The sequence below is a fragment of the Crinia signifera genome, chromosome 2 (genome assembly GCF_055691185.1).
Source record: "Crinia signifera chromosome 2, ASM5569118v1, whole genome shotgun sequence".
NCBI classification, from domain to species: domain Eukaryota; kingdom Metazoa; phylum Chordata; class Amphibia; order Anura; family Myobatrachidae; genus Crinia; species Crinia signifera.
In genome coordinates this window covers 20,076,903-20,187,173 of record NC_139218.1, presented here as the reverse complement: position 1 = coordinate 20,187,173, position 110,271 = coordinate 20,076,903, and the positions used below count along the sequence as shown (strand labels likewise).

At 44.5% G+C, this 110,271-nt stretch overlaps 2 protein-coding genes across 2 annotated transcripts; both read right to left on the bottom strand.

Moving 5' to 3' along the window:
- Positions 1 to 19,595: 19,595 nt before the first annotated feature.
- On the bottom strand, positions 19,596 to 28,219 carry PSMG1 (proteasome assembly chaperone 1). Its single transcript, XM_083171693.1, has 7 exons — positions 27,968 to 28,219; positions 27,070 to 27,179; positions 26,420 to 26,574; positions 24,155 to 24,217; positions 21,868 to 22,066; positions 21,073 to 21,209; positions 19,596 to 19,834 (listed from the first exon to the last, which is right to left on the bottom strand). Exons 1-7 carry the CDS (start codon positions 28,102 to 28,104, stop codon positions 19,760 to 19,762), a joined length of 876 nt encoding a protein of 291 aa, XP_083027819.1. The 5' UTR covers positions 28,105 to 28,219; the 3' UTR covers positions 19,596 to 19,759.
- Positions 28,220 to 34,513: 6,294 nt separating this feature from the next.
- On the bottom strand, positions 34,514 to 81,009 carry BRWD1 (bromodomain and WD repeat domain containing 1). Its single transcript, XM_083171692.1, has 39 exons — positions 80,846 to 81,009; positions 73,112 to 73,170; positions 69,733 to 69,762; positions 68,863 to 68,922; positions 62,435 to 62,585; positions 61,700 to 61,798; positions 61,444 to 61,604; positions 60,668 to 60,889; positions 60,355 to 60,455; positions 60,191 to 60,252; positions 59,633 to 59,733; positions 58,955 to 58,995; positions 57,387 to 57,488; positions 56,911 to 57,061; positions 56,071 to 56,205; positions 55,255 to 55,383; positions 54,003 to 54,228; positions 53,706 to 53,852; positions 51,911 to 52,067; positions 50,568 to 50,658; positions 49,086 to 49,208; positions 48,781 to 48,878; positions 48,482 to 48,659; positions 48,247 to 48,369; positions 47,598 to 47,705; positions 47,373 to 47,497; positions 46,288 to 46,370; positions 45,757 to 45,868; positions 45,611 to 45,672; positions 45,145 to 45,300; positions 44,526 to 44,646; positions 44,215 to 44,340; positions 43,999 to 44,068; positions 43,253 to 43,366; positions 41,632 to 41,784; positions 39,263 to 39,429; positions 38,471 to 38,712; positions 38,042 to 38,224; positions 34,514 to 36,993 (listed from the first exon to the last, which is right to left on the bottom strand). The coding sequence occupies exons 1-39, from the start codon at positions 80,892 to 80,894 to the stop codon at positions 35,732 to 35,734; spliced, it is 5,880 nt and encodes a 1,959-aa protein (XP_083027818.1). The 5' UTR covers positions 80,895 to 81,009; the 3' UTR covers positions 34,514 to 35,731.
- Positions 81,010 to 110,271: the final 29,262 nt, after the last annotated feature.

Genomic DNA, 110,271 nt, shown 5'->3' with positions numbered 1-110,271 from the left:
TTCACGGGAACACATTTTAAAATGCACCTTCCGTGACTCTGCACCATCTCTGTACTGTACATGCTTCCATACAGTGAATAGCTTTAAGTATTCTGATTGGTTGATAGTTCCAGCCATCCACTAATCAGCATGCCGAAAGCCATTCATTGTCTGGTTGCAGGCTCAGAGGCCGGTAAAGAATGCTTTACTCGGATTGGTCTATGGCTCTAGACAGAAGGAGGAGGAGGGGGATGCTGATGGTGATGTGATGAGGAATCAGAGGAGGAGGATGAGGACTACATCTTGCCTCTATAAAGCCAGTTTGTGCAGGGAGAGGTGACTTGCTTCTTTTTTTGTGGGGGCCCAAACAAACCAATCATTTTAGTCACAGTCGTGTGGCAGACCCTGTCGCTGAAATGATTGGTTTGTTGAAGTGTGCATGTCCTATTTACGCAACATAAGGGTGGGTGGGAGGGCCCAAGGACAATTCCATCTTGCACCTCTTTATTCGCCATTATGTGCTTTTTGGGGCTTAGTTTTTCAAACAGCCATCCTGTCTGCTGCTGCAGTGCCACTCCTAGATAAGCCACGTGTTTGTGCCGCCCACTTGTGTGGCTTAGCATAGTTATCCAGCTACCTCAGTGCAACCTTTTGCCATAAAAACAATATTGTGAGGTGTTCAAAATAGACTGGAAATGAGTGGAAATTAATGCCATTGAGGTTATTAATAGCTTCGGAGCAAAAAAAAAAAAAAAAATTCTGCGATCTTAGCAATTTTTATGCCTTAAAAAAAAATTCAGAACCCAAAACACGAAACACAAAACACGAAAATGGTGGTGTTTTGGAACAGATCCAGATCCAAAACACTGCCCGAGATACAGACCCAAAACGTGTTTCACAGAATACGAAAAGTGCCCGGTGTACATCCCTATTTAGCACCATCCAGAATATAAAAATATAGTATCTGATTTCTTGCCCCTAGCAACATACATCCTATAATAGAACTCCCAATTACAGTATCCATACAGCATTTTCTGCCTGCCTCGATTTGCGGCTTTCCTTGAGGAGGGGGTGGGGCTAAATATGCAAATCACTCCATTAAACCCCTCCCATCCCCCGAAGACCCACGAATTGCGAGATTTAAAGTACTGGGGCCGGCTTGATGACGTCTACCTCAGGCCCCGCCCCCGAGGTGCTGCTGACAGTCACAGCATAGATACATCACTAGTCAGCCCTCACTTACCTTTAGCCCTAATAAAGATGGTCACATTTCAGGACTTGGCTTTAAAATGCTATAAATACTGTAAGTGCTTTATTGCGACTCAATCATTTATAGGATGCACACAGCAGATCCATTGTCCATAAGTTATATTGCTTGTTTAACCCTTTAAGTGCCAACGGAGATCCTCAAAACATCCGTTAAAGCTGCCAGCGCCGCTCACAGGGTTAATACCGCCATTCACTCTTATTCTTGCAGCAGTGATTCCGGAGGGCGGGGAAGTGGAAGGGTTTTTTTTTTCTTCTTTATTTTAATACCAGATGATTAAATGCAGAGTAATAAGTATTTCCCTGAAAAATGATTAACCTATATTGCGGTGGACATTTACCGTACAATAATCATTTCCTTCCGTATGTGCCAGAAGAAGTTATGTGGCACGGGTGGCACCAAGGCATCTGAGTAACATCATTGTGCCCCAGTGACAGATCTCTGGAATTTGGGCGATATTTCTGAATGGAATCTGCTGCAGAGGAACTGGCCAGGATCAAACTGCGTCATTAAGGTTTCCTGTCTGTTAATCTAAATCCTTCTGCTAAAATAGGTCAGTTCTAAATTTAAACCAACTTTTCCCTGGCATAATATACAGGACGTCAAGAATCCCGTAAATCCATGGAGTGAAAATAAAAATAAAATGGGCGCTTATTTTTATCTAAGCAAATAATGCAGTTAGTGTGGATTACATTCGGAAACATCAAATCCTCGTTCCTCTAGTAGCACGCGCTGACTCCGCACGTGCAGCTTTTCCAAAGACAATTTATTTCATGAATGAAGGAGAAAGGACATGTGCGTACCCTCCAACATGACCCATTCCATTGGGTACAAAATGCTCTGTTCCTGGACCTCCCTGCCAGTGGCAGTTACAGAGGTTGGACTCCAGCCCAGTCCAATATTCAAAGAGGGGGATCACATCAACTGCCAGTGAGTCCAGGACAGTGATATTTGAGGTGGCATTAGGTGTGGCTCCCCTTTTTGAATATTGGACAGTGGTGCAGTCCTACCTCTGTAACTGCCACTGGCAGGGAAGTCCAGAAACAGAGCATTCTGTACCTAATGGAATGGGTCATGTTGGAGGGTATGCATATGTTATTTCCATAGCAATGATGGTCCATTTCCCACAAGCCACCACAGGCACATGCCTAGGGGCACCAACTGCTTGAGGTATCAAAGCTTCAGCAGGATGCTCATCTGATGGGTTTTTTTTATTTAGTTTTTTTGTCATCGCAACTTATATTTTCCATTTTATACAGGTCGTGGGGGTGAATTGGGATAAAATCTGGGCGGGGGGGGGGGGGGGGGGCTTGCTTTGCTATCTGAAGGCAATGGGTCTGGTTTCAATAAAGTGGCCCAGTGACGGATTGGGAAGTAAAAATGGCCCTGGAAATGTTGTAGAAGTGGCCCGACATTGGCAGCACCAGAGGTAGAACCAGAGGTTGCCATGGCAGCATCGCTGAATGGGGCAGAGTTACTGTATTGCAGAGATGGAATAATAGGATGAACAAAATGGACATAAAAGGGTTCCGATCTACTTTTGGCCCACTGCCGGGCTTCTTAGGGTAGGGCATTTTAGGACAGTTAGGGTAATTTTACCACTTTCACAATTTATCAAGTAAGATGCCTCCAGCCAAACCCTGTTCTCCCTTTGTGGTGGAGATCTGGGCAAGGAAGGACTCAGGAAACCTAGGCCTCACTCCATACAAAAGGCTAGTCACATCTTTCACACAAATCCCAGCTAATGGGGTAAAGCCACTTGGTGCGTTTATTACATACCCTCCAACTGTACCTATTTAGCCGGTACAGTACCGTTTTTTAATGGTCTGTACAGACTAAATCTAACTGTACCGAATGTACCGTTTTTTGGAGCCAGCTCTTCTGACTCTGGGAGTTGTAGTTTTATATTTGTAGTTTCACAGTTGTGCTGCTCTTCCGGCAGCGTTAGCTGAGAGGGGGAGTGGCTGGAAAAGAAAACTTGATCTCTCGAGGTACTCCCACACCCCCTAACTTTGCACCTAATACTGCCCCTTTATGCCGGCACCAAATACTGTATTGTTGCAACCCTAATCCTACACCCAGTATTCTGTCCTGCACACACTACTGTACCCGTTACTGAATCTTACAGCCATATTCTGCCCCCCTCCCTACTAAGCATTGCACCCCTGGAGAAAAGTTCCTCATGTTGCCGACAGGTGCCCAGTTGTGGGATGGGTGTCAGTGCCGGTGATCCAACCGCCGCTGCTGTTCTCCCTCCTGCCGTCACACGCCCGGTGGTCAACTCTACGGCAACAGTGGTGACAGCCCTGGGAAGGGCTGCCCCCTTGAACCACTGTACTTTAGCGCTGTCACATCTTGTATTTGCATCTATAGCCCTGGGAAGGGGTGCGGTCCATGCTCGTAACTGGCACCCTAAGCGACCAATCCCCACGAACGCGTGCAGACTATCCCGGACAAGGAGCCGGGGGGTGGCTGGGGACTGATGCTGAGCTGAACTGCTGGGGAAGGTAAGCAGCAGCAATAGCACAGCATCAGCATGTGTGGGGCTGGGTTGTTGAATATGTTAAAATCCATTTTCTAGAGTGGTGGGAGTCCTAATGAAAAAAAAAATGCACATTACACATTCGGAAAGGGGGTGTGACCACGCCCACTTTAAATATGACCACGCCTACTTCACACATGGTCACACCCCCTTCCCGAATGTATACCGATTTCTGCCCTACAAATGTTGGAGGGTATGTTATTACTGTATATTGCTTATCACATAGGCAGAAGGTAACCTAATATATATATATATATATATATATATATATATATATCTTATATATTTGGCTACATCTGTCAATCATCTGTGTCTCTAACGCTGGGCGGGGTCACACACCACCCAGCCTTATAGAAATAGACACACGCAAAATCGTAGCCAAATATATAAAAGAGAACCCTGCACGCCACACACCTATGCCCACCTAACCCCCGCAATAACGCACACCTTCAAACACCAGCAATGCACCTTAAAACACCAGCATGGTCCCGGTCCCTGTGCCCCGGCTCCTGCGCTCAGGGCAGTCAGTGTCGCGTCACAATCAAACTCTCGCGGGAACACGCTTTGCACACACTGTGCCTAGAAAGCCGTGCGCCTGCTGACTCCTGCTGCTAACCCTGCGCTCAGCCCCGCAAGACGACTTTACACTGCGCCCGCTGCCTCCTGCTGCCAACCCTGCGCTCAGCCCCGCAAGCAGATTTTAGCCTGCGCCCGCTGCCTCACACTCCCTCCTGCCAGCACCGCCTGCCTGCGCCCGCAGCCTGCCACCCCGCTAGCCTGCAGACACCGCCTGGCACACCTTCCGCACGCACAACTACTGTGGCTGATGCCTGCCACCACCGGCTGCCTGGCACCCCCTCCTGACGCAAAAACACTCTGGCCGATGCATGCCACCACCGGCCGCCTGAGCCAGCTGCCTGCCACCCCCTCCTGCCTCACAACTACTGTGGCCGATGCCTGCCACCATTGCCCACCGTGGACAGCAATAGGCCACTCATCTCTAAACTGCATGTCTGCCAACACCAGGCCAGCACTATACCACCAACGGATAAAAGGTACTTTTCACACTCCATTGTAACACCCCTTCATGCTCACAAATACACACACACACACACACACACACTTTCTTGCCACCACTATACCACCCCATGCACTTTACACCTACCTACACTTACAGCACAGCATTATCATCCATAACACAAGCACCAAACCATTGGCAATGTCATTTCATCACATCTTTCAATATTTCTACTCCCACTTCAATTGACATTACACACATTCAGACAAAAAATACAAACATCATTCCTACAAATATTTTGTTGTCATTTTAATGGGGTGCAGCCCCCTACGACGGTGTGAAGAGCGCCCGTAGGTGCGATGAATCACCTAGTATATATATATATATATATACACACACACACACTGTATAAAGGCTACATTATGATTGTTGAGAGCAATATATAACTGTGACCATGATTCTCAGCTCTTATTGACAATACAGGGTTATTGTAAAGAATGAACTGAGTCATAGCATTTAGTAATAGCACTGAATACTGACTGTCAATGATGAGCAGTAACAAATGGTTAAAGCACTGATAGTAGATTCGACAAAGACAATTCTCTTACTGACATTTACTAACACTCTGCAATGTGACACATTACCATGATAAGCATCACACTCCTTGCCTGTCAGTAGGTTGGACAAAGGATGCACATCCTTATCGAACTAATGTCTGGCACTGTCATCCCGACAATGAGAATCCCAACAAGTTGCTGGTGCTACTTACATGTGGCAGGGGGGAAGCCACTAACCCCCTGCCAGAGGTGACAGCCATCAGCCTGGGTCCCGGCACCTGCACAATGAATCCGGCTAAGACACTGCTGTGCGACTGCTAATACACCCGGCTTCTATGGACTGCAGCCCATAGAAGCCCGATTAGGCTGCACAGTAAGGCAATGAGATTTCCGGAGGGAGGGAACACCTCCCAATGGGACTGCCGTTGTCTCTGTGATTGACAGGGAGGACTTCCAATAATAAGTCAAAGTGAAGCCTGGATCTGGCTTAATTGACGTTGAGCAGGGTGGTGGACTTTAACTGGGGTGGGGCTGCAGCCCATAGGTAAAATTCAACACTGATCCTGACAGTGAGGAACATAAGCTTAATCCTACCCTCTCCCTGATCCTTCCCCTTGCCGAACCCCAACCTACCCCCTCCGCCGCATTCTAACCTTAACCCACCACTCCCGCAGCCGAACTTTAACCTTCTCTTCCGCAGCCTAACCCTAAGCTCTTCTTGATACTTTTGTTTGGAATGTGGGCTGTTGTAATTCTGGGATCGGGATTCAGAGTTGATCCCATGGTTGGTTTCCAGCACCCATCTTCTGTTTGAGCTCCAGGATGCTAACTACATCCCAGCCATGTTGATGAATGTGTCTAAAATAGTAATGAGTATATGGGTAATAATGAATGATATCACTTTTAGCCTGAAGACAAAGACAATTCTCATGGCGTTTTAATATTAATACTTATGAGTATGAAGACACAGATTGTGGGTAGTAGATTGAGGATATGTAATGTATGGTAGAAAGAAAATAATGAGGATTGTATTCCCTCTAACAAAACAAAAAAGAATAGATAAGATGAGGGGACGTGGTCCTGTGACTGTAGGGCAGACCTAGGCCAAATCTCCATTGACCCTCTGCTTTAGACTCAATCTGGACCCGGAATTCCTCTAGATCTTTGGGCTGGACCTGAATTCCTTCAATACCTCTGGACTTGACCAAGACAAGTCCAGAGGTCTTGGGCATTTGGCTGGATTTGGGCTCCCTCTCCTCTGGTCCAGGACATCAGCTGGACCTCTGGCAGCTCTTCCTGATAGATTGGCAGCTCTTTCAGCATTCTGTAACATTGTCAGATCTTTTAGTCGCATATGCTGAATTCTTTATTGGACTGGCAGCCTGTCTCATTGCCAATAATCTCTCTTCTTTGCCTTTTTTGGTCTATATCCACTGTACTCACTCTCACATAAAGTTATTTTCTCTGGAGTAGATTTATTGACTCGGATGAGACGCTGTCTCTTATCGGCTTGTGCATGGTGAGCCAAATCCCGTCGGCACCATACGAGAGGATGTACGCAAACACATCCCATCCAAATTGTCAGAGTCCACTGAAAAGTGGGTGGGCGCTGACATCATGTGACATCAGCCGCCAACCCCGAGCAAGCATCAGCCCGCCTGCGTTCCCAGGGGAGCAACAAGCATTTTCTAGGGGACGCCCATAAAACACTTGGCATTCCCCTGCTCCGAGCTGGTGTCACCCACACCCAACCCCCTACCCGCACACGTGCTAACGCTTCGACAAGTGTGATACTCACCGAAGGCACAGTAGGTCTGCACATGTGCAGACCCCTACCACCGAAGTAGGCCCCGTCCGATCACTAGTGAATCACCCCCAAATTACACTTCCTACAGACAGCTGCAACTTCCCCCACTAATGGGAATAGAATAGATACAAAGGGTTAAATGTACTAACATATGGATTCTATTGAAGATGGGATGTTTCCCATAACAACCACTTAGATTCTACGTCTAGGGCAGTGTCCCATCTTCGATAGAACTCCCATGATAGTGTAAAGACACCCGAGGGGACGCGGTACACTGTGCCAACATAGACACCCCAAAAAACATGAAACACTCATGTCGACCTTGTCCATGTCCACCTTTAGAATGTCAACCTTTTGACCATGTCGACCTTTTCACTGTCAAAATTTTGATCCTGTTGACCTTTTCACTGAAGACCAGGGCCGGTGCAAGGCATCGGAGCGCCCCAGGCGAGTCGGGGTGGGGGCGCCCCGGTGCCGGGGGGGGGGTACCTGTTGAAAAAACTTGTGCCCCGGCGTCCCTGCAGTGCTGCTGGGGCGGTCGGGGTTGTCCGTGCCGTAGGGGTACCTGCGGCGCCTTCATGTGTATAAAGCTGGCTGCGGCCGGCGGGGTCCCTGTAGTGAATAGCAAATAACTAGCGCTTCCGGCGCCGCCGCGCGCATAGCGCTAGTTATTTTCTATTCACTACAGGGACCCCACCGGCCGCAGCCAGCTTTATACACAGGTACCCCTGCGGCACGGACACCCCTGACCGCTCCAGCAGCACTGCAGGGACGCAAGTTTTTTCACAGTTCGCTGGGGGTGATGGGCGAACTGCCGCCCTCCAGGTGCCGGCGCCCTAGGCAAATGCCTAGAGCTGCCTAGTGGTGGCACCGGCCCTGCTGAAGACCTTTTGACCCAGTCAACCTTTTGCCTGTAGACCTAGACATTGTAGATGTATACCATAACCATCATCACCGGCTACCTCCGAGGTAGCACCTGCTGCAGAAGACGACGGACTTATTTAGCGAACGCTCCAGTTGATATTTCCTACAATATTTCTGCTCAGTAAAACACAGTATTTGATTGACATTAATGTCAGATATCAGCTTTGCGAGATAAAAGGCGAGAGTGTGTAACCGTTACAAATTCCTCAGCTGGTAGAATCTTGTGACGTTCACGCTTGGCTTTTAACATTTCATTCATGAATGTATTCTGCCTGTGGAAGGTTTGCTGCTTTCATTCACCTTAAATCTCTAGTCTCTTAGAGCAGATTCACTGCCCAAGAAGGGCGAGGTGGCCACCAACAGGTAGCTATCGGTACTGCAACTCATCATATCCTAACTAATTTAACATCATTGTAATAAATAAACCAATGCCAAACAATGGGAATAGTAACTCATTCAGCTGTAACGCATTATTGTTCATATAAAAGTCATTGGTTCCTTTGCTATGCCAAAAACTAATAAGCCACTAGCAATGTTTTAGCAGTATATTAATGTTTGAATATAGTCTACTTTGTATAATTTCATTAACACTTATTCAGTTCATATTATATGTGAGCACATTATGTGTATAAAGGGAAGCTGGCAGGATGTGTATAGGGAGTACGGCAGTAAAATCGCCCCACACCCCATTTACACTGCTTGCCTAGGAATTGGTCGCGCTCCAGTGTAGAAAGGATTGTTCTGAAATGGTTTGTAGAACCCCTGAGAACAAAAGGTATTGGCAAGGAACATTAGCAAGTATCCCCCTCTGCTCTGTGTGTGGTCTGCTGAAGGATTTATGTATAAGGTGCAGGTGGTGTATGCTAGCAATTAACTGGCCAGACAGAAATGAACTGGGAGGTTGGCAGCCTGTAGTCAGGGCTCAGATATTGGGGAGAATAACTATAATATAAATATGAGGTTGCTATACACTAATTCTATGGCTAGAATTTACTTTCAAGCTGATGATATGATTGAACACAAAATAATAACCATACAGAGAACTGCTCTTATAATACACCAGAATTCAATATATGTGTTGTTTCTGAATACTGGAGACAGCAGCAGTATTACTGATCTGGGTGGATAAAGCTTTTACCTAAACATCTAATGTCATTATATGAGAATGAGGGAATCACAGGTCTGTGGTATCCTCCAAAGAACGACATTTATTTATTACCAATTATTTGTATATAGCGCACACATATTCCGCAGCGCTGTACAGAGAACATTTGAACATTCACATCAGTCCCTGCCCCAGTGGAGCTTACAATCTACATTCCCTACCACATGTACATGCACACACAGATATTCTAGGGTTACTTATCAAAATATTTTTGGATTGTGGGAGGAAACGGAATACCCAGAGGAAACCCACGCAAGCACGTAGAGAATATACAAACTCTGCACAGTTAGAGCCATGGTGGGACTTGAACCTATGACCTCAGCGCTATGAGCATACCTCCCAAAATGACCCTCTTCAGGAGGTATACAATACTCTTCCCTCTTAATGTATGATTGCCATCACCTGTGTTGAACAGGTTACCTGATAAGAAAGGCGCTGCAATACAGGTGATGGCAATCATACATGAAGACGAATGTCCAGGAGCAGAGTATTGTGTCCCTCCTGACGAGGGCCAGGTTGGGAGGTATGCTATGAGGCAGTAATGCTAACCATTACACTGTCCATACTGCCCCGTTTGTGTAACAGCCGCCTATGCGATGGCCAAATGAGGCAAAAAAATCGGGACTAACACCCAGCAGTTTGTACGTCCCTGTTTTGTAATACTTCTGCAGCTGATGCATATCAGCATACAATAATTAAGATCATATTCCAGATGTGACATAGGGCTGGACGCACCAATGCTGAAAATGTGACCAAACTCACCGTAAATGCACCAAGATCTGAAATGTGATATATTGCTGGGCTTAAGGCCCCCGTGCACTATACAATATGGGCCCGATTTCACCCGATTCCGGCAGATCGGGCCGAGAAATGTGTCCATGTCAACTATGTCGACATTCGGGCCAAAATATGTTCTGTTGTGTTTATCCAGTTTGAATATTGACGCTCCAGAATGTGTGATGCATGGACACATAGTAAGTGCTCCCCCGCCCCTCATATCCCAGCAGCTGTACCGTCGGATCAAGCTGCAGCAATTACAACATACAAATTCAACATCTGGAACCAAGTAATCTTTACTGACTCATTAATTATAAATTACTGATTAGTGTTAGCGATCACTTAACTTTTTGGTCATTGCTTGGACAGGCAGCTATTACATAGATGAATACAAGATTTTCTGAAATACTACTATACTATAATGTAATATTATGAACATATAAAAAAACAAATAAGTGTATAATTAAGCAAGTAATGTAGTACCCCTTTCACACCGCAAATGCCAGGTCCCACCCGGGATATGGACACAGGTCCGTCCAGGGAGCGCCGGGTCGCTGATGTTAGATAGGGGCGGGGTGGAGGGGAGGCGCAACATCGGGGGAGTGCTTAGAGCTGATGCTGTTTCCAAAAAGCTGCTGATTTACATCCTTACATAGTATAAAGCAAGTCCCTGAAGCACGTCCGTTTTTCTGTCTGTCTGTCTGTCCGTCTGTCTGTACGCGCTAATATCAAAAAGCCTTCACTCGCTGCTCACATGGTAATTGAGACCCTGCGGGTGTTTGGGGGCGTGCTGCTGGTGTTTTATGGGCGTTTATGGTTGTAAGCATGCTATTTAGGGTTCTGAGCCAATGAAATGTAAATTAAATATATACATTTTAAATTAGTGATCTGACCACCGCTGCTGTTCATATGTTTGATTGCTATAAAGCCTGAAAAATGCTGAGGCCCCTTCTCAGGTATAGCCCACATTAGGGATGCCAATCCCGGGGCATTTTTGCAATCCTGGAATTCGCAATTGAAAAATGCCCGATCCCGGTATTCCTAGGATCACGAGATTGACTTCCCTAATAAAAAATGACCCGCCCGACCCCCAACTTACATGTGTGGTGTGGCCGGGACCCAGAAGGGTGGGCAGGCGATGGAGACGGGAGCCACAATGCTGCAGGAAGCCGGGTGGGAGGGCTACTTGTCCTGGAGCCAGACAGGACACAAAAGACGCGGCGGGAGAGCAGCACGCCCAGGACAAGGCGGGCTGTGTGGCCTGTGCAGCGTGCCCGCGTTATGCTGCGCAGAGCCGCACTGCCGGGGAGGGGAGAAGCCAGGGAGCGTCTGAGCACCCGTTCAGATGCTGCCCGGCCTTAGACTGCGTAGCCCAGGACTTTTTCAGCAGTTGCCATAGAAACAGCCTGATCAGCCCAGAGCTGACATCACACGACTTCCCCTCAAGCACCTGGGCACACCTGCATTTTCCATTCCATTCCCAGAACACAACCAGTTACCACCCCAAATGCCAGCTTCCTGTCAATCCACTTGCAAGCGGCCAGCGATAAAAAAGTCGCAGGATTCTATCGCAGTAGGGACTCGCGCATGCGTACTGTGAGCCGTACCCATGGGCAGTCTATCGATTATCATCCAGCCTGTGAAATTATAGCTGTGCGATCAGGTCTGAATACCCCCTGAATCCGACAGTGACTAAGTATCATTGGAAAAATATTTTTGAAATGTTCTTTTTTTTCTTTTCTTACCGGAATAAACCCCTTTGCAAATATCAGAGCCACTCCCATCACTGAATCATTTATTGTGCAGAGACAATGCTGATACCTCTGGTGAATGATGACAATGGCTGGTTAGCCTTCACTGCAGAACAGAGTGTTTAAGTGTCACATTGTGTTTTCTGTAGGTCTGGCCTTGAATGAGAAACAGAAAAATGCAACCTTAGCTTCCACCTCACACATAGCTGAATACAACCCAAACAATGAACTTCCTGCGGATCTGTGCGGTGGAGGCGCTCGTTCTGTATGATGGGGCTACACAGGAAAATGTCAGAATTACACTAGAGAAAGACAAGTAAGATGGAATGTGGAGGGGGACAGTATGACGCTGGAAGATCTATGATTTATTATTTATAATAGGCTTTAAATATACTAAATTGTATTAATGATCCCTTGATCCCTTGTACTGGGGCCCCTAACCTCCCAAAGCAATGCTTTGGGGCCCCTACCTACCCAAAGCAATGTACTGGGGCCCCTAACCTCCCAAAGCAATGTACTGGGGCACCTTCCCACCCAAAGCAATGATCTGGGGCCCCTACCTACCCAAAGCAATGTACTGGAGCCATTATGTGTAAATGGCACTACTGAATTGAGCCTCAGCGGGCGGGGTTCATGGGGCAGTGTCAAACCGCTCGCTAAGCAGCAAATGACCACTGCTGTACTGTACTGAATTAGGCCTTTAAGTCCTTCCTTCAATCATTGTCTACCTAAATGAACTGGGGAATGCTGGGATGCAGAAGGAGGAGCCTGACTCTCAAAGAAGTCAGCATAGGTGCCTCGCTCCTGCGGGCCCTCCTACATCCCATGGTTAGCTGTGTCACCAGGATGGACGACAGAGAAATTAAATGAAATAATTTGTGCATAAATGTTATCCTAAGGGTCAGTTCCGTGATGGAATCGCTTCTGTCTAACCGCGTATTTTATGGTTGGCAGCCACATGGGCTGATTTTGCTTGTTCCATTAGCCATAATTTATTTGAATTGGTTCTGGACCACCATCCCTGCTAGTGCCCCAAGGCAAGGGCGTAACTACCATTGGTGCAAGGGGTGCAGCTGATATGGGGCCCAGAGCTGAAGGGGCCCATCTTTACTGTTTAAGTAATGTTTTACACACATTTAACGCCATCAGTTGCTAAATAGGGGGGCCTTGAAAACTTTTGCTATGGGGCCTACGAATATCTACGGAACGACTAATCAATGCGGACCGATGCTGTGGGGCTGAGGTATTCACCACACATACTCCTCTGCTGAGCCATAAAACATCCAGCTAAACCGTGGAAAGTGCTACGGAGGCAGTTTCTGTGATTACCCGTTTCCTGTGAGCACATTGTAGGTAAGATATTATACAGCCAGCTCAGTTTGCATTACCAACACAGTAAGTAATGGGTTTAATGTAACTTAAAACAGTAGTCTGGGCTCATTAATGGACCCACACACAGGTCTTACCAGGGATCCTGCTGCATAATCTGTCCAGACAGGCCAGGTCCCCCTGGCTTTAATGTTGGGTGCCAAATCCACATTCTCAGTATGTTCTGTGAATTAAAGCCTATTTCTGCAGATTTTCTATGGATTATTATAGCACCCAAGATTGCCAGACAAACTCACCACAGCTATTAAGCTGTCTACCATGTGCAACGCATTTGGCCAGCAACTTGTGCTCTTAAATAAGTATTTCCGAGGGAACTAGATATAGATATATATATATATATATATATATATATATATATATATATATATATATATATATATATATATATAGTAATGATCTTTGCAGGGAATGCTAGGTAGTTATAGTGTAGAGCTGTACTTGGTAGCATGAAGAGGTCACATGGGAACCAGGGCCTAACGGACCAAACAGGGCTACGGAGACTTAATCATATGCATACAGGAAAAGCACTTAAAAGGTCAAACAGCGCTATTGACTATGTTGTAGCGACAACATAGTCAATAGCGCTGTTTGACCTTGTGCTTTATTTATTGTCCTGGCAAAGCAAACTGTTATCAGGAACTGGACTCGTTTAAAATTAAATGATAAATGTGATTGAATCATCGGGATTCTGGGTATTAAAACAGTTTCTCCAGTTCCACAGCCAGTAAGAATATTACCCTCAATGAGATAGTTTTACAGCTTTAATGTGCAATCGTGTCCCATTGCATTCCCCTGCTCCCCATCACACACCCCCTGCCTCAGCCACCCCACTCTATGCCCCCTGCTCCCTATCACACACCCCCTGCCTCAGCCACCCCACTATATGCCCCTGCTACCCATCACACACACCCTGCCTCAGCCACCCCACTCTATGCCCCCTGCCTCAGCCACCCCACTTTATGCCCCCTGCTACCCATCACACACCCCCTGCCTCAGCCACCCCACTCTATGCCCCCTGCTCCCCATCACACACCCCTGCCTCAGCCACCCCACTATATGCCCCCTGCTCCCCATCAAACACAACATGCCTCAGCCACCCCACTATATGCCCCCTGCTTCCCATCACACACACCCTGCCTCAGCCACCCCACTATATGCCCCTGCCCACCATCACACCACCCCTGCCTCAGCCACCCCACTCTATGCCCCCTGCTCCCCATCACACACACCCCTGCTCCCTATCTTACACCCCCTGCCTCAGCCACCCCAATAAATGCCCCCTGCTCCCTATCACACACCCCCTGCCTCAGCCACCCCACTATATGCCCCTGCTACCCATCACACACACCCTGCCTCAGCCACTCCACTCTATGCCCCCTGCTACCCATCACACACACCCCTGCTCCCTATCACACACCCCCTGCCTCAGCCACCCCACTATATGCCCCTGCTACCCATCACACACACCCTGCCTCAGTCACCCCACTCTATGCCCCCTGCTACCCATCACACACACCCCTGCTCCCTATCACACACCCCCTGCCTCAGCCACCCCACTATATGCCCCTGCTACCCATCACACACACCCTGCCTCAGTCACCCCACTCTATGCCCCCTGCTACCCATCACACACCCTCTGCCTCAGCCACCCCACTATATGCCCCCTGCTCCCCATCACACACACCCCTGCTCCCTATCTTACACCCCCTGCCTCAGCCACCCCAATAAATGCCCCCTGCTCCCTATCACACACCCCCTGCCTCAGCCACCCCACTATATGCCCCTGCTACCCATCACACACACCCTGCCTCAGTCACCCCACTCTATGCCCCCTGCTACCCATCACACACCCCCTGCCTCAGCCACTCCACTCTATGCCCCCTGCTCCCCATCACACACCCCTGCCTCAGCCACTCCACTCTATGCCCCCTGCTCCCCATCACACACCCCCTGCCTCAGCCACCCCACTATATGCCCCCTGCTCCCCATCACACACCCCTGCCTCAGCCACTCCACTCTATGCCCCCTGCTCCCCATCACACACCCTCTGCCTCAGCCACCCCACTATATGCCCCTGCCCACCATCACACCCCCCCTGCCTCAGCCACCCCACTCTGCCCCCACCACACCCCCCCTGCCTCAGCCACCCCACTATATGCCCCTGCTACCCATCAGACACCCCCTGCCTCAGCCACCCATCACACACCCCCTGCCTCAGCCACCCCACTCTATGCCCCCTGCTACCCATCACACACCCCCTGCCTCAGCCACCCCACCCCCCGCCTCAGCCACCCCACTGTATGCCCCCTGCTACCCACCACACCCCCCCTGCCTCAGCCAGCCCACTGTATGCCCCCTGCTACCCATCACACACACCCTGCCTCAGCCACCCCACTTTATGCCCCCTGCTCCCCATCACACCCCCCTGCCTCAGCCACCCCACTTTATGCCCCCTGCTCCCCATCACACACCTCCTGCCCCAGTCAAATCGCACAATGCCACCTGCCCCAGCCACCCCACTATGCCCCATTACCCATTGCACACCCCCTGCCCCAGCCACCCCACTCTGTGACCCCTGCTCCCCATCACACACACCCTGCTCCCCATCACACACCCCCTGCCTCAGCCACCCCATGCCTCCTGCTACCCATCTCACAGCCCAACATTCAACCCCAGTGCCTCCTTGTGCTCCCACAACGCAATGCGCTTCCGACATGCCCCCCAGGCACACACTCCTCTGCACGCCACTGGCCTTCACCCACTGCACCTCAAATCCCCCATGCACGCACCTTCCTACACCCCGGACACATCTCATTCCCCCCACCCTTTGCTCACCCATCTCCTCACATCTACACTGCCAATGGCCAGCATCACTTGCAGAGCGGTATCAAATCCGGGTCCAATCCCCCCCCCCCCCCACACACACACACACAGTCTCCAGGGGCCAAGTCGATTCCCACATGCAGCTGCAAGAGTACTTCTCAATTTCCAACTGGATCCCTCAGTACAGCTGCCAGCCTTTGCCGGGCCCCCAGCCTCTGACCAGTCCCATTGCTAGCTGGAAAGCACCACCGACAGCTGAGCGTGGGATGTTATCATCAGCGCGGGCTGGAGATCCACAGCACTGAACAGGGCAGAGGAAGCAGGATTGAAATGGCCATGGAACCTGCATGACTTTGTGGTGAGGGCGTATGGCATAGGTGGGCTACAGGGATTAGCGTAGGGCATGTGCCGGGAACATGAATGTACTGCTAGCACACGGCTACATAGGCGAGTGCCGCGTTCCTCCCCGCTTTATGATAAACTACCTTCTTTTCCTGTGACCCCATACATTCCATGGAATAGAGATAGAACATTTTGTTAGGGGAGACATCAAACTTTCTAAAGAGGACAAGATTTAAGTGATCATTTGCCAGCGTGTACTAGGTAAATCACAGCTGGAATCTGATTGGGTGCTATGGGTACATCTTCACCTGTCGTCTTTAGGTTCGACAAATCAAATCATCATCGTCCATCATCCTCGGCAAGTTGGACCATAACCGGACATCTGCCACTTGTCTTGGGAATATAAAAACATTGTTTCCCGTGATCTGAGAATTGGCACTTGGCCTCCGGAGATGGTAACGTGTCTCTAACCCTCTGGTCAGCTGCATTTAATATCTCACAGCATGCAAACGTGTAGAACACACCAGGCTCCGGGACATCTGCTCCACATCAAGCCACAGAGAATCTCCTAATTTTGGATCATTGGGACATTCTGCAGGTGGCCCAATTATTAAAATATGGTTTTCATTCATGGCACAAAGTTATTTTTTTTTTCTTCATAAAATGTAGCGGCTTTTAACGTTTTAAGTACAAAGTTTGGGCGTCTGGCAGCCATATGTCAACACCTCCGAGAACAAACCCGTCACAGGAACACTTTACGGAGCTTGTTTTATGTCCGTTTGTTGGGGATTCTATTTCTTTTCTTTGTAATCATTACGGTGCCCTTGGGGCCCTTGAAGGGGTTAAATGGAAGTCTGGCGATTACCAATGTCGGTTTATGTGAAGGGTTGAGCGAGGGCTCTGGAAACGGTGGAGTCAGGTTTCTCGGCGGATTGTGGAATTTTATTGTAAAATAATTAAACTGTCAGTATCTGCCACAATGCGCTACACCCTACAGACTCTAAGGTGGCATATACCCAACGTGCCAGGCAGGTAACCCGGCTCCTGCGCTGAATGGGTGCATCTGGCCCAATTTGTGTTTCTTTGGTTTGGACAGCGACCTTATCCAGGTCAACTTAGAAACAGGTTATACAGTGACAGACTGCAGGAAAAGGACGAAAGTGTATTAGTGTATGGAATTCCATAGAGGATCGCAACCGTCCTCAATTTCCAATGGCCCTTTAAAAAAAAAAAAAAAAAAAGAACCGACCCCGATTTTTACTTCAGACTACTGTACATGTTCCGGTTTGGTCAAGTGCTCGATTCCACTTCCTCCATATGTATACACAAAGTGGTCTCCTGGATTTAATGGTCAGATCTCTTGCCTACTCCCATAAGACTATGCATCATCCTTGTAGACCAATGACACTCCATGTCAAGACTGTTCTTCTTAAAAACATCCAATCAGAAAGCAGAGGCTGGAAACACTGATTTTGCAAACTTCCTCTCAGAAGTGACCACAGCAGCGTTGACATCAGTTAGGGACAGGAACATACATGGTTTGCATTTTAGCACCTTCAAAACTTAAGTTTTAACAGTTATACTATGATGATGTCCACTGGCCGAAACCCAGGATAGAGATGAGGTTCTGCTGAACCCCTCACACAGCAGCCAAGAGTCCCCGCAAATTGTATTTAAATAAAACAACTGCAGTAAGAAAGAAAATGGAGGTGTGCGCGTTTTGGGTGGATTCGGTTTTCAATTTCATTTGGTTTCAATTCATAAATCGATAAAAAAAAAAAATCTAAATTGTGTCATTTGGACCTGGTTACGTGCAATCTGAAACCAGAATTTAATATTTAAATCTTATTTCCGAACAGACAACAGACCTGGCACGGTTTCAACCAGAACCACGAAGTGATTCCGAACTGGTACTCAATTAGTTTGGGAACCCCTAAGTTAAGGCGCATTTGTATTTCAGGAAAACTGAACCACACATTTCTAATTAAAAACCAACCTTGGGGCAGATGTATTAAACCTTTGAGTGCCAACATATCTGTGAAATGTTCAAAATATCTGCAAAATATGCAAACGTCGCTCACATTTGTTATATCAATTCAAATTAAAAAAAAAGCTGTGTAAAAAAAGATTATATTTCCTATATAAGGTAACATTACCGGTCATTATGATGGATAGAAAGGTTTGCTGGGCAGTTTTCACAAATTCACTTGGCAAAGTGGAGATAAAGGAGAAGGTGATAAGGCACCAGCCAATCAACACCTAACTGTTATTTCCAAAACATAGCTGATTGGCTGCTGCATTATCACCAACTCCTTTATCTCTTCACCAAGCTTAATACATCTGTCCCCTTATGTGAAACGGACTATAGAGTCTGTGGTGGAAATGGTATGTTGCTGTGGGCAACCACAAAGATACTCTCTATGTACTAGAAGGTGCTACTGTAAATAAAAAAAAAGTAGATTGTTTCGTTGCCCATAGCAACATCCCATGTGAAATAGAAATACATTTCCCCCTGTGTGTTCTAGCTCCAGTATGAGAGGATTTCCTAATTAGCAGATAGCGGGCACCGACGGGGATAATGGATTTAATAAAATGAATACTGAATAAGTTCCCATTGCCCAAACCAAGCAGCCCTCCAGCTGCTGCGGAACTACACATCCCAGCATGCCCTATCACAATTCTGGCCTAAACACAGAGGATGCACCGTACATATTGTGCTGAACCAATACACAAAAAATGCTGCCAGGGAACAGGGACATCACTGAGGCACTTTCTGGGGCTCTCGGAGGCTCCCCCTAAAAATCAAAATGATTGACATTACTGTTCTATTGTTTCGTCATTTTGACGGGCTGGTAACTACTATAAAATATAAATGATATCGGTCTCTATACAGACATTTCTCATTCTGCAGAATTCCAGATTTTTTTTGTAATCTTTGTGTAAACAAAATAAAATAAAAACTTAAGTGGATCTTTGACCTAAAGAGCCAGAACACCAAATGTCAATCGCGGCACTATAACCTACAGACAAGGCGCAGTTATTCACTTCTCCGTGTTGTTCGAGCTGATCGCTATAATATCCAAGATAAGAGTATGCACCAATACTGCCACCTAGTGTAATAATCAGAGTACTACTAAACCTAGGCAATGACAATAATTATATTGTGGCAAACATCCCTGACCGGTATATTTCCACTGCCGCATTACATTGTAGACTAGTAACATTTATTTAGATAGGAGGAACAGATCCGCACATTAAGAGAAAATAATCGTTTTATTACTAAACATTTATTAAATAGCATTATGAAACAACACAGCTGTGCTTCAGCCATGGTCTTGTGATGGGAAACAAGACGCTCCAGCTGTGGAACTACAAGTCCCATCAGGTCGGCATACATGGCCGCTCTGACAAACAGTCTCTATATATACAGGTTGCTTTGGATTTCGCTGGTTCTCACCAGCTCCTTCAGGCTTTCTTCAATTTTCTCAGATTTCTGTAAGTAAAACAGTATTCGGGTTATCTAGCGCTCGGAGTCTGGATTTAACATTATTATAGCTACCAATGGCGGTTTAGTCATTGACCGCTGCAACCCATACAGCAACCGCACTGGCGTTCTGCGCAACCGGGCAGATATAAAAGTAATCGTACTATTGTCCAGTGGAGAACTACATCCATCTTTTAAATATCTACAGATTGTCTTATATTTTTTACCCCTTTTGACGGACTTACGAAAGTGATATATGCTAGCCAAATTGATTGATTGGCTTACCAATTAACTAGTTTTGACCATCACTTGTATATTTTATTGTATCATATTTTGCTTATGTTTTTTTTAATCATGTATAAATAGTGTTCATTCTAGCACCCACCATATTTGAAAACCCATGCAATTCCTCTTCCCTGCCCGGGGTGTCGCTGTCTGCTGTAGTACTTCTAGCACAGTGTGGTCTGTATATCAGCCCTGATATGCAAACCAAACCTGTGCTAGAAACTCCACAGCAGACAGCGACACCCCAGGCAGGGAACAGGAACTGCATGGGTTTTCAAAGATGGCCGGAGCTAGAATGAACATTATATAAATATGTCATTTAAGGATCACGTTTAGTTTCATACCATTGGTGAGAGCAATTCTCCATAATCCAATGTATTAATATTTCCAACATTGATTAATGAACTTGTCTTCCCAGACGCAGAGATCATTTTAGTTTTTTATTGTAATTCACCTATGGTAGGGACAGCCAATCCCGCTGACCACTTGCAGCAGGGAAGCCTAGGCCACTTCTATATATTTTCACTTAATTTATGTTATATTTTATATATTGTATTTATTATAAAAAGGAACATTAGACTATATACAGTATTATACTCAAAGCGCCAGGAGGATCAGTGTCCAAAGACCCTGTACACAAAAATGGATTCAACTGGCCGGAAATGGCTGCAAAATATCACTGATCACCTACAGTCACTTCCGGGAACCCTGATGGAAGTTGACTGCCCCCATCTAGATACTGCACAAGTCCCTTATGGTAACATGGGGGGGGATCCTGCTCTTAGCTGGCCGGGCCAAGGAGACAGAATCAGTAAATGTGGAGTAGCCTTATACGCTCAATATACCTCTTCCACAATAGGCCGGTGTGAAGGAATTACACTGCAGTATTCGGTTCTGCTTAATTAGCCAATGGGGCTCTGCCTAACTTATCATTGTAATTGGTGGAGATCTCCGATTCTTACCACAGCCAATCGGCTCATGCTCTGGCAGGACAGGATGGGGCGGAATGCCTCCATGGTAACAGAATCCAGCTTAGTGATGTCAGTGTAGCACTGGTAAAACACAGCGGGAACATCCCAGACCTGACAGTACGTCATCACTAGAAGAGACAGAGTTATTTACTGAGGGACCAATTACATGGCTCATATTACACCAAAAATTCACAATTTAATAAAAATATAAAAACACACACAGGTTCCGTCTCATAACGATTATGTCATTACTTCCGGGGCTCCCTCCAGTTCCTCTGAGTGACGTTGAGTTCTGGGTCAGCTCTTCACACTCCTATGTCCGTCCAAGACTTCTCCTGGAAATGGACAAAGCCATGTGCATTGCAGGTGGGGTAGATGTAACATGTGCAGAGAGAGTTAGATGTGGGGGAGTTATTTTGTTTCCGTGCAGGGCAAATACTGGATGCTTTATTTTTACACTGCAATATAGATATCAGTTTGAAGTACAAACCCCACCCAGATCTAATTCTCTCTGCACGTGTTACATCTGCCCCACCTGCAGTGCACATGGTTTGTCCATTAGAGAGAGAATTTGCTTTTGCGAGTGAACCAGAATCAGGGCCTATCTCCAGTGCGCCCATACTCCATCAGCATTTCTGACCCTTACAGTCCCTCCCCCCACTTCTGAGGTCATCAGTGTTACGGTTATTACTGGTCAATCACTTCTGTAGATCATTCTCTCGCTGTTTGATTGTTTCCCCCTATACTTTCTGATGGCGCCATATAAAAAGAGATTACTGATGATACCTGCGGCTGGCAGTCCATCCACAATATTTGGCTGCTCCAGAGGACTGCAGGGGCTCTTGTCGGTGTATCGCTTTGTCTTGATCACTTTGAGGAATGGGACCGGCAGATTATATGTGGATTCTGGAGTCTTATAGTCGGAGACTGGGCAGGAGGAAAGTACAGTCACCTTTACACTGGACTTCTGCAGACAGCCGAGTACCTGTAAGAGCAATTGTGGTGCCGTAAGTAAAAACAGATCTCCTAAAATGTTGTGTTACGGATAGGGTGGCCAATCCCCAGATTGGCGGAATCCCGGTATTTGGCCCCAAAAACGCTGGGATTTCAATCCCGGGATTGGCGTTTGCAATCCCGGTATTTCAGGATTAGACTGCTCAGTCTAATGCTGGGCAGCGTCTGAGCACTCGCTCAGATGCTGCCCGTCTTTTCCCAACGCCCGAATTCCGGGATTGAAAAAAATGCCCCGGGATTGGCATTCCTAGTTAGGGATGGATTATGGGACAATCCTGCTTTACCGCATAATGATAGGCATCTAATTTTGCTGCAATATCAAATCACTTCCTTTGCAGCTAGGAATCATGGGATTTCTCTGTCTCGCTGCACACTCATTAGCCAATGGGCACAGCAAGGGATTATGGGATACAGCCAACCAAATGAATATTAGCACAATGTTCAACACCACAGGCATCCTGCCTCTATGTGGCCTACACCTCACATGCTCCAATCAGATTAGCATCCAACTAAAAGGTCACAAAACGTTAAACCGCAGCAAAACTACCCTGAACTTGAACTTTTGCGCAATTGTTCCCAGAATCGCAGGAATGGGCTTGGAAACTGTACAAATTCCAGAACTGAAAAGAGAAAGGTTTTAGATATCTATTTATTATTCCCCCTCGCTAGACAGATTACATCAATTCAATGCTCGTCTTTTTGTGGTTATTCTGAAATGAAACCAAATGCAATCAGAATCGTTTACACCACTTCCAAACATACATGACCGTGTTTGAAAATGCCGCTGGGGGAGATCAACATTTGTAAAAATGTCATTGACCCAACGCTTTCCATATTGTCTGATGGACATGATGACAGCGTGTTTGGGCAGAGAGTGACGGGCCAAACACCTGGTTCATATTAGACTCCAGCTTTCTACGTCTTTGAACCAGGAGATGGGAGCAGAATGTGATGCAAGAGTCCGGACATCTGCTGTATAATCGCTGGCAGGAGGGCGAGGAGTCCAGCGATGTCTCATGAAAGGATCACCCCAGTGCTTTTACTTACAGGTTTATTCTCCTGCCTGGTCCTCAATGTCAGTTGGATGCAGAGAAGAGCACTAAAGCTCTCAGACCCAGTCTATACTCTCCCCTATACTACCGGTCCTGCCCTCAGGAACTCCACGCTTTGGGGGTTATTCTTGTTCACTCTTTCTGACAAATTCGTTCTTAGATGGACAAAACCATGTGCACTGCAGGTGGGGCAGATAAAACATGTGCAGAGAGAATTAGATTTGGGTGGGGCTTTACTTCAAAGTGAGATCTATATTGCAGTGTAAAAATAAAGCAGCCAGTATTTACCCTGCACAGAAACAAAATAACTCACCCAAATCTAATTCTCTCTGCACATTTTACATCTTCCCCCCTGCAGTGCACATGGTTTTGTCCATCTAAGAAGGATTTTGTCAGAAAGAGTGAACTAGAATAAGGCTCTTTATCCTGCCACATTTGGTTCTCCAAATCCTAACACTGTCACTGACTTGCTACCTCTCCATCCTCTTAAGATTTGAGCAGTTTTCCTACTGGTGCCTCGGATCTGAAATGTATTGGAAAGGTGCTGGGCGTTCCCGTGCGGAGATGGGCTGTATTATGGGCATGTTACGGGAGTGCTGCAGACGGACAGAGAGACCGCACCTTCCATAGGGCTGGGGAAGTTTTGACGGTGTGACCGATTGGTATTACAGCACCTGTTAACAATGACAGCGGGAGTCAAAGGTTCCTGCACATTGAGGCACTCGGATGTACAGCAGGAATGGGATTAATTGCAAAATCCGCATAAAGTTGCAGATGGGCAACCACAGCAACCTCTGAATCAGGCCCTTCACCCCACCCCCTTTGTCCAACAATCTCATTGCCTCTCTGCTACCCCTCGGAATCCTGTCTCTGCCCTCCCTTCACCTCTTGCTCACCGCTCATTGTAACAGTAAGATTGCCCCCGACCATCATGCACCTGCCCAGCCACCCCCCCCCCCCCACCCCCCGACATACAGCATGTAAGGGATACAGGAGCTGGTGCTCACCTTCTCACACCACTGGAACTGCTGATCCTCAGCCACATAACACTTACACTGGCAGAGCAGCACCTGCAACACAAGGGGGGCACAGTCACTGGCAGTACGCATGTGGCTGTATGGGAGGGACACAGCACAGAGGATTACAGAGACAACGGGACAATCGTACAAGGAACAGAAGCAGGACGGCTTCAGGAACCTGCCGGAACGCAATAATATTGCAGAGAATCATCTGTTACAGCAGGCACTCTGAAGGCACACGATGCTGGGTACACACCTAAAGATGTATCTGCACAATCTATCTGGTGAGAACACAAATCTGGCAATGTATAGGAGGAATAGACAGTCAGCCATTTGCTCCCAAACACTGGAATACAGATAAATAGTCATTCAGAAGAGTATGGATCATTAGGTCTCCAAGCATTACGTCGACACCATTACGTCGACATACAGAAAGGTTGACACAAGCATTAGGTCGACATGGGCAAGGTCAACAGTAAAAGGTCGACATGGGGTTTTTCATTGTTTTTTTTTACCCGAATGTCAACACAGTCGACTTGAACACTGAAACGTAGCACCACGTCCCCACGCATGGCTCCCTCCATGCCCTAGTGCTGGGGTAGCCAACCCTAGTCCTCGAGAGCTACCAACAGTGCATGTTTTGCAGGTCTCCTCACAGAATCACAAGTGAGCTAATTAGCTCCATCTGTGTATCTTTTAAAATGTGTCAGTGATTAATGAGTGCAGCTGTGCAGCAGCTAGGTTGTCTGGAAAATGTGAACTGTTGGTAGCTCTCGAGGGCTAGGGTTGGCTACCACTGCCCTAGTGGATGGTAGGGCATGAAATACCATCTGTCTGCACATGCTGGCTCAAAAACAGTGAAAAACCGCATGTCGGCCTTGCCTATGTTGCCCTAATGCTTGTGTGTGACCCAATGCCATGTCAACCTATTGGCCGTATCCCATTCAGAAAAATTGTTAAATCCATTTGATTTAACGAACTTACTCCAAACAATCATTTCTGTCTGTTTTCCAGCATGATTGTTTGTCATTTGCTCCCAGATTTTATACTACTTATCTTGGTAACCGCCCTTCAGCCAATATATGACCATGTCCGCCACATATAAGTGCTGCCAATGGCAGCTGCGTTATTCCACCTCCACACATACACAGCTATTTCAGCCATGACTCTTGTGTCAGAGCTACAGCCGTCGCTATCGGCGACACCCCCGTTACCTCCCAGAAACCCCACTGGAAATCAACCTTCTGCGTCTCAGATCAGTAACCACTTGCACATATGCAAATCAGCACAGAATGATAACATCGGCAGCTTGCATACAACATCGCCGCTGCGTGCATCTGGGACTCAGGCCAAGGTAAGGTTACAAATAAGATCAGATTGATTTTACATTTTAAAGAATAGCTAGACCCAGTCACATCGTCAGTGTCACTATGTGGATCTAGGCAATAGCCAGACCCAGTCACATCGGCAGTGTCACTATGTGGATCTAGGCAATAGCCAGACCCAGTCACATCGGCAGTGTCACTATGTGGATCTAGGCAATAGCCAGACCCAGTCACATCGGTAGTGTCACTATGTGGATCTAGGCAATAGCCAGACCCAGTCACATCGGCGGTGTCACTATGTGGATCTAGGCAATAGCCAGACCCAGTCACAACGGCGGTGTCACTATGTGGATCTAGGCAATAGCCAGACCCAGTCACATCGGTAGTGTCACTATGTGGATCTAGGCAATAGCCAGACCCAGTCACATCGTCAGTGTCACTATGTGGATCTAGGCAATAGCCAGACCCAGTCACAACGGCAGTGTCACTATGTGGATCTAGGCAAGAGCCAGACCCAGTCACAACGGCAGTGTCACTATGTGGATCTAGGCAAGAGCCAGACCCAGTCACAACGGCTGTGTCACTATGTGGATCTAGGCAAGAGCCAGAACCAGTCACAACGGCAGTGTCACTATGTGGATCTAGGCAATAGCCAGACCCAGTCACATCGGCAGTGTCACTATGTGGATCTAGGCAATAGCCAGACCCAGTCACATCGGCGGTGTCACTATGTGGATCTAGGCAATAGCCAGACCCAGTCACAACGGCAGTGTCACTATGTGGATCTAGGCAATAGCTAGACCCAGTCACAACGGCAGTGTCACTATGTGGATCTAAGCAATGCTAATGAGACTTTCTGATCTACTTGCTGGTTTCTAGAGAACGATGTCTATGCATCTAATCACAAAATAATGACCCCTGTACTCACCGTGGGATCGGTGATTGATCGGTAGAAGATGCAGGATGATGGGGATGTTGTGCGGTCATTTCTGTGGGTGCTGTCCCGGCACCTCTCATTCCACAATGTGATATAACCAGACACCTCCCAACTGCCAGAGCTCAAGATATAGGAGGAGACAAACCCTAGATACAGGATACACAATAACACCAGTGACTACTTCCACACAGTGTAGTTATAGGCCGTGGTTCCAAAATGTGGTCTTCAAGGCACCCCAAAAGTGCACGTTTTAAGAATATCCATGCTTAAGGCACAGGTGACTTAATTACTACCTCTGACAATTTGATTATATCTGTGCACAAGCAAGGATATCCCTAAAACCTGGACAGTTGATTTGAGGACCACATATGTGAACCACTATTATAGGTAAATGCAGTTTTTGCTTTGCGTAGCACTGGGTGCATTTGTGGCTCGATAAAGCGTGGCACTACAGCAGCGGTTCTCAACAGATCAGGTTTTCAGGATTTATTTAATCATGTACAAGTGTGTTAATCTATTTAGCTTGATCAGTAATTATTCCGCCTGTTATTAAACAGAAATCCTGAAAACATGACCTGTTAGGGTTACTGGGTAATTGGACTTGAGAAGCACGGTAGTGATGGATTATATTTAGCGCGCACCTGTGGCATTGTCACCAACAGCTAGGATTAGGCTGGTGCAGGGTAATCTGTGGTCTACGGAGCTTTCTATGGCGGCGCGGGTATCAGCATTCCAGGTGAGCATCACCTCCCTGCAATGAGAACAGAGGATTAATCCCAACACATAATCTACTGAATACAGATAATCCCAGTGCGCTGGTGGCAGAAGATGACATTACACAGTATGAGGTTGTCATGTGCACCCAAATAAAATGTATCATGGATACTGAATGTTATATTTTGGGGATACCTGCATTTGGTAATAAGGGAAGTGGAACTGTGCAGATTCAGAGGACGACGTCCAACTTACCGATGTGGAAGTAGATGTATTGTAAAAACAATGTCTAACTATTGACACAGACAACAACAGAAGTTGTACTGTGCATCCAGGATATACTGGGAAAATGTCTAACTATATTAACAGAGGAAACGAGAGAAGTTGTACTGTGCATCCAGGATATACTGGGAATATGTCTTACTATTAACACAGGCAACAAGAGAAGTTGTACTGTGCATCCAGAATATACTGGGAATATGTCTAACTATATTAACAGAGGAAACGAGAGACGTTGTACTGTGCATCCAGAATATACTGGGAATATGTCTAACTATATTAACAGAGGAAACGAGAGACGTTGTACTGTGCATCCAGAATATACTGGGAATATGTCTAACTATATTAACAGAGGAAACGAGAGAAGTTGTACTGTGCATCCAGAATATACTGGGAATATGTCGAACTATTAACAGAGGCAACAAGAGAAGTTGTACTGTGCATCCAGAATATACTGGGAATATGTTGAACTATATAGCAATCCGTGTGCTGCTGGTAACAATGTAACTCCCAGAGAATGGGGCTGCCTAATACACAGAATATTACCTTTTCTTCTCTATCTCCCTTCTGATCTCCCTGTCTTCCTCATCTTCGTCTTCTTCCTCTTCCTCCTCTTCCTCCTCCTCCTCATCATTCACAGCCCTGGAGAAAGCAGACACAACCTCCCCAAAGAACGTGGCCATCTCTGCGGTCCTGCTGTATATTGTAGCCGGCTCCCTGATCAGCCCACTGCCCAGGTCTTACAGCCGCTGCAGCATGACACAGACAGCAGGCCGCACCAGGAAGAGAGACTGAAGGAGCAGGCGGCCGCCAGAGGGAGCCAAATACACTCTGCAGCCGTGCTTGTGTGGTTATCGTCAATAATACTCAGCGGCCGCCAGAGGGAGCCAAATACACTCTGCAGCCGTGCTTGTGTGGTTATCGTCAATAATACTCAGCGGCCGCCAGAGGGAGCCAAATACACTCTGCAGCCGTTCTTGTGTGGTTATCGGCAATAATACTCAGCGGCCGCCAGAGGGAGCCAAATACACTCTGCAGCCGTTCTTGTGTGGTTATCGGCAATAATACTCAGCGGCCGCCAGAGGGAGCCAAACACACTCTGCAGCCGTGCTTGTGTGGTTATCGTTAATAATACTCAGCGGCCGCCAGAGGGAGCCAAACACACTCTGCAGCCGTGCTTGCGTGGTTATCGTTAATAATACTCAGCGGCCGCTAGATGGTGCCAAATACACTCTGCAGCCGTGCTTGCGTGGTTATCGGCAATAATACTCAGCGGCCGCCAGATGGTGCCAAATCCACTCTGCAGCCGTGCTTGCGTGGTTATCGGCAATAATACTCAGCGGCCGCCAGAGGGAGCCAAATACACTCTGCAGCCGTGCTTGTGTGGTTATCGGCAATAATACTCAGCGGCCGCCAGAGGGAGCCAAATACACTCTGCAGCCGTTCTTGTGTGGTTATCGGCAATAATAGTCAGCGGCCGCCAGAGGGAGCCAAACACACTCTGCAGCCGTGCTTGTGTGGTTATCGTCAATAATACTCAGCGGCCGCCAGAGGGAGTCAAATACACTCTGCAGCCGTGCTTGTGTGGTTATCGACAATAATACTCAGAGGCCGCCAGAGGGAGCCAAATACACTCTGCAGACGTGCTTGTGTGGTTATCGGCAATAAACACTCAGCGGCCGCCAGAGGGAGCCAAATACACTCTGCAGCCGTGCTTGTGTGGTTTATCGGCAATGACCAGCAACGGTCACTAGATGGTCCCAAATACACTCTGCAGCCGTCTTTGCGGAGTTATCGGCATTCATTAGCAGCGCCGACTAGGCAAAACACACTCTGCAGACGTGCTTGTGTGGTTTTCGGCAATTATCATCAGTGGCCACTAGAGAGCGCCAAAGAAGCATCACAAGGACATTTGCATATTACATTGGAAAGGATTACATTGGCCAGGATTACATTGGCCACTAGAGGGAGCCAAAGAATAATAATAGAACAGCCGCAACTTTGATCGGGAATGATCAGCGACGGCCACCAGAGGGAGCCAAATAATCGCAGAAGCACGCCTGTAGTTTACATTGGCTAAAAAAAGACACTCAGGCACAGGCGCAGATCATAGCAAAGCAATGAGCAGCAGCTACGAGGGAGCTAAGACGTTTACAACGAAAGCTGCAATGATAAGAAATGGCCACCAGATGGAGCCAAAGAATCACCGCTGCTGATTATAACATACCAATGTTTCGGGTCACTTGCTGCACAGTAAAATATATTGGTACTTATGTATTATCTGGACTCCCATGTTAAATGCGCCCCATTTTTTCATACCCCTACTATCCAACTACGCATGGAGTTGATTTTATATAGTGTGGCGAGCGCAGCGAGCCACCGTGCCCGAAGCGCGGTGAGCGCAGCGAGCCCCGCGAGGGGACGCGGTCTCATAAGAAAAACGGGAGTCCAGATATTACATAAGTACCAATATATTATACAGATATAACCCTGTGGACAGAGCTAGAGGCTAGGGGGCCCATTGATCAAAATCAGCAATTTAATTGTATTCTAAAACTGTAATTATAAGGTGACCAACTCTTTTTTTTTACAATGAAAATGACACAAATAAATTGAAGAAAAAAAATTGTAAATAAAGAAACAAGGAGCAAACCTACATAGACCAGCAGGGTGGGCAGTGGCGGGACTAGCGACTCGTAGACCCAGGTGCAACCCATAGCTCCCAACTTCTAATCAACGGCAGGAGGGACATCAATGCACGCCGCAGACGTGCACCCGAAATTTGGAGGCGTAGCCTACAATCCCAGTTAGTGAAAAATAAAAGCCAACCCCATTTTGTAAATCCCCATTTAAAACATTTTTCCACATAGCCGCACTGACATCTCCCCCTCCTCCCACCCCCCATTCTCTGCTGCCCCCATCTACAATATGTTCACTGTACCCTGAGCTGTGTCTTACCTCCTCCTCCTCCGAGACAGGGGTGTGGTACAGGGGTCCGACAGTTGGGATCCAGACAGTCATTAGCCCAACATCGGGATCCCGACTGGCTGGACCCAGACAGCATGGTGAGCACAACTAAACCCCTTGCCCTGCGGGCACGGTGGCCATCGGGAACCCGGCTGTCTGTGTTTTGACAGTAGGGATTCCGACTGTCGGGACCCCGTCTGGTAACCCCGAGACAGGGCCTGGGCTGGGCGTGCTGTGTAGCTAGCTGGACTCAGAGCCACAGGCTGTTGCTGCTGCGGGTGGGAGTGTGCAGCAGCTCCCATGTAGCCATTATATTATGGCCGCCAGGGCCTGTGCAAGGGTTCTTGGCACCCTAGGCAAAACTTCTGTCTACTGCGACCATGGCGCAGCTTCATTTAAATGTTAAATAAATAAGTGGCGCCCTCCAGCAGCAAGCGCTCTAGGCAGGTGCCTGAAGCTGCCTAGTGGCAGCAACGGCCCTGATGGCCATAATATACAGGCAACATCAATGCTTTTCACCTCTCATAATGGTGTAGTTATCGGGTGTGGTACAGGGGTCCGACAGTCATTCGCCCGACGTCAGGATCCCGACTGGCCGGACCCAGACATCAAGGCGAGCGCAACAAAGCCCTTTGCGGGATCGCTGCGGGCACCGATCGTGGACCCCCACGAGGGAAAATAGCCGACGGGAACCCGGCTGTCGGTGTTTTGACAGTCGTGATCCCGACGTTGGGTAAATGCCAGTCAGGACCCCGTCCAGCACCCGTAGTTTACTATCAGTAAATGCACCTTATTTGGCTTTAGCCACCAAACATGATGTAGGTGGAGTGTCTGCACCCTCCCCTCCCCCAGAAAGGCTGAGAGGCTCCCAAAAAACATACAGTGCTTCTTGTCCCCAGCAGAGTTGAGATATCCCCTGTAGCCTGCCACCAGCAGCTACCAGCTTACTGAGTGAAGTGGGCAGTGCAGAGGGCATAGATGCGCCCCCCCCCCCTCTAAGTGTCATGTGTGTAGGAGTCAGATAAGACTTAAGCAGCCAATACACACTGCTATTAGGGCGTGCTTTCCGTGCTGTACTAGCACGGATCACATTGCATTGCATATGCATCCGTTGTGCATGCAATGCGATGCAATGTGATGAAACCTAAGTACAAAAAGTATGTGCTTGCACATACTTTTTGTACTTAGGTTTCATCACATTGCATCACATTGCATGCACAACGGATGCACATGCAATGCAATGCAATGTGATCCGTGCTAGTACAGCACGCCCACAAAGCAGCGTGTATGGGCTGCTTGACACACCCCCGACAATGAAGGCCGCACTCACTTTCTATATGTGTATATGCCACTTTAATCAATTCTCAGGCACTCAACAGTTCAAGACCTATGAGGTCTCTTCATCAGGACATGCAGGAATTTCTTCACTTTGACAAAGGCCCAGAGTCCAAAAGGCATTGGTGAAAGTATTGCCATCGGCTACACCATGGGGACACAAGTAAGATGGCAGCACTGGGAGGCGGTGACATACCCGGGGTTACCGATGCTTCCTCTAGACAACAATCACAGTACACATTTACCCTACCTATAGGGGCTGGATTGGGAATTTTAATTGTTCGGTTTTGGAAATACATTTTTACACCCAATGAGGTCATTTACCTTCTGGTTTCATTGCAAACAAAAAACAAAACCAGTATGATGATCAGAGGATAAAGATGTCGTTCCTAATTTCCAGGTGAGCCCTGGTATAAAAAAAATAAAGATAGGGAAGTCTGGTTTTATCCAGATTTACTCGGTTCTCAAAGTGGGTTGCTATTGGCTATACAAAACATGTGACAACCCATAGCCCAAAAATAAATAGCTGATTTGAGAACAGAGAAAAAAATGAAGACAAAAATACTCAACGCCGGGTTCCGCAGCCTTTTTACTTGTCTTGTATTTATGTACTGTATGGTAATAGCCCATCTCCAATATCACCAGGCCTCTAGTACAGCTAGGATAAAACATGGAGACATCCCACTACAACTCCCAGCAGTCCGCAGCGCTTCTCTGTGTGACCAGGATTGGCAGCACCTTAGTAGACCCATTCTAGGAAGAAGACTGGGAGCAGTGACAGGTGGGGACCCGGAATGGGGAGGCATCTACAATGTCATTGTGCGGTCAGGGGTTTATAGAGGAGAGGGGGGGGGGGGGGGGGGCTGTTAGGTGATTACTGAAGTGTTACCCTAATGTTGCTGGTTGTGAAGAGACTCCCATAAAAGGAATCATCCCTCTCGCTATCTCAGTGTAAGGATCTCTACCATGGTTTCATCTTATCTCAATGTTTCACCTGCTCCTACAATATAAATCCCTTACACATACACCTCTCCCATATGTATACAGCCATCTTTCCTGTACCGGTTCCATAGTCTGTCACTCTTCATGTACCCTCATCCCAGATAGTTAAGTCGGCACAGGAAAAAAGTCGACACTTTGTCAACACAAAGGTCAACAGGGTCCTTATCTGGACAATGCAGAAGGTCAGCTCGGGTCATGCCATACCATCCACTAGGACATGGAGGGCGAATAGAAAGTGTGCTGTGCGATGCGAGGGGCTGCTGTACAATAAGACAGTGTCCAGAACTAGAAGCTTAAAAATAAAAAAGTACGTCCCCCTTCTGCCATCAACCTAAGGACCATGTCGACCTTTCTTGGAACAACCAAATGATCCATACCCTCCCAGGTAATTATCGCTCCCCACATGTTCTTTCTTAAGTGGGTGCAGCTTAGCACCTGAGAATACCACTTGGTGAAACCTGGCAAATAAAACTGTTGGCGAGGGTTGGTTAGTAGGGATAATACATAGGGCAAATTCCCTGTCAGTTGTTGCATAATGATCCTGGTTATCTTCATATAAGTAAAATGTACAATTCTGCTTTTCAGATTGTCAGCCATCCAGCGTCCCTGCTAAGGAGCAAATGTCCTCTTCCCACCAATCTTTCCCAGTACCCACAAAGTACTTACTGCCTCATAACATATTACTTCAAACCAGTGGATCTCAAGCTCAGTCATCAAGGACCCCCAACAGTGCACATTATCCAGGTCAGCTGGCAGGTGCACTCATTATTCACCGACACATTTTAAAAGATCACAGGTAGAGCTAATGATTTATTCATTATTTTTTAAAATGTGTCAGTCAGTAATGTGTACCCAGCTGGTGACCTGGAAAACGTAACTGTGTGGGATCCTGAGGACCAAGTTTGAGAACCACTGCTCTACACCCTCCTGGTTACACCCCTCACCAGTAGAACCCCCTTCCCTATCTGCACATAGAACAATCCAACATCATTGCATCTGTCTCCTGGTCTGCCATCAGCGGATCTGATCATGTATAACGGAGGTAAGTTCTGCTCAGGTGAGAATCATCTGTGCTTGTTTACAGTTGTTGGGATGACTTACCTGGTTAGCAAAGTACTCTACCAATCCCCTCACTCATTATCTCCTCCGTACCTGTGGTGTCTGGCTAGTTATCCCACATGCAAATGACCAGTTGTATTATTAGGCTTGCTGGCACCATAGTATAGGATTGTAATCTAACCACATGAGTGGTACGGATATAAAATACTGAAAGATCTGAACAATGTCTCCAGATGTCTCCTCCCTTGCATAGCGCTGGTCTATTATGTGGAAATATATTTTATTATGACTGTATTACACCATTGGCAACACCCTGGAAAAATGTGTTGCTATTAATACCCCATTCAGACACATGCAAAAATCCCAGTTTTTTTTCACATGAACACTCATCAACCCGGGACTAGCGTATGTCTGAAAGGATCTTCCCGGGATTTCACTCCCAAATCCTAAGCACCTGCAATCGACCCAGGTCACTAAAATCCCGGGATCGAACCCAGGAGTGAAATCCTGGGTAGTATATCGGAAAAGTGTATCAGTGAATCTTCAACCAAGAACACTACCACATACTCCAGGGTTGTATAATTAAATAAAACCATTCCACAATCCTACCAGCCAGTACCAACAGCGTGCGGCACAACTGGAAACCAACGCAATGCTGCACAATTCTGGCTACGTTACCCGAACCAACCCGTCAAATAAGGATTTATTATAGAATACAAAATAAGCAAGGACTTTTAAATTTCATCTTTAATCTGTAGCAGAAAATACTTTTAGATATGAATTAGCCATCAAAAAAAATAAAGTGATAAACTCCTCGGTAGTTTTATCATCCCACGAGACCACGCACACAGACGTGACGCAAACTGTAAACAGTGCAAAATGTTCATCCGAAATTCGATCTTACATGAAATGAGAAACTACCAAACATATACACACACCTATTAAAACATAAGAAATGTGTTTTCATTTAACATAAGCACCACACTTGCCATGTCCCTTTAGAACGAGGGTAAATGGAATAGGTGTTGGCTACATGTTCTTCGTAAGGATTTTACCTATAAGTCTGAAATGCTACCCCTGCATTAATGGGGCTCTACTGCAGCAATTATTTTTTTCTATACCAAAACAAGGCATCCTGCCGGGTTGAACAGATGTCTCGAACAAAATCATGTGCTTCTGAATTGAAATCAAATCGAGTTGCTGTTGCTAGATTTGCCATGGAAGACTGTATATCTGTATATAAAAAGTTTACGGCTGTAATACTTTAATGGTCAAAAACCGTGAGACTCAACCAAAAGGCTGTCTACAGAGCAACAATGACAGCAACAAAACCTACCAGGTGCCTTCACCAACACAAATGTAACACTTGAATATTCAAAATGTTAATAAAGAAAGCTGAACATTCAAAAAAAAAATAAAAAATAAGCAGACACTTTGCAAAGACCTTCAGCTCGTGAGGGAAGTTAGAATTACTGTCAATGGAAAAATAAATTAATGGCGCTAGTGCGTACTTTGGGAATAAACCTGTGTTCAAGTTTTTGAGGAAGAAAAAAAAAAATATGTAACACTTCTGCAATTCACCAAATAGAGACTGAGTTTGACGAAAAGAAAAAAAAAATTCCAAAAACTTTTAGAAATTTGTAAACGTTAAACAAAATGTGCAAAAGAAGTGTTCAATGGCAGATAGATCTAGCAGTAAAACGAGGGTTTAGGTAGTGATTTCCCCTTGAGAGAACACTCTAAATGACAGGTTGTAAAATACAATCTTTGCTTTCAGATGTCATCAGAATCACTCTAGGCACATTTTGGCGTATGTGCTATAAATACTTTAATAAGAAGTCAAATAAGTACAGTCTGGTTTTAAGCACATTCATAGATGTTCTCATTTTTATAGAAAATAGATGTATATTCCCTGAATTTGTAAACACGGTGTTTGGTGCATGCATCTCAGTTCCGCAGTAGCCGCCTTGCCAGGACCGAAGGATTTAGGTCTCCATCACTCTGAGCTGGCGTTTCATCGTCATCAATATATCTCACAGTCCTTTTACCCCGGTTTCTTGTACAGATCTTAGATCGTCGGGTTAATTTTTCTCGTTTTCCAGTGTCTAGCTTGTCCCAGTCATCATCACAGCTGCTTTCTTCCCGCTTCCTTTTGTGGTCGTGGGATCTAGATTTTAGAGCTGCATGTTTTCCATTTGTTTTGCTGCGAACATTAATGCTACTGTCAGAAAGGGAGGACTCTGAATCGGAGCTCGAGGCTTCCTTCAGGTTTTTTGAAGATCCCTCACCGGAACTTGAGAACTTACAATTACCATCATACTCCGTTCCTGATGAAGAGTCTCTAGAGTCACTTAATACTTTTGTTTTTCTAGCCGGTGGTGACATAACAGAGGACGCAATCTTCTTTCGTCGCAATCTGTCCTGAGTTTCAAATTCCGAATCAGAATCCGTATCTGGGATTCTCTTGCGGGCCGGTGGAGCAGTCCTTTTAGTCCCACAAGACTTGCGTAACAATTCTTCTGTGCCTGTTGGACAAACATTTGTTAGGACAACTCTACATTCCGGTGACCTCTTGTTCCTGAGGTCACTCTGTTTGTTTTTTAATACTGTTTTGTTACTTTTAGAGGAGGATGTTCCACAGTCCGATGATTCCTCAAGATATTTTTGAGCAGTGGTGGCTGGACGAGAGCACGGAGAGCCCGATCCAGACGCCTCATCCGTGCTGTGGCTCTCACCGTTCATGTGATCTATAGACTCATCTGCAGACAGTTTTGGAGAAGACAATTTTCTGCAGTCATCTGAACTATAGGTGCTAGAATCATCGTTTCGTTTCCGTGCTCCACGGGTGGACCTTGGACAAGTCTTTGATGTCCTTTGTGAAGTCTTAGTCATTGGTTTTGTTTCCAGCTCTTGATCGCTATCACTTAAACCATGCTCCGCCTCACTGTCATCCAAGAGCAATTTCTTGGCTCTGGTGGCAGCAGTCCGTTGGGGCAATGTTCTGGTACTTTTGCTGGCACTGCAGTCGCTGTCTGAGGTGGACGCACTGTCAGTCATACATTTAATCTTGTTGGCTGCCAGAGCAGCGCACTTCCGGAGAATTTTCTTCCGTCTTCCCTGATGAGAATATACAGGACCAGAGTCATCAGAATCACTTAATACTTTTCTTTTACTAGATGTAGATCTCCTTTGGTTCTTGTCCTGAGAAGCTGTAAGCAAAGAGAATTTAAAATAAAGCTCAGTACTAAAAATGTAAAATAAACCAAGCAGCCGTTAACTCTTTTTAAAGAGTAATTTTACCACTAAAATTGTAAATTAATTCTGACTTTGAAGCAGGAAAACACTTGGGGTGTGGAAGGCGGCACAAAAATCATGGGGACTTTAGAGCCCTGATCATCCATAAGGGGAGATGCTTCAAACCAATCTACTTCTAACTGATGATTGTGTAAGAAAAGAAAAAAAAAGAAAAAAAAAAAAAAAGAGAAAAGAAAGAAGAGAAAAGAAAGAAAAGAAAGAAAAGAAAGAAAAGAGAAAAGAAAAGAGAAAAGAAAAGAGAGAAGAGAAAAGAGGAGAGAAAAGAAAAGAGAGAAGAGAAAAGAGAGAAGAGAAAAGCCACCTTGTACACCCAGACTCAAATGTCTCCTATGAAAAGAAAGACAAAATAACTTTTCAATACTAAGGGGGTATTCAATTAAGTGCTGTTTTTTCAACTAGTCGACATTTTTAGGTCGACTTTAGATTCAACATATTCAAAGTGCATTACTGACCAATCGACGTGTACTCGTCAAAATTGTTTTAACCGATGCCAAGTTTACCAAAAAAAAGGAATAAAAAAAAAAAAAAAAAAATTCTGAAAAAAAAAAAAAAAAATGCCCGCAATTGAATACTAAATTCCGTTTTTTTTGGCTATCCCAAACAGAACAGACTGAATGGAACACCCCACTTAGTAAGTAAAAAATACATCTGCTCATTCCGAACTCTGCATTAAGCCCTTAACACTTAATTCTGAAAACACCAACAGGAAAGTGTGTGTTTATTGATGTTCAAGATACTAAATCTACAAGATCTAAGTGGAGATTGTAGCCCGGCATTTCTGGTCACTTTGCGGAGAGTGCGTGCCCCATTATCGAAAGATGAAAAAAAATTGCTGAAAATTCCAAAACGAGCAAAGAGAAAACTGTGACCTGGCGGGCTCAGAGACGAAGGGAAGAGACCACTTTAGGTCATTTTAATGGGAGTTCAACTAAAACTACTTACCTTGCTTTGTACTAGAGGATCTTGGTGGTCTACCATTAGATAGGATCTTCTTTAAGCCATTAACCCTGTGTGAAACTGGGCCTGAATCTGTCCTGTCATTGGTTTTAGAACTTGAGCTAGAAGACGAAGAGTCAGAGGAATGTGCAGAAGACGAGCTACTGGAGGTAGAGTTGCTTTCACTTTCTATAAAGTCAGGGGACAGATAAGGACATTGCGTTACAAAAAAAAAACAAAGACCCAGAACTACAGCCCAAGTGCCATCTGTATTGTGTGTGCCCACTGTATGGTTCCATTTAGTCAACAGGTTATAATTTAAAAAATCCTGCTTTCGACATCTTGAATTTATACCAACACCTAGGCCAGAAAGACTAGCCCACCGACCCCACTATGTACCAGTGGAAGATAAACAGGTAAAGGGGCGAAGATCACCTGAGCTGCTTGGGGACAGGTCACGCACTGCAGGTGGTTTGTGGGACTTCGTACTCCATGCGGGCGCAGTGCCAGGTTTCTGCCCTCGTGAGTGTGTTGCAGGTGAGCTGGTTAGGCTGAGCTTGCCAGCAACAGAAGCCACGCCACGTGAGGTAGACTGCGATGAAGACAATTCTAGCCGAGAACTGTTCGTTCGCTCAGAGGGAGATGCTCTGGTTTGTCCGACTTTTCCAGCTTTTGTGCTGCAAAACAAATGGATTTGCAAGTATAAGAGAATAGAATATATTCCAGGGAGCATCCTGGGTTTTCCTTCTATTCAGGCCCTCAGGAACTGTAAGGAGTTTATCCGCCATCTTGCTCTGTCCATACTATAAAGACAATGCAGTAAGAGTCTATGGGAGGTCATCAAACGATATCCACCTCTACTGAATGGTGAGCTCTTCAGCATTAATTACTAGCACCATTAAAACACTGTATAAAGTTTGATGAACCGATCTAGGTTGTGATTTGGACTTAAAATCAAAGTATCTCCGTATACGCCCATAGCCGGTGGAGAAGTTACCCGTAGACTGCACTTGACAGACGTTACCCTCAAAGCGGATATACTATTCCATACATCCCCACATAAATGGCAGTTTAAGCCCCTGGTGTCCCGGTAGCTTCGCATCTGCTCTGGAAGTCAGATGACATAAAAGGCTACCAGTGCACTGAAACTATAACCAACTCCTATCGGCAAATATCTCTCCCCCCCCCCCGATCCCCCAAACCCAGCAAACCAAATACAAGAGTTACCAAAGCGGTTTCTTGTTCTGCGTCTTGCCCTGTGCATCTGCTCTCCTCGCGGTACTGGGACCGTCATCCCTCTTTTTGGATTTCTGGGCAGCTTTATTATAGCCAGAGAGGATATCTTTCATCTTTTCTTCGGTAAATGCAGAAAGTCGTAAGACCATACTGTAGATCTAGGTGCGGAGAAAAAGACAAACCATTATCTTTAGCAACCACGAGTCACCAGAAGACAGACGTGTAGAACCGGATTTCTGTGGAGACTGCACATGAAAGTCCCTGCATATAATAGAAAGTGTAATGCATCACTGGAGTTTATATCGTACAGGTAGCACATTATTAAGTGAGTTTAGGTGAAAGATGAAATTCATAGTAAGACCGAGGCCCAGCCTAGCGATTTTCAGAGGGAGAACCACTTTCCACAGTAGGAGACTGGAAAGTGGTTCACTCAGCGGGATATAAAGACTAAGGGTCGGCGTTGGCCTGCGATAATGCGGGAGCACGCATCACCATTCACCGCCCGGCACATTAGGAGATTTTGAGCTGAAAGTAACTGAAAACACAAAAAGTGAGCAACTTTCAACTCAGAATCACCCAGCGTGTATGGGTCATTAGTCCACACGTTACCCCGCAGGTCATCCAGCTGAGCAGGAGAGTGACAGGAACTATCAGTAACTGTTTTATCTTTAAGAGCAAATGGTCTAGAACCTCATATGCCTCTCACTCAAGCTCCAGTGTTTGCTGAAGGGAAGGGCCTTAAATATTCTACAACCTACATTCTGTTAAACTGGGAGGAAAATCCAGAGTCAGAATCTTACTTAAGTCTAGTTAATGTTTCTGATGTAGACATAGGGGGAAGTTGCTGAAAGCCTGTATCAGGCGGGCCACTAATGGACCACGCCAGACTTGGAGCCCTCATCACGCACTGCTATGGCAACACTAGAAAAGACCTGGTTGAGAGGCTGAGGCAGAAAAAAAAAAAAACACTCCCCAAGGCTGCTAAGGGAGGACCAGGAAATCCACAGCAGACTGGACAACTTTGATTGAAATATACAGATTAAAAAAACTTCTGCCCAAGTCACTTCAGCCAGGACCTTGGACAGAGGGAGAAAATTTTCCCCCATAGAACTAAAGACGAAAGTTTTAATTGGGTGTTTGCATGGGTTGTAAAAATGTATGGACACCTCTTATTGTATAGGTGAGGCCTTACATAACACAGAACCACCACACTTGTATACCGAAAGCACCAGAAATCAAAGTATGGAACGTTAATAGTAGGTAGCAGTTCTGCGCAGTGTAAATACCCAGACCTGCATCAGTTGTAATAGGACATCTCAAGGGTCAATATAAACACCGGCTAAGCTGTTTATAGCAATATGAATGATCAGCGTTTGAGCAAGGTATGATAGTGGGCGCGAGATGGATGTGACATTCCATTTTCAAATACTTGCAGTCATTCAACATTCCTTGATATATGGTGTTATTTCTTTATCGGGGAATACCTCACAGACGGCATTATACTCACCATTGGTAGCGCAGTGGCTAACCATGAGTGTCTATGATTGTGACCAGCACCATCTGACCAGAATGGTCCATGGTAAAAGACCAGCAACAATCACACTCAAATCATATCCACAGGAGGAACCAGATGCATATCCAGTGGGCTACGTACAGCATTCTTTAGCTTCTATGGTATCTGGGAGCAGAAGACCCACCAGAAAACCGGTTAACACAACACCAGAACCTCACTTTAGCTCATGATGCTAATTGGACCCTGGAGGACAGGCAACATGTGGTGTGGTCCAATGAGTCATAGTTCCAGTGGTTTAAGCCTGATTATAGGATTTGGGTGTGGCACAGACAAGGCACACTGCAGGCTGGTGATGGTTCCATAATAGTGTGTTCACATGGCATGGGCTGGTCCCGTCTGAACAGTAACTTTTACATATCAGTGCTTGACCACCTGCTGCAGCCTTTTAGGAACATTATGTATCCCCCTTCAGCGATGGAATATTCCAGCAGGATGGCGCTCTGTGTAATCTCTCCCAAATTGTCCAAGCATTCCAGGGAGTTCCAATCTATAAAGTGGCAACTACATTCATCCGACATAAACCCAAGTGAGCATTTATCATGTGCGGTGGAGAGGTCCATTCTCAGCCAAGATCCTGCACCTACAATTATCAGGGAGCTTATCCAGGTGGCAATGGGTCAACCTCTCTCCAGAGGTCTTCTGTGCACTTATGGAATCTATACCACTGGACCGGTATAAAGGTCCTACACAACACTAGACTCGTTTCTTCAATAAGCACAAGACAATACAGTTTGATAGCATGACCGCTATACGGAGCCCTTTATAAAAAAAAAAAAAAAAGGCTTACCCTTGATTTTTTATTTGGGGTGTATAGCCTGGCATTGGAGAACACCAATCTCATATCCTTACACAGCTCCAGCGGACTTCTGTAATTCCTGTTTGACAATTTTTCCTTTATGGTCCCAAAATCCATAGGTGTTTTTATAATGTTCTTGTAATCCTAAAACAAAGAAATGAAAACAAAATCCCGTAGAACGTGATGCCAGATAAGAACCCATCTAGCCGGAATCTTCTATCCTTCAGGGATAGTCTATACCCTTATCAGCTCTCTGTAAGGATATACATATGCCTATTCCAAGCATGCTTAAATTGCTATACTGCCTTCGCCTCTGACCCCTCTGATGGGAGACTACTCCACTTATCCACTACTCTTTCTGGTTCTAGGTCGACAGGTCATTAGGTTGACATGGTCTAGGTCAACAGTCAAAGGTCAACATGGGGTTTTTGATTGTTTTTGGACCCGAAAGTCGACACTGGTTAACGTGCACCACGACTATGCTCGGCACACTATTTTATTCTCCCACTACACCCTAGTGGATGGAAGGGCATGAAATAACCCCATGTCAACTTATTGACCAAGACATAATGCTTGTGTCAACCTAAAGCCATGTAGACCTAATGACCGTATCCTGTTCCATCGTATGTCCTTGAAATCTAAAACTTTTCTTTTTTGGAAGAAGGTCTCCCACCTGTACCTTGTTAAAACCCTTGATATATGTGAAAGTTTCTATCATGTCCCCCCTTTCTCTTCTCCAAACTATATATGTGAAGATCTTTTAGTCTTTCCTGGTACGTTTTGTACTGTAGGCCATGCACCATTTTAGTTGCCCTTCTTTGTACAGTCTCTTATGTATTTATATCCTTCTCGCGGTATGGCCTCCAGAACTGGGGCACAGTTCACAAAACCAGTGACCTATACAGTGGCATTTTCTTTCTGCTGTAACAAAGCATCCGACTTGCCTTCTTCACTGCTTTGTTGCATTGCTTCCCTGCCTTTACATCACCTGAAATTGTCACTCCTATATCCTTTTCCTCCTCAGAAGTTTCCATTAAATGGCCTTTAGTATCTTTGGATGTACCCCATCTGGCCCCACTGATTTATCCACTTTGTTTACAGATTACGGTTCAGAATTTCTCTGTAAACATACTTTCATCTGCCTTATTTTTATGAATGTCCTTTTATCTTAGCTGTGGTCCCTTCCCCTCTCCTGATCTGCTCTCCTCGCTCCACCAAATTCTCACTCTGGTACTTCTTCCTCATTGTGATCGTCCTTAAACTTATCTACTTAAACAGTTGTGCCCCCTTTATCTACTGATGGGGCAGTTTTCTCCTCAGCTTCTGTCTGTGCACGCCTGGTCACCTTCATAGCCTCCTTCCATCTAGCAAGAGACCCCTATGTCGTTATTTTGAGTCTGCTTATATCTCCACAAATCTTTTTTGCTTTTTTTCCACTAGCTGATACCTCTTGTGAACCACACTGGCATCCCTTTCATGTTTTTTCCCTAAGCCTTTTGATACAAAAAGGTCCGTTGCTTTTAGTATTGCACTCCTTCCACGGTCCTCCAATCTGCCTGTGTAAGTTTTGAAAAAAAAAAAAAAAAACCTCTCGAATAAGCGGAAGACTTACAGGGTACTGGTCCAGGTCAACAGGCTCCCTGAACGGCTCGGAATCTTCACATTCTATAATGAAGTCAACCAACTTCATGCAACTTTTCTTCCAGCTACTTGCACTATGGAGTCGCTGTTGCAATAAAGACACTGCTTTAATGGGCTGATCAATTGGGGAACACAAAGCCTCATCATAAAAGTACTGAACAATCTGCAACGTGAACAATGCATTTCCTAAAACATGCAAATCAATCACTACAGATCCTGATTTCTATTGCCATGACTCAACATGAGACCAATCTGAACAGCACTGTTGAGAACATAGGGTAAAGACAAAGGCACAAGATTAAAAAAATCATGGAGGAGAATGTTTCATATACTTTTCAAAACAGATGTACGTAAAAATGCATTCATTAATACATCCATAAATTAAGGGAAATCTGGCTTCCCCTTCATCTGAGTGTCAGAAATACTTGCAAAGAAACCTCTATCCAAGTTATTGGCATGGGCACTGCATTCCATTATTAACAGAGATGACAAGTTTGGACTGTAAACTAATCTACTGTAGGGATCATCGCAAACACACAAGTGCCAGATTAAATGGGCTGCTGTAGTACTCTCCTGTGTCACAGGTCATACCCAATAACCTGATGTAACTTCCTTGCACATAAAGGTTTCTTTAAGGCTAGTACAAAACAAATCCAGGTTTTGACAAGCTTTGTGTACAGTTTAGGATTCGCCTCATGGAGATTTTGGAGACTATACCTGTCTGTCGCATGGACCCTGCTCTTCAGCGGTGCTACACAACTCTCTAATACTGGTACAGCGACTGTCCCTGCAACAGAAGGTTCAGATTAGAGAGAATTATGCTGCAATTTAAATTACAGGACAGTTACTGCAGATGTTAAAATAGGTTTCCATATCATAGGAGTCACTAAGCAAATACTACTACTACTGTATACATAAGAGAACAATTCTCACATTATGAATTTTATCAGCAAGTCTGTGATCTTCTTTGCAGATGTGGCAATGCTGCTGTCAGGTTCATTGAAGGATCGTGCGTTCTGCTCAATATATCGCACTTCCCAGATCAAGGCGGAGACTCTCCTGCAAAAAAAAAAGCATCACAGAAAGATGAATACAGGAATAACCACCAACAAGGGGTGGGGGCAGAGAACCACTTCCTGTTTAGAGAAGCGTGAACCTCAATCTTTACTGTAATGTGATGTGATTTTTAATTACAGTTATACATTTATTGCAAAAGACTGGAAATAAATGGTGTACAACCTTACCTGTAAAAACGGTTCACAAGCCTCATCCGGACTGTGCCAAGATCCGTAGGGTAGGGAACCACCTTGCAGTAGTCTGGGTAGGCATTTAAATCAACAGGAGCAGAAAAGGGAGCAGCAAAATCTGTGACAAAACAAGCAGCATATATACATTTAAAGGACTAGCATTCAACTTAATCCTCTCAGTGGCAAGTGAATTTGTTAACTTGTTGTGAAAATTGCCAAGCAAACATTTTTATTCATCATAACGACCTGTCATGTTACCTTATATAGGAAATATAATTTTTTTTTTACACTTTTATTTGAATTTTTATTTCAGTTTATATAGCAAATGTTACCCAATATTTTGTATCTCTCACAGATGTTGACTTATATTTTGCACATCTCTCAGAGATACTGGCATTTTTAGATATTTTGCACATCTCACAAAGATGTTAGAACTCAAAGGGTTAATCCAGAGGGGGAAGGGGTGTGTGCACGCATGTCAATCAATGAAAGATGTGCTTTGGGTGCTTGCTGACAAGATTAGTCATTTAGACATACACAGATCACTAGAGATTTCCAGCATCTCCAGAAACACAGCAGGACCAGTGCAGTATTCAGAATCTATTGAATTTCTTACCCAAGTTAAGGAGCTGATCAATGCCACAAATGATTCGTTCACATTCACTGTCTTGATCTCCATTCCCCCATTCTCCCTTCTGGGGGCGATAGTGCAAATTATCCTGCTCCTCAAGTGTTATTGAGACGCTGGTTCCGGGTTCTACAGGTGGAACCACTGACAAGAGGGAAAAAGAATAGTGAATGCACATTACTACACATGGGATGCTGACATACAGCGCTCATTAGTGTACTTGCATGACCAAATGGAAAAACAGGGCGAGTAAAGGTTGGTTTAATTAAATGTGCTTACTGTATAACAGGAAGGAAGCAGAACAATAAGGATCTCATGTCGGGTAAATTAGTATTATTTTTGCCTGGCAAACTCGTGCTCAGAAACCTTTACGTGCAGAGGTGCATTAATCCAGATGTGCTAAATACACGACGCAGTAAAAATATAACATACTATATATAAAAATATAACATACTATCATCAGGAATGGCTTCCATATCCCAAGGGCTCAACCGTTCAATCTCTGCGTTATCCCACCTGTGGAAGCAAACGGAAGTCTTGGTAAGTTAGGTGCAGCTTCTAGCACAATGAAGCACAGGGAGAGGAACGTAGGTTACTTACTTCACAGTGTAACACTGGTACAGGCTGTCCGGATAATCCGCTTGGTATGGTTCTTGGCGTTCAACCGTTCCAAACCACCAGGCATCGTCTATGATAGAGCGGATCTTGTCACCTGGAAATAGGAGTGTAGAACAGGAGACCGTATCACTCACTGCCGCCGGACACACTTCCACACAAGAATAAATAAAAAACACCCCAAAAATATTTAATAACTTGTTTGTTATGTGGTAGAGAAATAAGTTAAGAGAAACTGATAAAAACGATTGCATAAAAAAGGAAGCATAGGGATTGGCCTAGATAGATCAAAGCCATCCCAAAATGAGAATGCAGGTTTCCTTATAGAGATAATAAACACTCACTGGGCTAAAACACAATGAAGAACACCTAACTTCTGCCCAGGGGTATACAGAAACAGTATATAAACGTATCATCCATGCAAACACATAGCAAATGGACATTACGTATAATAGAATGGGAAAAAAGAAAGAAAACACCCAACTCCTTGTCTCGGCGGGCTGCGGGAGAACTTACCGGCTTGCCAGTTTGTGCGACAGGCTCGATCATAGAACTGTCTCAAAACGAGGAAATCTATTACGTCCGGCATGTCATGATAGCTGCAGGCATAAACGCACACTTACATACAGGAAACGTTACAGCACAAATGGACAATAACGATTTTCTTTTTAAAAGTCTTTTGTGTATTTAAAGTGGAGTTGTATAAAAAACATCTACAAAGCAAAGGTACAGAAGTTGCCAATAGCAACCAAGCTCTGAGAGAACTAGAAGCTGAGCGATAGTCATGAACTGCATCGGCATTTGGCTTGTTTACAATGTTTGATAAATTGCCCCTCAAAAAAACCCTTACATTTTTAGTAATTGTCATGATCATTAACCCATGAAGCGCAGATAAAGCACATTTATGAGAACAGGTCAAATTGGTTGGAAAATATATATAAAAGGAGCCAGCATTTGGGACATTGGGGCAGATGTATTAAGCCTGGTGAAGAGATAAACTGGAGATAAAGTGGAAGGAGATAACGCACCAGCCAATCAGATCCCAACTGTCATATTTCAAACACAGCTGATTGGCTGGTGCGTTAACTCTTCCAAGTTATCTCCACTTTATCTCCAGTTTATCTCTCTCCAGGCTTAATACATCTGCCCCATTGGCACAAACTACTGGCAGTGAGGCACTTTCACAACTTTGTACCAAAGTGTCCCAAAGATGGATACAATGGAGCAGATTTAACTATTGATAATGCGTATGTACGAATCAAAGCAGTCCTAGTAATCGCACACATTCATCACAAGCACCTGATACTTGTACTGGCTAATGATCACCCGGTGGACATGTCTAAACTCTGCCATGTGTACCATGTCGCTATCTCTGTGGCCCAGGATATGGGAATAGAAGATGCTTAAGAACTGGGAGCATGGACTAAGTTGGGGAAAACTAATCAAAGATGAACACGACCTGACGTGTACTCAGACATTACTAAACCAAGTCATCCTTTAATAGGGGGCTTAAATAAATACAACTGGTGGTTAGAAATGCCTTTTAGCTATGTTTCGGTAACCATCAGGACATTGGTATAAAGCAGACCTAACAAGCATACTTGAATGTGAAGTTCTGATCCGTAAGCTTCCCGGTGACATGGTCAATCAAGGCAAATTTAAGACAGCACAAAGTGGGCGGCCCAATTTCATATCGGATGCCAACGATTTTTACCAATTCCTGGTCCTGGTCAAAAACACATTATGTTAATATTTCAAACCGTTATCTGTATATACAAATGTCACCGTACATCAGTAACTTCATAATGTGGACAAGACGGCCTTACCCGAAGTACACATTTCTTCCACGGCTCTTTCAAGGACTTCATGATAGGGAGGTTGTTACGTCTCACAGCGTTAATGTAGGCTTCATGGCCTTGCCGGAAGTAGACAACCTATGAAGACAGCAATAAGGGTTCCTTCAGATGTTGTACTTGCATCATTCCATGTATAGACATGAATAGGCTTACCATGCTATACCTTTAAAGTCGGGGCACTTATGATTTACCCTGTTTGGTGGATTAAACCCAAGTGAAATACAGGCTTGAATTCAGCCAACCACAGAACCTGTGTTATTCACATGTCCCCAAATTTCAATTATTAACAGATAAGGATTATCCAGGACTGGTCCTATTTGATCCATAAATGCCACAATCATATGATAACCCCGGCATTCAGGATGCCAGCAGTCAAAATACCGACCTGGCCGAACCCTTGCTGCTACTACCTATCCCAAATGCCCATATCCGCGGCCGACACCCAACCACCTCTGTCCGCAGTCTCACTTTAAGTACCCCCGACTAGTGCCTGAAGCTTACCACCCCCCCCCCCCTGGAGTGTATGTGGGGCGAGTTACTGTAGCAATCAGGATGCAGCTTCCTGACCACATCCCAAAACTATAAAGTAAAATAGTTCACAGCTTATAAAGTAACTCACTTCATCTCCCATTTGTGGAACGAAAGGCGAACGATGTGGAGTTGTATCCGTAATCCAAACTGACGGGCGCCAATCAGGTGACATCTCCGTACTTGGAGGAACGGTCTCAGAATCTCTTGCTGCCTATAAATATGATTGGTGCATTATTAGGCTCAAAACTGTGGAAATTATTAACAAACACAGGATTCTTTTTAAACCCAGGGGGTGCAGTAAAGGGTCTGATAATTTGGCGTACCGCTATTGGATTCTTTGGTGTCAGAGGGCTCTTCTTTCGTGAAGACACGGACTTTCCAGGAGCGGGACTCTCCTCTGCTGAGCTCTCGTCATCTGAGCTGATCACCCACTTTTTAGCTTTGCGCCGTTTAGATACGCGCTTCTCATCAGCCTGATCCGAGGACTCGCTGGATGAGTCACTAACATACGGAAAGGACATGAAAAGCTCAATTGGTTTGGCCATCATCAAACATACACCATATGCACAAAGATAACCCTTACCTAAAAGCGTTCTGACATAAAACCGAATGATGGTCTTACCTTATGGTATTTCTCCAGTCTTCGTCATCCGTAAAAACTTCATCTGAAACACGATCCTCGAAAAGGAAAACCACTGAATTATCTGCTTCATAGTCAGTCTGCAAAGGGAAAACCTTAAAGGTTTAGGGTTGATATGTACCAAAGGTTGGTACTTTATCTCTCCCCAAGCTGTGATGACCTTTAAGAACCTCACCACCCAGGACATACAAGCTTAAAGCATATTTGGGCTGAACCTCTGAACCTTGGGGCAGACTTGAACAGACACGGCTACAGAATCAGATCATTTCAGTTGCAGGAAAACGTACCTCGTCCGCATCTTCGGAAGACATACTAATGTCTCCTTCCTCACACGAAAGGTTAAGGAATTTTTCCACCCCACGGTCATCTTGTGGTTCAGGATCAGATGATATGTACCCAACAGATACATCCTGAAAAGGAATAAATTCTGCTTAGAACAAAGGAGACGAGATTACCACCAGTAGATGCACGTGACCTTTACAACATTTATGGGCAGATGTACGAAGCCTTGAAGAGTGATAAAATAGAGTCTAACTACCAAACAATCTGCGCCTGTATTTTTTGGTATATTAACACAACCTGTACCATAGTAGTTGAGAGATGATTGTTTCTCACTCAATCCACTCCTTCCCTCTCCTAGGCATAATAGTACATAGACACCTTTATCTGGTTCTTTAATAAGCTTGTTCTTGGATATAATTGTCTTTAATGCTAATGTAGATGTACTAAGCCCGGAATAGTGATAAAGTGGCAAGAGATAAAAGGGGTAGTTGTATGAAGCGGTAATAAGGGAGAAGAGTGCACCAATGGCATACCCCAATGTCTCCTTGCTCTGCATACCCGGAGGGCAGGAGAAAAAAAAAATGATAGATATAGATCCGGGATAGGAGGCACTCAGACGGTCAAACAGTAAAACCGAAATAGGATTTAATGTGACACAGGCAACGTTTCGGGGCCCAGCCCCTTTCTCAAGCCAACAAGATCTTTTCTGTCTTGTTGGCTTGAGAAAGTGGCTGCGCCCTGAAATGTTGCCTGTGTCACATTAAATCCTATTTCGGTTTCACTGTTTGACCGTCTCCTGAGTGCCTCCTATCCCAGGTCTCTACATACATGCACTTTTGTGCAAAGAGGAAGGCACCAGGGCACACCATTCAACCATTCCGGGGAGCTGCAGGAAAACGGAGTCCTACGCCCTATGGCAGATTTTTGGCAAAATAAAAAAAACCTTGATGCTATCAGAGTCTCATGGAACGGTTCTAAGAAAGGCTGTTTGACAACACTGTGGCAGAGGGGTGCCGGACGGGATCCCGACAGTCATTTACCCGACGTCGGGATCCCAACTGTCAAAATGCCGACAGCCGGGTGCCCCCATAGAGAATAGAATAGGTGGCTCGCGTAGCGAGCCACCGTGCCCGCAGCGTGGCGAGTGCAGCGAGCCCGCAAGGGGCTTTTTTGCGCTCGCCATGCTGTCTGACTCCGGGCAGTCGGGATCCCGACTGTCGGGATCCCGACTGTCGGGATCCCGACTGTCGGGATCCCGACTGTCGGGATCCCGACTGTCGGGATCCCGACTGTCGGAGTCCCATACCACACCTGTAGCAAAGATGCATAAGGACATATGTACAGAGAAACAAGTTAAATTCCTGGAATAAAATTACTAGCAAGTGAAAAAGGTTTCACACATTTTATAAATGCCTATTTTTGTTTTCTGGAGGCCCGAGCTGGTATACAGTCACATACAGGCGTAATCCATCGCCCAGGAGACTCACCTCCTGCGGAACATGACATAGCGTCTCCTTATGCTTTTCAAAAAACAATTTCTCCTCTTCACCTCTCACAACTTTAAAAATCTCTTCTTTCCTGCAGGAGGGATGAGAGAAAGAAATGGTAACAATCAACAGGAATTAATGGTAACTGCACTTGACATCAGCTCACTTCCCAACCTCCCACGTCCTCTTCTGATAAATCTAAAACCATTACAGAGGTGTAAAGGTAATGGGGAAACAGTAGCCTCAAGACAGGTCCTCACAAGGACAGGGTATTAAAGATAATAGGGTTATCTGCTAGACCCCATCACCGCTGTTGCCATCTCTGGTCCTCCCATTGTGATCTCGGCTGCCACCCAACTTGAGGAACAATTGTGGAATCTCTATATATAGGCAGTTTATACAAGCACAAAAGCAATGCCTTCACTGGAGCCATAAGCGGAAGGATGATCTGATAAAATATTTGGTGAAGTATGGTTGGTCTGGATATAAAATGAAGAAAGAATAGTGCAGTTCTCATTGTAAAATCGGGCCTTGCCACCTGTAACTGCAGAGGAGGTCACTGGATATATGTGATCATTGACCAATACTGCGGCCTTACAGTAGCCATATGCATCCGCTCCAGCACTTATTCAACTACCTTATACTGTAGCGCACACATTCCCAACATCTCTCCCATGCTAAGGTTATCTGTGCAGGGCCAGCTTTAGCTTCTGTTGTAGGTTTTTGATGGGATGCCCTAAAAGTACAGCACTACGTAACAGGCCTGCACTGTACATAAAGGCTTATACACACACCGGTGCAGTTTTGAGCTGAAAGCAGGTCAGTTTTGTTGTTTGAGCTGCTTTCGGCTCAAAAGCCGCCCAATATGCACGGGCCAACAATGAGTGGTGATGCGCGTTCCAGGGTGGATGGCTTTCCATAGTGTCCTGCTATGGAAAGTCGTCACCACCACCCCCCCCACAGGAAAAATCGCTGAGACGGGTGAAAATCACTCTGTGTCTGGACCTTAACCGGTCTGCTCTTTAAATGAAAAAAAAAAATGGTATCTTATTAGTAATAGGTGTGAAATTAATGGTTTACGCCAGCTACAAATACTAATTAGCCATGAAAAAGTACATTATCTGACTGTGTAATAGAACACAACACTTAAATAAATGTCACACAAATACTGGAAGGACACACACACACACACACAGATGACCCCAGCAACATAAACTACTGTACTGTAACTAAAGCAAAGAAAAAAGGCTCAAGGCAAAACTACACAAGTCCAAATAGTTTTTGCCTGTGCTATTGCATTACATGAACAGAATCACCAAATCAGCCATCCAAATAAAACGTACCTTCGTATACTGCAGGGTATCTCCGGAACGACTACTCTGCGTTTGCAGGCGAGGAGGTCCTGCTCTGTAGCAATCTGACTGCGAGGTGAATTTGAATGCATTTGGCGAACACCCTCCACTTGTCCACTACGCCTTAAGCCGATATTTGAAGAGACATCTAAATGTATGAAGCACATCAATTATTCAAGACCAGTAGAGCCCTGATGTCCAGTACAAATAGCTTTCAGCACTATTCATTTGTTTAATTGATACCGGATTTATGAGTGATGCTTATGTTTCGTGGTGTCATTTAAAAGGGATTCCTCATTCGGCTTTGAGACTCAACATGAACATGCGAAGCAACCAGCTTACTACAACGTACAGTTAGTATTCAGGTGGTGTCACAATGGTGCACTAAACATTGGCAAGATTGCAGCTATGTCATTTCACTTATGCATTTATTATAGTTGCGGTGACAAATCATTTTATTGATTGTCGAACCCTCGTATTCGTACTTTACAGCGGTATCAGCTTTATAGGTCAATCCCAAATAGGACAATGATTAACACACATGGTTGATATATGGAGTTCACTTAATGATTGTAGACATCGTTAGGGCTGACCCATGGATCCTTACCCCTTTAGAACTCACAACATCTCCTGCAGACACACTGTAGGAATGGGAAACATTCATCCCACCATACTGGAAACATTATATCTGCTTAAAGCCTGAGAAGCGCAGTGTTTATAGCTGAAAAGTACCAGTATGATATTCTCACAATAAAATAACCAACCATCTACTATAGGTGTCACTTGTAATTAAACTAAGAAGTTCTGTTTGTGAAAGCAGAAGATGCTATAACACTGTCCGTCAGTACACAGGATCTTCATACTAAAGCCCCATACACACACACACACACTATGCAATACCGTCAATATAGTAACTATATTGGTGGTGCTGCGGAACAAACTATTAGTGCTTAAAAGCACTGAACAATATTGTTAATATCATTCAGTGACATCACCGGTTACCCAGCCGAACATGCAGTCACTGACAATATGGGCAGACATGACTGCATGGTCAGACAACATGGGGAATTATATAGTGGGAACACACTGAATGATATAAACGATAATATTGTCAATGAAAATTGCGTGTGTGTTCCCAGCTTGGTATACTTTATACAGCAGATTAAAGGTGAATTCAGAATACAACTGCAAAACATGTGAAATGCAACATATATAAATAACGATAAGATGATGTTCAATTTCAAGCATACCACAGGGGGAAAAAAAAAAAAAACTTGATAAAGACAGACATACGAAGTTCATTCATTTTATATTTCATTTGGATATTAAACAGAACAGACTAGATCCTTCCGTAAATGTTTATACATGCACACCAGATCCATTTCTTTCAGCGATTTGGTTGCGGAGCCATTTTTACTTCATACCGCTCAGCGACCAAATCAGAGTGTTCTGTCGGTTGCTGATGAAAGGGAGTCACTGAAGAAGTCACTGGTCACAGGAGCAGTACTGGGCTGGTCGCAGGAAGTGCTCTTAGCGACAGTTGCCGCGTACACACTGGTATATGGTCGCTGAGCAACCAGATCCCCAGCGATATAGGCTTAAATCACCCCATGTGCTTTAGAACTGACTGGAGAATGACCAGCGCCATTCACCAATCGTTATGCTACTGCAGCTCTGAGAAACACCACATTTAAAGAAGCAGGCGCGTCATTTGTGTAGCGTGGGGAGTCACTGCAGGTAACAGACATTTTTATGAAAAAGGCTAAAGCAACCCATTTTTACAGACCTCTTCTTGGATCTGCTACGGGCGACCGTAACAAAGGATTTTGATCTTGTAAGTTTCTGATGATTCCATCCAGAATGCTCGGCTCCTGGCGCTGCTGATCAACATTTGCTCGCTGGCTAATCACTTGCTCCACTATATCACCATCAGCTATAAAAGGAAAGAGATTACAATTTAATACTTTTCAGTATCCAATTAAAAGTGACCATTAAGTTACAGAGCCAAGAAACATTGTCAATTAGCGTTTGCATATAGCTGCCTCGCATCCCTCCCCACCACTTCCATATAATAGATTCCTACGTGTTTCCATATACGCGAGCTGAGGGACCAACTGTTCTTCTGCACAATTCTCTCTTCCAGGCACCAGACGCTGATATTTAGTTGGATGAGGATTTCCATCAACATCCACCAAGAATGGTGGTGGCATCAGGTGGGGAGCTTGTTGGGTTTGCTCATCAAGGACAAAACGGTTAGCATCGTAGGCGAGGGGTCTGTAGTCCGTATGGAAGAACATCTGCTCTGGAATCTGGAATAAAGAGAACGGATAAAGGTCCATTTTGGACCAAACATATCACAGTAGAGGCAAAAAAAAGGCACTATGTAGGACAAGTTATGTCTACTCTATAAAAGGTTTTCAAAAATAAATATGAAATCTACATTGCATCTGGTTTTGCCTTCATTGTAAGAATTGATAAAGTTTTTCATGGTAACTGGATTGCCAATGGAAGGAGATTTAAGGACCAAAAACACAATATTTAGTTCTGGGTGGAATCAGGTGTAGATGTGTTCTCATACATCTAGCCTCAACATTCCATGCAGGGCCTGAGTAAAAAGGTACTAGGTGGCTTAAGGTGCCCATACACGTTACAATTATTGTATACAATATCGAATCTCATCGCTTCTCAGTTTTGCAATGAGATGAGATCTAGTACAAAAAGTATGTGCTGCACATACTTTTTGTACTAGATCTCATCGCAAAACCGAGAATCGATGAGATGTGATATTGTATACAATAATTGTAACGTGTATGGGCACCTTTAGGCTAGTTCACATGTAGCTCCCATTGTAATATGGCTAAACACACATTTATGGGTACTCAGGGACACAACATTCATACTGCATTATTGGATAATCAGGCACCGATGCCATGTGATGCCTGGTCCTGACTGTCAGGATCTAGACTGCTGGGATGTTTAACGCATCCTGATTAAATCGTTCCAAATAGTCCTAATGAAGGCTCTGCATCTCCATGGTATTAGTTTTCCCAGTTGGATAAATGAGATGGTAAATAGACCAGAAAAGCAGGAGGAGTCCCATTTATTGAGGCATGCCTTATGTATGGGCAAAGTAGGCATTTAAAGCTTTCCTCCTACTACTTCCTGCTCCTCCTGGGTATCTTCTGTACCATCTGTTACTGTATTAAACTTTACAAGTAGGGGGAACAGATTCCTAATACGGCAGATGTCAGTTACAGTTAGGAAGCTGCAGATGTACAGTGTGGTAGTATAGCAGTGTAAAGCAGCCAGTGTGGAGTACTTTGGGTAACACTTACCTTATTAAATGCTCCACATTGGCCAAAGCCAAAAAACAACAGGTGTCCATGCGAGTCGGTCGCTGCTATGTGCTGCCCATCGGAAGAAAGCTTACTGTCCAATATGGCACCATGACCTTGTCCGTGAATCTTGTGGGGGTAAAGGAGGCAAGAATACACGGTTACGCTAACAATTTACTGGCTGAAATAAATAAATGCATAATGGGACACAGCCACCACACGTATGGTACAAGAGATGGGAGAACAAACAATGACATGTATACAAGCTTCAGGTGTATGATACAGAAGCATGTTACTGGAGGTAGCAAACTAGTAGTGAAGAGGCAAATTAACCCCCTTTGCTTTAAACAACAAATAGGCCAGCTCCAAACACTGCCCAATAGGACCGGACAGCCCCAATAGGAAAGTCGGATGGGGACCAACGGCCATAACAAAGGGCACCTCTTATTGGGACTTGCTGATGTACCGCAAGTGGTTCCTGACCAAAGTCTTAACCATGAGTACAGGAAGGTGAGCGAAGCACCAAAGTTACAACACTTGTTCTTCTAGGATATACTTCTCTACTCGAAACACATTACACAGTTCACTTTGACTTGGGTAAGTGGTCTCCTATTGGATTGTAGTCTTCCATCAGTTCTGTCTCTAGACTACATATTTCTCCAATATTTTAAAGTATCTTGTTTAGTGCAATTATCGCACAATCATGAAAGTCTGTTGAACAAACTTGCGTAATTATTCCTGTTAGACACATTTTAGTTTAAGTACACAAAAATAAATTTGTTCACCATAAGCTGCCATATTTAAAGATGATCTTACCGCATTGAAGGAATGCATTAGTTTTGTGCCATCAATAATATCCCACAGGAAAGTATTTCCATCATGTCCAGCAGATAAAATCACCCTGGAGTCGGTGGGATGAGGCTCCAAGACGTAAATATCATCTCCATGACCCTGTGACAAAACATGAGATCAGAGTTGGTTTTGTGTGTTTAAAAAGCACATGTGCACAGAAAGCAGATTATATACGTTCTTCCACTATAGGAGATTTTACACCCATATAGCTTCATCTACAGGTGCTTTTCCTGTGTCTGCATAAAGAGATTGTGTAATAAGAGAACATAAATATTCAGCGCTTAAGGTGGCCATACACTGTCTCGCAGCAGCGTACGGCCAGCCGATAACCCATGAGCAGGGACGCATGCAATACATCACAATTTGTGGGTGGTCCAGCCAGCAAGTCCAATGTGCACGGGACCGCACATCGGATGGACCAGAGGGGACATCAAACTGACATTTGGGCTAGATTCTTCGGAAACAGCCGAAGTCTGCCCAGTCTATGGGGGCCTACAGTCTATCTTGTAACTAAGATAACGATCTTCAATTCTTCGTGGGTGGAAGTGTCCCATATGTGGCATTTATTTAATGACCTGAAATAAAGGCTGAACTAAGCGAAGGATTTATAACATTCACCACTACTCAGTGATATCTGTAACGTAAACTCCTGTCATCAGCTTTTTAATCTATATCCGATAACATAACCCATAATGCTTCGTGCCCGAAAAGGTCAATTACATGGCTCATTAATAAAAGATAAGTGGACGAATATCCAGAATAACTTGTAACAAATGATATACAGTATGCAAGAGTCAAACTCACCTTCAGAACACGCATTAGTTTGCCAGTGTGAGAATCCCACACCTTGAGCAGGTGGCCATTACTGGCAGTCACAACAAAGTCATCTGTCAGGTTCCAGGCAATCATTAGAACTTTGGGTTCAGTATACTCAGGAGGACTGCTACATTGGGATCTAAGAGAGAGATTGAATGTTACATAAAGTATCTCTCATATGCTGAAGCCAAGCTCTGCAAAGCTCCAAATGCAGCATCTTGGTCAAGCCTGTGGATTGATGTGTTGGCCATTTAACGACATTACCGTCTCTTTCCAGGGCTTGAGACATCTCCCCTATATACAAGGGCAAGTTTGAAATTTAGACAATAGCTGCAATTTTAACATTACTGTAAAAAACTCGAAAACCCTTAACACATTTTAAAGGTTAGTAAAGGATTTAAACAGAACCAGATAATTTGTTCTCTCAACACCACACACTGGAGTAACAATTCATTCCCCCTTACCCGTCGTCCAGGTTTATGTCCATATGAAGTATAATACAATTCTCCTTAGGCTGTTTTAAATTCCATATTCGAGCCGTTCCATCTTCACTTCCGCTGACAAACCTGAAGCAAAGAAAAAAAACAGCTTGAATAAAAAAGACCCATACAGATGTGTCCTCTTCATTTTAAACACTGGAGGCTTAACATTGAGAGGCATAATTCCTTTGTTATAAGTTCCTATCCGCCAGCTGATCTCCAGAAGCTATTCACTGTGCAAATATGTCAGTAATACCTGCGCACTGGCAACAGTATATAATGCTAGACTATGCCTGGCACATAATAACCATAGTTTTACGGGTGTGGTATGTGACCCCCGACAGTCGAAATCCCGACTGGCCGGAGTCAGACAGCATGGCGAGTGCAAAAAAGCCCCTTGCGGGCACGGCGGCTCACTACGCGTGGACCCCCATGAGGGAAAATAGCGGGTGGCCGACGGGCACCCGGCTGTCGGCGTTTTGACAGTCGGGATCCCGACTGTCGGGAACCTGTCCCGCACCCAATTTTACTTTGTTTAAAGTTTAAACGGGTGAACGATTCCGTTACCCATGAGCTTAAGCGTATAGGAACAATAAGGCCAGTCAAGAGTTTGAGAAAATGTGGTCTAGATGGTTGGTTTCTATATATTCCTCTCCAGAGTCCTCTATATATGGATGATACTATTGCTGCAGTGTCGTTGCTTTTATGAGTTTATTTACTACTGTTTATTGGTATGTAATTTGCACATATAGTCAGCATATCTAAGTGGGTATGGGTCATAGGGTCGAACCAAGTAAGGTCGACACCTTAAAAAAGGTTAACATGGCTGAGGTTGACATGCACAAAAGGTTGACACAAGCAATATGTCGACATAAAAAAGGTCAACATGATTTTTGCACAGTTTTTGTTGTCTATGTCGACATGGACACTATCAGTGTACCGCGCCCCTTGCATGGTCCGGACCTCTATGTGCGTCCATGTGGACACTATGGATGCCAAAACACCTGTTCTTTAGAAAATAAAAAAAAGTGTGAAAAACTCATGTCGACCCATTCTGTGTCAACCTATTGTCCATGCCTACCTAAGCCATGTTGACCTTCTTAAAGGTGTCGACCAATAGTGGTTGACCTTTTGCGGTGCCGACCCATCGACCGCAAAATATCTCAGTTTGTTGTTTTATTAAAGCTGAACAGAAAACTTCAAAAATGACCAATGTTGAAGGAACCAGTATGAAACAGGTTAGAATTTAGTTTTATTTTATTATTAATTATACAATTGTTACAGTAATATACAGTTGCGCTGCATGATTTTTTATATGGTCATGCATTCTCTCAAAAGGTACTTTGCTTGGCTATCCTGCATATCTGACATATACATGTCGTGCTGTACAATATATGCTTTTGATTTACTTGTAATCTTTTCATGATACTTTATTCTCAATAAATATTACTTTATTAAAACAAAAAGTAATCACAAATGAGGGTATTGTTCTCACCAAGCATGTCACAGAACTAGTTATACAATAATTAATTTTAAATACCAATCAACAGTACCTTTCTCCTTTGTTTGAGAACTGGACGCTGTCAACTATATCCTGCAGAGAGAAAAGAAAAAAATACAATCGCTCTTAAATCCCAGGAAACTGATATTCGCCTACTTTCTGCAGAAATCCGCAAATAGGGAATATGACTGGCAATAAGGTTATAGGAGCCAGAGCACATCACAGAAAGGGAAAAAGCACTAACAGCTCTAACTTGTGTTCCCTTCCTCCCCCCACCGCGGAATGCACAGAAGAACCTTGCATATAAGCGATTTCTGAAAATAAAAAAGTAACTATGTCCCAGGTACTATGGGATATAGAGAGAGATTGTGGCAGCTCAAACAAGTATATTTTGTCTGCTCCATTACTGAACAGCGCCCTCTACATACCGTTGTATCCAGTGTCCTCCAGAAAGGACAAATCATGGTACTTCCTCATCTTTGCGGCCGCTGCTTAGGCTATGGAACTTCCGTAGCACCATTGTTCGCTTGCCACAACTTTACTAAAAGTAATAGATGGCAGCGTGGATGACACAGGAGGGTGGGGTACTTCCTCGCCAAAATCGTTAAGTAGCGGCTAAGGTAACTGGCGTAGCTGTGGCCACAAAGATGAGGAAATACCCAAATCATAATTTAGAGTAAACACTCTTTAAGTTGCATATATAAAGTAGAATTAGGTTGTGGGGACTCACATTATGGGCTTCAAATTCCAACACTTTCTCAGGGGCTTCATTGCCACAGTAATACATTCTGATGGCACAATCACTGGCACCAACTGCCAAAAACATCCCACCTAGAATTCAAAAGAGGAGAATAAGCCAACGCGTGAGAAGCATTCAATAATTACTGGCAAGTAAAGCAGCGCTAGCAGCGAGGAACTCTAAATAACCGTAATGGATAAATGGTGGTGCAGAGTACTCACACCCACCCGGCAGTAAGAGACATATCAAACTTTCAACAGCACCATACGTTTTGAAAAGGCAGCAGGTGTGTAATGGTTGCATTTAGAAGGTATTTTTAACGGCAGGTATGGGGAACCTTGGGTTCGCCAGCAACTGTTGAACTACACATCACAGCATGTCCTGCTACAGCAATTGGCCATGCTAGAAGTGGTGCATGGCATGCTGGAATGTGTAGTTCAACAGCAGCTGGAAGGCCAAAAGGTTCCCCCATCTCTGATTTAAGGCCAAACTACCCTAGTGCATCAGAGTCAGAGACTCTGCTCAAACCATGAATCTTCTTTAGCTTACCAGGACTACAAGAGGAGCAAAGCATCTCCGCTCCAGGATCTATAAACTTCACAGGTCGCTCTCTGAATTGAAGTAAAGAAAAATGAAAATGTTAACAAAAGATCTTAGATGAATAAGGAATTTCAGAACGTGACACCCCCCAAAACTTAAAAATAAACACATACTTGAATTTTAAGGTTTCCACATTCCATTGCCAAAAGCAGACGGCATCATCTCTTCCAGTAGACACCAAGTATCTAAGAGAACCTTTGACCAGTGGGCTGAACTAGAAAAGGAAGGCAACTGTGAGGTCCCTATATCGAATAACATCTATAAAGGCAGCAGGTGGACACAACACAACCAAAATGTTTCACTAAACCGTTTATAAAAAAAGGTATAGGCGAAGAGAATAGAATAGTCGGAGAAAAAGATGAAGGCGAGCGTTCTAGGGAGAAACAAGGCTGCTTCTATATAACCACACCACCACTTTATGCTTACGAGTAACGAGGTAATGGGCGCAAGGTGAAACTGCAGCACAGCCACAGGTGAGCATGTTCTCAGAGACCACACCCTAATGATCATTTCACAGCTTGAAGCAGCAACCAGGGTGTTCTCATAGTTCACAGTAAGTTCCGAGATCTCCGCCGAGTGACCCCTCAGCGTGGATAGCAGCCGCCCATCGAATGAAGACCAGATCTTCACTAAGCAGTCATCTGAACCCTACAAGGATGGACAAGGTAAAAGTCAGAATAGTCAATGCATTTGGTTTAATAATTCTGCTTATCGAAGAAAATCTGCCCACATGTGTTATAAACATTTTACACAGTACTGTATTTAAGGCAGCTGTGGTCAATGACCCAAACAAGCACCATATAAAGACTGGACCCGACAAAAGGTTTTTTTTTTTTTCTATTTTCAAAAAGTTTTATTGACAGGAAAAATCTATACAGTACATGAAGTGACGTTTCTGTCCAGTCCAATCGTGATTTTGTTACCTCTTTTTAAATTTCAGTGAACTGCTACAATCAAAACCTAAAATGCCATAACCCTAGCCCAACCATAGGGATTAACTGTTTAATGACAAGCTTGTATTTTGTACACACAAGTTTGTATAAGAATTACTGATTATATATACTACACAAAGTACACAATTAAGGCTAAAGCAACATTTGCTTTATTAGCTGTTGTAGCACCTATATGTAACTAGGTTATGCGTGTGTTAGAAATGTACAGATTGAAAATCTCATTAGCCTAAGCTTCTAGAGTCTACTTACTGTAATGATTCTTTGACCTGTGCGGTCAAACGCGACACAGTAAACTGAAGAGAGATGCCCAAGAATACTCTTTTGCATCTTTATCTGCTGGTACATAGACACAGGAAAAGCAGAGCTGAAGCGCACGGTACCAGTTAGTTCTCTTCCATGAAGTACGTCCACTGAAAATACAGATAACGGTCAATGACAAAAGCGCAAGAAATAATAAATGGGATCTCAGAAATACACTGCAACACGGACTGAGGTAATCCCGTACCAACGTTTGGTGGTTCCACCCTCTTTAAGGGCATTTCGGGGGGTCTTCCACGCTGCAATGTAACAAATGCCTTCTGGCTCCACTGAGCATTTTTGTAACCTGAATAAATGTAAAAAGCATCAACTGCAATTAATAAAAGTTGGATAAATAAGACTTCGATAATTATCTTAAGACCAAAATTATCTTTACAATATTGCAGGTTTAATTAGGTGCGCTCAGTTAGGAATAACGAATATTTAATGGGGACAAATTGACAGCATTATAATATATATATATATATATATATATATATATATATATATATATATATATATATATATATATATATATATATATATATATATATATATATATATATATATATATATATATATATATATATATAACGATTCCACCAATATCCTTTTCACAGCGAGATGAAAACCAGAGTTATTATCTGGGCAAGCCACTGCCTGGTCCGGACTTGCTGTGAAAGGGACTACCCCAGGTATCACCTATGGTTATTCCAAAGTCACTACTTAGGATAGCTGTAGTGGAAAAAAGCAGACCGGGTCGGGCTTAAAAAGCTTCTGATTGGCAGGCTAAGGAGATGAGGTCATCTACAAGCAACCTATGAGACCGGTGATGACAGGGACCAACTGGCATGTGAAAGGTTTAAACCGATCTGAAGCCCAAGCTCGAGCCATGTGCAGTAGCCCAGACTACAGTGTGGAACAGATAAGGGTGCTGAAGTACCTTTTTCAGTGCAAAATGTAGATCGTGTATCAATTCCAAGTAAACAATGAGGTGTGGCGACATTCGCTAGAACATTGCCGGTAGGCATTGATAGTAATTGCTGGCAGAGCTTCACCAAATGCTCAGGATCCATATGATTGTTAGCCTTGATCTAAAAAAAGAAAATTGTACATATTATAAAAACATATATAAAGCAACTGTATGTGAATTACTATAGCTCATTATTTTTATTAATCGTTCATTGCCTTTCCCATATAGAGCAGAACATTATATTTGTGCAAGTATGACAGCTCTGCTTAAAATCAGCCAGAAATCCACAGCAATTGCTGTGCGATCCAAAACCAATATTCCTATGTCAGAGCAAGACACGGACTCCAGCAGGGCCATGCATGCACTGGTATCGAAAGCCAGTGTGATTTTGACCTATATAGTCGAAACTATAAGGAAAAAATAAGCCAAAATTGCACCGTGCATACACGTCATTACACCTTAAACGCCCTGGCTAATCAAAACTTTACCTACCAGGAATACGGTTACAGTATATCCACACGCCGCTAACTAGAATTACTCCAGTATTCCTGAGCAGATTATGCCCAGTACACACCAGGGCGACCAGCTGTGCACCGTGAGCGGGTTCCAATCCACGATCACGCGGAGCGCACGACCCGCTGACGATGTGCACAGTGAGCGGGTTCCGATCCGATGCATGATCACGCGGAGCGCACGACCCGCTGACGATGTGCACAGTGAGCGGGTTCCGATCCGACCGCGACCCGCACCCGGGTGTATTGTCGTTATTCAGATCCTACCTGCTGCAGGTAGGATCTGAATAACAACCGACCGACACTCGGGGCCGCGCATCGGATCGGGATCGGACCAGAACAGGCAAAAAAGGGCCCAATCTACCTACAATCTACATCCAATCGGTCGGGATTGGATCTAGATCGATGGGATTGGGCACTTGTCGTTCTGGCGTGTACCCTACATTAGAGTACTTCTCATTTTGGACGTTTCCTTTCCAGCAACAGTTGCAAATATATAATTTTACACAACCCTCACTCATTATGGGAGCAGGCAATTTTAACTGTTACCTCTCCTTCACAGGTTGATGTTTGGTCACCGGTGACAGAGAATCATATTGACTGAGATACTAATTATCCATTAGGGAGCCTTGAGGACCCCCTGATCTAAAGCCTGAACCCCTACGAGTTTTGGACTCTCCAGCGGAACACTAACAATAAGACAAACACTGCCCAACAGTCACACCATGTCAGACTGGGTGAGCGTTCAGGTCTGCAATGGTCGTAATCTCCCCTAAACCCCTTTGATCACAGAATAAACATCGGCTTTAGAACAGAGGATGGGAAAAATGATTTCCATTTATCCCCTATTTGTGTTAACAAAACCCCTATACAAACTTTATTGATGGGTCTCAAGTATCATTTTACCAAACTTTCATCATTCCTTTTAGATTAGGTCTTTCCTTTAATATAATATATATCTCAAGTCTTATTTTTTTTAACTTCTTTACCTTACGACAGAAAATATATACACAATATTTTATGCATACATATTAAACACACACAAAAGCATTCATATAATGCATAAACTTAAAGAGTCCAAAACAAAAATAACTACAGGCTCAAATAACTTTGTCCATGGCTACAGACATGAAGATTTCTGGTTAGCCAGCTGTACCCCATGCCTGCTGCTCATTCTACAAATCCCATGTCTGGCTGGCTATCAAGAATCATGTCTTTATTCCACAACAGCCCCAATGGATTTAGTTTTATACATTACCAGTTATTTACATAGCACACACATACACCGCAGTGTATTTTAGTACATTTTACATTTAAGGGAGGCAACTGTAACTTCACCAAGAACATCCATAACTTTCACACATTAAAATCCAACATCGTGTTCATTCTAGCACCCGCTACCTTTGAAAACCAATGCAGTTCCTCTTCCCTGCTTGGGGTGTCGCTGTCCGCTGTAGTGCTTCTAGCACAGTGTGGTCTATATTTCAGCACTGATATACAAATCAGACCTGTGCTAGAAACACCACAGCAGACAGCGACACCCTAGACAGGGAACAGGAACTGCATGGATTTTCAAAGATGGCGGGTGCTAGAATGAACACTAAATATCAATATATTCAGAAACACTGAAAACAAGAATTATGAAGGACAGACATTACTACTATTGGGTGTGGAGGAGTATTCAGACTTCCAATATGTACAAGTATAATGTTAAAAATCAACAAACAATGAGAATTGTATCAGCTGCTCAGTGGACACAGTTTGTTTTTATCTGCGGTGTACATTATAAGGACTATTAAATTGTATAACTACAAAGTTGATACTTCTTTGACATATATGAATGACAGATTACATGTGGAGATATTTTGTGGCGAATGGTAGGAAGAGTTTGTATGGCATTGTTTTACCAAACATATGGAGTGGTTCACGTGTATACACTGTCCATATGTATATATGAACAAATGTTTCCATTGATGAACAGCGCTTCAATGTTTTATCTCTTTTGATCTACAAAAGGAATACCCTAAAAACTAAAACAATTTCTTGAGCAATGTAGAAAATTATTACTCTGTAAAATTGATAAACCATTTTTAATACATGCAGCAAACAACTTATGTAAATTACATCTTGTGCCACATCGCAATTCGCCGATCAGTATCCCATCACATCCGTTTTCACCCAATTTTAGCACAATTTTGCAGATGCCGTTTCATTTTCTTTTTTGGGGTAGAATAGAGATGGGCAAAAACAGCTGCAAATTTGGCAAAACCACGAGAATTCACAGCAATTTCACTGATCAACGCGGTATTTGCCGATGCTGGATTTTTCATCCAGGTGAAAAATCAGCATTGGGATAGAACAGGGTTTGTCGAATTCAACCAAAACACAGGTGCAAGCTGCCGGATTCTATTATGAACAACCTTCATTGGGTCCATAGTGCAAACACAGATCAAGTCCAAACAAATGAATACATAGTATGACAGCCAGGGCCGGTGCTAGGGGATTCTGCGCCCTCCTGCAAACTATAAATTTGCGCCCACCCAAGCTTTACAAAGGGACAGCGCACACCGAAAGAAAAACGTGTGATCTCACAAGGAAGGGGAATGGGCACACAATAGTACTCTCACTCCAAATTACACCACATAGTAGCACAATTTTGGTGCCATGAGTTAAAAAAGAGGGAGAGTTCGCGCCGTAGGCGCGCTAAAAAATGTAGGAGCGTGGCTTCATGAGGAAGGGGCTTGGTCACATAAAAGTACCAATTACACCTTAATCCCCATAACACATTATGCTTCACACCTCAATGCCCATTACACATTATACCACACACAGTAATGCAAATTATACATTATGCCACACATCATGATGCCCCTTACATAATATGCAGCACACCATAATGCCCATTACACATTATGCCACACACCCTAATTCCCCTTACAAAATATGCCATGCACCATAATGCCCATATGACATTGACACACATTATGCTACACATAATGCTACACATAATGCCCCGAGAACTCCTGCATATGCCCATATTTGAAGGGCTGCTTATTCATAACGCTCACACCAGTTGCCAAAAGTAGTTGCTCTGCTTATACATAGTGCTCACACCAGTTGCCAACATTAGTAGCACTGTGTAACCATATGCCCACACTAGTTGCCGACAGTAGTAACGCTGCTTATGCACGTGCTCACACCAGTTGCCGACAGCAGTAGCGCTCCCTATACACGTGCCCACACTAGTTGCCGACATTAGTAGCGCTGCCTATACACGTGCACACACCACTTGCCGACAGCAGTAGCGCTGCCTATACATATGCCCACACCAGTTGCCGACATTAGTAGCACTGCCTATTCAAATATGCCAACACCAGTTGCTGACAATAGTAGTGCTGCGTAACCAAAAGCCAACACCAGTTGCCGACATTAGTAGCACTGCCTATTCAAATATGCCCACACCAGTTGCCGACAGCAGTAGCGCTGCCTATACACGTGCCCACACCAGTTGCCGACAGCAGTAGCACTGTCTAACCATATGCCCACACCAGCTGCCGACAGTAGTAGCACTGCTTATACACATGCTCACACCAGTTGCCGACAGTAGTATCGCTGCCTATACACGTGCCCACACCAGTTGCCGACAGTAGTATACAAGTGCCAACACTAGTTGCTGACATTAGTAGCACTGCCTATACAAATATGCCCACACCAGTTGACAACAGTAGCAGCACTGCCTATACACATGCCCACACCAGTTGCTGAGATTAGTATCGCTGCCTATACACCTGCCCATACCAGTTGCCGACAGCAGTAGCACTGTCTAACCATATGCCCACACCAGCTGCCGACAGTAGTAGCACTGCTTATATACATGCTCACACCAGTTGCCGACAGTAGTATCACTGCCTATACACGTGCCCACAATAGTTGCTGACATTAGTAGTGCTTTAGTTTCTACACACATGCTCACAGCATTAGTAGTGCTGCTTATACACGTGCCCACACCAGTTGCCGACATTAGTAGCGCTGACTATACACGTACCCACAATAGTTGCCGACATTAGTAGCGCTGACTATACACGTGCCCACAATAGTTGCCAACATTAGTAGTGCTGCCTATAGACGTGCCCACACTAGTTGCCAACATTAGTAGCGCTGACTATACATGTGCCCACAATAGTTGCCAACATTAGTAGTGCTGCCTATAGACGTGCCCACACCAGTTGCCGACATCAGTAGCGCTGACTATACACGTGTCCACAATAGTTGCCGACATTAGTAGTGCTGCCTATAGTCGTGCCCACACCAGTTGCCGACATTAGTAGCACTGACTAGAAAACGTTCCCACAATAGTTGCCGACATTAGTAGCGCTGACTATACACGTGCCCACAATAGTTGCCGACATTAGTAGCGCTGACTATACACGTGCCCACAATAGTTGCCGACATTAGTAGCACTGACTATACACGTGCCCACAATAGTTGCCGACATTAGTAATGCTGCCTATTGAACGTGCCGACACCAGTTGCTGACATTAGTAGCATTACACTTACTCTCCTGGCAGCTGCTCATCCTCTCCTGTGTCTTCAGTCTTGCACCCTCATAGCTCCGCCCCTTCTGTTCCGTGTAGCCCCGCCCCCTCCGTGAAGCTCCGCCCCTTTTCGCACGTACAGTACTGCTGCTGCGTGCTGACCTGGCCTCTCATCTGGTGTTTAGGACAGGTAGGAGCCTGGAGGGAGCTCTGTGCCTTGGCGCTGCTTCCTGTCATCAAGTGTGACAGCCAGGCGCAGCAGCCGGCAGCGGAGGATGCAGAGCAGGACAGCGCCTCTCCTGCCCGGCGCCTACCTGCTTTGCATCCTCTGCTGAGTGGGTAGCGCCGGCCCTGATGACAGCACAACATACACAGAACATAATCTAGTAGAATGCAAACCAAAATGAACCTTTGAGACAATACTTATTACAAATACAGTGACCATGATCACAAAAAGCAGCGCTGGCTGAATATGTACCCTAGTGCAGGCGTGTCCAAACTGTGGCCCTCCAGCTGTTGTGAAACTACACATACCAGCGTGCCTTGCTATAGTTTTAGCATTCCCTAATAGCAGAACTGTGGCAAGGCATGATGGGACTTGTTGTTTCACAACAGCTGGAGGGCCATAGTTTGGACTTGGTGGAATATAGCAGACAGGTTAGGGACCATGAGAAGTACGCAAGGAGGACGACAGCACATGGAAAAGTGGTTACTGCTCAAAAGAGTAAGCAATCTATGAGGTAGAGGCAGTGAGACGTGGGGTACAGAAAGAACCAAGATAAAAGGCCTGATTCGGGTTCACTCGCAAAAGCAAATTCTTTCTCTAATAGACAAAACCATATGCACTGCAGGTGGGGCTGATGTTACATATGCAGAGAGTGTTTGGGTGAGTTATTTTGTTTCTGTGCAGGGTAAATACTGGCTGCTTTATTTTTACACTGCAATATCAGTTTGAAGTACAAACCCCAGCCATATCTAACTCTCTCTGCACATGTTACATCTGTCACCCTGCAGTGCACATGATTTTGTCCATTAAAGAGAGAATTTGCCTTTCCACGTGAACCAGAATCACGCCCAGAACGTGGATAAGAATGGGAGCTGGCATGCTTGAATACAGAAACAGGCACTGAGAGCATGACTGAAGATTCTAATAGGGAACAGCCTGGGGGCAAATGGGAAGTGAGACAGAGCACTGGCAGAGATATAGGGGAGGAGAGTGAGAAAAGGGGGCGGGCTCATATGCACATCAATCAGAAGTCAGACAGGAAGTTCTAGCTTTTCTAGTCTCACAGGATACAATGAAACAATCACCAGGCAATAGAAAACCATCAGAGCATCCTGATATACTTACCATTTCTTGGTAACTTCTGGCGTGTTCCTTCCCTTCCCAATCAAATCTGCTGGGAAGTTTCTAATATTTGAAACATAAAAGAAGAAAAGTTTACACCATTTCTTTGCAAACTATCTTCACTATTGCATTTAAAAAAGTCCCCATTTTACATACCACTGCAGTAACTTTACTCATCCCCAATTTTAACTTTAACAAACGGAAGACCTGGGACAGAGGATGATCATACACGGTCTCTAAATCTAGCCATACAGCAGAACGACCGGCTCGTGGTCCGGATCGTGTCACAATTTTCCTGGCAGCTTCTCAGACACACAATAGATCTTATGTGTAATTTCACGCAATATCTGCTACTCCCAGCATACTGGTTTTGAGCAGCATCTTCACATCTTCTGGGTGTGGTATGGGGCTCTGACAGGGGGTATCCCGACTGTCAGTATCCTGATGTCTGAATCCCGACTGCCGGTGCTCTGACAGGAGGGAGAGCGCTGCGCTCATCACACTGCGGGCTCAGTGGCTCACTACAGGTTCTATTCTCCCTCTCTGGGGGTCATGGAGCCTCACAAGGGAGAACAGCCCCTGTGAGTCGGAATCCTGACGTCGGGATACTGACTGTCAGGATCCCCCCTTGTCGGAGCGTCATCCGGCAACTCATCTTATGTGCAGCACGTAAGATCACAGTATCGACCGCAAAACCCACGTGCCCATGCATCGTACCTAAACACTTCACAATATGCAATCAAAATACACACAATGCATTGCACTGCCCGTCAAAATAGTGTGCTTTTGAGGGTGTAGTGCTCATTCTTTCAGCACTGTTCCCATCCCTTTGTGCAATACCTTTTCTGACATGCAACGGGTGGAACGGCCTACCTTGTGTTCATTCAACTCCTCAATCAGCATCTATGGAGAGAGAACGAGATCATTAACAATGTGAAACATTCAATGGTATAGCTGAAAACAAGATTTATTTATAATATCTATAATATAAAATGGGGTCTATGTACTAAGCTTTTGAGAGAAATAATGTACCAGCCAATCAGCTCCTAAATGTCATGTCACGGGCTCTTCACCGCTCAATGTTTAATACATAGATCCCTTTCTCTGAACTGTTGATTTGTGTACGAGAGCACAGTCTTATTTCACAGAACCATACGTTTAAAGCGTTCCCCTGCAAAATGATCGCCTGTAATCTCCTCAGAAAGATGCATTTACACAGAGCAACCTATAGCCCAAACGGGTAGCAGTGTTTTCACTGCCTGTACATACTATGGTAAATGCCTTTTCTAAATAAACTCAGACAAAAACGTAACATGAGGAGAAGGGGTGGAAGAAAATTTCCTCAGATTCTATGGGGACAGTTCAAATTTATTTCAGTGACCAGGCCAGTAACACCGACAGTCACGCTGGGCCCAGGCACCCGGAGTGGGTTGTTGCCAGCGCATGGAGGTCTAGCCATCCACCCTTCCACGTAAACAGTAAAAACATTACAAAAAACACCTCTGGATAAGGAGAAGTGGGCACCAGGGACAGCAATTTGGAAGGGGATGTTGGGTGCGATAGCTCACATCCCCCACATTACAGACATACAAGAGGAGGCAGCAGTACCTCCACCTCTGGCCCGGGTAACAGTACCCGCTCCCCTCCCCTCTTACACTGCTACTTCACCCTTAAATGTATGATTGTAAATACCATTTATATAGTTAGACGCAATTAGCTGTGGGACTTACCATGCAGCGACTTTATTTACCATTTCCTATGCGTGGTAAGTCCACAGGCGCCATATAAATAAACAACAACACTAATTCATATCTCAAGGGCTAAGTACATCAGCACAGGCTGAAGAGAAAATGGCCCAGTCAGTGGGTAAAGGGGGGAAAACTTTTTTTAGGTATATAAGTGAAAGGAGAAAAACAAAAAGTGGAATAATTAGACTGAAGACAGAGAGTGGAAGTTTTCTTGAGGGGGACAATGTAATAGCAGATAATATTAATAATTATTTCTGCTCAGTATTCACTGCTGAAAGAGAGGGGAAGGGGCCACAGTTAAGTTGCAAGTATAGTCAGAAAACTGAGGGAGAGACAAGTACATTTACAGAGGAGAAAGTCCTCACAGAACTCTCAAAACTGAAAGTGGATAAATCAATGGGGCCAGATGGGATACATCCCAAGGATACTAAAAGAGCTTAAAGGGGAGCTGGTAAAACCAATAACAGAATTATTCAACCAGTCACTAGCTACTGGAGTAATCCCAGAGGACTGGAAAACAGCGAATGTAGTCCCACTGCACAAAAGTGGAAGCAAGGAAGAGGTAAGCAACTATCGACCAGTGAGCCTTACATCAGTAGTAGGGAAATTGATGGAAACACTCTTAAAACAAAGAGTTGTAGAATATCTCAAAACCAGCAATTTACAGGATCCAAAACAGCATGGGTTTACTGGGGGAAGATCATGTCAAACAAATCTTATTGACTTTTTTGACTGGGTGACTAAAGTAATAGATCAAGGTGGGGCTGTAGATGTAGCTTATCTAGACTTTAGTAAAGCTTTTGACACTGTCCCACATCGCAGACTGTTAAATAAACTTGAAAGCTTGGGATTGGATTCAAAGATAGTTGAATGGATAAGAGCGTGGTTGCAGGACAGAAAACAGCGTGTTGTAGTAAACGGAGTACAGTCAAAGGAGGGAAAGGTTACAAGTGGAGTACCCCAGGGATCTGTACTTGGACCGGTGCTTTTTAATATCTTTATTGGTGATATTGCAAATGGAATTGAGGGTAAAATGTGCCTTTTTGCAGATGACACAAAGGTATGCAACAGGGTAGACACACCAGGAGGAGTAAAACAAATGATTGAGGATCTAGGCAGATTAGAGAAATGGTCAAGAGAATGGCAACTACAGTTTAATGCCAAAAAATGCAAAATTATGCACTTAGGTCTCAGAAATCCAAAGACTCAATATAGTATAAATGGCACTATAATGGAAACTACTGAGGAAGAGAGGGATCTAGGTGTCACTATTTCAAGGGACTTAAAAGCAGGTAGGCAATGTAACAAAGCAATGAAGAAGGCAAGTCAGATGCTTGGTTGCATAGGGAGAGGTATCAGCAGTAGAAAGAAAGAAGTAATAATGCCACTGTATAGGTCATTGGTACGACCTCACCTAGAGTATTGTGTTCAGTTCTGGAGGCCATATCTCCAGAAGGATATAAATACATTAGAGACTGTACAAAGAAGAGCAACTAAAATGGTGCATGCCCTACATCACAAAACGTACCAGGAAAGACTAAAAGATCTTAATATGTATACTTTAGAGCAGAGAAGGGAAAGGGGGGACATGATAGAAACTTTCAAATATATCAAGGGCTTTAACAAGGTACAGGTGGGAGACATTCTTCACAGGAAGAGGAGCAACAGAACACGAGGACATGCACTGAAACTAGAGGGAGGAAGATTCAGGGGAAATGCGAGGAAAAAAAATTTCACAGAAAGAGTAGTAGATAAGTGGAATAGCCTCCCAACAGAGGTGGTAGACGCAAATACAGTAGTACAATTTAAACATGCTTGGGATAAGCATATTGATATCCTTACAAAAAAATAAGGATCAAATATGGTTTGAGGTAACATGTTTAAAAAAAGGGGCAGACTAGATGGGCCAAGTGGTTCTTATCTGCCGTCAAATTCTATGTTTCTAGTTCAGATGAGATACATCAAATGCAGTCATATCGCATACAATCTCATTCACTGCCGCAGGATAAAACGTATCTTTGGCGCAGCAGTGACAGTTTAGGGACGTTATCCGATGGGGTGTCGGATGACTGTTCGACAGTGGGGATCCCGACTGCTGGTGCTCCGACAGTGGGGATCCCGACACACAGGGGATATTCTCCCTTGTGGGGGTCCACGACCCCCATAGAGGGAGAATATAACCTGTGGCGAGCGGAGCAAGCCACTGTGCCTGCAGCGTAGCGAGCAAGGGGCTTCTTTGCACTCGCCCCCCTATCAGAGCACCGGCAGTCGGGATCCCCACTGTCGGAGCACTTTACCACACCCATCAGATGTGCATGGGACGCGCCTAAGTCTAGAATCATAACTAAATTAACATAAAATATATCTGCCCAATGAGGTGAAAACCTCTCAAAAAAGGCCAATTGGTATGTTAGCGGGCAGAGCTTTGGCTGCACAGTAAGACCAGTGTCTAATTGAATCTGCCCCCTGGGGTGTTATTTTTGCAGCTAGCCTACAACACTTACCTCTGCTGATTTTTGGCATGGTCCATTAGACAGAAAACGGGCCATTAAGAAGTAAAGCTCTAAAAGTATGAAGAAAAAGATAGTTAGATACAGACATAGTAAAAATGCATCATATACTTCTTCACAATCTTCAATAATATCACAGAATTGGGAGCCAGCGATTCCTGAGAGACCCACGAGCTACATGTCACATCGCTCTGCTGAGAACCATTAGCCTTAGGCAATGCTGCCGGCGCCTCCACAGAAGTGAACGGGACCAGGGTCGCTCGACCTGGGTTACGCGTTCAATCTGTCCAGCAATCCGTGTCCGACCTGGGTATAACCCCTTTTTTTTACCGGGGTCGGATTGCCGGGTTGCTGGACCCAGGATTTAAAAAAGGCCCTTTCACACCGCACAGTGACCCACGACGACCCAGGTTATTTGTGCCGAGTGAAAGGGGTATAAGCCGGAATCTCAGTCCGAGGCTTTCAGATTAAACCCAGTTTAACTATTATACAGAGGGCAAGCCAGGTTTAACTCTTCTCATAACCCAGGTGGAATTGCCCAGGTTATAAGCCGAGGTGCTTTCACACCGCACCTCGAACTGGGTCCACGGGTCACCAACCTGTCAATAATGAGGGTCCAATGTGAAAGGGGTATTAAGAGGAGATTCAATTAGGCACAAGGGTTTCCCTGCAGCCAAGTGAACTCGCTGCATGATAATAAGGCGTGGGAATCCCACATGCTAAACTCCAGAGGGTGGATTTCAATTAGGCAGCCTCAGGAGAAGACAGACATACCTGCATTAGAATGCAGACCCTGCTTTTATAAGTAATGGGAAATCTAAAGATTCCAGCACTTTGAGAGGAATATCAAAGTACTGGAATAATTTTGAGTACTTTATGTGGGTTCGTTCAATAATCAGTTCACTAAATGAAAACATTATGGGGGGCTTTGCCAGGTCGGTGACATCACACAGGGCAAGCGACGGCGCGTCATCGAGAGACAGGAGCTTGGCGCTGACAGGGTTGAAATGCTGGGGCAGTCCAGCACTACCCACCCCTCTTGATATATTCAGTATACTTTATCATGCTTATTGCCCAAAATGTGCCTGGGTTATACAAATGGTCATACTCTTACCACATTTATGTGGATGTGTCCCAGGGTGTCCCAATGAAACTCTAGAACCATCAGCTGTGGTGAAACTACAAGCCCCAACATACCCTCCCTATGATAAGCTGGAACTTGTAGTTTCACAACATCTGGAGAGTCACAGAATAACCAGTATCAGATCAAAGTTGCTTAAATAAGAGAAATATAAATAAACGATGTCCAGTACAATAGAAGCCTCGAACGCATCTCACAAATATACTAATGACATTGTACAGTATTAGTAACAACTGCACTGAGACCCAATTCTCAAGGCATCCAAGCAAGGTCATTGCCCTACAGCGTCTGCAATCAGGGATGGTGCCACTAATGCCCGCATAGGACATTAAATAGCCAGGAAGCTATCCATGCTAATGGTCCAGGTACCCCAGCAAGCCAAAAACAGATACCAACTGAGTAGCTACCCTACTTGGCACACCTGTTACACAGTCTTGGGTATGGCCCTGCCACTCAGATCAAGTGGATTGAAAAATACAGTACTTGTGTAATAGCCCGGCTACGCTACGTTTTCAGCATAGGCCAAGCTACACTGTTAGCGTAGCCCAACGGCTGTCTAGCGTAGTTAGCGTAGTGACTCTGCAGCAGCCCAACGGCTGCCTAGCGTACTGACAGCCCAACGGCTGCCTAGCGTAGTGACTCCGCAGCACCCCGGCTCTGTCCCCGGCAAGCCTAGTGAGTGCCTCTCACAGTAACAGACAGCTCCCCTGCACTGGCGGACGCCGACGGAGAGGGGATCATGCGGGCGCCGGCGTAGAGGTGGGTTAGGGGGTTCGGTACCGTGTGTGTCTCGTGCACAAAGAGGGTATGTGGGCACAAGTGCGTCTTATGCACAATAAAGGAGGCATTTGCCAGTGCTCCATGTTACATACCGGCAAATGCCTCCTTTTCAAACCCCCACTATCCACGCCAGCCCGAAGTGTGGCGAGCGCAGCAAGCCACCGGACACGTTATGCGTCCCCCCGACCTGTTCATACCCCCACTATCCACGTCGGCGTGGAGTTGAATTTATAAAGTGTGGCGAGCCAATGAGCCTGAAGCGCGGCAAGCGCAGTAATTCACGTCCGCTCGCCACACTTTATAAAATGAACTCCACGCCGACGTTGATAGTGGGGGTATGAACAGGTCGGGGGTACGCATAATGCGTCCCCTCGCCATGCTTCGGGCTGGCGTGGATAGTGGGGGTGTTTCAGGAACACATTCACACCTGCCATATCATACATCTGAGACAGTAATGACGACATGTGATAACGGATGACTGGATTTTAGTGAATAATAAAGAAGAAAAAACCACTTCAAGTATAATAATATGAAACAAGACAAAGAAAATAATAAAACTTATTTTTCAGTTTCTGCATTCACAGAAACTGCAGCTGAAGTTGACGCAGTTGTGTCTGCATCTGTGTTGTCTGCTTTGTCAGCCTTAACACGGGAGCAGAGTTAGGGCATATAGAAAGCGTTTTCTGCGCCGACAGTTTTTCGCCAAATAAATGCCTGAAGATAGGAGTCCAGATTTTGGCGCGCAGTACCCCTTTGCCTTTTGTTACGCCACTTACAAGATCCCCAAAGGCGTTCAATGTTTTGGGTATGAACCCCAGTCTCCAGATCAACAAAATTATACCGGTGATTTACCCGTGCATGGTGGTACCCTGCCTGCTCCAGCTGTTGAGTGTTATATGCACGCCGGCAATCAGAATATATTGTCGTCCCCGGTTCTACATATTTGTTGATGGCGGCCATCAGGGTGCTGGCGTCACGTCTGTCCACAGGCTTACAAAACACTCACCGGTGTCTCTGGAAATGCCTCCAAACAACCACTGTTGTGGCAGCACGCGTCCAACATGACTTTTTCTCTGTACAATGAGACTTGTCCACCTCAACTATTTCTCCCGGACCGCCAATCCGGCGTTGGGGCTGTGACATTAAATCCACGGTGCAGGCCTCCAGCATGAGGTTATTATACAGCACGGTGGTTTTGTTCGACAACTTTAGTTAACGCTCACAAAAAAAAGTATGCTTGTGAGCTCCTCTGCCCAGGAAAATATAAAACCAATGAGGGTAAGAAATGGGATACGACAGCCCGGAAACCAATGTGCCGCACGGAGACTGACCTTCTTTCGGCACATTTTAATGTGGCAGCGCATTAACTCCTTACTCAAGCACAATGAGTGGCCATTAAGACAGGTTTGTGTTCGTGGCAGCAAGAAATGAATCTCTCAGTCTTCTGGTATAAAAAAAAAAAAGTATATGTGGTCATGCACTGTCCATGGGACCACATGGGATGTCAAACACATCCAATGTGGACCGATTTCTCGGCCCGAACCGTTGGAATCCATAATGAGCATATGATGCGCAAAAAAGCCCTGCTGATTATCGTCCCGAGATCTTTACTTCACTTTAAACAGATCTGGTGCAATTAAACAATTGAAAACTGCCCATAGGGTGGAATTTTCTAAGATGGGAGTTCTATTTCACAAGAAGTGTTGCTATGGGTAACCATATACTATCTATTATCTTCTAGAACCTTGATGGCTAACCTTGACACTCCAGCTGTTGAACTACATATCCCATCATGCTTTGCATTAGATTTAGCATGGCCAAATAGCAAAACTGAAGCAGAGCATGCTGGGATGTTTAGTTCAACAACAGCTGGAGTCTCAAGGTTAGCCATCAAGGTTCTAAAACTTCGGCCCTCCAGCTGTTGTTGAACTACACATCCCAGCATGCCCTGCTACAGTTTTGCTATGTGACCATGCTAAAACTGTTGCAGGACATGCTGGGATTTGTAGTTCAACAACAGCTGGAGGGCCGAAGGTTCCCCATCCCTGTTGTAGAAGGTGCTAAATAAATAAGTAGATTCTGATTACCAATCAGACCCTAACAGTAATTTTCAAACAGTCAGTAACATGGCAGTTAGAGGCTGATTGGCTGATTTTACTTTATCTCCACAGCTTAGTACATCTGACCTTATATGTTTTATGAAAGTTACAGAGAGAACAAGACAAGATGAAGCAAACAGCTGTGTACTACAGGGTCAAACTTATGGGCCCTACACACATGCCGATGTGTGCAGGGCTACCTAGCTGCGCTATGTCGGGCTGTGCTGCGCCGCTATCGCCTAGCACACAGAGCTGACAGCCCACACACAGAGCGAGCTGTCAGCTCTGTGTGCTAAGCGAGCGGACAGCACCAGTGTTCTCCGGTGGGAGAACACTGCCGATGCCGAGATTGATGGACACTGTCCGTCAATCTCGGCCACCGATAAAGACGCGCGGGGACGCGCGCCGATGCAGATACAGCCCCCACACATACACCGATGTGAGGGCATTTGCTAAGCGACTTTGCAAAACTAAGCAAAATCGCTTAGAAAATGCCTTAATATCGGCATGTGTGTAGGCCGTAATAGTGACAGTCAATAAAAATGCAGCAAAATTTGCATCCACCAGCAATCCAAAAATAGTAACAAGTCAGTAACAACCTGAACTCGCACCTGTGTCAAAGCAAACGTTGGACACTAATACCCCGTTCTCACTTCAGCCAAATTCCCGGGTCTAGCATGTAGACCTGGGAAATTTCCTTTTAACAAAGGATTTTTGGCAGTGTGAACGGGTCGCATATCCAGATTTCATACACGGGTAAAACACTTCTTTTTATCCGCGTCTGAGATCCGGATATGCAGACACGGGTTGACCCGTTCACACTGCCGAAAAACCTGTGTTTAAAGGCAAATTCCCGGGTAGAACTTCTTCACCCAGGAATTTGCCTTGCAGTGAGAACGGGGGTCCAGCGCGTCAGTCCCCAGCATTTTAATGCCTGGTAAAAGCCGTGTCTTTCTCACTCGCAGTGAGAACACGGCATAAGGGGCCTACAGACAAGTCAGATTGTAGTCCCCATTGATAATAATGGGGACTGAGATCAGCACAAATAGATAACTTTTATATAAGATATTTGTGAATTAGACTTTTAGTATACAACCCAAATACAAAACTATTTTATGACAAATTGCCTTGATAAAATAGGCACCTTATACCACTTTCACATCGCACCTAATTACCGGGTTCATGTCAGTTCAACCTGGTAATTGGTGCGATGTGAAAGGGGTTACCGGGTCCCGCAAACCGGGAGAAACACAGCAATACGAACCAGTAAAAAAGAAGGGTTCTTACCGGTTCCTTACCGTGTTTGCTTTGTGGTGTGAACAGGTTAATCGTGTTGAGCAACCCATTTACCGTTAACAACAATGGAAGAGGCAATGCTTGGAGCAGCGCCAGCTCTAAGCGCTGCTGCCGCCTCCTCCCCCGATGACGCTCCGCCGCGCCCCCGGATGATTTTAGCGAACCGGCAATATTGCCGGTTCGCTGAAGTAATCTGAACAGACTAAAATGCAGGGTCGCACCGGGACTGAACAGTTTCAAAGTCTGGTGAGACCCTGCATTTTGCAGTCTCAAAGGGTTATAAGTGTTCTGCAAGTTTCTAAAAGTACATGCGGAAAACATAATGTAGCAGAAAAAATTACGTCAAAAAAAAAAAAATCAGCAATTATTAACAGGGAATAAAAACTGTGCTGCATCCGACATACAGAAGCACAGTTAAAACTAGGTCAGGGTCCATGAAACTAAATAAAGACGCCATTCAAGTTATATTGTGTTTGGTTCCTGGCTTTCCTTGTGCAATCTGCCACGCAACAGCAACTTTCACTTTTGTTGTTCTAACAGATGCATAGCCCTTTGTAGGCAGATGCTCCAACAGTACTATACCACATGTAGAATACACATACATATAACACTACGGGGGTATTTATCAAAGCTTGGAGATAAACTTACGATAAAGTACTAGCCAGTCTGCTACTTTATATATTTTATAGACTGGTTTTGAAAAATGACACGCACTGATTTGTTGGTACTTTATCAATCATAATGTAATCTCTTAAAATTTTGATAAACAGCCCGAACAAAGCCAGATCACCAAGCTTGAATGTCATCACTTCAGTGTAAATGGGGTGCATTTAATTATACTGCTTTCACATTGCATTTGTGCGGCATCAGCACTTTCACATTATACACAGGGTGACCCGGGTTTAACCCCTCTTATATCCCAGGTCAAGTTGCTGCGTTGGTCGACTCCGAATAGAAGGTTTGGTGCCTTCACGCGACACCTCGGCCCGGCAATAACCTGGGTTTGAATCGTGGTGTGAAAGAGATATACAGTATGCCTACAGCTAATTACCAACGTGGAGCAATTGAATTATCAGAAAATTCCCCATGCATGAAGCCCTGAAGTTGGATTGAACCTTACGCCTCCGATATAAAAAAAAAACAAAAAAACACAAAAACACAGACTATCCATTTTGTGCAATTATTGGGTTCCCCACCTGATTTTCGACGCAGGAGAAAGGCTATTTAATTGACTAGCCTCTGTCCGCAATACTGGAGCTTTAGCAATGGTAAACCTGCAGATAAATGAATACCCCCCCTATAAGAGCCATCAGATCTACATTCTGTGGTTTATTTTTACACCAGCCAAAACATCCTGGATTATTGCACATGAACGCGCAGTTACCCGAGATATTGTGCAGTAGAAACGCACCCAGTTGAAATTACCCAGGTGGAGTGACCTGGCATTTCAACCCAGATAGCAAGCAGGCTTGAAGACCGATTCGACCCGGGTTGTGGTGCAATGTAAACGGGTAACCACGGTCGCATCAACCCAGGACCTGTTCACTGAATTGAAATAGTGGGTGCTGGGAGAGGTTTCACCTCCACCATTATGCCGGGTAGGGACGGCAGCTTAAAAAAAGGGTCAAAAGCAGGGTAGCACCCCAGTAAAAAGAAAGAAAAAAAAAAATAAGAAACATGGTGCAACCCAGTTCAGCAGCATAAAAGCGGTGTTACTAAGCAGCAGCTCATTTAAGCCCAGTATCCATCATGTTTAAACTAGGCTACATTGGAAATGGATTGATACTTTAATTAGCAAAAATATTAATAAATACAATAATATGACACTCATTTACAGTTGGGACACATTATACTTTCCAGGGGAAAAAATAAATACAACCCAAATCTTCCCTTAATTCTCTTATGCTTAATTTGTGCTGCAGATGCACTTGAGTCCTAATGTAAGAAAAGTGCTATATAAATAAAATTATTAACCGCTGTTCATACACAGATGTAATAAAATTACAATGCAATAAATCTAACAAAGGTGACGTTAAATAAAAGGTAACGAATGGTGTAAGAGGCACTCAGGAAAAACTCTGACTTAGGTAACCTGTTGCACTCCAGCTGTTGAACTACAAGTCCCAGAGGCCATATGCTAAAGCATGCCAGAACTTTTAGTTCCACAAAAGGATGCATATATATATATATATATATATATATATATATATATATATATATAGGCATGTGTATGTGTAATGCTATATATTGCACATATACAGACACACATGAACTTTTCAGCTGTCAAAATTGTATATACAGTATGAGTGTAGAACCAGTGACAGCAGACAGGCAGCTGCCGGCCAGGTGTATTATACTGAGCAATCCCCAGGTGAGCCCAGGGGTGTCTCGGAGCAGGGCCGGGGGAATTACCTGACTCCACCGCCGCCCTGGAGCAGCTGGGTGCCGGCTGCAGGGCCATGCTGGCTGTGTGGGGAGGCTTGAGAGAGCGCCCGCCAGGCACAGGAGTCTGCGGCCTGCTGCTACTGTCGCTTGCTCCACGGACTCATTACCCGACTCCGCCCCCAGCTGTTCTTTACGTCACCGCCAGCTGAAACCTCCGCGTAGCCAAGTAGTCCCTCAGACATCCGCTCCGCCCGACAGTAATCACGGCTCTACAGGGTGCTGGACGAGTAGACGACGTCTAGGCGACGAGCGACGTTTTCTAAACCCGAACGCACCGATCACAGAGGTCTATTTCCAAAAGCAGAAAGCTTGAGAAAACAGGGATTTGGTATCCGTGCGCGGCGGTGAAGCGCATCGCCCCATGGTTATAGAACACAATGGATTTTGACGTGAGGCTCCGCATAAACTACAACCCCCAGAATCCTTCACGGGGAAATACTTAATATTCAGCGGCATTTCACGAGGAGGATTCTGTGAGTTGTAGTTTATAATGGAAATAATTCCTTGACTTGTAGCCGTTTATTTGCCCATTGTTTGCAGATGGGTGGAAACTGTAAATATTACAATGGTTCTCTAGGTTTTGGTCCAGAGAAAAGTAGAGGTTGTTCTGTGTACTGTATAACAATAGTCATGCTGAGATATTAAAAGTCAGTGCCTTTTGGTGCAGGCTTATTGAAGGTCCTATGTGAGGAAAGACTGTAATTTATATTTGTGTATGTTGATTAAAGTTGTCCACAACTTCCAGCAATGATTTGTAATGTTATTATACCCAATGAGATGCTAATGCTACATGTCTTACAATAAATATATACATTGCCTCTATTTTTTTTTTAAAGATATTAGCAATTTTTATTTATAAAGCACTACAGCAACGTTGTACACAGCGGTGTACATTGACAGGATTGTGATACAAACAAGCAAGAGGGCCCAGCGCGTTTCCTGGACATTCATCAATAATCACATTTGCAATGTGTTTTTTGGGCAATTTTAGCGCCATAAATCGCATTTCAGAGTCCGATTACCCCACTAGCGTGTATGAAGGACACATGGAGGGAAAGAGCCTGGGCCAGATGTATCAAGCTTCAAAAAGTGATCAAATGAAGAGTGATAAACAGCCAGCCAATCAGCTCCTGCCTGCCATGCCATTTGAAAAATTACAGGTGGGAGCTGGTTGTTTATCATTCTCCATTTTATTACTTTTGAAGCTTGATGTGGGGTGTCCCTGCTATGTGTTCATTCCTGTGCTGCGACTCCGGCGCACGTAGGGTGACCAACTCATCCCTTTAACCCAGGACAAATATTAATTACACAGGTTCTGTGGCAGTTTAAAACCAGGTGAAATGGAGTCTTGAGGTGTGGCAGTTTAAAACCAGGTGTCAGCCAGCCACAGAACCTGTGTAATTAATATGTGTCCCGGATTAAAGGGATGAGTTGGTCACCCTAGGCACACGTGCAGGCTGCTGACCACGCATGCACATCGCCCATTGCTGGAGAGGTTTCGGAGGAACCCTCTCTCAGAGCTTTTTGTGTTCTGCAGCACATGGGCTGCAGCGAGCTAACGCAGGGGCTGGCTGGCACCTTTCAGCCTGGGGGAAAACACAAGCAAGTGACCCTGTAGTGAGAAACTGCATGGGAAATGGAGGCAGTGGGAAATCTGTATGGCAAAAAGGGAAAGTGGGAAAGACCGCAGGGGAAAAGGGGACAGTAATATCGTGAGACAGTTGACAGGTGAGCACAGTCGATATTCAATATATTGTTAGATTGCTGGTCACCCACATTCTTGCTTTAGGGGCCTGATGTCACAGCTGGTAAAAGCAATTGCATGACAAACTGGCTGTTCTGACCAACACCGCAAGTGTGTATACTGACCTGGATTGGCAGCTTGCTTGGCGTGACAGCGGGTCAACAATTGGAGCAACGTTTAGCAAGGTTAGAAACCTTGTGTAGGGTTACGTCCAATTTTGAAGTATTGCCCCACAGTAGCCCATTTAATTAAAAAAATGGTTGCAGTGTTTTCAGCACCCCACTAGAGCCTAAACCTAACCCCCCCTTCTGCGACTGCATGCTAGGGCACAACTGCAGTGGGATCAATTAGCCGCATCTGCTCGAACAAAACGTATTATGCGCATGTGCAGATGCAAAACATACTCGCACAGGGGAGTGATCAAATCAGAATGAGGGCCTTGATACGTTACATTTACAGTGGCGTCGAGAGAGAGGGAGGGATACCAATTACCCAGGTGCAGATCTGATAGAGGCAATTACCTTGCAGCAGCAGAAGCAGCTGCAGCAGATCTCCACAACCCAGCACATGCTGCTGTGCAGCAGTGTGGTCACAGAGGTGCTTAAAGTACTATTCTATCTGTGTTTTATTCTAAGGGTGCATGGCCACGCCTCCTGCAATTAGGCCATGCCACTGAAAGTACCTGGACCCAGCCAGGCTCTCTACTGCCCTGTACACATATTAGGGTTGGCCATCATTGCTAATGCCATCGATGGCAATAGTGCAACTGTCCATTGATGCTATGCAATGGATGTTTTTACCTATCAATGGTCATTAATTTTCTTTGACTGATTGGCCTGTGGGCCAATCAAAACATGGGGGCATGGTTTCACCTGTTTGGGGGCAGAGCTTGCTCCATGTCCCCGCCCCTTGGGGGGGGACTACTCATTTATGTTTGACATCGATGTAGGGAAACCATCTGGTTCTTCCCCATCGATGGCAAAACTATTCTTCATCGACCTTAAACCATAGCTGATTTTGAATCATCGATGGTCAATTGCCATCCCTAACACACACATATACATACCTCCCAACTTTTAGGCAGCAGGAGGAGGGATGGGCAAAGCCGCGGGGGAAATTGCAGGGTGTGGCCTAACAAAAGGGGCATGGCCTATACTTGTGGCTCTCCCATGAGGCCATGCCCCCCATTTTTCACCAATGTGGGGCATGAAAAGAGGCTGTGCCCATGCGCACAGCGTCTATTCACGGCGACAGTGTCTATTCACTGCCCCCCGCCACAATACACAGCCGGCACCGGGTGGGACACGGGAATGGTCCCTAAAACCGGTGTGTTCCCGCAGTAAACGGGACAGTTGGGAGGTATGCATATACTATACAGAAGTGTAGTAATGGCTCCACGGACTTTGACAATAATTCTCTCATCCACACTCATTATTTGCTCCCATTCCTGATTGGAGGACTTTCTTCGGGTTGCACCCACTCTGTGGAATGCCCTCCCAAGAACAATAATACTCTCCTCCAGTCTCCAAACCTACAAGCGTTCCCTGAAAACTCACCTCTTCAGACAAGCTTATCAAATTCCAGAACCAGCCACTAAACCTTCATATACCGTTCCCATCTAATCACATCCCCACTGTACAGTCCACACATATCCACTCTTTTCTTCATAGTTTCCATCCTCCTGACCCATGGCCAAACTGTTGGGTCACTGTATCTTACAGCACACCAGGAACCTTTTCATTCTGGTCGACTTTATGCAATAAAGAATATCTATCCTTGTGTATCAATGCCTAATTCCCTATAGATTGTAAGCTTGCGAGCAGGGCCCTCCTACCTTTGACTGTCTGTAAATATCCAGTTTGTTATATCACTGTCTCCTTTGCAAAGCGCAACGGAATATGCTGCGCTATATAAGAAACTGTTAATTATTATTATTATTATTATTATTATTATCAGTTTCTTATATAGCGCACACATATTAATAAATAAATAAATAATAATAACACATCAGCAGAGCAGATGGGAACTCAGCAGTGTCTCATCTGAACACAGGTCACTGACAGGTCACGAACTTGGTGTTGTGATTAAGTGTAACCCGCACACTTCTAATACAGGCTAAAGGCAACCTGTTGCATACCTTCCAACATTACCCATTCCAGGAGGGATACAATGCTCTGTTCTGGACTTTTCTCTTAATTTCTGATTATTACCATCACCTGTGTTGGACAGATTAATTGATAAGAAAGGTGTTTCACTTCAGGTGATAGTAGTCATACATTAAAAGGGAATTCAGGGAACAGCGCATTGTGTCCCTCCTGGAGAGGGTCATGTTGGGAGGTATGCTATTGTGGTCTCACATGCTGACGTACTGTAATGATGCTGCCTTACTCTACTGTAATTGATCCATGTATTAATCAGTGTGTTATTAGTGTAATACAATTGTTTCAGCTGTGCTTTCATCCAATTAGCAGGTAGGCTCTCTCATTAGCAGTACCCTATGCTACATGTCTACATGTACATGTTTTCTACCTTGTATCTTTTATGTATGCCCTGGTTTCTCCTACTATCAGTAGTGGCTGCAGAACACAATGGCAACTTAGGGCAAGTAGGTTACACAAGGCAAAGACAAAATACTAGCACTATAAAAAATATATATATAAATTTCTCTTTGTAGGCAATAGGGTTGTCCCCTGCAGCGTTTAAAAAAAGGAATGCTCAATCCTTAATAGTAGCAAAAAAATTACAAACAACATAAAAAAACTGCGCTAGGGACTACCTTAGAATACAAATCACTGGCCAGTGAATATTAAATAAAAGAGATTAATAGTTAACAATACATTAATATAACCAGACTTAAAAAAACAAGACTTCACAGTTTACAGCTAGGATGTTAATGTTATAGTGGCTTTACAGGTGTTAATTAACCATTTCTTTGCACTTTAGCAAAAAGCATGCATGTTAGTGACTGTTAGATGGTTAGGAAAAAAATAAAGGTAAAAAAGATTAAAAATTTGTGGTCAAATTAAAACCCCAGTTTTAACGAACTGAGGAAGCCGCTGATACCGGAATAAGGCGGCAAAACGCGTCATCACTGATTGTTGATCGCTGAATGCTTTACCAAAGGTCCATCTGTAAAAACTTTTCTGGAATCTAAGGAGGCTCTCTTAGGTACCTGGATATACAACAAAGGAGCTATTTCCCCCAGCCTGCCAAGCGGCAATGTGCAGCCACAACTGAATACATTTAACTGGGGTTTGGAAACTAACAGGACCGGAGAGAGGGACCTTATATTTTGTGTCTGGCCAGACATACAAGGACTGGTACCGTTACCCATTTTTAATTTTTTTTTACCATTATTTTTTCCTAACATGCTAACAGTCACTAACATGTATGCTTTTTGCTAAAGTGCAAAGAAATGGTTAAGTAACACCTTCTGTAAAGCCACTATAATATTAACATCCTAGCTGCAAACTGTGAAGTCTTGTTTTTTACGCTTATTTTTCTGTTTATATTAATGTATTGTTAACTATTAATCTCTTTTATTTAATATTCACTGGCCAGTGATTCGTATTTAGACAACAAATCTTATTATACTAAGGTAGTCCCTAGCGCAGTTTTATTATGTAAGTAGGTTACACACTAGAAAAACTATATGCACGATAACGATATAATTAACAATATTTTCATGCATTTCACCTCGTCTGTGCGCACTATGGGACAGATCTATCCAGCTTCAAAAAGTGATGATTGAGATAGAGTGATACAGCCAGCCAATCAGCTCTGACTTGTTACAGGCTGGGTTTAAAAAATATTTAGGAGCTGATTGGCTGGATGTTTTATAACTCTATTTTATTTTTTGAAGCTTGATACATATGGCTATTAATCATTAACAATGCATGCTCTTGCATTACAGTTTCTTATTAAGTGCAGCATATTCTGTTGCACTTTATATTTGTAGGCAGGGATAAACTGGGTAACAACCCACAGACATGGAGGTAACAGGGCCCTGCTGCAAGTTTACAATCTATAGGGACATTGGAGGGAAACACAAGGACAGGCTCCAGTAATTGAATAGCAGTCCAACCAAGTCCAGAAGAAAAGCTATTTAATACATAAGTGCCTCAGAGGGTTATGTGTGTGGTATATAAATATGATAGGCTTGCCTGAAGAGGTGAGTTTCAGGGAACGCTTGAAAGTTTGGAGGCTAGTGGAGAGTCTGCATGGAAGGGCATTCCGTAGGATGGGAGCAGCCCGATGAAAGTCCTGTAATAGTGAATGGGAGCTAGTGATCCCTGCAGAAGAGAGACGCAGATCTTGTGCAGAGTGTTCGAGTAGGGAGAAATTTTAAAATAAGTAAAGAGATGTATGCTATCTGTAAAGCGCTGCGGAATATGTATGAGCTATACAAGAAACTGTTAATAAATAAATAATAATAGTCTGTTGTAGTATGGTTAATAGCTTTATATGTGAGTAGAAGTATTTTATTTTGAACACAATAAATTACAGACAACCAATGAAGGGACTGGCAGAGTGGATCAGCAGAAGATGAGCGTCTTGCTAGGAAGATCAGCCTAGCAGCAGCAATTAGAATGGATTGCAGTGGTGAGAGTCTGTTCTTGGGAAGTCCAGTTAGGAGACTATTGCAATAGTAAATGCAGGATATAATGAGTGCATCGATAAGAGGTTTAGTAGTGTCTTGTGTGAGATAGGGTTGTATTTTGGATATGTTTTTTAGATGCATGTAACATGATTTGGAGACAGATTGAATGTGGGGAAGAAAGGACAGTTCAGAGTTGAGGATGACCCCTAGGCAACGAGCTTGTGGGGTAGGGTAGATTGTTGAGATGCCATCAGTTATGGAGATATCAGGATGGAAACTGTTCTTGGCTGGTGGGAAGATAAGTAATTCCGTTTTGGAAATATTGAGTTTGAAGTGGCGAGAAGACATCCAGCATGAGATGGCAGAGAGGCATTCAGAGACTTGGCCCAAAACCAATGGTGACAACTCTGGGGATGATAGATGGATTTGAGTATCGTCTGCATACAAGTGATACTGAAATCCGAAAGAGCTGATTAGTTTGCCAAGAGAGGAGGTATAGATTGAGAAAAGTAAGGGACCTAAAACTACAGCTGCCCATACGCGGTCTGTTTAACGGATCCATTCGGGACTTAATTAGTACACATTGCATCGTATTCCAGTGTGCATGCGATGCAATGAACAGCTAGTACAAAAAGTATGTGCAGCACATACTTTTTGTACCGTACGATGAGATGCGCGGGAGCGCGCATCTCATAGTACAGAACGGACGGTCCGGGAACGGACCGTCTATGGGCAGCTTGTGCCTTGCGGAACCTCGACTGTAAGAGATAGTGAAGAGGAGGTAGAGTCATAGACGCAAACACTGAAAGAGCGATCAGATAGGTAAAATGATTACCAGGAATGGACGGTATCATTGAGATGTAGTGCAGTGTTTGTATGAGAAGAGTGTGATTAACAGTGTTAAACGCAGCAGAAAGATGTAGAAGAATACGTAGTGAGAAATGGCCTTTAGACTTAGCAGTGACCAGATCATTCACTACTTTAGTCAGTGCTGTCTCAGTGGAGTCTTGGGAACGAAAGCCTGACTGAAGTGGATCTAATAGGGTGTGAGAGTTAAGAAAGTGTATGAGGTGAGAGTATGTATGGAAGTTATCCATTTATTTTTTCTCGGCAGCTTCAATGGCCAGTTCAAGAAGCTGATTTCTCTACAATATAACAGGTTTGGGAATAAGTGCTTGGTTTGTTACAAAATTGGTCCTACACAAAATAATAATTTGTGAATAAGCACTGTCTCATAACTTCTAGATCTGCTGTAGGAAATATGGGGCTTACACACGGGGAGATATGCTGAGTGTTGTGAGCGATGCTAGATCACTCAGCAAGATCGCTCAGCACACATCAGTGTGTCAGCGATCTGTCAGGAATCGGAGGTACGTCACATATGATATGGCCGTTTTCATACAATTTATTGTCCCGATGGGTCGAAATCATGTTGCGAGTATACGCAGCCTAGCGAAGATGTCTGAAGCAGGCCCTAAGTTTCCTATGCTTCCACTATTTTCTTTTTCTTGTACTGCTTTTTGAATACTTGTGTTTTTACATCTGTGTTTATTATTATGCTAATAAGCTGGCATGTCTTATCTAAGGGTGACTCTGTGTTTTGTGTGGTTAGTAGATCTGCCATATGTTTAATTCCTGGATTTTAAATATTTTCCTGTAATGATGTGTTATGTCAGCTGTATGTGGAATACATATTCAATAAAATAATTAGCATTAAGGTTTGTATTTCCAACCATATCACATGTTGCCAATGATCATTTTGGTTGTCTAATAAAAGGGGGTCTTCATACAAGGATTCTGACTGTCGGAACGTCCCTACAGTAATTTTTCTCCACTGTAACTCAATAGACGGAATTCAGTGTTTCGGCTGTCAAGTGTCAGAAAGTCCGAAGACTCGACAATCCACTGCATTTTCTGACACTACAGACTCGCCTCCATAGGGGCGAGTTTGTATTGTGGGCTTAACTAATTATGCGGGTGCGCAGGGTATAACAATCGGTCAATGGACCAGAATCAGGGCCTAAATGTCTATATTTTTGCATTGTGATTATTGTATGGATATTGGGCCCGATTCAGCACCATTCGCTTAAGTGCAGAAATTGCTTTTCAGTGATTTCAGTGCCTCTGCACATGCGTGCGGACACATCGCTGGTTGGGACACAGCATCCTTGCCCTGCGCTGAGGCGGCCCCCCCACAGCCTGGCACCATAAGTTGTAGTTTTGCGAATTCTCGCAAAACTACAAACCATGCTGAATTAGGCGCATATTGTCGTAAGATTACGTGACATAAGATACACAGAATGTTATTCGTTAATTGTCTACTGTTTTTAAGTACCTTTTTTTGCATATATAAAACGCAATACAAATTAATTAATAAATCATTTGCAATAAAAAAAAAAATTCAGCACTTGCTTAATTAAACCTCTCTAAAAATGTATATACTCCCCGTTGTTTCTTACGCTTTCTATTAATCCCAATGTCTGCCACCGCGGTTGTTCCAGAGCTGCTCACTTCAGCTAGAAAGTCTTCAGTTCTCCCCACACAACTACAATCAATACTTAAAGACCCATATACACTAAGCAATCTTTTCAATTATCATTTTGCCCTTTTTGAGCAATATAGGGTAAGATTTAATAGGATGAGAGTTTCAGAAAGTGAGAGACTTGGTGAGAAATCTCCAGTTTTTTTTAAAGCGGCAATCATTTACACTGCAAAAACTGATTGGAGATTTCTTACCAAATCTCTCACTTGCTGAATCTCTCATCCTATTAAATCTCACCCACAGTTTATACTATCACTTAGGCCCTTATTCAGATCTGATCGCAGTACAAATTTGTTCTCAAAATGGGCAAAACCATGTGCACTGCAGGTGGGGCAGATGTAACATGTATAAAGAGAGCTAGATTTGTGTGAGTTATTTTGTTTCTGTGCAGGGTAAATACTGGCTGCATTATTTTTACACTGCAATTTAGATTTCAGTTTCAACACACCCCACCCAAATTTTCCTCTCTCTGCACATGTTACATCTGCCCCACCTGCAGTGCATATGGTTTTGCTCATTTTGAGAACAAATTTGTACTGTGATCAGATCTGAATAAGGGCCTTAGTGTGTATGATCCATACCATCAAAGATGCATGCTATCGCGGGTGCTTATCGATTTCCTCAGTCACTCCTATATCTCTGAGTGTTTATTAGAGAAATATATTAGGTTCAAATAGTAGAGCGTCTTATACTGAACTTATAATTAGGAGTGATTTGTACATTATAATTTTGTCATTAAAGTTATGGTATTACCTTTTTTTTAATGGTATAGTCTTTTTAATAAGATTTGAAATCCTCAAAGAATTTAGAAAATTTAACATTTTTGTATGATATATTTTATGAAAATTACACATTTGTAGGCATAAGTAATAGTTATAGGCCAAATATTGCAGACACACGTCTTAAAATGTTCTCTGTTCCCTGATTTAAGCAGCTTTAACATACATCTGGTTTACCCTATGTCTCTGAACTGATCAGGGGGAAGAACGTAGAGGGAACTAAGAGTTGTGTGCAGACCATGTGTTTTGGTTTTGTTTCAAATTCATAATAGCATTTTGTTTTTGGCAAATCCGCCAAAAATTGGTTTGGTTCAGATTTGGATATCGGTTAGGTTAAACATTGATTAAAAAAAAGGATAATAATTGTTAAAAAATCAATACAAACAGCTAAAATGTTTTGAAATCCAAAGCCGTAAATTTGGGAATCTTGTGCCGATCCACAAAATTCATGTGGATTCAGATATCTCAGTGGTCAGGGAACTCTGTCCTCATTACCCCACACAGTACATGTTTTGCCAGTAACCCAGCAGGTGCACAGGTGTACTAATTACTCACAGACACATTTTAAAAGGTCCGCAGGTGGAGTTAATTATTTCACTTGTGATTCTGGCCCTTATTCTGATCGGTGCAGCCGGATCCGAATATGCGGCCAGGACCGTGCGTGCAAAACCCCGCCTTCCATACGGATCGCCAACTCCGTCCGTACGCGGCAAGAAGCTGTCCGAACGGACCACACGTGTATTTTTCATGGAATACGCCTCCTCCATCTCTGGGAACCTCCCCCATCATTCGATGGTCGCAGACCATCGAATGCAGGACCGAGTGTTCCACCAGCTCCCGCAACCTCAGACCACACGGACATTTTTCCGTGCAAAAGCAGGGATCTGGGCGGGCAGCTGACATCCGGCGATGTCATATGTCCGCCCCCTACACGTGCGTCACGGCCGCATTACCATACGTACGCCCAGCGTTTGCATGGGAACGCCCATGAAACGCGGGGCGTACGCATATGGTAATAAGCCCAAATAGCCCTTCACGCCCCTCTCCACCCCCTGGTCGAAGTGTTCACATTTCATGCAGGATTTGGCCGTACGCCCCGCTCGCACATGCGCAGAGACGCCTCTGCACATGCACAGGCACAAAACATCGGCGGCACGAACGCATGCGGATATTACCGCACCAACCAGAATAAGGGCCTCTGTGAGGAGACCTGCAAAACATGCACTGCGTGGGGTAATGAGGACCAAGTTCCCTGACCACTGGGATATCTGGTGAACATACTGCACTTTTCTAGATCTTGCTAATCACTGATTGGACAAAGGCATGCCTGTATAGATGATGCCACTCCCATTCAGAATAAATCCACATTGCAGTTAGTTGTGTCCAGGGGTATGAATTGTAGTTCAGACAGTTTTGCTGTGCTATTTTTAGAATAGTTTGCTCACATTGACTTAATAGTGCAGTAGAACTTTTGTTTTGCTCAATCTTATTTTTTGGGCTATTTATTTATTTTAAGTTTGAGAAATAGAAGCAAAGTAGATAGATAAAATCAAAATCACAGGAAATAAGCAATACAAATATGGGTGAATGCACAGAAACAACTTTCTCCTCTCCTCAGGACATTTGCGTGTTTCCTGACTAGGGCACATTAATAAATCTAAAATAATATTTTTTTCCAGGCATTGTCAAGACATATTCCAACTGTTATGATATAGTGGATCAAAGCTGTCTATATCGACCATTTTATGGTCGACCAACCTTAGTCGCAGGGCAGTCTTTTCGTATGGGCTTAATGAGCACTTGCCCAGGGGCCCCAGGTGTATAAGGGCCCTATGATGATAGCTGAGGATCCCCTTTTTCCAGGGATACCAGAATTTTGAAAATCGGCCCTGGGGAACTGGAGATATCCAACTTCAAAGCAGCAGTCCACATCCGACCTGTTAATTGCAATTCCCAGTCATATTTCTCAGGTTCTCTCTCACATAGAGTTTTTCTGAGAGAATATTCCAAAAGCTGGGACTCTTCCCTTTCTGTTGACACTAGTGGCTTGTCTTTATCATGCCCAGAACCAGAGATATCAGCCTTCCAGCAGCCAGTCCCTGCTCCAGCTCCAAACATCTGGTGTACAGTTTTATATTTTTGTCAATGGATTGCTCTGGCTCCTGATCTCTGATCCCCAAGTTCCCAGCACTTCCTGAAAGTTGGGACTCTAGGTTTTTATACTATTGAAGGCTAAGAAATCTATTTCCAGATAATGGCGATATCTGCAGTTAAACAAGCTGCCCTTCCACCGGAAAATGATGAATATTAAGCCCGCTCCATTATCCAACCCTCCCCTACGTATAAAACACCCCCTACCTCCCTGGAAGTCATTTACAAGGGACCCTTCATTCAGCTCAGTGCCCCCTTCCACACGTTAGTGTTCTTCCTCCCACCACCTGTGCAGTAAAGGAGTAATTAGCAGAAGTTACTGCTCCAGGTCCTACATGGTGAATGGAAGATAGAGCACCCCCTGCCACCCATGGGACATTAAAGCTGCTGCTGATAGCTGCTGCTGCTTAGGAGGGGAGAATGGGTAAGGGCCCCAGTGCATTGCTTTGCCCAGGGGCCCACACTGCTTTTAAGATGGCCCTGGTCGGACCCGTCTACCTAGACGCCTAAAGATATGGTCAACATGTTTTTCAAATTTTTTTGATGTCAAATTTTAGAGGGGGACCCCTTGGACACTGTATATGTGCAAATAGTGTCCCCTTTCATGGCACACTGCGCTGCCATGCTTCAGGCATGGTGCCTTGCTACCCTCGGCACACTATTATAATCTCACTCTATGTCCCCTTCTTCTTTCTTAAAGATCATCACAAGATAGTTCAGGACTTTGTTTGGGGTGACATGTGAGCAAGATTCAAGCGTTGGATTCTTTTTTAATTTCAACAGATTTTTTATTGATAATAATAAGTATAACATACATTCACTATCACAAGTATCAATGCCCAGGGAATGTAAAACGGATAGGTCAATTGGGTCACTTTATATAGTAGACTGTCCCTGTCTTTCCCATATGTATTGAAGAGGCTGATGAAGAATATTTGCAATTAGCCGTTTCGAACAGAAAATGTTTGTGGATCTTATTCACAATGAGTCATATACAGTATATTGAAACCGATTCCAGAGTTGCCCAATAGAAGCTTTAATTGAAATTAAGATATTACATAGTTACATAGTAGGTAAGGCTGAAAAAAGACTTGCGTCCATCTAGTTCAACCTGGTATAGATATCCATTGCTGATTTGGTAGGTTCTGATATTTTACAGACAGATTATATTTCTTATTTGTACCCATGGATGTTTTTATCCAGTAAATGTTTGTCCAACTTTGCCTTGAACGCATTTAATGAGCCAGCCATTACCACCTCTCTGGGAAGAGAGTTCCAGAGTTTGACTGTTCCGACCGTAAAGAAATTCTTTCTACTAGCTGAATTAAATTTTTTTTCTTCTAATCTATATACTCATGCCCTCGTGTCCTAGATTCCTTTCTAGTAGAAAAGAGGGTGTGTGACAGTTCCTTATATTGGCCCTTGATATACTTGTACATGTTGAGCATGTCCCCCTTTAAACGTCTCTTTTCCAATGTAAATAGTCCCAAATTGCTTAATCTCTCCCCGTAGCTTAAATTCTCCATTCCCCTAGTAAGCTTTGTTGCTTGCCTTTGGATGTTTTCTAAATCTATGATGTCCTTTTTATAGTGTGGGGCCCAGAACTGCACTCTGTACTCGAGGTGAGGTCTCACCAATGCTTTATACAGTGGCATAATTACCCTTGAGTCCCTAGTTGCCATTCTCCTCTTAATACATGCCAGAATTTTGTTGGCCTTTTTTGTAGCTACATTACAATGGGCACTACATCCCAGTTTGCTGTCTATTTGGACTCCTAGATCCTTTTCAAGTATGGAATTACCCAGTTCCTAATCACTCATCACTTCTTTGAAGCTGCTGTGTGAAATAATGGAATAATGCCAGTACAAGACCTACAGGGAGTCACTCTCAAAAATCATTGTACTCTTTACAGATATAAACATCAAGGTGGTCTGAAGTTTGTAACTACCATCCATATGGCACACCTCACAACATGACCAATTCCCAGGAACAGAGGAACAGTTGGTTGCTATTGAAGAGAGTTCTGTACCTATTCCCAATAAAGTTGCTCCTTGAGTATCGGCTCTCCCATCTCTGACCCACACAACAAGTTGTTCTGCTGGAAAAAGTTCACACATATCTTCAGTATCTAGACCACTTACTTCTCTCTTTCTTTTTTTTCCCCTGACTTTTTGCAAGACAGACAAACCCTCTTATTTGCACATCGGCTTACTTCAATGTCAGTTCACCATAGCCAGCTGGTGGAGAATGATGTAGTACCTACCTTCCCCATTCTTCAGAGTAAATGTGATCTGCCAGACAATGACCTCTGGCTTTATTTATAAGTGAAACAAAAACATTGCAGGGAGACCTCTCACTGGTGCCTTACACTTTTTGAATCTCTACGCACCTGACATGCTCTCTCTGAAATACATAACCTGTTGGCTGAAGTACAATTCAGTTCTCTCCCCAACTGTACCTCAGTCTGTCAGAAGGAGCTGGGACTTACCATTTCCAATTGACTGTGGGAACAAATCTTTTTATGCACTCGGGTCTCTTCATAGAGCATCTGTTATTAAAGACACATGTTAAATTCCTTACCAGATGGTATAGATGCTCGAGTGTTCTTACTAAAATGTTCCCAGGTCTATCTTACTCCAGCTGGGAGGATCCTGCTTCCATATTTGGGGGGTTTTGCCCCAAGATTGACTAGTTCTGAGTGGAATAAGGTTGTATGGATCACCAGGGCTGTGGTTGGAGAAGGGACATTATTTGACCATGGTTCCTAGCTGCTTAATCTTATAGGGCAGTATTCAATGAGAAAAGTTCTCCGTCTTTTGTGGAGAACTTGTGCTTTTTTCGCCGTGGAGAGAGGTTTTTTTTCTCCAAAGGCGAGCCACCCTATTCAATGTGAAATATTCTCCGTCTTTCTTAGTGATTCTCGCCGTCTCTCTCCGTGAAGAAATTCTCCATCTTTTGATGGAGAGCAGGAATGTGAACTTTTAAACTAAAAGGGTGTTTTTTTTAATTTTGGTGTCAAAAAATCAGGTTTTTTTTTCTGTGGAGGGCCATGTTATTTTTATTCATGTGCCTATAGCACATGAATATATATTTAATTTTTTAAAAAATATTTTTTTACATTTCTTTTTTTTTCTTTTTTTTACACAGTGCAGCCAGCAGGGGGCCAGAGCGCTCGAGCCGCTCATTAGATATTCATATATTCACTGCACCCGAAGCACGTTCGGGTACAGTGAATACTGGGTCCCCCGCTGGCTATAGAGGGGGGCAGCCTGTGCTGCCTGGGTCCCAGGGGGGCCCCCTACCCTCACATATGTTCTGTGGCATCCAGGGAGACTTTAATCTCCCTGGATGCCACGTCCCTGTCAGCTCCCTGCTGCGGACGCTCGTCCGCTGCAGGGGTTAAGACTCGCCGCGAGTGGCGGCGAGTCTTATAAACATTGAATAGTGGCAGCAGGAGAGGCAACGAGCCCTCCGGAACACGGAGAGTGCACGGCGAGCAAAAAAAAATGCTCGCCGTGCACGGAGAATATTACCATTGAATACTGCCCATAGACTTGGTGTAAGAGATCTCTGCTCAAATTCTTCATCAATTCAGTGAAAGCTATGAACCCAGTTTACTGGAAGACCCCACACCCTCCTTCAATACCCATTTGGTTCCAAAAACTTGAGATGTACGTAGATATGAAATGTAGTCATTCAATTTGTAGTCAGGATAGGTACATGGAGTTTGTGGCCACATGGTTTGCCTGATAAAAAGTGCAAAGAACCCACTGATTATTGGGCTTGGCTGTAGAAGTTTGTATTGATTTTGAAGACCACGAGACAAAGACAAAGGTATTTTATGAACATAGACTAATATATAGCTCAGTTAGTGAAAATGCCATGTATAAGTATTAGAAAAGAAACAAAAATACTATATGAAAAGGATGTACTGTAAATGGAAAGGCGGGTCAGGTAAGGGAGTGGGGGATGGGGGGACAATGTCAACCAGTCCTAGGAGGTAGAAAAAGTTACATTGCTATAAAATAAAGAAACAGTGAAGGTCTTGGGACTGTCAAGTTCTCTGTCCCAGTATCATTGAATGACCACCAGCAAAGCAGTTTACAGAGGGGAGCGAAGGCTCATGATCCCCTGGAGAGGAGGCAGGTATAAGGGGTGGATATTAGGACATGTAAGAAGCACATTCCTTAAAGTCAAGCTATCTGAACCAAGTGTCTTGAAACGCCAGTATAAAATGGTTGGCAAAGAGGGGGATCAGCAGTGGACTGGAATAATTATTTGGCAGCATTATTTCAATGTTTTAAAAGAGACCTTTTTTTACTCACGATGGGCAATGAGGCTGTACGGAAAAGCCAGAAGGTGGAATTTTAAAGATACTGTCTCTCCAAGGGGGTCAGAGTGCTGGACAGTACTACCAACTGTGGAGTGGAAAGCCAAAAGATGTTGGAAACATTTGCATTTTGCGTAGAACATCTGGGCAGTGTTTGGAGAACAGGGGTGTCCCAATTTAAGCCTTCTGCTCCAAGTTTTTTGTCCAGGTCACTGTTCCATCTCAAAGAAAGGGCAGCTGAGCTACCAAGGATAAGCTGATACAGGTGAGAAAATGTGTGATTAGGTGCATGAGGGGAAACACAGAGGAGTTCAAAATGGATGACCTCCCTGCAGTAAAGTGCAACAAGATGACCAGTGCGGAAAAGATGGTAAATCTGCAAAATAGCACCAACTGTGTACCTAATTTATTTCAACCTCTCCGCCACATTCCTTTCCTTCATGTCCCCCCCCCCCTAACTCCTGTCCTTCTTTGCTCTTTCCAAATTGACATGTTAAAAATTGCACTCACGCTGTGATCGCTTTTGAATCCATTGCCTATATACAATTGTGATTGCAAATATACATTGAATTTACCTAAACAAAAAATGCTTGTGTGAATGTGAGTGCACAAATGAAGATCTTGTCATTCATCCAAACAGCAAATGACCTGTGTCACCTACTGTAGATTCAGAGATGCACCAGCCAGGCCATTTATGGAACGGCTTAATATGTAAAGGGGAAAATGATTTAAAGGCAAAACCAATGACTGTGGGGAACAGTGGAATCAAGGGGGGGGGGGGGGGGGGGTGGATGTGGTAGATTATGTAATTAACTAAAGTAAACTCATTTGTGGAAGGAATGAAAAGCTTTATAAACAGTCTCCATTTTGTATGCAGTAGTGAACCAGAGAGCAGTAATTCTGTCGGTGACAGCTGTATTTTTAAATCCGAAGTAATCCTGGCTTGTAGTGCTTGAATTGATTGTGCAATTATACTTCAAGTAGTAACATAATATTTTGTGGGGTTTTTTTTCCCTACCAAAAAAAATATTAATAATAAAATAAGATAAGGAGAAATCAACATATGCTTCTGTATCCAAAAATAACATATAATCCTTCTCAACAGGTTGTAAGGTGAACTAATGCTTTACAGCTTACCTGTGTAACCCCTTCCACTCCAGGTTCTATCAAAGTCAGGCAATATAGCAATCCGGTACTTGTTCCCGATTTCGGCGCCCATCGCATACCGTACTTAGTGGTGTGCGATGCGATATTCCCGTTAAATTAACAGGAGTGCTTGTACAATGAAATATTGCATAGCATTGCATGCCAGCAAATGGCATGCGATGCAGTGATTTTTAATTGTACAAGCACCCTGATGGGTGCTTACAATGTTAAATGCACCCCCATTGTCAACGCCACCCCCACTATCAACGCCAACCTGAAGCGTGGCGAACGCAGCAAGCCCACAAGAGGCGGTGGTACGCGTCCTCTGACCTTTTTATACCCCCACTATCCACATCGGTGTGGAGTTGATTTTAGATAGTGTTTGGCGAGCCACCGAGCCTGAAGCGTGGCGAGCGGCCATGGATTACTTTACATGTATTCCGCATAACATCGCGGGGCTCGCTGCGCTCGCCACGCTTCGGGCTCGTATTCCACGTCCCCTCGTGGGGTGCGCTGCGCTCGCCACGCTTCGGGCATGGTGGCTCGCTGCGCTCGCCACATTATCTAAAATCAACTCCACGCTGACATGGATAGTGGGGATATGAAAAGGTCGGAGAATGCGTACCGCCACCCCTCGTGGGCTCGCTCCGCTTGCCACGCTTCAGGTTGGCGTTGATAGTGGGGGTGGCGTTGACAATGGGGGTGCATTTACATTGTAAACACCCATCAGGGTGCTTGTACAATTAAAAATCGCATTGCATGCCATTTGCTGGCATTCAATGCTATGCGATATTTCATTGTACAAGCACTCCTGTTAATTTAACGGGAATATCGCATCGCACACCACTAAGTACGGTATGCGATGGGCGCCGTGCTAGGAAACGAGTACCAGCAATCCATGTGTGAAATTCTTATTTTATATTTCTTCATTGTTGTTCAGTTACAAATAGTGTTAAAATGTGCTAAATATAGGTTTTACAGGTGTATGCCTCACTAATATAATTCCAGAATAAAGGATGGCACTCAGGAGACTTCATAATGGTGAAAAAAATTGGTATACTTTTTTACATGTTCTAGATTCACTTGATAGAATACAATTCAAGCAGTGAAATAAAAGCACTACAGTCCAGTAATGCTATCTAATTAAAGCCTGGTAGAACCCGCAATGTGCTGTGATGACATCATCACTTGCACCAGCAAGCAGTGGCGGATTCAGGGGGGGGCACCGGGCACGTGCCCCCGTCATTTCATTTTGTAGCTGAGGACCAGGGCTTTCCAACGAGCCCAGCCCCATGTCTCTAGCCCCCCGGGAACCAGAGATATCGCCTGGCAAAGCTGTAACGTTTTTTCCCCATAGGATAATATGGGACCCGTCAATTCCGACCCCCACCCAGTTCCGACGGCTGCCAGTTCCCCCCCTGGCATCACAGAAGCTTGTGGTTGATCTCATTTAATTCCAAATCGCTGGGCCTTCAATACCAGGCTGGTCCATATCAGTCAATCGGTTCCAGAGATAATGGGTGACATTTATTAGAGATCGATGTTGGGTTTTTGTCGATGTATATCGCAAAAACGGCCGTTTTTTCATTTTTTTCCCAAATCGACTATTTACTGGGTGGCGATTTGCGGCATAAATCGCACTTTTTGCCGCGAAATCGCGCTTTTTGCCGCGAAATCGCACTTTCTAAAAGTGCGATTTTTTTTAACTCCGGAATTCGCATCCAGATGTTTTCCCCATTGAAAAAGATACAATTCGCATTTTTAATGAGATGCGAATTTTGAAATCGCCCAAAAAAATGGTCTAAAGTTCCAAAAAAAAATAGACCTGATCCTGACTGGCGATTTGGTCAGAAACATGGTGATTTTGTCAGAACCATGCACAGATCATTGTGATCTGTGTATGGTTCTTTGTTAAAATATGTGTAAAAGTAAAAAAAAAAATTGGCGTGAGGTCCCCCCTCCTGTACATAACCAGCCCCGGGCTCATTGAGCCGGACCTGGTTCCAAAAATACGGGGGACAAAAAGCGTAGGGGTCCCCCGTATTTCTGAAACCAGCCCCGGACTCTTGCACCGGTCCTGGTTCCAAAAATACGGGGGACAAAAAATCTGGGGGTCCCCCGTATTTTGAAACCAGCACCAGGCTCCAACAGCCCCACAGCCGGGGGACACTTTTTACACAAGGTCCCCCGGCTGCACCATGAGCACCGTGGCTGGTCAGCCTTGGACGGGGTACCTGGAGGAGTGGGGACCCCCCCAATAAAGGGGTCCCCCCCCCAGGATTCACCCGTCCAGGGCTGAAGCCCGGGGCTGTCACCGGCGTCCCTGGCCATTAGACGCCGGCCTGATATGGTTAAATTCTCATTCCTAACATTGCTTAATACAGGAGAACTGCAAGTGCCAGCAGACCTCCCCCGCAGGCTGGGACTTGGAGAACTACAAGTCCCAGCATGCGGGGCATTAATGGGCCCGCTGGGACTAGTAGTCCACCTGTAAAAAGAATGTTAAAAGAAAACACACACACACAGAAAAGTAAAACTTTATTACACACACACCTCACTTTTACACCGCTATACATACCGATCCAGGATCCAGCGCTGGTCTCTCTGCAGCAGAGCCGGACAGCCCGCAATGACAGCGGGCTGAACCGGCTTTCTCCGATGCAGCTAACAGCTTCTGTCACGCTGTCCCAGCGCGTCACAGGCTGAGAGCGTGATTGGGCGATGCGTCTCCATGGAGACGCATAGCTCAGCCCTGATTGGCTGAGCTATGCGTCTCCATGGAGACACATAAGCCGGAGATGCTCTCAGCCTCTGTTGCGCTGGGACAGCGCGACAGAAGCTGTTAGCTGCATCTGAGAAAGCCGGTTCAGCCCGCTGTCAGTGCGGGCTGTCCGGCTCTGCTGCAGAGAGACCAGCGCTGGATCCTGGATCGGTATGTATAGCGGAGTAAAAGTGAGGTGTGTGTGGATGTGTGTGTAATAAAGTTTTACTTTTCTGTGTGTGTGTTTTCTTTTAACATTCTTTTTACAGGTGGACTACTAGTCCCAGCGGGCCCATTAATGCCCCGCATGCTGGGACTTGTGGTTCTCCAAGTCCCAGCCTGCGGGGGAGGTCTGCTGGCTCTTGCAGTGCTCCTGTATTAAGCAATGTTAGGAATGAGAATTTAACCATATCAGGCCGGCGTCCAATGGCCAGGGATGCCGGTGACAGCCCCGGGCTTCAGCCCTGGACGGGTGAAGCCTGGGGGGGGGGACCCCTTTATTGGGGGGGGTCCCCACTCCTCCAGGTACCCCGTCCAAGGCTGACCAGCCACGGTGCTCATGGTGCGGCTGGGGGACCTTGTGTAAAAAGTGTCCCCCGGCTGTGGCATGACACTGGGGGCTGTTGGAGCCCGGTGCTGGTTTCAAAATACGGGGGACCCCAGATTTTTTGTCCCCCGTATTTTTGGAACCAGGACCGGTGCAAGAGTCCGGGCTGGTTTCAGAAATACAGGGGACCCCTACGCTTTTTTTCCCCAGTATTTTTGGAACCAGGTCCGGCTCAATGAGCCCGGGGCTGGTTATGTACAGGAGGGGGGACCTCACGCCATTTTTTTTTTTTTAACACAAAATCGCACATTTTAACAAAATCGCACCTTTTCATGACTACAAAAATCGCACTTTTCATCCCGAAAATCACCCTACATCGCACTTTCTCGCACTTTTCATGCCGGAATACACACCTCATTAAAAATGCGATTTTTGGAAAAAAATAAGATTTTAAAAAACGGCGATACAGGGCGATTTGAGCAAAAATCGCATTTTCGGAAAAACGGTCAACACAATAAATCTCGCCCATTATGTGTAAACTAATTTTTTTATTTAAGAAATGTAATTTCATGGCTGTTCATGTTCTTTGAGGGCAGATTACTCTGGAACCAAACGTTCCAGTTTCACTGGACCAAAATCATTCAAAGCCCGCTCAAAAGTTCTTCAATATGATACTTGTCTCATGTAAATGGATCAGTTGGTTCCGAAGATATAGCCGGTTAAATAAGATAACTGGTTAAAGGGGGAAGGGGTGGTTTTCTCTCCCTCTCACACCAGAAAATGCAGGGACTAGGCTGGTGTAAAAGGGGCCAACCTGGGAATGCATTTTCTGGTGTGAAAGGGGTATTATTTCAAATAGCCGGGACCTGCAGTGCTCTGAATACAGCCAGGCTCTGCCACTGTCAGTGACTATCACTTCTGCCTGGCGGCTGTCCCCCATTTACCGCGAGCATGTATTCCCCTTGGCAATGAGCATGTAATCCCACATGGCAATGAGCATGGAACCTCTGGCAATGAGCATGGAACCCTTGGCAATGAGCATGTAGATAAGCAGCACTTATGTAGCATAATTTTTAATAGGCATTATGGTGTTTGACATAATACATAATGGACATAATGGCGTGTAACTTAACGTGTAATGGACATTATGGTGTAAATGTTTAATGCGCGCCTTTGGTGGACAATGTTCCTGTTTATGAAACGTATTGTGAATTTTGGCTTAATCTGTGTGGCATTATGTGAATTCTGGCTCAATCCGTGTGGCATTATGTGAATTTTGGCTCAATCCATGTGGCATTATGTGAATTTTGGCTCAATCTGTGTGGCATTATGTGAATTTTGACACAATCCATATGGCATTATGTTTATTTTGGCTCAATCCATTTGGCATTATGTGAATTTTGGCTCAATCCGTGTGTTATTATGTAAATTTTGGCTCAATCCGTGTGGCATTATGTGAATTTTGACACAATCCATGTGGTACTATTTGAATTTTGGCTCAATCCATGTGGCATAATGTGAATTTTGGCTCAATCCGTGTGGCTTGATGTGAATTTTGACACAATCCATGTGGCATTATTTGAATTTTGGCTCAATCTGTGTGGCATTATGTGAATTTTGGCTCATTCCATTTGGCATCATGTGTAAGGGGCAAGTATAATGGGGTCTAGTATTTTGTTGCATAATGTGTAGAAGTTGTATATGGTGTTGTACACTACACTCAAGGACACGCCCCCTGTTGAGTGGCCACACCCCATTTTCCAGAGCGCGCCTTCGGCGCGCGCACAACTACATCCTTCACTTTTGTCGCCATGGTGGGCCTGCATACTTTAAATGCCAGGGCCTATTTTTAATCCCATTCCCACCCTCTCTCTGCCGCTCTCTTAGCATGTACACTGGCACCACTAACACCGCCCCTCCCCCACCTAAACCCTTTTTTATCATGGTGCCCCCCTGTCATTTTATCCTGGATCCGCCCCTGCCAGCAAGTCACAACCCTCTCAGTGTTGGCAGGGACATGAGGACACAAATAATTACATTTTAATATGAACTGCAGTACAAGAGAATATATGTTGCTGCTACTTTACAAGCATAAAGGGCATTCATAAATATACCTCAGGATAAATGAGGCTATACAAAGAAACACTTTACAAGGATGGATCAGTTGCAATGGATGAAGCAGGCTACAATTCTTTTTGGCACATTTGCAGTCGGACTGAAATTTATCCAAATTAGGAGCAGAAATAATTTTATTGTGGCAATTTCCAAGAACGGCATGTGCTTGTCTATGACAGCGGACACATTTTCTCAAACAGTATAAGCTCTGCAAGCTCACAACTTTTCTACATTTGTAAAGAACCTTTAAGGTGCGTACACACGGGCTATAATTGCTGGCAATATGGTCGCTGAGCGACCATATTGCCAGCGATTTGAGTGTGCACCGGCGATAAATCTCCGGGTGCGCGGTCCCGTTTTTAGCCCCCTTGTGATCTCTGGTCGCAGGAGCCTGCTCCTGCCACCAGCTGATTACCTCTGCGGCTCCCCCGGCAGAGGTTCCCTTTCATCAGCGACCATCTCTGGTCGCTGATGAAAAGGAGACACTGAGCAATATATATCGCTCCCGTGTGTACACAGCTTTAATCCTTCATATGATGTGCAGGAGAAAACAGTCCACCTGTACGCAGGAACATAACCAGAGTTTGCAGGATGACTGGAGTGACACTGCAGGTTAGAAAGATAACGCTTTGATGGTCATTATGATACTCTGCCACACAGCTTCTACTTAGTCACAGCATCAGCATCCCCGCCTCCTTGTGACATCATGTCACATGTTCGGGAGCATATGCGGCACAGTATGTCTTTCCTGTACTTTTTTCTATTTGAGAACATTTGCATTATAAAGATGTGCATAATGAAGGAAGATGATTGTGTTGTCTTCTTAATTTCCTTGGTGTGTCTTTTAAATTTCCATTATTATATCAAATTCAGCTCTGTGGCTTTACTATGCTAAGGGTCTGTCTATCAGACCCTTTGGTCTTCCGGATAAAGCACTACTGTTTTAAGTAGCAAGGTTATTTATTAAGCCAGAGGTTTCCAAACCTCAAGGTGCCCCAATGGTCCAGGTTTTAAATATATCCATTCTTGGCCACAGATGACTTAATTGGATTTGACGGCCGTGGTCATTAGGAGAAAACAGTGAAAGGACTTGAAGGATTCTCTGCCTCATTCCAGTATCCAGGGACGCCTGTTTGGACTAACAACTTATGCTTTTTTGTCTACACTTACCTGTGGACAAAATTGAATGGTGAGAGTCCTGTGATCCTGAACACTGTTATCTGTTTTATTTGTATTTTAATAAAAGTGTATATACTGCATCATGATGTCCTCTCTATCCTTTTAAGATAACATTTATCCAAGAAGGAGAGTGAAAGGAATACCTGTTCCACAGTGACGAGCATCGTCCCTCCCTTTATGTGCTGTTGTCTACCCCCCATGTAGACCACACCATTATGTACGAGTCAATACTGTCACAGTTTGAAGTAATTGTATTGCTAAAACAACATTACACTATTGTGGCTTTTTTTCTCTCTTTTGAGTATCATCTTGAAAAATTGAATATTTCTAAGCGCCTTGAAAACCTGCCAAACTCTGTATAGATCATTCCAACTGATTCACAACTTAAAGAGATTGAATCTGTTCCTAAAGTTCAGAAGTTAATCCCTCAGTTCGATTTTGCACTAGCATGAACCGGGAGATGGCGTCATTAGATATACAAGATGCGTATTTCCACATCCCCATAAAGTTGGAGCACCATCTCTTCTTTCTGTTTGCGGTACTAGACCATTACTACCAATTTCGGGCCCTTCCATTCGGCCTCTGAACAGCCCTGCAATGTCTTCACAAAAGTCATAGCAGTAATGGAGGCCCCCCTACATCTGCAAGGAGTGTGGGTTCTTCCCTACCTCGACGATCTCCTTCTCATGCCACAGTCAAGGGAGGACCTCCAATTTCAATTACAACGTACAGTGGATCTGCTTTAGTCCCACAGGTGGATAACCAATTGGAGAAGGTCCACCCTAGTTCCCTTGACCTCCATGGTACACCTCGGAGCCCTTAAAGAACAAGGTACTGGAAATACAAACCAAGGTGCGATAGTTCTTGAACCGATGCAGAGTGTTCATCCACCTCTGCATGAGAGTACTAGGGAAGCTGGTGTCGAGCTTTCCCATTGTGGAGTTTGGGCAATTCCACTCTTGCGCACTCTAACTGTCTTTACTGAGTCAATGGAACCGTTCACCTCTCAAAACACAGTTTCTGATACTCTCAAGGGAGGCCTGACTTTCGCTCCAGTGGTGGCTACGGTCAGACAACCTAAGCAAGGGCCGTTCATTCGCAAACCATGACTGTGTTATAATCACAACAGACGCCAGCCTGCAGTGCTGGGGGGCAGTCAGCCCTTCCAGGGTCGGTGGTCATGTCAGGAAGCCATACTGCCAATAAACATTTTGGAGCTGTGGGCCATTTATCAGACTCTTTGCCACTCTGGAAAGCAACTTCACGGCAAAGCCGTTCGCATTCAAATCAGACAACGCGACCACAGTTGTGTGACCAAGGGGGAACCTGCAGCCGATGGGCAAATAACTCTGATTCTGGCATGAGCAGAGAAGTACCTTCTAACCCTGTCAGCGTTGTACATCCCCGGAGTGCTGAATTGGGAGGCAGACTTTCTAAGTCACCAAACAGTTCATTCCGGTGAATGGTCCTTTCACCATGAGGTCTTCTCCCTCTTAACAAATTGCTGGGGTTGCCCACAGGTAGACCTGATGGCCTACTGACACACAACAAGAAACACAACAACAAACTTCCCCTGTATGGGTCCAGAACGAGAGATCCCCAGGCTTGCCTAGTGGATGCCCTCTCGGCTCCATTTCCATTTCAGAAGGTTTCAGAAGGTTTTGCCTTCTTTCCGGTACCACTCCTCCGGCTTCTTCTTCAACACCTAAAGGGAGAACTAGTGGTCATGATTCTGATGGCTCCAAATTGGCTGAGACGGTCGTGGTACCCGAACCTTCTACAATTGTCTTAGACTCCTCAGTTTCCCTTGCCCCATTGTCCCAACCTACTCTCTCAAGGCTCCTGCCGCCACCCGGACCTAGGCAGGCTAGCTTTGACAGGATGGCTATTGAGCGGTCGGTCTTGAGAAAATGAAAGTTTTCACCCTTGGTAATTGTGACTATGCGGGTGGCTACAAAGCAGTCTTCAGCGCAGATTCACCATCATATCTGGCAGAAATATTTTCTGTTGTGAGTCTAAAAAGTTTAACCCTAGCATATACAAGTTGTCTAGTTTCTTTGCAATCCGGCCTGAGATCTGAGTGCTCTCTCATGCACCTTTATTGATATTTCACGAAAATAGAGCAGTTCTCCGTACCAGACTCGTCTATCTACAGACGGTGGTCTCCAGGTTCCACATTAACCAATAAATTCTGGTCCAGGTTTATTCAACTACACCTTCCCCTTCTTATGAAACAGATAAAATGTTGGACGTGGTCAGGGCCTTACGACTGCACGTTTCCGGTGGCTAAGGTCCACAATACGCGTACCTGTTGGTGGTCCCTCATTCAGTGCAGTCCATGGGGACATCTTTGGTCATGCGTGTGAGCCGCTGGTCGTCTGAAAATAAGTATTTTTGGTTCTTACCTGTAAATTCCTTTTTACATAGGCCAAGGTGGATGCTGGGCACCTGCCCATACACTCCAGCTTAGCAGTTTTGTTAGTTAATGGTTACAGTTTATACACTGTTGTAAAGTTCTATTCCTCGATTTGTTAAGTTAAAAACTGGTCTCTGAGGACAGGAAGTATTAGTGCAGTCGCCCCCCTATCTCAAAGAAGTTCCAACTCCTTGGTGCCCGGTCCTCCAGCCCTGGAATACCCACTATCCCAGCATATCCACTTTGACCTACAAAAAAAATTATTTTACAGGTAAGAACAAAATATCCACTTTTTCTAATTACACATAAGGAGGCAAAAGTTGTTAAAAAGAAGCCTACTGGTCAGACCCTACACCAAGCATCAGATAGCAGCTTCTACAATGTGGTTTATTTTTGGCACAACGTTCTTGTACAACTAGACCTAAGCTTTAACCAGTCAACAGCCCAACTTCCCCTTTGACACTAATTGTCAATAAAATGTCTGTGATTCCTGGTTTATTTAGTGGGGTGATTAAAAAATAACCCAGACGGTTGGCATCAGACATAGGAACTAATTAATTATTTGCCCTTGGTAATCTGCTTCCATGTACTGCAACGCAATCTTTCGCTAGCAAATTATTTGTTTTCTCTGCAACATTTCTATCTTTCTCTCTTTATCGGTCTCCAGTGACTTTTTATGAGCTTTATTTTTTAAATTGTAAGTAATACAGTATATTCCAGAAACATTTTAGTGACTAGACCCAGATTGTGTCTCACGTACTCTTGTGGGTAGTCATATCAGGCATGCTACATGGAATTTATCGTGCCACCATTTAGTACACACATTGGGCATTTGAAACAGGGCAAATTCGACAACCCGTTCTGATGTTTGGGGGTCTGTGCATGCCTAAGCGTCTATTTGCGCACATGCAGAACCTGGCAATGAACCGCGTTGGTGAGTTACACACTCATCAGGGCTTTCATTGACCGTGACGGGAATGGGGTTCGCTCAGCATTTTATGGGAGTACCCATGGAACTGCTGGGTGTTCCCATAGCTACACAGGTGGACAAAAGCAGCCTCAGTCCTTGTCCAAACAAATCAGTCAGTTTTTACTAACTTCTATTTGCAAAGGCAGGAGAGGGGATGTGTTTTCATTTCAAAGCCCTGCGCCTGTTAGAGAGGGAAAGGTTAGCACCTTTATTATTTTTTAAATTGTCCTTTGCGATCTCATATCTTTACTTTTTTTTTTTTTATCTGGTGGCAAACAACCAGGTCATTTATTTAGTTTCTTATATAGTGCAGAAAATTCTGTTGTACTTTACAAGAGGAACCTGCTAAAACAAACCAACATAATGGATTGCGGTGGAGTCTAAGAAGACTGGTGAAGCTGCAATAATCAGTAAGTGAGGTAAGGAGTGCATAGATTAATTTTTTGCAGTGTCTTGATTAAGATATTTACAAATTTTAGATATGTTTTTTAGATGCATGTAACATGATTTACAGACAGATTGAATGTGAGGAATAAAGGACAGTTAAGAGTCGAGGATAACCCCTAGGACGCGAGCTTGGGGGAGATCATGTCACAATCCAATAATTTTTGGTGGAATTGTAGTTTTTGTTATGTAATACAAGAGGTCATGTGTGGATTTAAAAATGTGACAGTTGGGGACACAGAGCTCCAAGCTGGGTGACTTGGAAACCCGGAACCGTTAGGGGAACTTGGGAACCAATGAACTAAAAGACACTGCTTGGTACTACAATATGCTAAAGTTCAAGATTCCAGTTACTGGTTATGTTATAAAGGGTCAACACAAGTTTATGTTAATTTGTAGATTTCAGCACAAGAACCGCAAATTAGTGTACCACTTTACCATTTCCAATCAGTGACCAAAAAAACCTTTGGAAAGAACCAATGTAAAATGGGCACTGGATCCCTTGTTTTAACTCCTATATATGAGACCAATATATGTCTCATACGTAATGGGTATGAAAAAAAGACATATATTAGTGTAATATCTTAATGTCAAAACATATAAGAAGGGGAATGGGGTGGTGAGTTCCTAGGTATATAGCAGATCCCGTACCCTCACTCACTCAAAGTGATTGTTATGCAGTCACATCAAGGTATCTTTAGATTTTTCTGGGACACCACTGTGCTCAAACAATCCAAAGGAGTCGGTGCGCACCGTACTCACATGTACGAGTATAATGCCTCTCCTATCAAGGTATCTTTTGGTCCACTGTCTGTCTCTGAGTCCCTTTCAGGTCAATGCCGCTCAAACATTCCCAGTGGTCCCAAAGAAAGGAGGAGAGTGCAAATGGACTCAATATCAAAGTTTTATTTAAGGAGACATAAAAAAAATGGGTGCATCGAAACAAACTGCCCCCAAGCTGGTAGGTTGAAGGATTACCTGAAGAGACGGTGTGTGACCACCCACCGCTAACCAGGCAATTCCAGGGGTACAGATGTAGTCTTTCTGAGGTGGAGAGGACCTGTGCTGACTACATCTGTACCCCTGGAATTGCCTGGTTAGCGGTGGGTGGCCACACACCGTCTCTTCAGGTAATCCTTCAACCTACCAGCTTGGGGGCAGTTTGTTAGGATGCACATTTTTTATGTCACCTTAAATAAAACTTTGATATTGAGTCCATTTGCACTCTCCTCCTTTCTTTGGGACCACTGGGAATGTTTGAGCGGCATTGACCTGAAAGGGACTCAGAGACAGACAGTGGACCAAAAAATACCTTGATAGGAGAGGCATTATACTTGTACATGTGAGTACGGTACGCACCGACTCCTTTGGATTGTTTGAGCACAGTGGTGTCCCAGAAAAATCAAAGATACCTTGATGTGACTGCATAACAATCACTTTGAGTGAGGGTACGGGATCTCCTATATACCTAGGAACTCACCACCCCATTCCCCTTCTTATATGTTTTGACATTAAACTAATATATGTCTTTTGTCATTTTTCATACCCATTACATATGAGACATATTGGTCTCATATATAGGAGTTAAAACAAGGGATCCAGCGCCCATTTTACATTGGTTCTTTCCAAAGAAAATCGACTACCAGAGGATTCCGGTGATCCTCACCTT

What these genes read in the sequence shown, in the direction of transcription:
- PSMG1 (XM_083171693.1), bottom strand. Translation starts at nt 28,104, where the DNA reads ATGGCCACGTTCTTTGGGGAGGTTGTGTCTGCTTTCTCCAGGGCTGTG. An exon ending in GATCAATCACCGATCCCACG is followed by an intron (nt 24,218 to 26,419) that starts GTGAGTACAGGG and finishes CTTGTGTTGCAG; the next exon opens with GTGCTGCTCTGCCAGTGTAA. An exon ending in GCATGAGCCGATTGGCTGTG is followed by an intron (nt 19,835 to 21,072) that starts GTAAGAATCGGA and finishes TTTTACTTACAG; the next exon opens with AAATCTGAGAAAATTGAAGA.
- BRWD1 (XM_083171692.1), bottom strand. Translation starts at nt 80,894, where the DNA reads ATGGCCCTGCAGCCGGCACCCAGCTGCTCCAGGGCGGCGGTGGAGTCA. An exon ending in GACATAAACCTGGACGACGG is followed by an intron (nt 57,062 to 57,386) that starts GTAAGGGGGAAT and finishes TCTCTCTCTTAG; the next exon opens with ATCCCAATGTAGCAGTCCTC. An exon ending in GGAAGCCATTCCTGATGATA is followed by an intron (nt 45,301 to 45,610) that starts GTATGTTATATT and finishes CCCTCTTGTCAG; the next exon opens with TGGTTCCACCTGTAGAACCC.